We start from the raw sequence: 144,179 nt of genomic DNA on the forward strand, positions 1-144,179 counted from the left end.
CTGCGTGGCACCATGCAGTCGGAAGCTGGCACAGGAGTGTGGCTGCTGCCCGCTGCTCGCCAGCCAGCCACCTCGGGCACTTGGCGAGGGGCGAGGAGGTCTCTGCAGGCACGCCTGGCTCCCCCAGGCAGCTCCCCGGGGAGATGCGAATTCATCCAAACTGTATCTGCAAAGGCTCCACTCCCAGGATTTCCTCTGATCTCAGACGTCTGGATAACTAACGGTGTCAAACACTCTTGTGCAAGACAACCAGAAACACAAGCACTTCTTTCTGGTGTCCAGGTCATCTGAAGCCACACAAGTTACGTCTGTTAGCTAGAAAGCTTCCTAACCATGTTTGCATGGGAAAAAAAAAAGAAGCAAGAATGAGGATACTTTCTGGGAAGGATTACTGAACTGGCACAGAAGAAAGTGCAATTTGGTGCTAAAAATAATGATAACACAAGAAGATGCTTGGAGAGATTCTCCAGTTGTGCTGATGGGCACTGGAGTGGAATCAGAGAGACAGATTCCTACGGGAGCAAAGCACGCTGACTGCTGAACACTGTACGTACATTGATCCTATGGGCACAAATACAGCTATTAAATGCTAAACTTCTGCAAAAATGCAAGCTCGAGCTCTCTAAGGCCCACATGCAGACTATAACCTGTCCAAGACCTGGGTCCACAAACAAGATCCGTGCTGGTGGTCTCAGTGGAGAGGTGACAGGCTAAGGACACCTGCGCTCTCTGATGTGCTTCTGGAGAATGTTTCCCCACAGCATCTCCTCAGCCACTGGGACATTCACAGCTGCTAGCCACACCTCTGTGGGCTTCCCCTGGGCGTGGAGGAACCAGGACAGGAACTTCAGTGGGAACGCGAGTGGGACTTTCTGTGATTAGTAATACTCTTAGTCCAAAGGCAAGCATTAAACCTGGACAGGAATCTCCTCCTGGACCACTGGCTATCCCCAGCAGCTCTCTGCGCTGTTCTCTTTTCCAGCTCCCGGTTCATGGGCTGAACTCACACCCTTACGGGGTCATTTTTTGTCCTTCACTCGACGCAGCACTGAGTCTGGTGGCTCCTTGCTCTAAGGGAGAGGGTCTTTCCTTCTGCCAGACTCTGTACGACCCTTTCCAGGGTTCCAATAGGCTGGTATTTTTCCTAAGCTCTAAACAGAAATGGAAACACAGACAAAATGCCATTTGACTAATTACGCAAAATAAAACCTCCTTCAGTGAGATATGATTTGTAGATTAATGTTTTTTCCCTTGAGCTCAACGCAACCTAAAAATCTCTTCCGGCAGCTTATCACAATTTAGCTAACCCCAATCCTTAAAACACTTCTCTGTCTCAGCACACCAAGGAAGGTCTTTGTCAGGGACTTTCCAAAAGCCCTTGGCAAACCTGCTGCACACAGGGTACAGCACAGGCTTCTGAATTTCACACAACAACTGAGATGCCAGAGTAAGAACTAGGGTGGTTGGATGTCAGCAGCAGAACAAGTCTGGGCATTATTTCACTTTGAAACCCTTTGCCAGTCATCTGGAAACTCCTCACATTGTTCCAGGAGCATGGGAAACAGGGGGCTTCAGTTGGAGCACACTGCTCCTCACATCCAGGCTTTAGGTGGTCTGGAGAAGTGGCAGCGGCTCCCTTGGGTAGACTAGAACTGGCCAGTGAAACAACAATGACAGAAAACAACTCATAAAATCCCTCCTGATTCCAGCTGCTTCATCACAGACTATGCTTCTTTCACCCTCTGAGACATGCATCAACATGAGACTAAAATGTGTGCAGTGCAAGGGATTAATCAAAGGATGCCATGAATTTGTTGGGAGAATGTAGACTACATGCCCGTAGTAATGAAGCACGTAAAGAGATAGCTATTAACCACTGTCATGGGCTGCTTTGGTAATTTCTCCCTATTCATAACAGCTCCGTGTTGTAGCCCTCTTAAAAACCAGAGAAGATTATCGTGATGTAATCTCACCAGCTGCACAAACTGGTGCAGAAACTTCACTGAAAGTCGGTATAGGCAAACAGAATATTTTCATTATATCCATCTAAAGAGCAAGATAAACTTTTTAAACCCGCAGAAAATGCATCCACTTTAACTTATTTGCAACGGAGCTACATCTTGCTAAACAACTCAAAATCAGCTGCTGCTCAGAGCTTGAGCTCTATGGAAATATATCTATGCCTCTGAAAATGTAGCACATCGTGTACAAGTACTTACCAGCACACAGAGAGTTAACCTCTGTGCACTGCCCTCTTCAACAGAACTGGTTCTGAGATGTATTCGTTTCAACAAGTTAACCGAAATGTCAGAGGCCATTTCACCGACTGCACATGACGACAGCCGCCTTCCCCCTCTATCAGCAGAGAACGATCGCACACTGGGAAACGAGGGCTTCCCAACGCTGAGTCAGAGTAGGAAAATCCGTCCAGAATATACACGCAAATCAAAGGCAGAAAAGACAGACTTTGCATTCCGTCTTCCTGCTCTTCCTCCTCTCTTCCCGCTCTTCCTCCTCTCTTCCCTTGAATAACGTGAGCTGAGCAGGGACGGCCTCTCCTGCTCTGGCTTGATGAGCCTCGTGGAAGAATTTGGCACATCGACAGCCTCATCTGTTCCCACACCTCCCGCACTGGTGTTGCTAGTAAATCCGATGTCTGGATAAATCCTGGCTAAGGTTAATGACTTCTGGTTATCTCGGGGCAGGATGCTCTTTTCCAGGAGTGTCAGGAAACAGCACGTCCTTCCAAGGGTGGGCTCGTGCGTAAAGCACAAGAGCTCTTGGATCTACTCCAAGATGAGACACTCCGGACTTTCGATGACCGCATGGACAAACCATGCTGGCATTTCCCTCCAAACACAAGTCTGACCGCAGGGGACGTAGGAGGTTACCTCCCTTCACCTTCATAAAGGACCCAGGGCCAAGGGCTCGTTAAATGTTGGGCATGATAAGGGCCTGCAGAGAATTCAATTTATTTGACTGTTAGAGCCACCTCTTCAATGTTTAACTGTAAATATTCACTAATAATAGTGCACACACAGGAGCCTATCAGTGCCAAAACCAGCTGACAAGATCAACTTGTGAAACACCAAGTTCTCTTCCATGTGCACCCCTCCTCGCTGCCTCTCCTCTTTTCCGCACCAGAGGCGGCTGCTGCCAAACTGCCCCAATGCCAGGAGGATCCCTGCATTCTCCCCCGGAGGGGTGCGTTCCCACACCAGCACCCTTTGGAGAGATCACTCCAGCAGCTTTCACTGTGCAGAAGCAGCAGAGCAGCCGCAGTGCCGGCACCGGCAGGGCCACGCCACACCTCACCCGGGCTTCAGCTGGCGGCAGCGGGAAGAGAGCTCTCGCCTGTGCCCCCTGCCTCGGACCTGGCCTGGCACGCACCCGCCATGCTGCGCACAAGGCGCTGGTGGAAGCTGAACTTAGGGTCAGTGCCAGTAAAGGACATGGCAACAGTCTAATCACAGCACCCAAAGAGATGTTGACGTTCTTCTCTTGGATGTGGATCATGAGCCGGGCACAGCCGCCAGCCCTCCCTGGCACAGCCCGGCAGCCGTGCCTGCAGCACTGCACACCACGCAGCCCTGGTCGGACGCCGGGGCACCAGTTCCGTACAAACAGAAACCGTAAGGGAAAACAGGGCTATGCCCTCCTTCAGAGTCGATTTCCACTTGTGGCTGCGACACAGCACAGGGCTTCAGTGCCTGTGCCTTTGCTTTCTCACCCAGAATCCAGAGGGATCCGTCGCCTGTTGGAGAGGCTCTGCAGCACCTCTCCACATTTCACATGGACAAGCCACTCTGAAAACACCACCAACCTCCTGACCCTCTCTAGTTCTTCAGAGCAAGACTTCCCCAAAACAAACTAACAACAGAAACACCACTTCTGAAATCTATGTTTACACGTCTAACTTTTTATTTTCAGGAGAGGACAAAGACCAGGCTAGATGCAATGAGTTATTCTGGTATAGCACCATTTCATTTCTTTCAAAAGACTTCACCATAAATAACTGCATGCTCGCACCTCTTCCAGGAACACCAGCGCTGCTCTGCCTTCCTCTCCCTCCAGCAAAGATGTCATGCGCAGGTCACCCCAAAGTCAGGAGACTTCAGCTATTTCTCATTAAGCAAATTAGAGGGTTCTACTAACTCAGAAAATCTACAGAATTCAATGGCAGTCACAGCCTCATTTTGCAAACAGACCGGTTTATGTCGTGACTTTTCCAGATGGACACAGTGAAACACAGCCCTGATGGGCACCAGCAGCCCTGGAGTAACGGCGCTGCAGGCTCCTCGACAGCTTGGCTCTGGGGGCCCAGCCAGGCCTCCCAGAATGGGGGGCTTCCCGTCCCGCCTGGGCAGCACACGAGAAAGGCATTTGTCCAACTCACACGTCTCACTTGGGGTTCTTCCACTGTGCTGAAATGGTCGAGCAATAGAACATTACCTCCCTTACCTACTTCATTCCCCCCTGAGGACCCGCTCTGCTTTTAACACCCTCTCCCTGATCTCACCTCCCCGCTGGGCTGTTGTGCCGATTAATTAGTTAATGCTTGCCAGGTGCTTTGAAAGTGAAGAGTGCTAAGTACTCAGCATTAAGCATGATTATTAAAAAAGTACTGCAGGCTCTGGCAACGCGCTTGAGGCAGGCCAGTATTACACTGAAGTCGCTTTATCCTTTTGCCTCAGCACTACCATCACCTGCAGCGTGTTTCAGGTACCCAGAAACACACGACACGTCTTGTCTTACAGCTTAATTAGAAAACAACTTCCAGTCAATCCCAGGCTGCACAGCGAAGCAGAAGAGCCAGCCATCGCTCACGTCGCACAAAGCCCACTGCTGTGACAGACCAAACAGCAAACTCTGCCTCCTGCCAGAGCAAACGATTTCCATAATGTCCCCAATTGCCATGATGGTTAGCTGAGGGGACCCCCTGTGGCAAACAGCCAGGCTACAGAGGGATCCTGGCAGATGATCAAGAGGCCAAAAATAGGCAGGAGAAACAAGTTACAGCAAAGTTCAAGACCGGACAGTGCAGCAGCAGGAGGCAGAAGTGGGGGAGAGTGACCTGACCCTGGGCTCCAGACAAGTAGCTCCAGCAGAGCTGGCTGCAGCCCCACAAAGATGCGTTACCCTCCTCAGCCACCTCCTCGGTCCCTCCTGGAAAATGCCATGGGCTCCTGGGCCTGCAGCCGGGTCAGCTCGGTTCCCAGCTCAGCATAGCCGGCTGCCGTCCGAGGCAGGTTCCCACTAAGATGCTGGACCAGGAACCGAAGTCCTTGAAATGTGGAGACATGCCCCCTGCTGCCCCAAGGAGCCCGAGGGACAGCTCGAGGTGACCCTGTGCAGCCACTTGTTCCATCAGGCAGGGTTGGAGCCTGAGGTGCCGAGCAGGAGGGGACACGCGCTGGACACTGTCACCACGGACCGGGCTGCAGGAGCAGGGAGCACCAGCAGGGCCGACAGGGCTCTTCCTGGGGGCACAAGACTCACTGACAGCCCTCTGCCTTCCACATCCACACCTTTGTATTTTAGATATATAAGATACCAAAACAGACAGTTTGGGATTCCCTTGGTAATCAGGGGAACCCATTAAAACATTTTATTTCTCCCTACGGGTGCAGGACTGGTGCCTGTTAGTGTTTTATATAGTCAATCGCCCCTGCCTATGTATTTTCTTTAAACTTACTCTCCTAAAAATGTCACTGCTGCTATTCTTTACCTACAGCATATACTCCAGAGGGAAACAAGCTGCTAATCCAGCTAGTAAATAGGTACATCTGTTACCCCATCTACACTGAAAGGAGCGAGGAAGCTTTTTTCAGAATGGTGATACCACCAAGCTCGCTGAAGCACTGAGCTGCTTTTCCCCAGTCACCTTGCAGCAGAGGCTCGCGCTGGAAGCTGGCTGACTTAGTGACAGGACAAGCAAGGCGAAATTTATTAACAAATGAATTCTTGCCATTACAAGCTGCTTCCACTGCACTACCAGGGTTTTCAAAGGTTCATGGCAGGATAAGCCATCTCCTTTTGTTCCCAAGAGCGCAGCTGAAGGCTTGATCTCCATGGTTGCTGAGCTCTTACTGCAGCTCCACTAGCTGTGGCAGACGCCGCGAGTTGTTTAGCTCTTCTGAAACAGAAGGGTTTGGTGCGCGGAGGGGGGCTAAGCACCCCTGTTCCCGCTGAAGGCTCAGGATGCACCCAGTAAGCTCCCACTCCTGGCACGAGGGGCAAGCAGGAGCACGTGCTCAGGGCAGCCTGTTACACGCTGTGTCCACGGACTGCGAGCATGGGGCGGCCCTGAGCGGGGAAGGGAAGTGGCCGCACCGGCCAAGAAAGGTTTCACTCCCACCCTCAGCCTGGTCCCTGCAACTCAAGGCAGCCGGGAGCGGGGAGAGTGCACCGGGTCTTGGGGCTTGGGGATGTGCCTGACCCCAGCCGCAGCCTGCACCAACCCAGAAGACAGCTGGATCAAAAAGCCAATGTGCTCGCGAAGGGCTGGACCGCCAGAAGTTCTACAGCAGCAGCAATTTCAGCCCTAAATTTAATTGGCAAGAGGAAGATTTGATAGACATCTGCCCTCAGATAGAAAGTGCTTTAGAGAGACAGCAGATTCTTCAAAGTAATTCTCCCGCATCACCTACAGTTCCTCCTTCTTATCTAAACGTGGTATTAGCAACTCAGCTATTGATGCTCCGCAGGGATTTAATTATTAGCAAGAAATTGCTGTTTGCTGCAGCCAGCAGACAGTGCTGGGTAAGGTCTTCTGGGATCCGACTCCAGGCTGCTTTATGGCTTGTCGTTAGAAGGAAATCATATGAAAATCAGTCTTCTCATACGTGAGCAGGTAAACGCAGTTGTCAAGCACAAAGTTGAAAGCTCTCTTCAGTGAAGAAGGGGTAGCGTTTTGTTGGGTTTTTTTTTTTTCAAATGCTGATATGAACTATTAAATCAAAACCAAATCATGAAGCACATCTTCAATCTCTGGTGTCTGCCAGACTCAGACAGGCTTCTGCGGGAGGTCTGTTTGAACGAGGCTATTTTCAGCCATCCACTTGGAAAAAAGTGAGGGGAAAAAATAAAGAGAGAAATAAAGAGGATTTTGTTTCCATATAATCTAGTCCCACCACGTGATGCTGACTGATCTGCGATAACATTTCCAGAGCCCAGCAGGTGTTTGGGGCGTGACTGCAGCCACCCATCCACCACCACAACACACAACCACAAGAGCAAGCACCGAAACAGAGCTCAAAGCAAAAAGCGTGTAGGAAGTTCAGTGCGAAGGTGAATGATGAAACTGCGCAAAACTCGTGCCAAACATGATTTACAGCAGAGAAATGGAATTCTCCTTCCGGGTGAGGGCAAGTTGATTAGTCCCCGTTCCAGGGTACCTCTCCACCACGCTGACAGTCACAGGCCTGTGCATATTCAGATACACCGGGACACCGGTTGAAGACCCCAGGAACCCCAGACCAGGATACGGCTCTCAGTACACTTTGTCCACTTAATTCCTCAGGGTCATTGCTACTACATTCAGCAGAGGAAGAAGATTTTGTTCCCTATCTTCCACAGCTCCTATTGTCACAGAGAAGTTGAAAATCAGCAGAGTGACAACATGAATTTCAGCAGAACCAATTCTTTGCTGTTAAGGTAGCCCAGACACCGATAACACAGGAGAAAGTTTCAACTTGCAGTTGATACTCAAAAGCCACAGTCCCCACAACCCAAGACCTTTTGGCTGTCAGATGTTTCAGAACAAGGTACTAAATATAGTCATGACCCTAAATATACCCCATGTACTGTCTGCATAGAGTAAAACACTACGCATGGACCAGCTAGAGAGATTTATTTCAGTACTGGTGTCATGTGCGCGATAAACAACACACGCGTATCCAGAACGGCTACGCTGCTATAAAGGCTGCTGTTCTGCAGACACTTGATTTCAGAGTTAAACTACAGAGAAACAGGAATTAAAGCAGCAGGGTTGCTAAGGTCTAACAAGTACAGACTAAAGGACATTGAGGAGATAACCCGGGCTCAAGTTACCAGACAGGAAAGAGGATGGATAACGAGGCCCTGCACATCCACTGGCTTCCCCCTCGGAAAAATCCAGCAAGCACCGTTTCGTTTCGTGCCGCTCCCTCCCGACTCTTCGGCAGGGCGCTTCCCAGCACGCAAGTGGAAAGGCTGGTGCAGCCGCGGGCAGGAGGCACGCTGCCCCGACGCCAGCCCGGGGAGCAGCCGCCCGGCCTCCGCCGGGGATCCTCGCACCGCGGGAGCGACTGAACCTCTCCCGGCAGGGCTTCCACACGCCTGCAACTGCTTGGTCCAAGGAGCAGCAAGTTTTTCCCACAGACTCTGGGATCGTGGCTTTATGGGTGTTAGGTCGTTTCACTCTCTGTCCAAGCCGTTTTCTAATTCTTGCAAACTCTTCCCACTTTGTTACTGAAATCGGAGCAGCCTGTTCCAGGGGAATCACACGCTCAGCAGCTCACCGAGTTTCACTGCTATAAAGGGAAAGAGCAAAACCAGATAAAAGCAACTCCTTTGCTACAGAAAATTGCACTTTGTGTACAGATATTAAATACTTCGGAGGACATCTAAGTAAGGTGGTGTGGAAAACTGACAGTTGGAAAATCACATGATAGTTTAATTATTTTTGTTTGAATCCTCAAACTGCTGTGCACTGTTCTATTTTCTGATGTGAGGAAAAAGAAAATTAAAAAAAAAAAACAAACCACCACAAACGACCCAAAAGAGCTGATGGCCTCGGCTTCTCCAAAGAAATCTGCAACAGAATGGTCTGATCAGCCTGTACAAATGCTGCTCCAGTCGCTGCTCTGACTTGCACATACAAGGACTTTAAACCTGATTGCTACTGTAACAGTGAATCATTGCGCAACCGCAGCATCGCAACCCAAGTACCATTTGCAAAGGCATCACCCTCTACCAGTTTTTCAGTTCCCTGTGAATTTTTTCACTGCTGCACCTCTAGTCCCTAGAGGTCGGCCATGAACACACCCAAGGGAATGACCTAGCTAAACATGGCTGCGTTTGTAGCACTATTATTTCCCCTTTAGTACATTTCGGAGCACAGAGAGAGCAATCAGACCTCTGGAAGATTACATCCCAACATATCTACTATAAATATTTATCTGACTGATTTAATTTTAGCTTTACCTAGGTCTTTCAGGGACACACAGTGGGCCTTAGCTTGGGAAACCAGAGAAGCAACACAACATGACCTTCTCGTGTTCATGCCAGTTTCCCCTTACTATCGCTGGGTTAAGTTACCTGTGCGTAACGGACCCGGTACGGCCTCGCAGCGTCCCTGCTTTTCACAGAGGGAATGCCAGGGCTCACAGGCCTTGGTGGATGCTGCATTTGTTGCTGAAATTGGTGATGGAGAAAATAGCAGATTTCATCTTCTTTTCATGTCACGTAAGGCACTTAACCATGGCGACGAACAGCCTGGCACTGCCCAAATTACGATCACTCCAGAGAGGTAACTCCTTTCTGCCTAGTGCAGTACATTCACATGACAGAAAGATGCTCGTTCAGCTACTAAAAGAAAAGAAAAATAAAATCCTGGTCAGAGTAACGTCTTGGAAGTAAACTGCAAGTCAGAACAACAACATTCCTTCTGGAGCGCGAGCTGTGACTTTGGATGTCTGCAACGGTATCTGCCTATGTACTTCACACCTTGTCCTGTAGACTCCAGTCTTGCAAGCAGCTCCCTTCCCAGGCACGGTTTCTCAACAGACGCCGACTCCCGCTCCCACACCGGCTCGCCTGGCACCTCCATGAACTGGGAAGGTCTGTGGGAAGGCGGCCCAGGTTCCCAGCACCATCCTCCCTCAGACAGCCCCAGGGCAGCAGCGATTTTAACCCACCACGGCACACCAGTCGCTGGCACAGCGTGCTGCTCCACTCCACACACCACGTTGTGTCCCAGCCATTTGGTTTCAGGCAGCCTTTGGGGCTGGCAGAGCCACCCGAGCATAAAGGCTGTGGGAGAAGCCAGCAGAACCGGAGGAGAACTGCTGCTGTGACCCTCGCTCCACGCATGCTGCAGCCTGCGGAGAGGGAGACCTGGCACTGCAGGGTGGGACAAGACTGAATTGCAAAGGGGGGGAGGTTCACCAGCAGCTCCAAACTGTCTGAATGAGGAAGCAGGGCATCAGCTCCAGCCCCAGCGAACCACCATGGTTCTCCTCTAAGCTTACCCGCCTCGTTCACCACTGCCAAGGACAGATGGGTACCACAGCCGGCTTTTAGAGGGGTTTTAGAGGGGTTTTCCCAACTGCAGTACGACCACAGCTCGTACTGCTGCCCTGAGGACGCTGAGGAAGTCCAGCACTCCAATTAACAACAAATTGGCCTTAACAATTAACTGGAGTGCTTGCCATGTGACAGATATTTAAGCATCATGTCGCTGGCAGGAGGACAGATCAAGAAGGATTGTGCTAAACTGCGAAAGCAAGCAATATTTAAACAGCCTCAGATCTGCATCCCTGTGCAGCACTGCAGAACCACCACACGGCTGGAGGGAAAAAACAACAAGAAAAAACCCCAAATGAATTGCTCAGATTTGGCCATTACAGGCAATTCGTCTCGGCAGAAAATGTAAATACACGAAGGAACCTTTGCCAAACGCCAGTGCCACCTTTCCTCCTGCCCCCGGTTTCGGGGTGGAGACAGACTCCTCAGACACATGCTTGCAAGGCCAGTAATATTCTCTACCGCTTCACAGCGTTATCAGATGCCGAGGGAAGATACAGTTCACAAATGATGTTTAGTTTGGGAACAAATTTTTCTCTTTTTAAAATGATTTTTTAAAAAAATAAACTCCAATTATTTCAGTACCCCCATTCCCACCACGGCCCCACAGGTAGGGCTGTCAGCAAAGCGGCGTGAGGGAAAGGCCAGGCCATTGGAGCAGGAATAGTTTTGTCAAGTGGCTTTGGTTTGTTTTGTCAAAAGGGTTTGTTGCTAGAGAAAACATGGCACTGAGCTGCACCTTGAGTCACATTTTGGTATGCAAAATGTTCTCCCAGGCTGCAGTTCCCCCTTGCTCTCCCTCTCCAGCCAAAGTATTAAGAGCAGGCTGAATCCCACCCCACCACAAGCCAAGAGGCATGTGACGGATGGTGGTTACAGGCACTGAGGTAACATCAGGAGACATTTAGCTCTTGGCTTGTGACTTTTAAATCCTTCCTTCTCCAAAAACTTTGCTGAATTCTCAGTGCACAAGGTGGTATGAGCAGCAAAAACTGCCACAGAAACTCCCGCTGTGAGGTCCACCTAACCTAGGGATGGGCAATCACCAAGATGAAAATCCTGCCTGGTTCTGCAGCAAGGTAGAGTTCACATCTCCTCCTCACCTACACCGGGCTGCAACAACAGAACTTTTTATGGGGTTCACTAACTGAGGAACAGATCTAGGCCTCAAAATTAGTAATATTAAAAGCAAGATAGATAAAATCAGTTTTGTGTTTGCTTTAAATGCAGACCTGCTCAGCGCAGAGTCCCACGCACAGTTGCATCACCACGAGGGGAGGTTCACTCAGTTCCAGGAGCGGGGATGAGAAGCCAAGGGTGGAGCGGGAAACATTGCCACCAGAGTGCCTGCACCATGAAACTACACCCACACCAGCAAGAACAGCCCTGTCCTTCACCCCACAACTTCCCACTGAGACACCACGATGCAGCAGCAGCACTGACCGGGCTGAGGAGCGGGCTGCTTCGCAGGTCCCCAGCTGAACGAGCCCCCCAGGAGCCTTCCCAAGCCGGGCAGCGAAGCAGAGCCTTCAGACCACAGCACATCACAGACTCCTTCCAGGGAAGCTTCCTGTTCTTCCATGTGAAATAGGGGGCCATGGAAAAAAACAGCATTACGAGACATGATCCTGTCGATGGTGCCTTCCAAGCTCTGCACACCAAGAACAGCATCCTGGAGCACAGCCAGGATCACGGCTTCACGTTGGCTGCTCACCACAACCTTTCTTCATGGATCTAAGAGGACTCCACTTCTCCTTAATGACTGTTTCAAAAAGGATTCAAGAGTGGGTGCATCCAAAATACCGCAGAAACCAACATTTCCACCAGACACCCAACCAGAAGGCACCTCAACACCAAGAAAACAGTGCTGGGCTGGCAGAGCAGGGGTTAACCGGCTGCTTTGTCCACTCACCGTCCTGGGAAGAGCTGAGTTCAAATACTGCAGAGGCTGTTTGGAGAAGCTGTAGTGCTTGAGGGACAAGGTGGTGCACAACAGGCAAGGATGGGTGGGGTGACTGTGGGATGCCTGTGCAGAACAGCCTGCCTTCCAGCCCCTGGCTTGTGAAGAAACCGTATCTGCAACGCAAATTGACTGTGCACAGTCAAGTGATCATCCCAGACAGATTTGCAGGCCTGATCATCTTCCATTTCTGAAAGGGAAACTGGGATTTTCGCCACAGATGTTCATGCGGTAAAAGCACTGCCCAGCAGCCAACCACTAGAGGCGGCACAAGCCAACTATTTCAAATGCAATTCAACCAAGATTTCTTTGGGGAAAAAATCAAAACTCTTTGGGGTTTCCCTGCCAGTCCCAATGTGCTCGTCCATGTCACTGCCTACCTTTACCAAGATCAATGCCCAAGCCACCCACCAGCATCAGAAGGCGTTATGATGTTGCACATCCCCAGCAAGCCAACTCCGGCAACAGGGGAAGGGAAAAGGCTGCTTCCATGGGGAGACCATGTCAAATCGGTCAGGTGACAGGGACAACCGCAGGTGGAAGACAACAAAAGATCTTTCTTGAGTGCAGTTTTACACAGTCACCTCAGTATTTGATATATTTATCAGTATCATAAAAGGTTTATATTCGTATAATTAACTTAATTGTTAAGTGAATAACTTACCTGGCCCAGAAAACAAAAACAAACCAACAAACCCCATAAGCCCTGACACTAATATAAATGTATCACATCAGACAGCAAACAAACTTTCCGTAGAAAAATATGAGACACACAATCTCTTCACCCAAACAAAAAGACCTGCCACGCACTTTTCAACCTAAATCTCCAGATTTCTACAGCTGCTGTGGCAGGGGGCAAGAATGAATCATTAGAGTGCATGAGAACTTCTTAAACCGGTTTGTTGGTGGCAGAGCTGTGTGCAACCCTACGCTGCAGCACGGCTGGATGCCCTCTCCCCGAGCAACCAGGGGACCCACTGGCTTCTGCTTCAGGTTACCAGCAGAACAGGGGGTTGTGCAAGCCAACTTCGGGCACAGCCAGACGCGCTACCTGGAGCCACCACCCCAGGCACGTTCCAGGATCCCTTCTCCTGACACAACAGTGGCAGTGCCCAGCCAGTGGGCAAAAATCAGTGGTGACATCCCTCAAAGGCACAGTCAGCGGCTCTCAGGGGCTCTCTGTGGCCTCGCTAACTGGAGGGCTCCAACAGGGAATTGTTTTAAGAGGACTTCAAGCCTTCACCAGACCTTCCAGGCTCTCCCGTCCCCACCCGTACCGTCAGTGAGGAGCACAGGAAACCTCACCAAAGGCGAGTGGAGCAGAAAAGCCCCCTCAGCAAGCTTCTGCACAGCAGCACGCCAGCCTCCAAGGGGTCAAACACATTAGGTGATAAGAAACAGCAACAGTCACTGAATAATTTATGTGATAAACTATTTCTGGAGCATTTGATCAGCTCTACTGGCTATCACTATTTTTGCTGAATCAACAGCCCCCATCAGAGCATATGCTCTAGCGAAAACAAGCAGCACTGTGACAGGTTAGGAAATACATTTACTAAATTAAACACACACCCCACCTGCTCCGTTGAGCCATAATGCAGTACATACATGGAAATCTGAGCAGCTAAATGCATATTCTTCCTGAAGTGGCTGTCTGTACATACACAATCTGTCCCTTCAGTGTTTTTCCATTAACATACCCACGTGTAGAGCTATAAATCAAAATGAAAGAGAACACAGCAGGCCAGCAGAAGAGCAAGAGAAAGAGGCCATTTTGCAAAAGGCGGTAATTAACTATTATCAGTGAAAAGCAGTTGTGGATATAGCGATTCCGCACCTGGGCGGCCTGCAACAGAGGGCTGGGGAAGTAGAAGGAGGTTGGAGAGAAACAAGGTGTTCAGCTGCTCTTAAAAACAGGAACAAACATCACAATATTTTTTTTAAACAGATTAAAATCATTGCTAAATACACACTTCAATTCAGAACTTACCGCAAGCAGAAATACGAGAGGAGTATTGACTTCTGCAGAGAAGTCAGAAGACCCCAAGTGAAGGAGGGAATGCAGCAGTGAAGCTCAGAAAGTGCCCCAGCAGAGGACGCTCAGCACGGCTGCCCGGTACCTGCCCGAGGCCACCCAGAGCTGGTGTGGCACAACAGGCTGCCCACAGCCAACACACCAGCGGGATTTACACGAGCCATCCCTCCGCTTCACAAACTAGCATCTGGGATTTGCTGGGGTTGGAATCATCTGATTTTTACTACAAACATTCCCCAGGGACATCCCTCACTCCTACAAAACCTGAAATCCTCCCTTGCTGCCACCTTTCTCCAAACGCAGCTGTGAACCGCTCTTCTTGTTGTACAGAGTTGGCAGATTTTCTGAAAAAGAAAGAAAAACTGCCATGAGGCGCTGCAGATGAACATGATAATCTGATGAGCACTGGGATTACGAGACTTCTTTTGCTGGTGCCAGAGCACGCCTGGTACACAAGCCGCCTTCCTTGCACCCAACGCCATGGAAACACACCTGGGGGATCACCGCGGTAGATCTGGCAGCAAAAAGTCACTGCTGCACTTGTTTTCCCAAAGGTGCCTGACTTTGGAAAAGAGGAATCCCCGCATCTGCTGGGATCTTCAGCTCAAAACACGAATTCCCCTCACATTTGGTATTACTAACACACAAACTCCCAGCTACCAGCTGCATGCAGAAGGCAATCTCATTTTCTACCCGTGATCGTGCTGAGGTGCCAGTAGGGTTACAAGAACGTCCTGGACCAGCACATAATTTGGGTGGAGTGAATCAGTTCAGCAGGCAGCGGACAGCATGCGTGACGAGGCAGGAGGGCTGCCAGCTACCGAGCAGCTCCCATCCGCACAGACACACTGGCACAGCACCCACTCGCTATCTGGCAACCGCGGATTTTACGCTGCTCAACGCTGCTGTTAAACACAGGAACCATTTTAGAGCACAACAACAAAATCACACGTAACAGGTTTAACCAAAGCTGCGTATTTTTCTGCTATGGAAACCGGTCACAAGAATGAAAAAGCTGCCCAAAGACAAGAATTTCGTGTGCTGCTCTTTCCTAATCTGCCCTTCTGAAACCCTGAAACTGATGAACGGCGACACAGACCGGTTACAGCCAGCCCAAAGCCGCAACCCAAGCTTTTCACACCACAGCTCTGCCAAGGCACTATCAAGGGTCACAGCGAAGCACAAAGATATTTCACCTGCCACCTCCAAACAACCTCATGCAATGTGCAGCCTCGCTTCAGCTCCACCAAACGGACTCCCCGCAGACGGACGGACAGACAACAGACCTTTTGCTCAGAAAGCCTTAAGACACCTTTTTCCCCTCCCCCCTCCAAGAAGCAGGAATAATCCAGGAGTCCAAGCAAATGGGAGCTGGCGAGAGCTCGGTGGCCCACAACTGAATGAGAAACACCCCACTACATTTAGAAAAAAGCTCAAAAAGCAGCTACAAAAATGGCAGCCTGCCCTCGTCTACTGAGAGTAGAAAGTGTACTGGCTGCAGCTGTGGCAAGAGGTGAGCTGAGGCTCAGGAAACCTTTGGAAAACTGGAGACAGCTAAGCGGCACAATCATCACAGAGTTTACAGGTTAAAATCTGCCAGGAGGCTTACATCCAGGTAATCCTGTCTCAGAGCATGGAGGTCCACATCCAAACCTATTTTTCTACGGATCTACAGCCACTGGTGTTTCATGCTGAGCAACCCAAAAGCCAAAGCACTCAGTATTCCATACTGCAGAACTCTGGCTGTAGATGTTTGCTACTCTATGCATCTCAGCAAACGTTTGCCTGCTTTCTAAACATTTAAGCAACATCTTCAGAGGGCTGGTAAGCTGTGCTCCCCTCCATCCAACGCCAGGCCCTCCAGCTGGTCCTCCCCTGCCAGGTGACGCCACGGCCCGAAGCCCACAACCCCAGCCTCAGTGAGGCTTCACACCCAGGCTAACCCCCTGTGCTATCAACAGCCACGTGCTCGCAGGATCCTTCCCATAAACTGACTATCTCGGAGCAGAATAAAATCAGGTCTTGCCTGGAAAACACTTAACAGACTGTCACTTGTGCCACAGCCAAACACTTCACACAGAGAGAAATGCAGCCCTGTCTCGCACGAGCAGAAACACATCGCGACAGCTCAGGCGTCGAGACGGAACGGCAAGCAGATGACGGGCAGGGGCAGCCCCACACACGTTGGGACGGCGGGGATGAGGAGCCCGGCGGCAGCAGCACGGGGTCCCCTGGGGTCCGTCCCCTTCGCGCCCCGGCACGCTGCACAGCTCGGGGGAGCTGGGGGGGTGCAAGGCACAGAGTCTGTCCGTGTGTGCATGTGAAGTATCACATACTTTTGTTGTTGAATCCGAGTGATTTTTCAGCCTAAGTCACGTTATTGTGTTGTAAATGGGTTATTTTATGCAAGTTTTCAGTTATTTTACAGTCATCTTTGTTACCAGTTTTAAAATACATATATTTATATGGTTGAGAAAGAACCATCTGGAATCACGTCCTGAGAAACACATCCTTCTGGCAGACAACATGTGTACTTCTGAGTAATTAGTGTGTGTTTACAGAAAGACAGGGCATGCTTGGCTTTTTTTTTTTATTTGTGAGCCTACTCTTCACTCATTACCACATTTTCCAACGAGCAAGAACTAACGTTCTGCTTCTCTCAGACTGCTCAGCCCCTGCACAAGGCCGAGATGCAGCACACCCCACACCCGGTGGGGCTTGGGCCCCTGTTCCCCCAACCCTGGGCACACCTTGCTGGGTGGCCCTGCTGCGGGGAGGGGGCTGCCCGCGCCCCGGCACAGTCCCTGCCGGCACTGCCGATGCCGACAGCCGCACCGTCCTCCAGCAAAGCCCCTCTGCTAGACTGAACATCTTCTAAGAGTTCTGTCATTTCTTCGCTTACAGAACAACTGATTTTTTATCTTCCTATTTATTCCATCCATTTCAGACCTCCTTTAATTTTAAAGCTTTTCAGGTTTTTGAAACACCCATACAACCCGATTTAAGAAACATCTAAAAGCCGGACTCCTTCAAGATCAAAGGCCTTCAAAAAGCCAATTTACCTAAAATTTCTAATAACTTTCAAAAGCTGTATAGTCTTTTTAAATTTTACAATTACAGTCTGCTGAAAAAAAAGCGCGTTTGTTCAGAGGTCAGGCCCGCAGCACGCAATGCATCTGTCAAACTAACCCCAGAGATCCCCAGCTCAAACATGACACCTTGTTTTTTTGACTGCATCAAAAAGCCTGAGCTCTCCTTTCTAGCTCCCCGGCGACAGCAGCGGATCTGCCAGCGCACCTTGGATGGTGCTGTGTAACAACAAAAACCTGTTTGGCCCAGGAAGGTCTAAAGAGATTTAAGAAGACCTTGTGAAAGGAAGGTTAAAAAGAACCAGGGGATAAAGATAGGCTTAAAAGAAGTTTATGAAACATGTCTCAAAATAACTTCTTCCCTTAAAAAAGCTTCCTTCCAGTTTCTCGGGGAATTGCTCTTTCTACACAGCCAAGAGTATTTCAGACGCAAACTCCTGTCACACCCAGTACTGCGTACAGAACTACGAGCTGTCCCAAGCATCCAGGTCAGCACTCCCAACCTTTTCCAACTAACAGCCTCAGTTCTTAACAGCAGTATTAGCTCTTCTGCATACCCGACATAAGCCTATTCACAGCCGGCCAGCTTTTCTTAGTTACGTGGTGTGGATCCCTTGCAAATAAGTTCAGAGACAGAAATCAGATTTAAAAACGTTGCTCTACACAGCTATGCGACTTACATGGCGGTGTAAGTATTCCCAATGAACATACTGCCGTCACAATGCATTACACATTTATATAATTCACGTGATGTAAATCCAAAATTGTCTTTAACAAATACCATCGTGTATGAAGGACATTTAAATAACTTGAAAAAGCTCAGATAATCCTGCTTACTCAAAAACTTTGCTGGCTAACTGAAGGGAAAGTAGTCCTCAAATTTAAAACCACAGGAGCAGAGGTAGTAAATAACTAAGGAAAATGGCAGCCCCAAAGCACAGTAGAGTGCCAAATTACCCAATGACTCCAGTCTTCAAACTGGCAGCGCAGCACTCACAGCACCTAGTAATGTCATGCTATGGAAGGACAACATCTTAAGACAGACAACCATCTACGTGGTGCAGCCTGCTACATGCCAGCAGCTACTCCAGATTTAGTGTCTGAGAAAGTCTGAGAGCCAGAATAATCCTATTTAGTTCCGAGAGATCAAACAGGATTTCAAAAAGGGTAACATAACCACAGATTAGTGAAAGGTTCTCAGTTTAAGCACGGTCACTTTGCAGTCATGTTTAGAAAGCATTTTCATCTATAAAGAAAGTTTTTGACAATGTCCAGAGACATTAGAATTACAGGAAAAATTATACATTCATATGTATGAATATTTATGGAAAAAACCTGAGAATGGTATTCATAAAACACCAATTCCCCCTTATCTACCCCTCATACAAATTTTGACTCACTCACTGACTCAGGAAGGTTCTCCCACAGCCATACGTACTATCAGCGAAGGGAATCATCAACAGAGCACAGCATCTCTTTCTCAGCAAAGAAAAGCCCATCAATACTCCCTAGCAATCAACTTTTCTGAACAAGGATTTATTCAGAAGGAAGAAAGAATTTAAAGATACTATCAAAATGTCAGTTGTTGAAGCAAAGTCCATGCTGATAGCATCTACAGTTAATTCACAGTGAATGATGCATGGATGCCTCTTACAACCAGGAACACAGCTATCAGCCTAACCACACCTGCAATTACAGCAATTAACAGCTCTGAAGAGCTTCCCAGAGCTTGTTGATGACAAGGACCTTAACAACAGCTTAGACATGAAACTTCCAAGTCTTTGCTCTTAATTCTTTGTGCTCTGCCACCACTATGAAAATAGCAGTATCATTCTGCTCACAACAGAAAAGCCTCCACCCAAGGCAATTGTGAATGAACGATTTCCAAAAGAAAATGCAGTCCACTTACTGGGATCACAGGAAAATACAGCTCCGTCCACTGAGCTGACTTTGTGCGGCACCAAACCACAGACATCACCTGATGGGCAGGAAAGGACCCTCCTGACGGAGATCTCTGCCATGCTCTATTCCAAAAGCAGAAATCCTGCCACCCGCCAGTGCAGATCCTGGGAAAACATTATCTAAATGGTTACAGCAGGCACAAACCTAATTATCAACCAGACAAGCACCATAAATAACCTAAAGAGATGCACAGATGTTACTTCTGTGATAAGAACAGGGACAGTTAGAGCTGCAGAAAACTCTGGGTATCATTCAGCTAATACAGGACAACTCCTGCTATCCTTTAATAGTCATTCCCCTGCCCCGTAATTTTTTCATCCCATTGCTATTAACTATATTTAAACTCAGACATGCATATTTCAATACCCATCAAACCTTTTTATTTACAGCAACATCCTATCCATCGTGTCTACAGAGTAAGGGCAGCCAGATGAAGTCAGCTAGCTGTCAAGATAAAAATCAAAAAAATATCCCACTATCCATGACTAAGCATGACTGCAAGAGAAGAAAGTGCTCTCGAGTTTAGCTGAAGATATAATGCCATATTGGAATACTTTGACTCGGTGGGTAGCAGAGCCTTAAGGGTGCTGGGCTCAGCTGGATGTCTCTTTCCTAAGCGGAAGGTTAAACCAGCTCACAGAAGCCGACTGGGCGCCAGAGCTCGCCACCTGCGTAACACTGCGCTCCTCGCTCCGGGCTCCGGTGGACTCTGCAAAACCTGCCCACCCAGCAGCTGCATTGCCGCTTGCTGGCTTGTTCCGTAAATTCTTGGAGAAGTTTCAGTACAGGCCTGAAATTAATACCGAGAGTGACCAGGCACATCCTGTAACTGGGTGCTGAAGTGAAGAACAATTTGTCTTGATAACTTTAGAGAACAGCTAGTAACAAATTCCTGTGTTTTCTACTGAAGATACTTGTTTATCTTTTTCTTCCCAAGCATGCTTTATTTGCACATCCTACTCGAGAAAAAGAAAACTATTTTTTCTCAGGGAATCTGATCCCCCTCTTCTCTGGAACAAATAAATCTCTGTTTTTACAGCAATGCCTAGTCACACAGTGACAGGTCAAGGCTGAGTTAGCGTTTTCACTGTACAACACATTCCTTCAATCTTTTACAAACCTACCATAAATACTCATGGGGGACTATAACAGGCTTTAGACACCCTCGTTAGACAAACAGATTTGTTTCCTTCAGACAGCTTTCATGTCCTAGACTGAGTGCCTATAGTTCACTGGGTTGAGGATCCTGTGTGTTTATTCTGGAAGCTGACTGTTTTATCTCCAGAATACTTTGGCTTGGGTTGGCTATCCTTCATCGTAAGCCCAGGCACTTCCAAAAGTGTCAGCCCTCCTTCAAAACCACAGGCCTGTCAAGGCAACTTGCTGACTTGAAGCTTGTTCCCCTCTGAATTGATTTCCACTCATTGTTACACACAGACCACTGCAATGTGTATCTTCGGTATATTAGACCATTTACACATAGCTGGACTGTTACAAAACTTATACGCTTTCCTGAAACCACAATTTGAAAGTTTAGCCTTCATCAGTTTAATCCTTTTTAAAACACAGGAGTTTGCTACTGGATGAATTGTCTTTACTGTAGGTACTTCCAGAGATTGATCTGTATCCTATGTTCTCCCACTAGTTTGATGTAGACAGTTGCAACATAAGAACGTGTCCCAGTCATTTTCAGAAGACTGATTTAAGAATCCAAACATATTTGGGACAAAATTTGCCGTTCTATGAAACCATGAGCTTTTTACATTAGACTACGACTGTCTATGTTCAATAAAGCACTGGTGTGAGTTCCAAGAAGAAAAGAGGAACACCATCTACATCCAAAGGCAATTCACAGAACTGTTGGGATGAATCACAAATATTTTTAGTCAGTAAGCTAACACTCCACTATTTCTGTCCTTGTTATTTAAGCCTCTTGTTTCATCATCAGACGTGAAGCTGTAAATGATGAACAATGCTTCTCAAAACGACAGTGCGTATTTTGCATTTTTTTTCCAAAGGAAGAATATTCTCATTTCCTTTCCTAATTATCAGGAAACCTGTACTGAGAGAAACAACACAGAAAATTCAATCCAAAAGACAAATTACTGATCTGACATACAACATAGTATAGCAAAGTGGGTACAGAAAAGGGATAACAACTCAAGTTGTGTCAATGTTAATATAAAATGAGGTATCCTCTAAGAAAAAAGTGAAATATCTATCTTTACTTAAAGAAGATACCTTTCAAAGTCTAAATTAACAGTTTCCCTTAAACCAACACAGATTAACTTGCGTGCAAGAATGGAGAAACCCCCTAACATTATCAGGTGTGAATCTGGAAATGCAGAAGGTGCCCAGGGTCAATTCCACATTGCACAACTGCGATTTTGGCATCTGAGCTTCTTCCAGTTATTTTTAAGAGGGAAAAACAAGGAAAGAAAAAAAGAAAAACCCCAAACAAACCAACCGTGTCTTAGCCACATCACTTTGGCTTGATCCTTCCTTACTTTCTCTGGGATATACTCCTCCCGTCACAAATACAGCATAGTCCAAGTAGCAGTTTATTTTAAGCTGAAAACAAAGACTAGGAGATAGCAAGCTCACGCAGTTTAAATACAGTTACCTCCTTCTACACCAGTACACAAACCTCAAAGCTGCAGGCAGTAAACATGATGAGAACCAACACCGGACCAACAGCTACAGCAGGATTCTAGAGCTCAAAATTACACCCCCCCAACCAAGCAACGAACATGAAATACAAGTGGCCTAAACACCTGAATGGAAGAGCTGGCACTGCTGTCACCAAAGCCTTAATGTCCACCTCCTTTACATACTGAAGAAAAAGAGTGCTTGTTCAGTAGCCATGTAAATTTTCATAGCATAAGATCAGCAATGAGTCTTTTTGTAAGAACCTGTCCTGTACAGAATGTTTATCATATGTCTTTATACTTGATGAAAAAAAACTTGAGAAAACTACCAAATTACCAGGCTAAGATTAGCACCTCACTTCCACAGCTGTATTCTGAAGTATATATATAAAAAAAGAGAGTATGTTAGTTAATACTTCCACTGTTTTATAATATTTTATTTATCTTTAATTTAAAATAAATAAGGAATACAACATGTACATGATTCCATGACTAACAACAACCTCATGAATGCTACTGCTTCCTAGAAAATTTCAACATAACCCAGAGACATGAAGTTACATTTGTTGGTAAACTGGCTCTACCACCTCCCATTTCTTCAAGACTAAGCCTTAATGAAAAAAACCCCAACCAAAAAGACCAAAACAAAAACCATTTTCTGAAGTTAAGCTTCCACTTTAATAATTGATTTCTTCCAAATAAAAATACCCCTTAAAAACAACCACCAGAAACCTCAAGAAACGAAAAGCCTTGTCAAAGGATTTTTTTTTTGTAAATAAAAAGGCTTTGTGTCAGAGAATAATTTCATCATAGATTTACTTAAGTTTATGTCATTTTCTCAACTACTTCGCATATAGGATTCCTCAGAATGCCCAGGAGTTTTAAAGCAATTAAAGATAAGCTGGTAATCAATACCAGTTTTCAGCTTTTCTGTAAGTCTGTCATGTCCAGACAAGTATTAAAAAAACCCAGCTCAAGTCAAAGGGCATCACTAGGCAACAGCAGGTATTAGTCAGGTTGCTCTCCACGAAGCACTTCCAAGTCAAGCCACAGGCAAGTTCCCGAGCGTTAGAACAGCCTACCCAAGTTTCACAGGTGTAAGAGGTTACACCTCTTTTAGCAAAAATTAAAAGAACTTTTATCAGAAACAAATGATCTGCTCAGTCGTTCCCATGGAACAATCTCCATACATTCAACAACACCCAGAGAGCTCAATCAGCAGTGTAATGCCGTTAAACAAACTGGGCTGACACCAGAGACCCCCGTGCCTACTGCTGAGAAACAGATACCCATGACTCCACACAAAAGTCACCATCGCATATTGAACACGTTCCTCAGGCTGCAGCTTCACAGCAGAGCCAGGTGAAAACCTGCTGCCATACACAGGATCTGCCCTGCTCCACCTCTGCTTCCCCTCGCAGTCCCTCCAGGCACAGCCGACTTGTAAACGTGCCTGTTCAGGCAGCTACACCAGTGGAAAACTATTCACTTCGTTACGGTCAGGAGAAGTTTTCAGAAGAAAGCCAAGTCAATGTTTACCTCTGCCAAAGAGCTCACCCTTCCCTCATGTCCCCCAAGTCAGGTCCACACCAGCTCACGGAGCTGGCTCTGATGCGCACACAGCCAACACGGCAGCTCGGCAGGCACGCCTGGCAGAAAAGACAGGAACTCAGCAGAAAGCTCCTGACAGTTCAGCCAGCTGACTCGCTGAGCTGGGCTAGTTATTGCCAAACCTGCTGCCAGGAACAGAGGAGGACTGCACGGCGTGGGCAGCTGCTCCTTTCGGTGGGCACTCCCTGATCCATCAGCAGTGCTGCACCGTGAAATCCACAAGTTGCATGGACAGGGCAGAGGAAAACGGCTGGTAGGAAATGCTGCCGGGTTCAAGAAAGAAAACTCCACATCGACCACTGGAAACCAGGACACACTTGAAGGACATGCTTGAAACACCAAAACTATACAGCCAAGAAAGAGCTTTCAGTGCCTATTTCAAGGGAATGTATCCTATATCCTGCCACTCACACATGTTAATATCGGCTCTTCAAAGAGATTTTTATTTTTGCAAGTTGTTCAAATCATGCCCTTTCTGGAAGCAGTATTCTGACCAGTCAGTACAAGAGTAAACACAGTTCAATCTACCAACTCTTTCTTTTCACTTAATATTTTTAATTTTGGTAGAACAAAACAATTCCAAGTAATTCTCTGGTACTTGGAGGCTGGGAAAAGGAATAGCAAAAACTGTCTTCGAGTTAAATAAAACTAGACTCAAAGCTAGAAAAATACCGTGGATAAGACTACGTTCATTCCAGTAACTCTAATTACAAGATGACTGCTAAACCAATTTAAGCTGAGAAAACACTTTCTAAAATTCCACATTTAAATAAACCTTTAAAAGAGCAATTTACAAAAGAAGACAGTGTAAAAAGTTATTCCTTTTCATCTTTGTAATCCACAAAAAGCCTCATTTTTGGAAGCTAAAGTGGACCACTTCCTCAGTGAAGGCTTAGTCAGCATCAAACCTACGAAAGTGATTAAAACATTTTCACTCTTAGGAGTGTAGTAAAAACAAAAATAGCCAACACTGTAATTAAACTGACATAAAAGCAAACACATCGCCAGGGAAATGGTGGTGTGCTTCCATACGCCAAATTTGTTGTTTAAGAGGTATCTGAGACGCTTTTATGTTAAAGCACAGCATGCTACATCCACGTAGAATGAGTCCCTTTCTATACAGCTGGCTACTCCCCGAGAAGGTTACAACTGAAAAGCAGGTAACCCCGTGTAAGGAAACAGTCTCCCAGCAGAGGTCTGAACTAAGAGGATTACAGGGTCAAAATTCCAGCAGATGGAGAAAGGTTTTATCTGCACATTATAGAGACACAGGAACTCTTAGATAACAAATTAATTATAGAAAGAAAGAACAGTTTCTCAGGCACTCAGAATTCCAAGCTGAAGTTTTCACTTTGTTTTCATACTTGGAAACGTCTACACCACAGTCAGCTGCTCAGCAGAATACATTAACACGGGCAGAGCTACGTGCTGCTGCAGCTGGAACACTTCCCGTACCTTCCAGGCAGGAGAAATGGACGTAGAGTTCTTTGATAAACTACTAGCCTAATTAAAGATGATAAAAGCAAGATGTCCAGGTTGAGAGCCCTGTCTCAAAGAACCAGGGAATGCCACGAGAGCAGAAAGCTCACTGTGAGGCACCTGTGCCCTTCTACGGTTTTATCAAAAAGCAGAACTCAGCGGGGCAGGAGAGAGATGAGTAACAGTTCTTCTTGCATAACTATCACCTACTTTATTTAATCTTATGTAACACAAATCCACATAATAAACTTCTCACCGCGTCAGTCAATGGTTGTTTAAAGAGGCATTAAGCTACTTCTGTTTTCTTCCTGTTACCGCCTTCAAGTCACATCCAAACTCTGTAGGACTGTGTGAAAAGTCAGTTAAAAAGCAACACAGATAACTTCTGAATACTCTCTCACCACGAGGGAAACTACATATGGGCTATTTCACCCTGGAAAGAAAGCGTGGAAAAGTTCAGGTATTTGTTGTAGCCTTTCCCTACTTTACAACTGGTATTGGATCAGCAAATAAGGTGTTTAGAAACGGTGTAAGAGCAGCAATGGTTCTGTCCAGCACATTCTCCTCCAGTGACTTCACAGCTGAACAAAACTATTTATAAAACCACCCAGGAACAAAAGGAAATAGCACCATAAGGATTATATGAGATTATGAGACACTACTATTGGGATATATTTTTGCATTGTGATTCGTTTCACCTTTTCAAGAAGATTTTCATCTCTGCTTGCAGAAATTTCTTTGTTTTGTTTAAGTAAGTGCTTTTACTCTGACATTTGTATCACTAGCATGTGCCAATTATTATCACTGTTATTATTAACACTCAGGCAAGATGCAGATTTTCATTCTGGGCTTCAATGTATGAAAAATAAGTGTCTTATGTGATCAGTTAACTATTCTAACTGCAGGAACTTCACAGTTTACTCAAACATGGTAAGAAATATTTTCAGTCATCAAAATACACCAGCATAGTAATGTACTATCCATAGTCAACAGGAAATACTGAATATCTAGGAAAAAAACCCAGAATTGTACTGTACCACTCATACGTTCTTCCAATCCTTCCATACAAATGGTAAGCTAAATTGTCATACCCTTGTCAAGCAAACATATTATTTAAGGATTCTATAAAGATTAGAATGGTTTCTCTTAACAAATTCAGTAAAAAAACACTAAGTCACTTGGATAACCAGTTACTACGATTCTCAAAACTGAAATGTACTGTGTAAGATAAAACACAGCACTGTGATGATCCCTGCTACAACAGTTGCTGCAATCAGAGACAATCTTAAAAAACAAAAGGAAGTCAAAAAACTTTATTCACACCAGAAACACAGACTTCAATGGAATTTTCCTTTATCAAAATAACCCCATTATGGTTACTTACATCTTTGCTGTAAGAGAACTGTACAATATATATATAAACATATATATAAAAAAAAAAAAATCAACTTTTGTGCTTCCTTAACATTAATCATCATCATCTTCCTCTTCATCGCTGATCACGTATTTCTTATGCTTCTTACTTGCTTTGTCATCATCCTCTGCTTTTCTCTTTCCAGAGGGTTCACCTTCCTAAAGGCAAAATAGGACAAAATAATAAAAGGACAAAAATAATAAAAAAACCCAACATACTTCGAGCTAAAACAAAACACTCAGAACAACAAAAAGAGCTCAAAATATTTCTCATGAGAAAAGCAACATTATTAATTCTCGTTTTTCCACTTTGTGCTACTGTGATATGTAGTATGTATTAGTACTTCAAATTCAGTCAACGTTGCTGCCAGTCTCAACCCCAGCCTGCGTGGGTCCATAGCACAGCTGCAGCTCCATTTACCTCAATGGCCATGCAACCACACCTGCTTCAAACTCAGCTGCAGCATGGAAGTAATTTATGTTATAATCTGGATTTACGGCATGTGCAATATCATCCTCAGCATGGGTAATTCCTAGAATGTGTAGTGAATTTTTCAACGTGCAGAAGCTTTCCCTTCAGGCAGCCTGTGTAGCTTTGCTAAGTTTTCAGACTATTGACACTCTTAGGCTCTAAATTACAGCGACTGAAGCAAAGAAAAAATTCAGTAAGTGGGTAGGCATTTTGTTTGTTTGTTGATTTAAAAAAAAAAATTAAACCACTCTCTGGCATAAAGGAAAAAGACTGATGAGAAACCACTAGTACTGAGAATCCACACCACGGTTTACAGTTCAAGAAATATAACAGTTTAGGAGGCTTCAAAGAGCTGGTCAAAGGAATTGCAATCACTGAATTAATTACCTGCTTGCAAGCAATACTGTAATGACTTTTATAGGCTGGACACCCAATTTTTAGCACCTAAATATAAAGTCAACAGGTTGATTTTTATTCCATGCGCATATACACCAGTTCAGTTTAAATCATCCTTCAAAACATCTCCAATCAGAACGCTATGAAAATGTTTAATCAAGCTACAAATCCTTGGTTTTAATGCAAAATTCATCAATTTTGACATGAAGAAGTGGTAACTCAATTATCGTTTAAAAAGAAGAGTATCTTCAAAAATACCCTCAGGTCTGAGTAACCTCATCCCTTTTTCCATTCCTTGATTTTGGCGTTTGTTTTCGTATTTTTTTAAAGCAACACACATTACTTGGATTTTAAGAAGCAGGAAGAGACTGAGTTTCAGAACTCTAACAAATTATTAAAGTTTCAGAACTCTAACGAATAATTTTTTATTCAAAGCATTTTAAGCACGGAAGACAAATTAGTAGGGGTGGGAATCTTAATGATAGCTTCTTCCTCAGAACAAGCGTTCTCTTGCAATCTAGCTAGGCGATTGTTAAGTGATTCATCTTCCTGTTTAGCAGAACATCCCTGTTAACTACAGTAAAGCAGCTTGCCGTGTGGTGATAAAGCGTACTAATAATAGATTGACGTTTTCAGTAACGGTATCAAATTGTTATCAGGACAAAGATTTGTGCTCTTCTGCTGACTGACAGCACATAAAAGCAAGTCTGTGTACAAGGAAGTCTGCGCTTCACATATGCGAACACATATTACAAATACAAATCACAATTTCCTACGTGGTGACTGCAAGTAAGCAGTTCTGCCTCGCCGGGGTTTTTTTGTAATACTGCAGCACCCCTCCGTGGCCCTGACGGGAATATTAGCTTTCAGTCCTGTAATTTTAAAATGGAGGCTAGCGTTCCTCAAGCAGCAGCAAAGTGCTGTTGACTAGACCTTCTCTTCTGAGAGACTGGAATCGCAAGAGCCTGACATTGCTGTATCACAGACTCACAACCGGCAGCGTCTTATCAACAGACAATTCAACTTCCAATAGCACACACTAACAGAGCTCACAAAATCACAGCTTGGTTTACATGCCTCACCCCGGCCGTCTCCAGGATTACTGTCATGCTTCTTGAAATACTAAATTTTCCTCGATGTATAACAAAAAGCCAGAATCTATGCTTTTAAAAGAAAGACTAATTTTCACTTCTGCTTCATATTATACCGCCTATGAGTGCAAACACTCAGCTGACAGCGTAAGAGGGGCAGTGCCACAGCAGCAAGGACAGGCATTCAGCCTGCAGCTAAGATCCCCCAGGCTGGGCACACGACGCCTCGCGAGAAGCTGACAGGAGGCACAATACAGACGCGCAAATGAGAGCAAACTTACTCCTTCAGAAATTAAGATTTGTTACGTTACAGAGGTATGTGTCATACTGAAAACTATGTCATATATTGGTCATTTGAACACAACTTTGGAATTTCAGCAGCTGTGATTACAGAAGTCTGACATGCATTCATTCACTGGAAGGACACGTAGCAAGCTACACGGCAAAATTCTCTTTTGAAGAAGAAAAGGATGTTTTATTACGGAAGTGTCTAAAACTCAGCAATAAGGTTCTAGCCACTTCAGCAGCTATTAAGAGTAGCACACTAGATACAACTGTAGGAAATCAACTGAAAGAAATCTTAGGGCAATAGTTAAAATAATTTAATCATTTAAAATAATCTCTTAAAGGAAATGGTGACCTAAAGCATTAAAAAATATTCCATAAGCTCACACTGACCTACTTAAACCTCCTTTTTCTAAAACTTCTGCATGATATACTAAGCACAAACTTTTAAATAAAATATAATTTACAGTAAAACAGGACAGGAAGATTAATCAAACTAGCATGCCAGTGTAAAAACACCTCTCGTAACCTACAAGGTAGTAACAAGAACCTGTTAAGCTAAGTTAATTTGCACTTATCATTCTGCCACATAGGTGAAGGTGACTACCAGCAGAGCTCAGGTGTGTCCAAACTGCTGCTCCTAAGCCATGCTTGGCTTGAGAGAAATGCAAGCACAGCTCCAACTCAGGGCTGCACTACACTGACCAACAGCAAGAGTATGGTAATACAGAACTGGTGGTGTTTAAATGAAAGCAAACCAATGGGCTACTAAAACCAAGCAGGCCAAACACTCGACCCAACCAAACGCCCTGTTGAACGGGGCAGTAGGAAGCCAGGGAGCCAGGATCATGAAGCCCTATGTCGTGAATTCCAAAATCCCCTCCTCTTTCAGCTTCCCAAGGTACACAGTAAACGTTCGACGGCTCTTTGCCACAGAAGCATTTTACAATGAGGGGCAAGGGTCAGTAAAATGGACTGCACAGGTATAGCTGATGTAGGACAGAGGCCATGTACTTCCTGGTTCCACTTCTACCACTTGATGAAAATTGTTGCTTTAATCTCAGAAATGGTACCTGTCAATTTTGAGAAGTGTTGCAGTGCCGCGCTGTATCAGAAGTGACATTACTTCAAATGAACTAAACCTCAAGACATGATATAAACAACGATTCATTTGCTTATACCCAGCAGTGATAAGTTACAAACCAATAAAACCCCTGTAATTGTAGAAGAGGAAACCGCACTACTGCTGTAGCCATCAGTTAACTTGATCATGGCCTAATGTTTAGCATGATACTTGGGTGATGGGTAACATCTATTTAGCAATGGACGTTCACTCTTTTTAACTCAATTTTTCAACTCTTCTACTTAAAAAGAGCAGAAATACTAGGTGAAAATGCTTCTGCTATTTCCATAATAAACAGGAGAGGATCACGTTGCTTAGGAGACAGGACTGCACTAGGATTCCGATATTAAGTCTTCTTACTCCTTGCATAATTTTGGTAAAGTCATTTTACATAACTCTGCATAAATTTCTCCATCTTTAAGTCAGCAGTAACAATAGTGACCTTTGGGAATCACTCAGGTCTATGAAGTAATGCAGCGTGTAAGAAATTGGTGATTAATTACCATGGAAAGCATGCCAAGTCAAATAATACATTCACCACACCATAAATGAAACTACAAAAGTCTCAGCTTTAAAGACCAGATTTAGTGCAGGAAATGTTCCTGATTCAAAATGAGCAGCTTAAGAACAAAATCCTTTCCTTACCTCATCACTAGTAAGTTTCTTTGCCTTGAGCAGTCTTTGTGTTTTATCTTCATCTGAGCCTTCATCACTGTCAGAAGAGTAGATTCTAGCACGTTCTTCTACAAAGAAAAAGGAAAAGACAGAAACTTACTTTTATCTGAAATCAGTGAGGAAGACAGAATATTAAAAATAATTCTCTTACATTTAGTCCCACAAAAAGCTGGCATAATCTAACCCCAGAGTCAACAACATAAACTTACACGAGGAGACATTAATTCAGTTTGTGTATCAAAGGAACCGGCAAAACACAATCTTACTAGGACTCTCCTGTGAAATCAATCCGAGTCACACAGGCCCTACTTACATGCTGCTAAGGTTTATTATTACCTCTGATGCCACCTTTGTATCTGTTCTTGATAGCTGCTAGACTGATTGCATCATCTCCCTCATCCTCTTCATCATAACGATCAGGTTCCAAATAATTTGCACTCAGACCACGCTGATGTTGCTTCTCCCGCATTCTTCGCTGCTGAGATTCTCTACGAATGGAAGCTCTTAATCTCTCCTCCTCTTTCTGTCCAAAGAAAGAAGCAACAAATGAAGACTAAGGAAAAAAGCAATACTCAAGAGCACCTTGTATTCTACTACAGCTTTTGAAATAATTTCACAGTAGCATAAAGACCGTACATATTCTGATTTTTTTTGTAATCTGTAAGGTTAAGCAAACTGCACCCATGGCTAACAACTCTTGTCTATAACTCCAAAATACACTCCGTTTTTTGTAAAGTCATAAAACGTTCAGAAATGTTGTTATATTACAGTTGTGGTTTTTTAGATTAAATCAGTAGATAAGACAGTTCCATGCCACAATACCTTAATCATTTCTGTGCGCTGAGACTCTGGATCGCGACCTGCCATTGGCAAAATACGAATTTTCTGGGTCTTTGAACATCTGTCTGCCAGAGACAGAGTCATCTTCCTGTGAGTGGCACTGTCCGTAGAGTGTGGTCTGTTAAAAAAAATTGCCATGAGTTAAATACTTCTTAGAAGAACGTATCCATTTTGAATGACAACAGTAGGGTCAGCATACTTTAGATTTCGAAGATTCATCTGCACAAAGTAAAAGCATCATCCTTTTTTGTTTCAAATTTATTAATGTGCATTATAACAGTTACTGGAGACATCAATTCCTCTCAGCAAACCATCTGCAGTCCATTACCAGCCTAAATAACCACCCTGACATTTCACATCAATATCCCAAGACATAATCATCATCTTGATAGCAACCGTGCGTCAGGAGAAGGTTAATTTCAGGGAATATTAATATTCTTTCTCATTCAGATGAAGACTTGCACTTAAAAATGCAAATTAAAATATATATAAAAAAATACGTGTAGCCTACATACTGCAGTGAATGGCACCTTTCAAACTGGGACACCTAAGTTAGAAAACTTATTGAAATACTGACTTTGGAAAACAGCACATTCTTATTAAACAGTTCAGCTCTGAAGACGTATCAACTGGTATCTCTAACTTTTATATACTAGATACAACACTTCATTGCAAAAGTAGTACCAACATTTGATATAGAATAACATGTTTACCTGAAGGTTAACTTTGTCTTGAAAACAGCCTGTCCTTGTAGACCTGTCCCTTGTCTGATGAACAGATGGTTGTGATCTCCCTGCAGCGGCGCCTTGTACACATCAAAGACCTCATTGCCCAAGTGAAGAGACATGCTTAAAAGGGAGGCATGTGTCAGTTACTTGATAAAGCCGCTACAGTCTATCTTTTGCCTCATTCATAAATGGAGAAAGTCTTCATTTTATCTTTTTATATACAGCCAATGATTATATTTCAATCCAAACTAAGCAGAGAATAAAATTTTCAAAGAACTGAGATTAAAACAATCTCTGCTGTGCAAAACTGACATCAAAGATTGTTGACCTTCCAATTTTGCATGCCATGGCATTTCACTGTAAGAACAACTGTACTCCTCCAACTGCAGAAAGTCCACACTAACCTTCCATCTGACCATTTGACTATTCGCGCATTACTTTCCCTGATCTCATTCCCTTCCTCATCTCGTCGCATCCGCCATCGTATTGTGTTTTCTACCTGTGGGAAAAAACACAAAACACTTTTTCTAAGTCATAGTAAGGAATATGGTGGTAAAATATACTCTATGCAGGTCAAGAATTACAGTTAGAAAGGCTAGCTAATTTGCTGCATGATCCAAAGAAATGAAGGTAAAAGGTATTGCTTTTAAGGTGATACGAAGCTGTCAAGCTTTTTATAATTTATCACTAAAACGGATGAACTTCTCTCAGTGCTGAACTGCTCCACACTTTCATAATCTGAACCATAACTCAAAACACCATTCTAAAATACCTGAAATAGACTTTGAAGAAATGTGGCTCACCTGAGTGTAAAAGAGAAAAGGAAAATTAACACTATACCTTGAGTTTTAACCTAGTTCTACCCTCTTCGTCAAGCATCTCCTCATCTTCAAATTCATCTTCATAATACTGAGGATCAAAAGGTCTGCAATAAATTACGTAATACAATCTTTATTATTCTAAAAATTAATCCAGATTGTTCTAGAGTTGTGCAACAGGTGCTTGAAAGGTTTAAATTATACACTGCACACAACAGTAGGCACTGCAGCTGCGAGACAGCCATTTCCGCAGTAACGTCATTTACTACATTGATTCCAGCCCCGAGGAGGCCTACCCAAGTGTCTTCTCTACCATCAGTCACAGCCCCTTTAACATTCAGACCCCCTCAATGGCTCTAGCTAAAGAAAGCAAGTCTGCCTCAGAAAATACTGTTTCCGTAGTATCAGGATGATGAGGTCAGGGTTAAGTCTGGAACAAAATATATATAATATTATACAGAGAAAATAAAAAGAAAAAATATCATCTTATAAATGTGGTGAATTGGGGGGACTTTTTAAGAGCACAATCTTTGTCATTTTTTTGTTTGAACCTCAAAACCAACCAAAGGGAAAGGAAGATGAGATTGTTTTTCCTCTCTTCCTTCGAAAAACGTGATGACTGGGGTGGGAGTGAGTGGGGGAAGGCCAATCCCTAGCCTCCTTCCTAATAGTTTCCAGGCCGCTGCAAGGGAAAGAAGTGATAAACAGACTCTGCTACCGCACAACTCTATTTCCAATTGGTCTCACCCCCAAAGATCCTCAGGGCTTCTCTCACTCGTTACAGCCACTAACTGGACTCTTAACAGTTCTCTCCTGAAACAGTCTATAGCATGACAGTCGGGAAGAATGATTTGACTGATGTATAACAGAAACAATGCTACACTGCCAACTAACAAGATGCCCATTAAACAACGCAATAAAGTTACTTAACAAAACACTTGATGAGACAGATTTAAAAGCAATTCACTAGAAGTGCTGAAGGTGGGCTTTAGGGGCAAACCTAACGTCACAAACAGCTCCAGCAGCTTATTTTGTTTCTTCTTATGAATTCCAGAATATTTTGGTAGGTAAACAGGAAAACTAGCAAATAGCCTGTTTATGGTTAAATAATACATTTACGACAGACAAATAAAGGAGGTTTTATTCTAAAATTCAAAACTATGTTTTTATCACTCCAAAGTCTATAAAGATCCTGTGCATTTGGCCTTCATATCTCCGAGAGCCTGAACCCATGTTTAAAATTCAACCGATAGCGTGTGTTTTCAATTAAATCATTTTTTTGTTTGTTTTGTAAAGACAAAAAGTTATTCAATCAAGCTGAAACCCAAGCTGGTAAGAAAATTACTCAGCACTTGATTATACTACAACAACAGATATTACTACTGATCACAACCAAAAGCATGCATCTTAACGTCAACCATTTAAACATTACCAGCATCCTTAGTTGTGTTACTGAAACAAAAGCAATACAGGGAAACACTAAAAAACCTTACCAGTCACATATTTAATGCGCAGTTACCTGGGCTCCACGCTAAGGAAGTTGGGCAGCTTCACAAAATACAAATCGTTACCCAAGTCTGTGTTTACTTTTGGTATTTCTACCTCTATTCTAGTCTCTGGAATAGGCTCTTCTTCCTGCTGCTCTTGACTCAGCCCATTCTCATCCTAATGAAAGAAAAGGCGAATAGGAGCATAAGTGAAAAAAGTCTATCTGGCTACTGTGGCTCTAACAAGCACCTACATTTTGCTTGAAGAAACGTCATCCATATGCCCAGAGAGAGATCTGGAAGGTTTGTGTAAGAGAATCTGCACATTTTCAGTGAAAGTGATTCAATTCAGCATTTTTCTATGCCACAAAGTGACTTCAAATACCAGTGCAGACTGAAGAGACCAAAGACAGTAAGGAGACAGCAAAGGAGCTGACAAAGTTTTCAGCCAAGCACTGGAGAGCAAATGGGGGACAACTTTTACCAGTTGAAAAATATTTTTATCTATTATCAAGACCCAGAATAAAGTATTTGTCAAACAGCTGTACTAAGGTACCAAAGACAGCTATGACTTCATATTTTCCTTGATGACAATCAAAACTATTCAGTATATTTCTTTCAAGTACAAAAAGTGGAGCAGGGATGCAGCAAGGCAGATAAATGAATCCATCTGATATTGCTACGTATAAAACGTTAATAATTCATTTAGCTAGGGCAAAATTATCTGTAATGCTTAATGTCATTATTCTTTTCACTAAAATACTGCAAAGTCAATCAGCGTTCTACCTTCCAGAGTGGAATGGTATGTTAATTATTTCAAAAGTCAAGTCTACTCACAATGGGCTGTCCTGGTGTTGGTGGCTTGTCTTCTCCATCACTACCTGAGGAAATGTCATCTGCGCCTCCAAACAGATCCATGACATCTGCATGCCCTTGAGCAGAAAATTTACTATTTTAACATACTTACATGTGCACACACACCCCCCTACATGCAAGCAAACTCACTGAAAAAAAAAAAAAGTTTAACACATTCTTCACTTTTATTACTACTTAAAATCACCTATGAATCTTAAAAATTGTTTATGAAGCACACATTATTCTCTTGCCCTGAAAAATAGTCTTCCCTTGTATTTTTAAGCTAAGGATTCAAGGTATGTTTTCCTGGAAAGGCACTATCAAATAAGAGAATCTAGTTGAAAAATGGTAACAGACCAATCAAGAATTTAAGATCACCATTTACTCAAGTAAACAACTTAAATATATGTAAACAGGCACTTCATTACATATTTTGGAGGTTTTACTTCTCAGAAGAATTGACACCTCTTTCTCAGCCAGCGAAACATCACAAACACCAGTACAGCTTCTCTGGGCCACTCTGATTAGAGGCACCCTTTCTTAACATCTTTCAGTAAAAACGTGTGAACCAACATTTGCAAAAGAAAAGCTCTGTCTCTCATGGAGGAAACTGAAAAACCAATACAGCTAACTAGAGATAATCAGCTGAAATGCAGCATGTACTTCCCCACACAGAATTCTTGCCGTGCTGTTTTGGTATTTCCACGGCACTATAGTGACACCCTATAGCAAGCGCTATCAAGCTGATCAAGTTCTGCAGCCAATGAACGGCACGCTTAAGCTGAGGATTAAATGAACCAAACGCCCACAAACCAATGCTACCATTTACCTTTCTGTCCTTCTGCATCACTGTCCACTTCTGAATCTGATGCAATTGGTTTCTTTCGCTTCATCCGCAGAACTTCATCTTCGCTATCACTGCCCCTTGCAGACTCTACTAAGGAGCATAATTATTCTCAGCAAATTAAAAATTTTGTTGCACATATTTTAAAATTCCTTTGTATTAGTAAGTTGATTCAGATGAAAAGGAATCTAAAAGCGCTGCATAAAAAAACATTACAAAGATGACTATAGTTGAAAGCTATGCGTTTAATGCCTTTACATTGAAGTCTGAATCTTTGCAGGCCAATATAAATGAAAACAATACAGAGAGATCAAACCAGAAGCAAATCATTACCACTGTACTCAGTCCTACCAGATTTACGCTCTTGGTCCTCCTCATCAGAGTGCTGCGCCCTTTCCTCATCGTCCGAGTTCTGCATCTTCTCCTCATCAGAGTGCTGCGCCCTTTCATCATCGTCTGAGTTCTGCATCTTCTCCTCATCTGAGACCTGCGGCCTCTCCTCATCGTCAGAGTTCTGCATTTTCTCCTCATCTGAGTTCTGGAGTCTTTCCTCATCCTCAGACATCTGTGGCCTTTCATCTTCATCAGAGTTCTGCACTTTCTCCTCATCGTCAGAGTTCTGCTGTCTCTCCTCATCATCAGAGTTCTGCTGTCGCTCCTCATCATCTGACTGATCGCTTTTGTCCTCCTTGCCCCACTTCTCATCCTCTGAATGTGCTTTTTCAGAACCATCTCCCTCTGAGTGATGGCTGCCTTCATCTGACCCGTGCCCACGATCATCCTCCTCATCGTCATGAGCAGCTTCTGAAACGCTGTGCTGGTCCACGTCTGACTGATCATTATCCTCATGCTCAGAATGTCCCGAAGCTTCGGAGCGATTGTAGGATCTTTCAGAGTGGTTGTCGCTCCCCGTGTGATGGGATGCCCCTTCATCCTCACTGTCATCGCCAAATAACTCCTTATTACTAGGCTTTACTGCCTCCCTGTCATCATCCTGGTCACTGTCGCTTCCAGAAGCATTACTGCCAGAGCCCGCATTCTCCTGATCGGAATCAGATTCAGATCCGGAGTCGGAATCTGCAAAACAAACATCACCCTTTCAAGAGCTGACATGTCCCTACAAAGATGCACACAAGATGATGGGCACTGCTTTAAAAAAAAAAAAAAAAAAATCCAAAAAAACCCCCCAAAACCCAGAGAGAGAACTTACAGAGAACTGTGAGAACCGACTGCAAAAGCTACCTAGAACGATAAAAGAAAATGTCTACTGATAAAGGCACGGCCAGTGGAAGGGACAATGAACCCCGACGGGCGCCACGTGAAGTTTCAGACCACACGCTGCTGTCTAAGGCTCCACAGCTGTAGAAAAAAGCAGCAACTACACAAAAGAAAATAAAAACTGAAATAGCGAGGGCTCGAAATAAGCCGGTACAGACACACGGCTTGCGAGAGCCTGCAGACCCACGGCTGCCATCGTCTCGCCGCGGGCACCCGGACACGCGTGGAGCGGCTCCCGAAGGCCGCGGGTTGCCGAGGCCCCGGCCCTGCCCCGCCGGCGCTGGCGGCAGCTACCGAGGCCCGAGCAGCCCCCGGCCCGCCCGCCGCCCCGCCGCGCCCCACGGCCGCCAGCTCCACGGAGCCAGCACCGGCCGCTGCTCGGAGAGCGCCGGCTCCGTCCGCGGGGCCCCGCTCCCGCAGCACGGAAACGAGGGACCCGCCCGTCCTCCCTCAGCGCGGCCAGCGGCCCCGGGCTGGCCGCCTCCCGGCCGGAGAAGCGGGCCTGCGGAGGAGGCCCGGGGCCACGCCGCCCTCGGCCGCGGGAAGGGGCGGCGCGGCGGGCCCGCACCTTTCTGCTCAGCCTCCGAGTCGGCGTCGCTGCCGAAGAGCTCCTCCATGTCGGCCATGGCGACAGCCCGGCCCCGCCGCCGCACCACGGCCGCGCGCTCCCGCCGCCCCGCTCGGTGACGCCACCAAGGAGCGCCGGGCGGGGCCGGGGGTGAGGAAGCACCTCCTCTTAAAGGGGCCGCGCAACCGGGAGCCGCTCGTTAAGGCGGAGGGGCCGCCCGGGGCGTGTCTTGGGCAGCCGTCCCGCCGCTGCTGCGCTGGCTTCCGCGGGCGCGCCGGGCGGTCGGTCCCTGCCGGCCCCTCGCCCCCAGAACGGGCCCGTGGCCACCCGCTGTCCGGCCGGAGGTCGACACAAACGCGGGGGTCACCGTCGAGCCAGTCGGGGTAACCAGAACACACGCCACGCCACCCGCAACCAAACACAGGCCCTCAGTCATGGAAACGTCCCGTTCCCGCAGAGCACACTCAGTTCTGTCTCCTCAGGGGAACCTGACAGGGAACGCTCGCTCGTCGGCAGCCACAGGCAGCGTTCCTCCAGCTGCGCAGAGCCAGGCTCTTTCTGCAAGATACAACAGCAGAGAGAAGTGCTGTGGGATAGAGGCCGCGCTTCCACACATAGCTCGGAACCAACAGCATCAGTGTGTGTGGTTCTTCGACTGCTGCACTGTAATAAAGATAATAATCAAGAAGAAAAAAAGTATCACCTCTTCTGGAAGAAAAGACCTTGTGTTTGTGTAGCTGGTTATCAAAGTAATGCCACTTCTGCACTCCAAAAAAAAAAGCCGTACACAAGCATTAAATTCTAACTTGATAGCATTAAATCAGACTTTGGTTTGTGATTCCTGACTACAGACCAAATTCCTTCATTTATTCCTACAAGGATATACCTTGTAGGCAGAAAAGCAAGCGTTGTAACTGTTCCACACACCATGGCAAACGTCTTGCAACAATTTGGAGGGCCAAACTTCCCTGGCTGAAAAAAAACCAGCTAGTTTTCTACGCCCAGCCTGTCAGATACCTGCCAACAAGCAGTCACTCAGCTGCTGCCCCCAGAGCCAAACCAGTTATTAAGGTCCACTACCACCATCTGTGACAGGACATCTGACAGCTGGAGCTTAGAAGCCCCCGCCTTTGACTACTGTATAGATCATTAAGCAGCCAAACTTGATTTATTAAAGTAAGGAAGGGATCTGGGCTATCATTTCCATAATCCAGCCTTTTGTTCTTCTCCTCATCTTCAAGCAGGAGATAACTGCCTAATCTTGCTAGATAATGATAAAATGAATCATCATGGAATCACAATACATGAACAGATTTCATGAACATGCAGCCCTTCAACAAATGAAGGAAGACGTTATAGCCTGTTTTTTGATACAAAATGATTACGGTGCCTAGCAAATAAAAAGTAAAGTACAGCTTTAGGCAACTCAGCACATGACATGCTTTGGCCACGTTTGTGCAGCACCATCCGTAAGAAGACACTTAACTTGTGACATTACATAAGAACGTAAATTTCAAAATCTAAACAGTTCTTCAAAATTTACAAGAGCCAAAACCAAAAGAAGCCCTTCTTGTTACTAGTCAGATCACTTCTAGTTGTTTCGAAGTTATAGTATGCACAGTCTTTAGTGCTACCAGAATTAATTCCAACTTGCTTTTCAGAACACAGATTTATTTCCAATTATAACAAAAGGCCGATCTTGAAATAGCTAAAAAAAAAAAAAATTCTTCCACAAGTATAAACCAGTTATATACATCCTCACTGAAGGCACTACAGTTTAAAATTCTCTGTACAGTTGCAGTAAAATTCGAAGTCACCTCCAGAATAAAGTCTTGTCTTTAAAGATCCAAAACAAGATTTGCAGCAAATTGCAACACGGGCACAGTGTCAGGGAGTTGCTCTGTTAAATTTTTATAGTGTAAACAACCGGATGCAAAAATCTCAAGTCCAATATGTTTTCTATACATAAAATGCTCACCATATTATGATCCTTTAATGAAAACAGTTGTCAGTCGAATTCTCTGTTGCTATAAATATAGCTGAGCAGTCCTTTAGAATATTTTTGTGAGTTTATGTTCTCATGGCAACATCGAGCAAACTGGTACGGTACAGTCCAAACACCAAAAAGCCTCTAGATTTTCATATTATTTCAAGGAATTCTACTGTGATTATTTACAAGATGAAGTGATTCTTGTTGCCTTATTAGTTTGCTTAGATATAGGACTTTAAATATTTTAATAATTACTATGCCATACAGATTTGGCACTGCATATTGGTTAATTTCTGCATGTCTTACATAGTGTTTCAACATCAAGATGTAAGTAGAATAGAAAAATCCTTTCTTAAAAGTGTTACTTCATTGCTTTATTAAAAAATGATAGATTTATATGAAGTACTAATAGCTTAATGCAACAGCTTGAAAAAAAGGATTTTTTCCATTTGCTAGCAACTTACAACACTGGTTTTACAGTTAAGGTTGCTTTTCCTGTACAGAATTATGCAGAATTTAACAAATGCACATCCACTACTTCTAGAGAAATTGATACTTATGAATGTAGATAAGGATTCTTAAATAAAGAATATAAACTAAATAATGCTGATAATCACATGAAATCAGCCAAAAACCATATCCAGTTTAGATACAGAGCAAGATGCAGTTATGGGACATTTTGAATAAAGACTTTAAGGATTTAGGTATAATAGAAAAACTGTCATTCTGCAAGTCTCCTACTTTTTTTTATCTGCAAGGCTTCCACTTTTTTATTAGTCCCTCAAATCTCTTAGGAGAAGTCCTTAACCAATTTGTTTTTGTTTGGTTTAATCACAGTACCAAGAACTGATAAAAAATAAAAAAAAAGTTGAATTACAAATAAGATAGCTGTGAAAGATTTCTCTTCAGTGCATAGGAACAAGGCTGAACAGCTCTACTCAATGCGTCCAACTGTTGTGTGAAGAATCCCTTGTCACTAACGCATTGTTTTCAAGAATATACACACCCCTCCATGTAAATAAGCAGCCCCAGATTTTCTAACAAACATTTCAATTGGGTCATTATCTGCCCAATGATCTTGAATGTCCCATTGTTTGATACAGACAATTATACCATTGATTTGCAATTACATGTTTAAGTAGAAAGCACAGCCAAAGTCTTGAAATACAAAAAAGTTCTTACAAAAAACAACCAAAAACTATGGTACAGAGACAGGTGCAGTTACTGTGTCTCAATCTGAAAAGTGTGATGCATACCAGCAGATTATTAATATATCTTTGCTTTAAAAGGAATGGGGTTTCCAGTCTCTTCCCTTCTAACCCACGTAAGTGTAGTCCAAGATTGCCAAAGCCCATGGTAATGAGCGTGCCTTGACGACCCTTGAAATCGCCATAGCTTTGACAACAACAAGATGTACTAGTTGTCTCCTTCAACCCTTCTCTTACGAACTGTAACAAGAGAGAAAAAAACAAGTTTTACTATTTTATCACTGTGACTACTTTTCATATTTCTACAACATCAACAGTTAAGGAAATCACATTAGTGGTTCCGTACTTTGCTGCCTAAGTTTCACGTAGTACAACTTAAGGTAATTAACATTTAGTATTATCCACTATTTTTAAGCTTATGCTTTCGCAGCGCTTATTGTGTTATTCATGAACAGCTTCAAATATTTGTGAGGAGAGACTTGTGGGAAACATTAATAATTTTATGTTTGGTAAGCAGATTTAGCTAGTACTCTTTTTTTACACTGCAGTTTTCTAGTAGTGAATTAAGCTTACATGGCTTCAGAAGGAACTGTACAAGAGTTTTTACAGCATATCTAATATGATTCATACACTTTGCAAAAAATATGTTATGTTCAATAGCCTAAAACATTCCATTTATTAATAAAAAAATATTCATGTCAGAAAATGCAAGAGGAACAAAAATGCGCGAATAAAATCACTACACCACACATGCTGTTTAGACTTAAGAATACACAAGACTGACTGAATGACTGGAGTTTTCAGCAATATTTGTAGTATTTTTAATTGATATTTTCTATTTCCCCTATTGAGTTTTCCTTTTCTGTGCTGACACAACAAATGAGGGATGAGTCTTAGAAATTATATAGGGCATCTCCATGTTGTTTCAAGAAGTGGAGCAAGCACATCTATACAAGAAAGTGATTCTATTCTCAAATCCACTAATTGGAAATTATGTAGTTTTACAGGTATTTGCAATTCGAGTTGATGATCTTTACCTTCAGATCAAAATAATGGCGGAAGGCTGTTTTGTTTCCTCCCTCTTCCTGTCTCAAGAAATGCTTTACATACAGTCTAAAGAAACAGTTCAAATGGAATCACACTAGAGTTTTACTCTTTACAAAGCCAACGCATTGCTTAATTTGAGAGTAACCCATAGACTTATCTCCATTTGAATCCAAATCGTTTTCATCACTGACTGAAGTTATGCACACCTGCTTTATCAAATTGCAAGAACAGATGGAAGAGTTTCCAACCTTGGACTTCTCCAGTCACGTAGTTAAAAGCAACATGTACACAGTTCCAGGCAAAGAAAAGGGAAGCAGTACAACACAGTGTAAACAAGGAAGAAAAGTGATGTAGACTGGTTTTGTACAGGAAACATACAAAGACAGAAATGAGAGACTTTGAACATCTTGGTTTTCAGTGCTCAGTACCCAGCTGGGTATTCAGAGTAACCTGTCTCGGTAGCTTCAGGGCTGGAGAGATGAAAAGGTATTTGCAGAAACTTTTACTCGCATACTCCAGACTAAGAAAGCAAAGAAAAAGAGGCAAAGTATCAATAGAAGCATAGATTTCCAAAAGTCGAACACTAAAATGAGAACTAGTGGAAAGGGAAACCTTAAAGGAATGTAGAGACACCTGAAGCATTGTGATGAAACAGTAACTGGTTTAGAACCTATTTTGAGAAACAGTTATGCAGTGTCTGAGTGCCTTTCTTCTCTCTCTCTGCTCTATTCTGTTACTCCTCCTCTATCTTTTTCATTTGTTCTCCTCCAGTTAAAACTTTACTCCGAGAGGAAGGAGATCTTTAAACCAAATTCCAATTTCCTATGTCACTCCCTCCAATGTATTCCTGAACTACTGCTAACAATACTGAACTGCCTGGCCCATTTTCACACTGATGAGATCCATAATACTTACCACAAAGCACCTGAAGCCAAAAAGATTAATTAAATGGAGTTTTAAAATGTAGTTCTATTTAAATAGATGTTCCATATGATCTTGTTGTAGTTGAGAGCTTCAAATATTTGACATTATTATATTTCCATTCACGCGCTATAATATTAACCAATTTTCTGCTGGTCCATTTAGTTAGGATTCTAACAGATGAGCTGCAACAAAACTTACTGCAGCAAATAAAGATGCTGCTGCTACCAGCTGTCTTTAGGAGAGGCAGGGAAGGTATCTGTGCATGAACAGAATCGTAAGGGAAGAGACGACCCAGTCCCAGCCTCTGTACGTGACAGTACGTTCAGTTTCCTTGCCAAAGCAATCCAAGTGAGACTGGGTGTACTGGCATTGAAGAGGGCATCCTGCATTATTAATTTCAAGTACTGCTTTTGAAGAAACGATGAATCTTATCTGAATAAAACTGAATAATCAAAACTATTATTTTCCCTCCCTTTGCCACAACTCATGTGGAATTTGAATGTTCTTGTTCTAGACTATGCTAAAACTATGCTAAAAATCCCCAACTCGTATACCTGAACACCCTGCAACAAAATAAAGAGAGAACATCAAACAGCAGCAGAAGAGTGGAAGTAAAGGACAGGAGAAATCTGAAACTGATCTACTCGTATTTTGCTATCCTGGTTACGTCAACAGAAAAACCAGACACCTTTAAAACCTGTGCCACACACACATTCATTTAATAGTCTCTCTCTAGACTAGATGACCCACAGAGGTCCCTTCCAACCCCTACCATTCTGTGATTCTACCGACAGCTCTTACCCAAATCATTATTTTTCGTGATAGCTGCAGCTGCCCTGGCTCGAGGTCCCTGTTGTGTGAAGTGGTATCCAAACTTGAGGATCTTGATGTTTTCTTCAAGCATCTTGGCAATTTCTACTTCTGCAACTGTGCCCAGCTGCTGCCTCTGTTAAAATAAAAGGTACACAAAGACAACAGAGCTTATGTGTATTCACCCTAAAAGAGATCAGAACACTTTCATCACATTAGTCAATAACACTTAGCTTCATTTGGATTAATCTAAAAGGCAGAAGGTCAGAAAATACATTTGTGCACTTTAAAGCACAAGCAAGCACAGAACTGACCAGGAATCGACTTCAACTGCAGGCCTCTGGGAATCTTAAGGGCAATCATTCATGGGGTTAAGATGTTGAAAACTAAAATATTTTTGAAAGTTTATCACAAGCTGCCTTCTAAAAATATTCAGTCAACTAGGATAGACTGATTTGAATTATGATATTAGTACCACCTTGCTTACCTGATTATCGATTTTGATCTCTGTCAATGTTTCATTGTCTTTCAGTGCATCGACCAGTGCCAAAATTCCAACTCCAGTGATGAAGTTTGATTCTACGTTTAAACTGTTTAATTTTGTGTTTACTCTCAGCATATCTGCAAGAGCCTTTGAATGCAAGAAGCCATCATTAAACTTTTTAGTTTTGCTGCAGTACATCATAGGACACAGTGACAATCATTTCCACTAACTAGTTCAATAGGACCAACAAGTTCAGACACATACTGTGACTTTGCAAGTTTTCACTCACTATTTAAGATTGAAGTGAGTGCTCAACAAGGCAGTATCTACATTGACTTTTTTATTAGTATTTAGTCAAGAAAAGGCCTGTCTCACTCTTGTTACAAACTAAAAAGCTACACAGAATATAAATTGTCTGAAATTAGCATATTGGACCAATTCCATTTTGTAGGCCTTCACAGCATACAATGAGTAATGTAAACTGCTAAGTAGAGACCAAAGAAAGGGCATTAGTCAACCAAAAGGAGAATTAATGTGGTTAATCTGTAAACAGGAGATCCGACTTTCAAAATGCTTATGGCTACAGATTTGGTAGGAAGCAGTAAAATTTAAAGCTCTAAGCACAGTACTAGCACGTAGCTAGAAGCACTCTTATGGGAATGGCATGTACCTGATCTTAGTTCTGAGAAAACAAGAAAACAAGAATAGGTAACTGCTGAGGTTTACTGCCAAAAAATCATAACATTTAAATTTTTTTTTGTAACAAGTCACAATGCAAAAAAACCCCAACAAACCACACCCAAGAAAACAAGCCTTTACAGATTTTTTTAATCACAAATGTTTCAGTTCTAATGAAAAGGAACTTTTTAATTAACCCAGAACAAAGCTTTCAAGCATTCACTTGTTAATTTAACTGAATGTTTCCAACTAGTTTTCTTTCTAATTTGAAATTAAAACAAATGCAAAGGATTGTCCTGGAAAAACAGTTAGTGCTGTTTTCTTACCCCTTTATTTGCAAATAAATAAGGTACTGCTTTTGATTCAACATAGGGAAAAACAGGACCAGATGATAAACACTTAGGTTTCAATTATGTCAAATGAGACACCTTGACCAATATTGTGCTTTATATGCCAATGCTTTAAGCCAATCTTTGGTAGCAGGGAGACCAGAGAAACAGGTATTTTACATCTTTCTTCAACTAAAACTCTAGTCAGTTGAAAAAGATTCTAAGCTTTTGCAGTCCTCAAATGTGCTTCTTTTAAAGTTAATTTTGAATATACTATTGGCTTGTAGAATGAACGTCAGGAAGTAAACAATTAGGGAAGAAAGAAAAACAGGAAGGAAGTTAACAAAATGAAAAATCGGGGAAGGGATTAAAAAAAAGAGGTGTCATTCATCTCGTACATCTGACTCATTGCTGCATATTAGTCAACTAGTAATCATTTACCAACTCTGATATAACAAAGGTTTGTTACAGAAAATGTACTTTACAGTGTAACAGGATTGAATGATTTTCATTCCTAAATGTTTAAACAGGATTCAATTCATTCGCTTCTCATTGTCTTTCCATCCTAACTTCCCTTGCACCCCAGTTAAGCACATTACAATGGGTACTTACAACAGCAACAGGATCATTGCTTCGGGTGGCCGCAAGGCTAAAATTCTTCACATGCGTGTTGGTTTCTAAGGCCTTTGCAAATTCCTTCAGTGTTGGAATTGGTATGTTCTTGAATTAAAAATAGCATTTCACTCTCTTGAGATACACAAGCTTATCCTCTCCCCCCCAACTTCTTCCATTATCTTATTCTCCTTACTGCAAAATGTACTACGTTAACTATCACTGATCTGCATCAGCCTCCAAGTAAAGGCTGATGTGTGTAGCAAAGCTATATGTAAGACGCAATGGCTATTAGGGTCACCAATTCTACAAAGCAAAGTCATCTTCACTACATTGATGCTATTGCCACAACACAAGTGTTAAAAAAATATTTAGCTGACTTGGAACTGTTACGGAGCAGCATTTACATGAACTGAACGTTCTGCTATGTATCAGCATCAAATTAACCTCTCACAACTGTAAAAGGATTTAGAGCTTTAATCTGGTGAAACCATTAGCATTTCATTCTGTGTTCTATTAAGAATAATTCTAGAATTTGCCAGTTTATAGTTTGATAATTTTTACAGTGTAGTAGCAACCAAGCTTAAAAGGAATAATTTTAGATAATTAATTAGGGTAGAAAATTTCTCAGTTTATTATATCAGACATTTTGTTCTGTTGCCTTTTTAGGAATTTATTTGTGCTAGCATTTCTCTACTGTATAATATTCTTAAACTATGTATTCTATTTTCTTCCTTTAGTAAGGGCAACAAATAGCCTAGGCTGCTAGCGAGGCTGCAGCTAGCAGCCTGTTACTGCTGTCTGCACTGTAAGTCAGGAGGGCTACAGTTCTGCTTTCTTTCATGCAAATACACAAAAGTTTTAGTCGTGTTTAAAAACACCACTGTTACACTTATGAGCCGATGCTGCCCTAATTGCTGACAGCTCTTTTGTACAAGAATCAGAAGGATGTCAGGTAGAAATATCACTTTGTTTGCGGTAGCAGTGACTGAGAGCACATTGCTTCACCAAGGACAACGGATTCAAAGAAGTAGTTAACACTGCGACAGCGAACTGCTGGAACTGTCGCCAACTTGGCAGCAACAGCAATCTGAGCTGGCAGTAAGAAAATCTAAGGCTTTCTAAATACACATATAGCAAAAGAAACCAAGATGGCTTATCAGTTTCGCCCCAGGTTTCTGAGATTACACACACTGCAACATTTAGCAGAAAGGCTGCTGCACTTAAAATAAGCCTGTCATGCTCTCTTGCAGAGTTTCGCAACTTGAAGTGTCTTCTACTGAGAAAAAGCAGCATATTTATTGCATGCTTCAGGTAATTACCTTAATGTTATTTAGATTAACTTCAACAAGACGGGAATCATTATCTTTAATCCTTTGCAGTGTCTCCTCCACATTTGTAGGATTTGGCGGTTCATCAAAAACAGGCAACATTTTTTCACCTTTTACTATATCTGAAAAGGCATCTAATTGTAATCAAACAGGTCACATACATCCATTGTGAATAGATGATACACATACTAAATGTTTACTGTATTTAAAGATCATTTTATCAGTCTTAACATCTCTCCCGCACCCAAAAAGCATACTATCCTCTCCTGACCACATTTTCATAAATTCTTTTCCAAAGGTCCTCACAGCCTTTCAGCTTTTCTTGCACACCAGCTTTTTTCAGAAAGCACACAGGAGTTGAATTACAAACACAAACATGAAATCTAAACCCAGCACTCACAAATGCATGTTTATGCCTACTTTTGTCCCCCCCCCCAAGTGAATTAACTGCGGAATAGATTTTAGTGTACATAGACATATTTTAATTCCACTCTTGCCAGATCTCAATTAGCAATGTTACAGACATGCACATTTCCAACTCAAGACTGAATAATCTATAAAGAGTGCTAGTGCAACAGAAAATAGTAAATGTGATAGTAACTGCGTGCAGGACAAAGAACTCATTTATCTAGCACTTTCGTACACACTTACTTGAGAAGCTGTCTTTGTCAATCCCATTGCTACTTCCTACTACATCACAGAACTGGTTGTTTGTTATCAAGTTGGACATTCCCAGTATAGCTGTAAAAAGAGAAAAAGCAAAAAAAACAATTGTACTGTTCCCGAATAATTCAGCTCAGATGCACAGTTCTACAATTGATGTTTGTAGAACACCCAGTTATCAGCACAACAAGTCATTCTGTCTCTTAATAATTTAAAGAAAAGTAGAAACAGATTTAATTAATTATAGACTTTTTAGTTGGCCTTCACATCTTAGAAAGGTTTGACCTGACCGGGTTCAAGCATCAAAGTTAGAAGTGCAGTTCAGTAACAAAACACTTGACAGAAGCTTTAAGAATACAGGCACAGAGCAACACATTCATATATGCAAGAAAAAAAGGAAAAAAGCAGTAGCATACACAACAAAAAACAGTCAGTCTAAGGAATGAACTTTAGGTTTTGAGTTTGAAAATCAGATCTCTTATGCAGGCCAAAATAATCTCCCTTCCTATAAATTGCCACAAATCAACAGAGGTGATACACTACAACCAAAGCGGCATATAACATGTTCTAATTACAACTAGTTACATGTCCACAGTTACAACTTCATATAGTCACATTTCAGATAAAAAAAATACCCTACCATGTTAATTATAGATCTTTCTTATCTAAATATGCACCAGCCCATTCATACTTCAAAAAAACTAACCTGCAAGGTCACCTAATTCTGTGTCTGTGGCACTGGTCAAGGCTTCCTCCAGTTCTGGATCAAGACAGAATTTTTCTTCTGTATAAGATTGTACAGGCTTTTGCTTGGGGATAAATATTTTCCCTGGAGTAAAGAAAATGAAAAGTCTGATGTTAGTTTGTATTATCTAGATACTTACCTTTAAACTTTTCTGTACTTAAGGGATACATATTACATTTAGCAAATTCTGAGAGGAGCACCAAGGACACCTTGAAGGAATGAGGTTTCTTATGTTCGTGAAGGTCAGAGACAAAGAAAAAGCATAAGCAGGAATATAACATTACTTCTTCCTGTATCATGACTACAATCTTATTTGTTTCGCTGAATAATTAGAAAGTAAAATATAAGCCTCCATGATACATTTGAAATAGCCTAGAAATAGTGACTGTAAGGAAAATTTAGTATCACTAGAGAACAATGACTGGTATCCTCTCAAGGGAGAAAGGGACCCAAGCAGAACTGTAATCTGAATGTGTCACAGAAATAGAATATCAAAGAATCATCTGAAATCATGGACCTGAGCACTCACTGCAGTTTTACAGCATACAAGATATTTCTGATTTCGGATGCTAACTCAATTTTGAAGTAAAAAAGTAGATGCCTGAGCTGCTTGAGAAAGCCACGGTTTGTGGACGGCAAAAACCAAGATAATAGATTTCTCTGCCAATGACACTATTTTCTGAAAAGATACTTAGAAAGGTCATGGAAGATTCAATGGGAAAAAGAGTAGTAATATCACATTCTCCAGTGACTGTTTAGTCATTACAGACAGGTAATGGAAAAAGTTGTTTTAGGAGACACACATTACAAATAGAGGTCTGTGTAGTTAGCATGATTCCTGCATATATCTTCAGCTGAAAAGTTAGGGTAAGAAATCAGAATATGAGAAAGCTATTCTAACAGTTATTCTGAAAACAGTTCAGATTTGAATGATTTAGAATTGGCCTTTCAAAACAAAGAATTCTACTACTACATAAGAACCCAGGAGAGGTAAGAGGTGCTTAGGTTCAGCACAAATGAACATGGCACGTAAAAGCTCCCAATAGTGTATGAGAGAACAAAACTGATGCATTTGATAGAAATAATTCACAACTAGAAAACTGTGGATCTAATCTTCACAGTTTTTCAAAGCTTTTCACACTCTCCAAGTTGCCTGAGCTACCAGCTGACAGAGCTGTGGAAAGGGGTTCCACCTTCCTTTAGTTATTTCCCGGAGTAGAAAGCAGTGTTGATAACTTCCCTGTGAAGCCCCAGTGCTAATTCAGGAACTCACCCCTCTTCCATATTCATAGCAGGAAACCATTTCCACATACGAATCATACTAGCTCCTCCCAATTACACAATGAAAACCCACCATGCACCAGAATCAGACCAGCTGGGCAGAAGCCTAAGATTTTTTTTCCTTGTACTACATACAAGTGTATCTTGTTACATGTTTGGACTAAGTTTAGCATTTTTACATACCTCCCAGTGACAAGAAGCTTTATAGGATGTTCCAGTTTTATTTCTGGGAAATTCCAGCCAAGTGGGATTTTGGTTTCACCATTTGTGGGAAGCAATGCCTGAAGTCAGCTCCCGCATCCCACAGCGGACACAGGTATAACCAAATCCAGCCACCTTTTCTCTCTCTCCAAATTCCCACCCTAGATTACAATAGTGTGTGGGTCATTTTCTTTTTAAAGGCACTGAATGCATTACCACCAACACAGGTTACAATGAAGTATATCAGGTTTTCCTCTGACAACACAGTCTGATGACCATGATCTGTTGCTAGCAACACAGTATTTTTGTTCCTGTGTTGCTACCTCTTTGCAAAGTTGTATAAATGATCATTATCCATATTTAGAAGCAGAAAATAAATCTCCTTACATAACTGTACTGACTACAAACAGTAGCTGAAAGCAGCTGACATGCATTACCACCCATACCTCAGGTTTGATGGACAGTGCAAAAGAAACTATGTTTGTGGTGATTCAAGAGTAAAAGAAAACCTTTATAAATTTAAGGCTTAGGTAGTAAATGTTTAAGATTATTTTGATATAATTGATACAGTACATTTCTACCCCCATTTTATTTTACCAGCATCACCTGCTGGAGAGAGAATAACTTTCAACTTAAATTATATTTTTCAGAAGAGATATGAGAATGTTTGACGTGGTTTTCATTAACCCATGAAACACTCTGAACAGCATACACATGATCTAAAGCCTTTCATTAGCTCTCTTGGCACTGTTTTTCATCAGTAATACAGACTAGTAAAAAAAGTGAGGATTTCAGAGTACAAAGCAGGAGAAGAGAAGGAAAGTGTGATGTGAGCACCTGAGCCTTCATTGATGTCATCCTATTTGCAGCATCAGTGCAGCAGACAGGGAGTGGGAGAAGGAAACTGATCTCAGTTAAAAGCAACTTTGTAAAAATGTATTTCAACTTAGATCAGCTTCCTATCTGGTTCATCACACAGTACCCACAAAAAAGAACTACTTTTCCTGACGTTACTTTCAGTAATTATTAAATTCATAGGTTAGGAACTTCTTGTTCTAAATATTTGCTTCTTAGAAGTAAGACCAAATTTATTTATACGTACCAATTGATAGCCTAAAAAATAAAGTATATTCAGTTTTTATTAAAGCAAGAATGTTAAAAGCTGCTCCCCTCCAGAAACATTAATTGCAGCCAACTCCAGTCACATGAACTGGGTCAGGAGCAGTTTTTGTTATAAAACAGGTCATGCCCTTGTGTATATAATCTGTCATTTACTGGCTTCATCTTGTCCTAGCCCAGAGTTCAGAGGTTTACAATGCACGTATGAAAGCAGGTTTCCCCACTTCTAGTAACGAACTTAATTCGGAAAGGGTAAGACCCCTATGTCTCAGGGGACAATGATCTAACTCAAGGCCTCCTGCCAAGACAGTCTGGCAATTCCCTTCCCCCTCTTACTAATGTAAGCTTTAAAATAATAAAAAAAAAGACTACAGATCTGTGCAGCCCATGAGATGAATAGCTTTCTCAGCCCTCAAGTGGAATGTATCCAAATAGCAGGGAATTGATCACATGAAGGAACACAACATCCTCCTTTTCAGCCAACTAGGATACTGCAAAGATTAAGCAATACAACATGAAGAGGCAAATTTCAGAGATGTTCACATCATTTCTGTAATAATTATATATTCAGGTCTTCTATGCCTTTAGCCAACATGTTAAATGATGCACATCTTGGGATCAATTTGCAGGCTTTCTTTGCTACAGAATGAATTTCCAGTTGCAAGTTCCACACCATTGCATTGTTCAACAGGCAGAAACGCTGCATGATGCCTGCTGAAGTGCCGTAAACATTTCATACATGGAATTACAGTATCTGAGGTGGGACTGAAAATCTTACAGAAATCAAGTGTGTTCCGTGTGGCCATGCACTGCGTATTGCTGGTTCTATTCTTATATATCCCACAGTGCTACTCCTACGCTAGTAGGCAGAAAGCAGCCACGACTTGCAGATCAGAAGAAAGTCTACAATCCACTTTGCAGTACTCTGTTTGCAGAAAAGGAATCAAGTGTCACCTGAGGACAACCAAATGCAAGCTCGTCTCATCAGTGACTTCACGAAGAAGAGCGAGCAATATCTGATGTATTCCTTACATCTTATGCTCCTTAAAGCTTCATCAGTCCAGAAATTTATATAATCCTCAGCTCATCAGTCATCAGTTCTTACCATGTGACAGACTTGGGTTCATCAATTCACTTGTAAGGACTGATTTTCTTAATTCAACTTACAAGTGAACTCCTCAGTGACTTACTGTAGAGACAGCACTGTTATTCATTATCTGATTACAGAGCACATAGCAGTGAGTTAGAAAACTGTTTTACATTAAGGCTAGAGTTTGTTCCAGTGGTCTTGTATGGAGAATGTCAATTCGGCAAGTTGTTTCTCCAAAGCTCCTCCAGGATATTAGCTTCGTTTTACAACATGTAACACTTCCTTTAAAGACCAGCGATTGAAAGGCAGGCGGAGAACATGGTATCCCAAATCCTGCTGCAACAGAGCAACAGCTGAGCAGGGCAGCACCAGGAGCTCTAGCCAGGAGTATTTTCTGGGTGACAACAACATTAAAGCAGAAGTTAGATGAAATGCACGTCTACACAGAACAAACACACCCCAGCAGAAAAGCAGAGGGAGAGTTGGAAGAGAAAGCCATGACTAGTAGAGGGCAAAGGCTAGAAATGTAAAGCTTAGTTTACATAATGTTTTGCTAATGCCTTGCATTATGCAGCACAAAGTACATTACTGATGTTAGATAAGTTTTTATTTCAGGTGCAATAATTCTCATCTTTTGCTGTTCCAAGAGCAATGAGGAGCACTGGTCAGACTTGGTCAGACATGTGGAACACACTCGAGGGCAACAGACTTCAGTGCTGAAGCCTCGCTTCACTGTTTAAATGAGATCCTTCTCCTTGCCATATGCCTTATAAAATCTTTATGACATACATAGATTGAGACAAAGCTAGTTTTGTTGAAATTATTACCACATTTCTCTCATGAATCTCTTGAACAGTGGTTTACTGTATGGTTCAACACTTAATTGGAACAGAATGTGACTTCAGTCATTAAATCATGTTTGAAAACAAAGCATATTTTTAAGGATGCTTTGAGACACAAAATCAGGCACTGAAGAAATGCAGTAGAATATAATTTAGCGATTGTTAAGCATCATATTTCTTTAGCACTGTTCATCTCGCTACACCAGGACACTTTACACTATTTCAGCTCTTCCACATTCCATTGCACACAGCAAAAAGTGGTTCCAAAGATTTGGAGGAATCACGTCATCTATCAGTGAAAGAGAGGCAACATTGTTTTAATGACATGTTCCCCCAAAATGAGGTACTTAAGACAACTGGAAGAGAGGATTTTCCTTTACACTGTAGTAAGGAAACAAGGTTACCAGAATCAGGAGCAAGCCAGGATGTTTAAAATTAACCCAGGGTAAGCTTCTTTGATAAACCTGTAGGCCAAATCACCACACAGGACATCAGTTCTACTAAAATAAGAAAAGTAAAGAGAAGGGTAGACTTTCCTCTTCTTACTCCATGAAATGAATAATTAGACCAAGTTAGAGCAATGAGACCAGCCATGCACACAGAAATATTTTAGCAAAGCCTAACTCATAAAAATGGCACCAAGAAAATAGCTGCAACTCCAATCCATCTCTCTCCCCCCAAAACCTCTAGATCTGATGGCTACGATTGTCAGTTTTCTTCTGAATTAACATGATAATCAAGCAAGATTTTCACCTACCCCTATTCCCCAATTTGTTAGCGTTTCTCCAAAATACATTTATCTAGCCAAAGGGAAAAATTATAAGCCAGCTTAGTTGTTTGGTTGGTTTTTTAGTATTAAATAAAAGCACGCTAGCATAAGAGCTCCCTCTAGATAAAAAACATCCTAGGCAAGTATTAAGTTTTGCTCCACTCTCTTTCCAAGTTTTACATCCAGATAAAGATAATGATTTCTTGATTTAAAAGATTAAGTTACATAGGTTTGCCACTTTTATGCAAAATGGCTACAAGCATGGCAGCAAGTCAAAGCTGAACCATAATATTTTCATGAGGGGAAAAGAAAAGGTTATCCCTCACCTGCTACAAAATGAACTTAACCTTCTTGCCTCCTCCCGCCCATTTGACAGAGCATGAATTTCCATACTGAACATTTGTTTCCATGGTTTTAGTTTTAATGAAAATAAGCTACATTTAATTTTTCATGCTATTTTCTCTTCTTCTATGGTGCTAAAATAAATGGTAGAAAAAGTTATTAAACAACAACTCCTTTTTTTTTAAAGAGATTTGGGAAATTTTACGAACTAAACTGGTATGACATATTGCAACATCCAGACAGACTGCTATTTAGTAATACTTTATTACATAAAGGAAATGACATTTGATCTTTCTTAATCAAGATCTGCGTTACAGCTGGACCCTTCTGTTTCTCTACATGATTCTCACAGATCTTATCTACACATAGTTTTGTGTGCGCATGTATACATAAGCTAACTTTAAAGAACCACCTATCTCAATGAAGCACTAGTATTCAGTACAAAAAGTAGTACTAACTAGAGCAAATCCTCCACGCCCAGCCTCACATCCTGGAGGAGCGGTATATGAGCTAGCCAGGCTGCAAGGGATTACCCAAACCAACTATGAGGCCCAAATATACGTGAACTCAGTCACGTTAAACCATTAGGCTGTCTCCAACATACAGTAGCAAATGTCAGCCAAGAAGCAGAACAGGGGAGAAAGCAGCGGCACACTGCAGAGCCAAACACAGGATCAACAGGTACTTGCCAGCAGTGGAGATACCATAAAGGTACTGCTGCTATAGGTACCTTTGACTGCCTTCTACATTCAATACATTACATTATCCTTAATTTGGTTACTCTCTTCAGTCAGCAAACTCCTGTCCGCCTGTCAGTAAAGGAATGTCAGAGTTATCTCTCAACAAAAGTGGTGTTAAGCTACACAGATAAGGCAAAACACTGTGTATTAAGGAAGTAGTACATCATATACAGTGCAGCACATTATAAATGCCCAGTTTCTCTGTTACTTCAAGGAAAAGAGAGACCAACATTGTCAAGTAACAGCTATCTGGTACAGGCAGAGAAAATGCAAATACCCTCAACAAAATTTTCACTGAATATACACCACAATCACAATCACAGATACAAACTCTGTAGATGAACGAAGACTCACACCTGAAATAAGCAACAATTCATGCCAGAGAACTCAGTAGGATTAAAGAGTTTCCAACCCTTAAGAAGAGAGAAGCCTCTTCATCTTGGGCAGTTGCAACACAACCTATTAAACAATTTACTGAAGTTGGACTGCAGCAGATCTCCCTGCTGACAGGGAAGATTCAGCCAAGCTAGGATTCACAAGCAGTACGCAAACACCATGGCAACAGCTAAAAGCCTCCTCCTATGCATACGTGCCCAGCACAGGACTGGGAGTTTCTGCCCTTATCAGCAGTGCTTAGTAAGGCACAACAAATTTGGAAAATCTTGTTTTGTGGGGAAAAAAAATAAATATTGTAAGAATAGATTTATTTAGGACGCACATTCTTTTTTAGTTTTCTCCTGACAAGGAAAAGGCTTCCCATCAAGTCAATGAGAAGACTAGATGCAAAATTTAAAATCCCAGGCTTTAATAATGTGTCCACTCATTGGGTGAATCTTTCCATGGTTTTTAGACCACAGACCATTGCCAGATTTCAAAGCTTCTTGTGATGTAAACTATGCACTTAGTTAATTATGCAATCTTATTAAATCTCTCAGTAAGGATACTAGAAAGACAACATGATTGCATACACCACTTGCCTGGCCTTGTCAGCCTACAATGTCTTTGAATGTTACTGAGTATCTACCACAACATCATTCTACTGCTATTTTTTAAATTCAACATAGTAATGCAAATGTCACTGTCTGTACGCAGCACCACAGGCACAACGACAGCATTTGTTATTATTCACTAAATCAGGGGTAGCTCTTACTTTGAGAATACCATCCCCATCAGAACTTTGCAATCTTTGATAAAAATCTTTGAGTCTTACTTCCTTCCTGTGCTACATGCAAACAGCACGCCAGTCCCAGCGCCACAGGAAGCATCCCGCCTCTGCACAGTAGCAGTCATTTGGAAAAGCCGTGAGTTAAAAAGCATTAGAGCTGCCAGTGCTTCACTAAACTTTGGTTCACAGTAGTTCTGGGTAGTCCACTCCAGAGATTTCATAACCACCTACACCGGAAAGGGTGGTGTTACCTTTCTTTTCTTTTGTAAAAGGCACATAGTCTTCCCTGTCTTTGTGCTCAAGAGCCTGCTTCTCCAAATACGCAAGCAGTCGCTCCCTGTCGAAGGGACCTGAAGCCTTTTTAGCAGTCTGGTCTTTCTGCCGGAAGCCCGCAGGCAGAAGCGCGTTCTGCAAAACAAAATGGAGCAAACAAGCACAGCTTAGGAAGTCTGAGTGAACACCTGTTTAGTTTCATTTCCCTCTTCCTTCTCCCTCTCCCCAGGGTTCAAACCCGATACATCACATCCTTTTTAGGCAATCTTTGATCCCTTACCAACCTCTTTTTTTTGTGGCAGGGGAGGACGCAAGGTAATCTACTCGTTAGATATCAAGAATATAATTAAAAATAGAGCACATTGCACTCTGAATAGAACTGAAGCAATTCTTTACATCCAATAGCTCCCAGCACTAGACTTGCTGGTTACTTTGCATTTCTCTTCTAGAATGAACATTGTTTAAATGAGTAGTAGTAAATAAAACTCAGCTATTTACAGTTTAGACATTCAGCAAGACGACTGCTTCCTCCATCACTTATATCCATCTGTTTCTAAGTCTTTCAGACAACAGCCTATACTATTGTCCAGTATTTAACACAGTATTTCTGCTTTTGACCCAACTCGAGGTGGGGTGTTTTTTTGCTATCATCAACATATTTCAGCTAAAGAAAAAAAACACAAAACAAAAAAAAGGAGGCTATAGTATGGAAAGAACAGAACGTATAGAAATTCAGACTGTTGTAAAAGACGAGTAAACACTTTTGACAATTCTCGTCTGTTAAAAAGTCTATAAAGCCAAAAACAATTAAAACATCAAGCATATCTTGCAGTGCAACAAAACAGGTGATCATAATATTCTTAAGTGATCCCTGAACATCAAGCTTAAACTTAATCCTGGTCCTATTAAAACAAGAAAAGAGAATCAGGAGGTGAAAACACAAGTCTTGGACTCTGACTTTAGCTGCAGTATCAGCAGAGGACATATCTCACCTCTTTGTAACACAAAGCTAAAATCTTCCTTATTCAATATCCCATGCTGACATAATCATTCGGGAGCTGAGAAATTATTTGCCTCCTCTTTGCAAAGTCAGCACAAGGACAGGAATAGATATAGGCTACCAGATACAGGACTAGGAGTCTTTAGCAGAGGTTAGCATCGTCCCTCTTCCATCAAACTCCAGTGGTAGAAGCAACAAAAAAACGGATGCAAAAGGGCTGACAACACCAGAGAACACTGGAAACAGGAAAGTTAAACAAGCCTTTTTAAATAAACTTTCTTTTCAAGAACATGACTAAGAGCAATTTTTTTATTTATAAATGAATCCCAGAAAGTTCCTCCTGGCAATCTCTTCTTCCATTTTCCTCTACTGCAGTTGCATTCAAGTTGCAAACAGGAAATAAACAGCTGAAACATTGTATACACATATATATCTGTAAATAAGATCCTAGCAAACTAGGAAAAAACTCTGCCCGAAAGTATACTGTTCAAGTAAAAAAAAAGTCTCAATTCATTTCAGACTAGTTTCTGAACTAATGAAAAAATAAAACTTCTCTTGGCTAATACCTACCTCAGGGTCAAGGTCATCTAAAACAGTTTCCAGTTGCTTCAGTTCTTCTTCTGAAAGTTTGCCAAGAATTTCATCCTCATCGAGATCTTTGTACTTGTCCAAGTCCTTTCGAAACGGGAGTGTCATGACTTAGGAAGTGGCAAGTCGCTCAAACACTTGAAAACCCAAGTCTTATTCTTAAACAGATCTGTAAAAAGAAAGTTTTGAAAAGAAATAACCATAGTTAAGATAAATATCTCAATTACAAAGCATCTTCCATCTCCAAATACATCTCTCAAAGGAAAGCTTTTCGATCCAGTATTCACATCCATCTGTTACTCTACAACAGACAAAGAGCACTGGGAAGCAGCCTACACCTTGCTTCTTCACGGACAAGAACCCTGTCCTGCCATGCCCTTTTCCATCAATAACTAAACTATATATATATTTTCAGATGAATGCCAGTACCCAGTTTTCTTGACGAGAACTCCAAGACCATAATTCCGACACAGCAGCACAGGCTGTAGGGCAGGAGGGAGGAGTTACCAACCTAGTATTTATGCATCCAGCTTAACGCCATTGGTTTTTACAGATGCTGCAGTCAAAAGAAGAGTTAAGATGTTTTACATTGATTGTTGTTGCTGCTGTTCGAGGGCAGTAAAAGAGAACTTCACTACAAACAAGTTAATTGGTTATTACTGACTCATATCCCTGTGTATTACCTACGGAGGGAACAAAGGAAGTTTAATTATAGCACTACCACTGAAGTAACATTCTGTTCTGTCCAAGTAACACTAAAATACCTCGATGAAAGGCTCAGGGAATACAGCTTCTAAGTAGCAGCGCTCCAGTCAATGTTGCTACCAAAAAAAAAAAAGGAAAATTGGGGTTCTTCAAAATATGTACAGTCTATATAGCATTTCTCACAGACGAGGAGAGCACAGGGAACATTTTTCTAACAGTCACAATTTTTGAGCATTTGGTTTGGAAAAACAAACAGTTAATCACAACAAAGTTCAAGCAGACAAGTCGGTTTCTTCTCATTTTTCTGTAAGAAATTCTGGGATTCTCTTTTTGTTCAGCTAAATTCTTGCTTCAAGTAGAGCAGACACACAAAAAAGGTAACTTGAATGACTCTCTAAGTGAGCAAGAGCGTCCATAATGTATTTGTGGAGCAAAAGCCAGATCCATACATTCAGGCTCATTAGCCTCCCTTACCTCCTTCTCAGCTCTATAGAAATACCCAACACAGAGATCAGACATACAGCAAATATTTTTTTTTTTCTCCAGTAGCCCACATTCCAGTTCAGATGCTCACACTGCATACATTAACTGCATTACTTCAAACCGGCACTTAACACTGTACTTCAAAAACAGATCAATTTAAAGTTACTGTCTCTTAAGTAAAAGCAGGTCCGTATACACACACACTATACCATGGCATCCTGCTTACAGGATTCCTTCACCCCACTTGTTTACATCAAGAAAGGTCTCCCTGGCCGTCACAGTTACATACAGTGATATTTTAATTCAGAGACACTGAACAGACATGAGCAATAAAGATTCAACTATGCCATTCAGTCAAGTTTACCTGTAAAGTAAATCTGGTTTTAACAACTGCTTTTACAAGAACAGTAAATTTTCAGTTCCTACCAACACCTACAACTGAATGAGGAATGTATTTACAGCTATTTTCAGGAAGTCTGTTTTTAAAAAATGTTAGTGATACTAACACTAGAGCTTACTTGCAAACCACAGTGGACATTGATAGGACATAATTCCAAAGCTGAACAACTGACTTCGGTTAAGGTCTCTTGAAAATAACAAAAAACAGAAGGAATTCTTGATTTCGTTGTAAGTTATGTCAAAACAACAGTGGCTTCCTCTGAACTAAGACCAACCATGTTGGAAGATCTTGGACCTTTTACAAGAGGCCACATAGCTGAGAACATCCGAGTTCAATGGTTGCAGAAAATGCAGAGGGGAGCACACCTATGTTTTTCAAAGCCATGTTCCAAAAGTAATGACAGGAGTGTCTCTACGGCCTAGCATGCCACCTCTTACAGTCTCCAGAGTCTCGTGGTATTTGCTTCTCCAGGTGCATAACAGCTGAAGCACAATTAGCTGATAGCTGCAGTAGACGCCGCACAATCTGCACGCACACTTCTCATTCCTAGAGCCTGAATGTCTTCTCCTTCCTTACACATTAAGCCATTACACACTATCATGAGAAAAACATTTCCTGCAGCCAATTACACAGCATTGTCTGTGACCAGGCTGCACCATCTGAATCCTACACCAACATGCTGCTATTTACTGCATTTCTGCATGTCCATTTGCATTCAAATATTAAAAGGTGTAGTTCTAACAAGTAATTATAAGGAGCAGAATAGTTAACATATTGCAGAATAATTCTCCCCTTACTCTGATGGAGAGTTGCACCACATAACCATACATTACATTCACATGGGCTATATTTCCTCTCCATGAATCGCTGTAAAATGCCACCACCCAGAATTAATTACGTTTTATTTACTGCATTGGTATGTTTCACATTGGAAAACTACTCATCCTTTATAATACTTTAATGTTCAGGTCATAGCCCTTAGTCTCGCTTGTTTTTACAATATGATCAAAGTAGCCATTTCAAATCCTGAGCTACAATGTTCACACACACAAAAGCAAAGAATAAAGCAGCAGATCAAAAATACTCCACTATTTCTCTAACAGAGTCTTCACTTCAGCAAGAGGAAGAGAATCACATGTGGCCTGGCAAATTTAAATTTAAAGGGTTTTGGACACATTTTCTAATACCTATCAATCAAAAGTATTTTTTAAAATATGAACGCATACTTCACATGAGACACCTTTAAAAAGTTATAATGGTAGCACTGATTAGCATGTCTGTACTACATAGAGATTGCTTGGTAATGACTTTCAGAAACGTTCCCTCCAAAAGAAACCAGCATATATGACATTCGTATATAACATGCTAAAAATCAGGTTTTAAAACATGGTGTCAGGAATTCTCATTGCCTAAAAAGGGCATAAAGGCCAGCTGGAGCCCTAATCTAATCAAACAAGCCCCTCCACCTCCTGTTAAACACATTTATTACTCTATTTGCTTTCCATCACTCACTGCAGCTGTGCAGCTTCGAGAATGATACACGCGTAACAAATTACAAGTTTTTAGAAGGAGAAGTTACCTAGACTGTGAACACTTGTGGCTCATCTTACTACAAAATCATAGGCAACACTGTAACCATCAATTTTGGCTTTGCAAATAGTTTGTGCTTTTTTGATGAGCAGAGCTAGCTTCCTTCCTAGCTTTACCACGAAAACATTACATACGTCAAAAGACAAAAGGGCTAGTATTCCTTTTTCAGATATGTAACTACAAGGTCAACTAAGTTGCTCACCCTAGCACCTTCTTAGTTGCATAAGAAACATTTGGGGAAATGGAAACAAAGCCATCACTTCAAATCAATCAAATTTCAATTCTCTGTTCATGAAGCAGAAGCGAAGTTGAAAAATCAGAAATGAAGATATTCTGCTGGGCATCACAAAGACAAAAACCTCGCCATTGTTCCTTCACCTGAGAAACGAATGAACTAAAGAAATTAGAATATAGCAGTAACTTTACTTTAGGCCATTTTATAATTACCTGAATCATCCCCTGAAAGACTGTCAAGCAACTTTCACGCAACTCTTATCTACAAGTTAAAATATTTTTGTTTTCTCCTAATTGAAATTGTATTTGAAAACCAAAAGATTCTAAAAATAGCTAGTTTCCCATTTTCTTTCAAATACTCACCCTCCCGAAATTTCTGTTACACTTAAGGACACAATTTCTTAGGACCCTAACAAGAGTAACTCTTTAGAAACATCCTGCCCACAGGAAACCGCAGTCTCGTTAAAGTCCACTGTAAATGCTCTCTGTAACTTGGGTTTTAAACAGAAGTGACATCATGAAAAACAAACCAAGCCGGTTTTGGCCAGCACGTTTGCAGAGTTCACTTTAATCTCATTTGTTCTTTCGGAGCCTCCTTCCACCCAGCCTCTGGGTGAACCTGACCAGGAGCAGGGAGGTCCGCAGGCCTGTCGGCATTCCTGCGCCAGTCAGGGCCCCAGACCATCCCAGCGGCTTGGAGAAGACTAACCTGAGCATTTCCCCAGGGAACCCTTACGATGGCAACAATTTCATTTTCCAGTGTCCAAGATTATACAGAGCTGTTCATGAAAAGCATGCTGCACTTGAAAGAGCTACATTTACCAAAGCTAGGAGAAAAATGAGTAAATATAAATATTACCATAATGCCAGCAGGTTCCTTATGATGTTTTTGCAATGCCATAGGACAACTCTGCTGAACAGCCCAATGCTGCTTTTCTTAGCAAGCAAGCTCTCAAGAACCCCCTGAGCCTTCTGCGCGACAGGCCTGTGGCAGGGTGCAGGAGGCAGGTTCCCCTGCCCGGGGAGCCAGCGGGCCTGCCTGAGCCCCCAGTTTGATGGAGACACCAGGCAGCAGCTCGTCTTTGCCTGCACGTTTCGCCAGGGTAGGTTGTGCTTTCCAGGCAGCAAGCGACAGTTGTTCTGGGCTATCTTCCTACAAAAAACAAGCCTGAGGCTTCGGTCTGTCCAAAGAAACAATTCACTAAGTTTTACAGATGGCAAGTGGAGTTTCCACAACTTTGCAATTGTCCATACAGCGACCGAGGGAGTGGAGGGGAACAGACAGCTCCTGCATAGTAACTACACAACCATGAAGATTCTTCCATGACAAAGGAAATCGGAAAACATCTGTATTTCCAGTTCCTGCCAGCTCCTCCTCTGTATCAGAGGGCACCTGGAACCAGACAAAGCCCACTGTGCTCTGTGTCCTGTATACAACTGCACAGAATGAGGACACAGCTCTCTTGCAGGCAGAGTGCTCCGAGTGACAGCTCAGCTGCCGGGTTGGCATTGTCCCATAAAAACTCCCTCCTGCGCTCCTGTTCTTGAAAACCAGTTGCACGCGTGCTGCAGGGCCGTGTGGCTGTACCCGTCCAGCCCAGGGACCAGCAGAGGCGACAGGGCCAGGCACCCTGAAGTGCGCATTCGGCAGGCTGCCCGGGGCATGGCAGCAGCAGCCTTGGCAGCCTGGGAGGTGGCATTTCAGCACACCCATCTCCACAACTCTTCCAGGTGTGCTCAGCACACTAGCTGCAGGGCGGGTGTTATGATCCTGAATAAATACAAGGCTGCGATAAGCTAAGAATCCCAGGCACCACAGGAACTGCCTTCCCGAGAAGCCCCTCTGGCAGAAATCACTGCTCCAGCTGTCCGTTCCCTCTCCCAGCACATCAGGCAGCACCGCTGCATTGGGAGTTACTGACTGGCCAGGACGAGAGAAGTTTTAGCATCATTTCTTTTTCAGACAATCCCTGGATTTTCTCCAGTAGAGCTGTACTGCCGATGGGCACTGACACACAGTCTTGCCCCCCGCCCAGGAGCTGCCTACAGGCATTTCAGTCAGAAAGAAACTTCAGGTACAAGCTATATGAACGTTTACAGAAACACTCAGATATTTGTATCCATTACAGAAAAGTGGCAAAACTTACAAGCCTAGAACAGGACAGCAGGAGAAATTCGCTTTATTCCCATTACGTTACTTTGGGAAAACTTCCGAGCACCGGCCAGCGTCAGCGCCTCCCTCACAGCGCAGGCAGCCTCCCAAGCTCCGCACACCTGAAGCAGCCGCACGCCACTGCTCCTGAGGACACAGCCCCCCACCACAGCAGGGTGCGGGCGTGCGGGAACGCCTCTCGCACGGCACCGGCGCTCCCCACCGCCGGCGCCCACGGGCAGAGCTTCGCGCGCCTCGCACCCAGCGCCCGTGTGCGGAGCCCCGGGGGGGGGGAGCGGGAGCGCCGAGGTGCGCGGCTCCCCCGCAGCCCCCCCCGCCGCGGGAACCCCCTGCTCCGCCGCCACCAGCCGGCACCCAGCGGCGGGGCTGACGCGCCCGCGGCCGGCCGGGAGCACCGCGCCGCCCGATCCACCGCAGAAGTTGTTCAAGTCGCAGTTTCCGCGTTTCCCAGCGGAGCCGGGGGAGCGAGGAACCGCCGCCCGCGGCTCCCCTCAGCCCCGGCCCACCGACCCCCTTCGGCTGCCAGCGGCGGAGGGACCGAAGGGCGCGGGGCGGGGGCTGCGCCGAGGAGGGGGCTCCCGCCGCTCCCGAGCCCCCTCCCCAGCGCAGCCCCCGCCCCGCGCCCTTCGGCTCCCCAGTCAGGAAGCCCTGACCCTCCCGCGCCGGAAAGCCAGCCCAGGTTTCGAGGGTCCACCCCGGTGAGCCGCCGGGGCCTGAGGCCGGCGGGCGGGCCCCGACCGAGCCCCTTCTTCTTCTTCTTCTTCTTCTTCTTCTTCTTCCTCCTCCTCCCGCCGCCGCCGCCGCGGCCCCTCCCGCCGCGCTGTGGCAGCGGGCGGAGGGCTGCGCCCGCCGCCGCCCTCCCCGACACCCCCGTGGGGACCGCACGGCCCGAGCGGCCGCGGCCACCCCCCGCTCCCGGTCCCGGACCCGCGGCCGCCCCCCACTCACCCGGGCGGCGGCAGCAACCCAGCTCCCTCAGCCGCGGCCAGCAGCCCCGCCCGCCCCGCGCCTGCGCGCCACCGGCAGCACGACGGGAGCTGTAGTGCAGCCGCGCCGGGGACTGCGCCTGCGCCGGGCGGGCGGGGCCGGGCGGGCTCGGGGCGGGCGGGGCCTGCTCGTCCTCCCGCGCTGGGGGAGGTGCTGAGGCAACGCGGTGCGTGCGCAGATCCCGGTGTGTCCCTCAGGTAGCTGCCTTCGGCCTCTCGCCAGGCAGAGATCATAAGATACATAGAGTGTAAAGTATCATACATAATCCATCGTATTTAATATGGAGTCTATTTAAAATATTTTAAGTTCTAGTAACTTATGACTAATATATTAATTAAAAGATACTTTAGAAAGTCTTGGCTGTGCTGAAGTCATTAGTGATGCTCTTGTTAACTTTAATAGAGACAGAAATTAATCTGATAAATTATATTAAAATCAAAATTGTGCAAATATAAAATGGAACAGTCCAACATGTTGCTAAGCTGAACGGTCTCAGAGTGCTCCACTCCAGAGGAAGAGGCTGCGGGTGTGTGCAGAGGAGGGGCTGGGAGCAGTCAGCGGGTGATGGAGCTGGGCTTTTGACCGCTGCGAGATTCGCACTTGCTCGGTGCTGGAGGCGAGAGACCCACAAAGCTACGCTGAGCCCTTCTGGCACCCAGCCCATGGGTGAATGAAGAGACACTTTTATAACCACAAGAGCACTTCTGTGAACGCTCAGCAGTAGATTCATAATCCTCCAGTCATTAGAAGGCTGGCGTTCTCCAAGCTGACAGACCAATGCGTGTATCAGAGGGCAAATGTAATGTTCTCAAAAGGATTAGTAGAGGGATTTCTTTTTCAAAGGCTGTGATATAATTGAAGACAATCATACGTGGGTGAGGGAATTGCTGCAAATACAAAACCTCAAATACAAAACCTCAAAGGACATAGAAGACCTGGACAGCGGTGGAACTTCCATCGGTGCTGAAACGATGCACGTGCAACACAAGAGTGGATACAGCATGAAGCGTCCTCACTGCCGTTCACTGAGCTGAGCTGTGCACCGCAGGAGAGGAACATCCAAAGCCTCAGACATAATCCTAAACTGATTAGACCATAACATATTTATTTTCTAGAATGCTGATGTGGTACAAATGAAGAACATGGCTTCAACATGTATCGCCTGAGACAGAAACAGCTTCCTGGCTGGGGAATTCACACAGGATATAGACAGGAAGGATGCTGTCAGTAAACTAGGTGATGACACGAAGTGATGCCTGGACCCTCTATCGTATATAATATTTTTTATGAGAGCGGCCAAACTCAGACTGAAACAAATTGTGAGTGAGGAAATTGTATTCCTTCCAGTGGCAGCAAAGAAGGATATGGTTCAGTCCTGGTTCTCGTGAGACACAACCCTAATGCTCTGAGAATTTCACGTTCTGACATGAAGGGTTAAGATGAGCATGTTCCCGTGAGCGGGCTGGCTGACACGGCCTCTGGTGGGAGGCCACAGAGGTAGCTAGCTACACGTGTTCTGGAATTTGTACCTCTTTTTCCAGCCTGCTAAGGCATGTCTGGGACCACCCTGCACAGGGTTTTGTTTCTCGAGTGCACTGTTAAGACAGTTTAGACATATCCAAAATGATCCAATTCACTGTGAACTGGCTGTATAACAGAAACATGCGCTAAGAGAACCATCCCCAGTGAAAACTGGTCGGCTGCAGAGGGCCTCTCTCCGACCTTGGGCCTCAGGCTCTTGAGGTGGAGAAGGAAATACAACACTGAACAAGCTGTCCTGCAGATCCATTCATGGAGAAAGAAGTGGAGCAGAAAGATCTTCACCATTAGCAGACCCTGTAAAGAAAGGCGGGTAGCATCTGTTAGCTCCTGCTCCCTTCTGAGGAGAAAACCGCTTTAAATTGGACAGTTTAAAGGAGGTGGAGGCTTTGCCTGTACCTCCAAAGCCTCCTCCTTCCCATACCAGTAAGGCAGCAGAGCTGGGGCAGGTGGAGGAGCGACCGTATCTCAGCAGATGGAGCTGAGGTCGTGTTGTCTGCACTCAGGGGTGGCTCCAGGGAGTGTGAGCCAGCCCATGGCACGCTGCCTGGAGAAGAGCGGAGCTGCGGACCTCTGTAAGCGGGGCGTAGAGGGTGGCGAGCCTGTCCCGGGGCCAGCAGGGGTCATCTTCTGTCCTTGGGCTGTTCCTTCCACCTTTCAGCCTTCTGGAGTCCTGTGCTCCTGTCGCCAGTGGTATGCCCACTGAGTGGGCCCCAGACTTAAAATAGCCATCTGTTCTGTGTCTCGCTTTCCTCACCTACAAAATGGAAATTCGGTCTGAGATCTACTGCTGCAAATTAACTGGTACAGGTGAGGTATTTGTTATGACTGTTACTGCCATGGCAAGAGCAGTGCCCAAATCTAAGCGCATTTCTTCAGGATTTAGAGTACTATGGATATAGGAGGGTTCACAGAAATCAAGTTTGGGTGAAATAACAGATGACCTGAAGTTAGTGTTATTTAGTGTATTACTGTACCCTGCCTTGCAAAACAGTTCAAGAAAGTCCTATTATCTGTCAAACAAATGCAATTTAAAAATTCCAGCCTAAATATAGAGTTTGAGCACTTGAGATGCTGCTGGCCAGCTCTTCAAGGCCTGAACCACCCGGCTCTTAGGAACTGGGGCTGACTACATACCTTGGTTCTCTTTCAAAACAATTTCAGCAAGTGTCATCACAACTCAGTAATTTTACATGTGAACAAGAGTCAAATTTTATCTCTACCTTAGGTCCGAGATTTGCCGATCAGGCATTGAACCAAGGGTTTTTATATCCAGGTCACTGAATTTGATCAACAGCTAGTCTTTAAGGGAAGAGGTCAAAACATGCACGACAGTAATCAAGACCAGATGTTTGTCTAAAAGACAAGCTCCAGCTCGAGCAGGAATTAATTAAGCAAAGTCTTACAAGCTGTGTTATAAGGAAAACAGATGAAAAGATCACAACTGCCCCTCTGCTTTTTTATTTAAAAAATACAACAAATAATTTAAAACAACTGCCCACATTTTGGCTACAAATAGTTCAGTGCTTGCTTTTGGGTGCCCCAGTTAGAGATTTACTGGTGCAGCCTGCAGGCAGTAAGCTCAGTTTCGGCAGTGCTGGAAAACCTCTGAAGCTCTACACCGCATTCACCAGGCAGCAGCTCTGAACCGAACTCCCACTGGTCAAAGGGAAAGCAGAGCCGGGAAGCGCTCTGGTTTGGGATCCGCAGGACCGCTCGCTCTTGAAGATGCTCCTCAGAGCAAAATTTTTTCGAGAGTAGTTGTCCCCACGTATATTGTCTCCCTAGGGTGTTAACTCCACCACTGCGCTGCTTTCAACAAATCAGCTTAAATACATAAATACACGAAAAGCCTAGACTGGCAAAATGTCATGCAAGATTCCTGCCAGAGAAAAAGGACTGTTTGTTTCGGAGCCTTAGCCTGCACTCTGAGATGTGCTCTCCGGGTGCTGTCTGTGAAGTCCCAAGCGTTGGACACAGTCTGTCCAGGCAGTCACAGTCGTTGGATGTAAATGTATCATAGCAGGTACACCCCACGCTGGGGTTACATCTTAGACTTGTGAATTGCATTGTCTACTTCGGTCTTTTCATTTTGCAGTTTGGGAAGAATGAAAAATTATTCAGAACACACACTCTGTACGTGAGATTGAAGTCTGATACCGTTTACTCTGTATGCTGTGATTTAAGGAGAGTGTAGCTCCTAGACATGTGGGTATACTCTTGTGTTCATCGGCATTTAATATATTTGTCATGTATGTTTTTGTCTGTGTGTCTCATGAATACAGGTGACCTGTGTTTTTTCTTAGACAAAGACTGATCATGTTTCTAATTTTTTGATTGCAAATGCTATGCATGAGGTAAAAGGAAGAAAGAAAGATGAAACCACAGCCAAAGAAGAGAAGAACCTCGACTCCAGCCAAACTCTGCACTCCCTGCAGAGCTCTTGGATTGTTACATTTCTGACAGAAACCACTGTGGAGTGAGTTTGTCAGCAGACACAAGGCAACTGCAAGTGGAAAAGTCAGCATGGGAGGGGTTCTTCCCATTCCTATCAGCTGAGAAAGAATTTCAGCTTAACAAATATATTTTAAGGCATGACAGGAAAATCTGAGTGAAAAACTCGCAGAGGTTTATCGAAAACCAAACATCCCAAAGCTAACTTTTGCTCTTTGTTGATGTTGTAGATTTCTCTTTCCTGGTATTTGTATAATCATAGTTTGAGTAACTCGTTAAAGATCCTACAGAGCAAGATCAAACACCGAACGAGGGTTTAATCCACGTTAAGAATTAAATCCACGTTTCTCTGTCTCGTGTCTGAATCAGCCCTGTTTGCAGCGAAGCTTTAGCCCCAACACCAAACCAACGGATTCATCCTCGGCCTTGAGCCACCGAGCTGCCAAGCAGCGGATTTCAAAGCAATTCGGTTCGGCTTCCCTGACACTTCTGGTACTAAACAAGCGAAACCACGGAAGCAAACCCTGTTTTCTCTGGATGCTTCAATGCAGAGAGAGAGGAGGGAGGGTTGTGGAATAAAAGAATCTGTTTCTTTACCATTTCTGTTGATCTGATAACATTTTGGATGTTTGGCGAAAGCTTTGTTAACTCACGGCTGAATATCCCCCTCCAAGTAGTTAATTGCCGTTTTGGAGCATCTTCGTGCGTTCTGCGCGTTGTTGTGGATACAGGTGTTCTCCTGAGCAACCGTGGCGAAATGCCCAAGGCAGCCCTTCAGTCCCTGATGTCAGCCGGAGCTTTCTGCTGTCAGTCTTGCTGCAGATGCCTGAGGGGTTTGGCAGGGCACGCAGTGAAGCCGAAGGTATTGTATTTCCTAGCTGAACTTTTTTTTCATAGGAAAATTCATCTCTGGTGCAGCATCTGCTTCTTAACAAGGCAATGTCTTGTTTTCCTGCCAACACATCACGAAAGTTAAAGACATTTTAACCATGGGAAGAGCTTTTCTGCTGCTAGTGACTCATCACTCGGTGCTCAGAACCAAGGGCCTCCGTTCAGCTACAAGGCAGCATCCGCTGAAGGCAATCTGATAAATTGAATTATGGACATACTTGCTTACAGGGGGTACATTCAAATTTATTACATACTATAGACAATCTCAACGAACAGTTAACTTTATTATAGACTAAAAGCATAAATATAAATTGAATTGTCAAAACTATTTTAAACAAGAGAAGAAAATCATTGCAACGGTCTCTTCCTATGTCCTCTGGTAAGTTCACTGTGTTCTTCTGGGAGGTTTTGACCTTGCTGTGACGCTGTCACCTCACTGCACTATGATACAGCCAGCAGCCTCCTTGAAAAGATCCACCAAGCTTCTAGGAAGTGCCGGGTAGTGAATTGTCCTTCTTGAATGGAGAGGGGCGCCCTGAGATGCTCCTGTCCCTTAGGCTTCTAGGTGAGACCCACGGAGATCCCTCTGAATCCTTACAGAGATGGAGGACCACTTATTAAAGAGCCCTCCTCCTGCAGCCCAGGCAGGATGGCTTTGGGCAGGGGCCAGCACCCTCCGCTCCGGAGCTGGCTCCCAGGAGCAATGCCTCTCGGCACAGGGTGAGGACCAGCACCCTCCGCTCCAGAGCTGGCTCCCGAGAGCGACGCCTCTCGGCGCAGGGTGAGGACCTTTGGTTGGTTCAGCTGCGGGCCCGTTTGCAGAGGGTGTGAGCGGAGCAAACTGCGCTCTCAGGGCTCAGCTGCCTACGTGTGCACCCCAAGCTGCCCAGCACGTCCACTGAGGCCGTGTGTCCCCCCGCAGCGAGTATGCCCACAGCTGTGTAGGGATGTGCCCAGGGGTGATGACGGCAGTGGGCAGCGCACCCAGGCCACGGTGCAGGCTGTTTTGGTGGGTTCCGTGAAGAGGGGCCACGCAGGGGAGGGGTGAGGCTGAGGCCACAGCCTGCCAAGGCAAAGGTGAGGGGGAAGAAACGTGGCCTGGGTGGGGGTTAGGTGGCACTTCTCCCGCAGGCAGGAGGAGATGGAGAGTTCAACAAGGGCAAGTGCAGGGTCCTGCACCTGGGGAGGGACAACCTCATGCACCAGTACAGGCTCGGGGTGGACCTGCTGGAGAGCAGCTCTGCGGAGAGGGACCTGGGAGTGCTGGTGGGTGACAGGTTGACCACGAGCCAGCAGTGTGCCCTGGCTGCCAAGAAAGCCAATGGGATCCTGGGGTGCCTCAAGAGGAGTGTGGCCAGCAGGTCGAGGGAGGTTCTCCTCCCCATCTACTCTGCCCTAGTGAGGCCCCATCTGGAGTCCTGTGTCCAGTTCTGGGCTCCCCACTTCAAGAAAGATGAGGAGCTACTGGAGAGAGTCCAGCGGAGGGCTAGGAGGATGATGAGGGAACTGGAACATCTCTCCTATGAGGAGAGGCTGAGGGAGCTGGGCTTGTTCAGCCTGAAGAAGAGAAGGCTGTGAGGGGACCTTATAAATGTTTATAAATATCTTAAGGGTAGGTGTTGGGAGGATGGGGCCAGACTCTTTTCAGTGGTGCCCAGTGACAGGACAAGCGGCAATGGGCACAAACTGAAGCACAGGAAGTTCCATCTGAACATGAGGAAGAACTTCTTCACTCTGAGGGTGACAGAGCACTGGAAAAGGTTGCCCAGGGGGGTTGTGGAGTCTCCTTCTCTGGAGATATTCAAGACCCGCCTGGACAAGGTCCTGTGCAGCCTGCTGTAGGTGACCCTGCTTGGCAGGAGGGTTGGACCAGATGACCCACAGAGGTCCCTTCCAACCCCCACCATTCTGTGATGCTGTGAGAGGGGTGCGGGAGGGCGGGAGGGGAGGGCCGTGGGGGTGGCCTGCTCAGGCGGAGGGGGGATGCTGCTGGTGGAGCTGGGGCCGGTCCTGGCGGCAGTGGGCAGGGGGCTGCCTGGGGCCCGCGGCGGCCGCCGGACTACGAGTCCCAGCGTGCCCGGCCGGGCCGGGGCCGCGCTGCGCAGCCGCCGCGCCGGGCACCCACCTGCCGCCGCCGGCGCCGGGCTCGGGGCGCGGAGGGGCGCGCGGGCGGCGAGGGCCGGCCCCAGAGCGCGGTAAGGCGGCGGGCCGGGGCCGGGGCCGGGGCCGGGGCCGGGGCCGGGGCATCGCCCGCGGGCCCCGGGCGGGCGGCGGCTCCGCGGGGCTCCGCGCAGTACGGGGTGGGGCGGGAGGGGCGGTGGCGGAGCGTGTCTGTGTCGGGGGGGGGTGGAGCGGCGGGGCGCGCCCGAAGGGCCCGAGGCCCCGGCGGCCCGCGGGGTGCCTCCCCCCGCGCCCCTCTGCCCGTGACGGCGCCCGGCAGAGGGGGAGGCGCGCGGGCTGCTTTCGGCGCGCCCGCATCCCGCACGCCGGGCGTCAGCCGGCAGCGATCAGGTGAGGCGGTTTAATGAGATGTGAAAATGAGGTGTTTTTGCCAGCGAGCTGCCTCCCCTCAGCGCTGCCGTGTGCCGGAGGGCGGGCGGAGGGTGGCTGCGCTCCACTGCCGTGGAGCGGGGCGGCAGGACCCGGCGGCTGCGGGAGCGGGCGCGGGTTTACCAGCCCTGAGTAACGTCCCCAGGCGCTTGGAAACGGCTGGGCTGGGTGGGCTGAGAGGTCTGCTCCAGCCTGAAGGATCCCGTGGTTCTGTAAGCAAAACGTGTCCTCCAAACCGGCCCGCTGGCATCGGGTATCACGCGTGTGCTGCTTTCTCGTCTTCTGGTTACGAAATTATCAGGGTGGCCCTCTGCCAGCCCGAGGGGTTTTGCTCTGATTCAAGCTTTGGGGGAATTTCTGTTGCCAGAGTAAAAATCCACAGCTGATCAACGAGAAACACGTAGAGAGATCTGAGGACTATTACACCGAAAAATAAATGAAAACTGGTTAGATGCCCATCACCACCCTGAGCTTAGGAGTCACGTAAACTGATGAAAAAACCACACTGTAATGTCGTTGATGATGAAGCAAATTCAGAAATGTATCAATATCAACTACCAATTTAAAAATACTTGGAAGAAGTGATAATATTTTTGTATGACGAATGACACACTGTGTAGATCTATGCTTTTGAAAGGGTTTAGCAGAGCACATCTCCAGTAAGTTAGAGTGACATATTTGTAGTAAATAGGTGCAGTCTTTCAGTTTCTTATCAGAAAGCTTATCTTTAACTGATTATTCTCAGAAATTGTCCTTGAACTAACTATATTCCACCCTCTGTTCCTGGAGACAGGAACATGCAATGGGAAAGAAACACCTGGGACCAAGTGGCCTAATACTGCAGGCATCACGTCCTCTGGCTCCTGCCAAGGGATGCATTTGTTAGAAAAAGGAACTCAGATTCAGGGATGCGTGGAGGTGTCTCACTGAATTGTACTAACGATATTACGATCTTCCGTGCTATTCTGCACGCATTTGCTACCTAGCAGACTGTCTGCCTTTGCTGTGGTGCTGTACAGAGTACAGCTCTTAACTGGCTTCCACTATATATATATATATATATATTCCTTAAATTTTCTACTGTTAGGTAGAAGATGAATAAGGTTACTTGAGTCATTTTAGTGAATTTGCCAACATATATTCCGTATGTATCTTCTCTCCCATTCATCTAGCTTGATTGGATTTATCTGAACTTAGCCAGTAGCCTCTCTCATCTTGACAATCTAAGTAAGTTTGTTCAAAATGGTGCACTTTGCTCTCTCGTTTTCTTCCTTCCCCAGATCATTATTATTATTTCCAGCATTTTACAGCTCCTGGCAAACAATGTTTATGCATTTCTGCTATTATTAATCTGCTCTAGGGTTTTTTTGCAGCATTCCTAAGTTACTGAATCTCATAGCTTGCCGTCCTCCTGTGACTGGGTATCCTTTTGACTGAAGCTGGGGTGGCTGTGCAGGGTGTTGTGTTGAGAGGCACCAGGTAGCGTCCTTTAGCCACGTGTACTTGCACATGTGAGGTTAATACCGGGGTGAATGCGTACGTTCTGCTTACTGACCGTAACACACAAGCGTAGCATTGGCTTCTGTTTCACAGTGGAGTTTGGTCATCATTATTTGGTGCTGCAGAAATCTGTAAACTTATTTTTCAAATCCTTCTTTATTAGGATTATTTCAAGGAACAGCTGACTCTGAATAGTTCTAAAATAGAGAAATATGAGAACAGCAGTAGCACGCTGTTTGCTATCTGTTGGCAGCACAGGTGGAACAATACTTTTTTTAATATTACCCAGTGTTCTTTTTTCCTATTGATGTTTCCAGCGTGAAAAACAAACACTAGTGTTGTCTTTTCCAGGACTGCTCTGGTCTATTTTGTTATGAAAATACATAGTGTATTTCCAGGTACAGTTCCTTCTCCTATTTATTGTTTCAGCTGTCAGGAAGTGCATATCACAGATGGTTTCTGTTACTGGTTTAGAGCTAAAATACAAAAAATACAGGTGGCTAGTATCTCTCCGTACATGGTAAGGAGAAAAAACAGCTTAGGAAAGATGCAAGAGGAGGCTGTTTTAAAAGTTATCTGACAGTGATCATTATCAATGATCATAGTTCTGCTATCAGTGGTATAAGCTCTTAGCCCAGCCTTTGGTTCTCTCTCTGCTGTGTTTTCACCTGGTGTGGATCGTTTATTCAAAAGATCCACATAAGTGAATAAGACTGCCCATGCAGGAAGGAACCCGTAGCCAAAGGAACAGCTGTCCAATGCTTGATACTTGGAAGACAGTTCAATTCTTCTTCTTGCTGCAGACTTTCCATGTGACCCCGAACAAGACATCTCTGTCCTCTGACGGGACAGTGAAATGGAGATGCTCTCGTGTGGCTGATGGCATTTAAGGCACCACAACAGTTGATCTCTGTGTAATCACGATCGATCAATGTGGATGCCATAACCTAGCCTTTGGCTTCCCGAGGATACCTTTTTACAAAGCTGCGGGTAATTCATACCCCAATGCATGCTTTGCTTTGCCTTCATGGTAGGTGTGCTGACGTGACGAACTACAGTTCTTTACGCAGCACTAAATGCGGGAGACTGAACTGGATGAAGACACCATCTTCTAAACGTCACAGCTGTTCCCGTAATGGGCATGATACAGGAACCGATTCCTCCATGTTCATCTGGGCATCACAGAGCCATGGGCTGCTGTGTCACAAGGCTGGGACCTTGTACACTCTGGGACGGTGCTCGCCAGGGGAGTTACAGCCTCTTGTTCCAAGGTAACTCAGCACCCACCTCCTGCAGAATCAGACTTGCTGAGTCTGGTAGTTATCGAAAGAGGTTAAAATATCATCAGTGCCCCATAGACAATAATGAGGCTGTTTTCTTCCAGTTGCTGTCAAATGGGCACTTACACTGTTTTACTGTTGCTTGTAACACTGATCAGCATCATTACCGATAGTCTCAGTCAGTCGTGATATTAAGTCTTATCCCAGGGACCGTCAATCAACCATCACTCGTACAGCTCAGCAGCAGGGTGTTTCTGAAGCCTGCAGATAACACGTTGTGGTGGAGCTGCTATTTCGTAGTCCATTTTGTCTGTATAAAAAGACTCTGCTATCAAGGATTTTCAGGCTAGCGCTTCACACCGCCCTCAGTTTCACACAGTAACTGTGTGAAAAACTAATTAACCTTGCATGGATTTTTAAATAATCAGTTAAGTTCTAAAGGTTTAGAAGAAGAAAGGTTCTAAAGAAACCTACCTTCCAGTTCCACAAACTTAGCAGTTGCAATGAGCAGAAATAGAAGATGGTTGCTTCATTATTTTATAACTAATGCATTACCCCTCTAAAAGCAAGGTGGAGTCTGTCCCTGCAGGAGACACGACAGACAGACAAGTGTCTCTAGTCTTTTCCATTTGCTATACTTAACGCATCACTGGAGCATAGAGCACCATACGCAATCTCACTAATATCTGTAATGCTTAGGTTTGTTCTGTCATCCTCTTCCTGTATGTAGAAATTGAGTGACTTAAAGGTTGCTTTTTTTAGTAAAACTGGCTCAAATCCTCATGTGGTTGTTGTATAATTAGTCATAATTTTTGTATGGAAACAGTCCTAGTGGTTGCGATCTAAAAACCCAGGAACAGGTTATAAATTCATCAGGCGTTGTAAAGAAAATTGCTTCCTGCCCAGGACTTACTTTCATGTTTTGAAAGGTTATGAATAATACCACTAATGTTATTTTAGAAACAATCAGAAATTGCTTATTATATAATTTTATTCTGCATCAGTGGGAGAAGCATCTTTCTTTAATTGCCGGTGAAAAGCCTTTTGTGATATCTAAATCAAAGGGAGTACATCCCTTTGTATCTTCTATAAATAACGGTACATTCATATGGATAATTTTGCAATATACACGATGGTTATTTTCTTATAAAGGGCATGACTGAACTCCCATTAAAGTGAGCTGACGTCTTGCATTTTATTTGCATAGGGGTTGTCAATCCCTCAGTGAAGAAGCTGACTGTAATGTAAACTATGGAGTGGCGTAAGCATTGCCAAGGTTCAGAATGGCTCACCCAATTTTGAAGTGGAGTTTCTGATCACTGAATAATTATCCTAAAGGTTCAGACTGAGTCTAATATTAGGACAACATAATTGTTAATTATTTGCCTGTCTCTATGTGAGACTAAACCAGTTGCTAGGAACAGAACATGAAGTAACCCTACATTAGTCCTGGGGAAAAAGGGTGTTTTAAATATATCGGCATTTTTAGGGATTCTTTGCTACAGTATGACAAAAGATGGCGAACTGGGCTGGGAATAGAAGAGATCTGGCCATGTCATTACTTGCCCAGAGCCCACCCTGAGCTCAGTGCCATGTGCAGCTGGGAGTGCTCCCCACCAGCCTCGGAGACCCCCAGTTCTACAAATCCTTAAACAGGTTATTTGCTTTGGTCCACCAAGTGAGCATGCTGTGTCCTGGATGGAAAGGGTTAGAAAAGGTGACTAAACTGGAGCAGTTCGGTTCTTCTTATGTCAGGAGTTCTTCAGAAGTTATTTTGGGGAAACAGGCAGAAAAATTGGGGGATTCTAGAAGACCAAATCCCTTTCTACAGATCTCTGCCATTTTCTACCTATGTGAGTTTTTTTTGTGTGTCTGCTGTCCCTATCTATGTAATAACCTCTAGCTAATACTATTTTCATCATACACACGAAAAAAACAGTTTCACAATGCGTCACTGTATGTTCCTATCATACTTCTGTGCTGTGCTGGCCCTAATACATCCTTTCTAGCTTCTATGAGACTTGTGAACGTTGTAGTTCAAAACTAAGAAGAAATTTTTTACCACAAAATAGGATCTCTAAGTATACATCTCCTGTATGTTCATGGTTAAAAAGCACATATTGGTCATGCTTTTTAAGTATAAAAACAAAAAAGGAACCTTATTTAATGTCAAATAATGGAGTATTTCTCAGTATTTTTTTTTTAAGTTTGAGCTTTCAACAACCCAGCCTTATTTTTCATAGCAGTTCCTGGACAGCAGAGAGGTCACCTGGCTGGCGTTGGATTAAGTGTACTGTTGGGAGCGCTCCCTTGCCTGGACGGTGCGGGACAATCGCCCTCCTTCTACGGAGCATCTGCCTGTGTTGCACAAACACTGCTCTTAATCATAACAGCCCCAATCCTGTTTATTTGGTCCAGTATCAATTTAACTTGGGATTTATTCCACCTGTTTCTTGTTTTCATGTTTAGTTACTTGAGACTATTTAATGGAAGGGAAAATTTTTTCCACATTTACAGATCTGTTTCACAGCTATACACAAATCTCCACCACTGTGGATGTGGAGATAGTTTAAAATAGATCGTGCATCAGGATTTCCTTTCTAAACATCAGTTGCCATGATTTGCAAAAGTAAGAACAAGTTCTCAATTCTGGTTATAAAAAAAGATGTTTTTCTATAAAAATGCAGACTCTATTGGATTATTTCCCCCTCAGCACATCTTTACATAATAAATGCACATTGCCATGCAGCTTCATTCTTAGCCTGTACACACTATCAAAAGCTAGAAATTCCAACCATCTGTATCACAGTATTCTCATCTCTACAGGACCTCAGAGACATGATGTTCTTCGAGGTCTAGCCTGTGCTTTAGACAGCCTGAGTGACCTGATGTGCCTTTGTAGCTGCTGGTCCATAGAAGGTCCAGCGGAAGAAGTCTGCTGGAAGTTCCATCCAAGGAAGGTTCAGGTTTTTCCAACACTTCTCAAGGGATCCAAGCCAATGCGAGTGGGACCTCACTGAGATCTGACATTAATGCAGCAGAGGACTGATTCCATCTCGGAAATAAATATCTGTACCAGCAGTAGAAAATTATGACAGTATTATGGTATCAGCAGAAACTACAGCCTAGCTACTCTAGCAAACCCTTTCAGTAGTGTATAAGGATTATAACCAAAAAGTACTTTTGGAACACAGCAAAGTATTACAGCACAGCAGGTGTTGACTACATAGAGCAATAATGATTTTATGCAGGGTGACCAATGACACACCTTTTGTCTTTGAAAATGTATTTTGAATCCTGACATTGACATGCATGAGTGAAAGAGCTGCCCCAAATAAAACAGAAGCGTGTATTTCTTTCTTTAGATGTGATGGAAGATAAAAATACAGCAGTGGAGTCTTTGAAGCTCACTGTGAAACATCTGTGCTCCACAAAGATTTAAAAGTAGCACATGGTTAGCAGAAGTGCTACTTTTGGTAGTTCCGCACTATCCTGGAGAAGTGCACATTTTACCTGTTGGGCATGTAACAGCATGCTTTGCTGTTCAACAGTGGGTACTGGAGCCCATGGTAAACTGCAGTGCTCGCTATTGAAACTGAATGGCAAAAAAAATGGGATTTGTGCTTCTCTATTTTTTACTCTCCTTATTCACTCTTCCCAGCAAGCTTGAAGGGAAAATCCATAATCTTACCCATGGTCCCTCGTTCTGCTTCCCTCAGTGTCCCTAATGCAGCGTAACATTCAACAGTGTATCGCCTTTGCAATTAGATTGAACTTCTCCTCTCTGCTGTATGATACCTGATCTGTTTTTGTATGCTCAAAGTGACAGTAGCTAGGAGCTGTTGGTTAGTTATGATTGCTTTTTTAACTGATTGAAGTCTGGAGCGTGTTTGTTTCAAACAGTAATCATAACAAGGGAAATCCAGTGGATATCATCTGTAAAAAACAAACAGTACGCGCACACTCAGAAAAGTCAAACCACAATAAGAAGCAGCACAGACAGCATGTGGCCCTGTTTACATACACAAAATTAACAGTATGAAATCCAATTAGGAAGGTGGAGATCGTAATCATCACATTAGACAGCAATTTCCAGAGTAGGTGAACTCAAGACTTCAGCATTTCCTTCCCTGACTGAATGATGCTGAGTTGTTAGATTTATCTCGTTCCTTTGGTTTCCAATAATGTGATTGTGGGGAAAGGTCAACAGAGAGCACACAGCCAGGGCACGAACGACAGGCGTTTCAGCGGAGCTTTTACTAGCCTGTGTGGCAGGGTGCAAGCTCTAGAAAAGCTTTACTACTTACCAGGACTGTGGACAAAGAGATTCCCTAACCGGTGTCTTTTGCTTTTGTGCAGTCACAGAAGAGTTGTGAAAGGGAAAATATCACGGGAATTTCTGCTGCAAATGTATGCATGCAAGAAAAGTATGATTTCAAGCTCTTCCATGCACCACTAATCTAACAAGGGTTGTCTGACATAGTGCTTCATGCCCTGAGAGAAGTTAGACTGATAGATCGTTAATATCTAGGTTTATATTTCTCTGTGGGTGTCCTTGCCGCACATGGCCAAATATCTTATCTTTCTAATAATTAAAAGGAAACAGTTACAATATTGAAAACTGTCATGTGTTGAAAAGTGTGTCCTGGCACGGCTTCCCTTTATGGCTAAACACTCAGGTAATTCACAAAGAAATCAAGAACGTCTGGGGCACGCATGTCATACTTTGCAGTAATTACCCATTGGCACCTGGGTTCAACTTTGCAAACCTCTTCACAAAAGCCATTACCTACGTGGTGTTGCTGATACCGGTGAGACATTTCTTAGCCGTGCAACCTGATGGGACTCGTGCAGCACCGTGCAGCCGGCGGCGAGGTACTGGCACTGGGCATCCTGCACAGCACAAGCGCTGAGCCCCAGCCGGGGAAACTGTTACCTACTCTTACTCGTCACTTTTCCAACAAGATTTAGTTAACCTTGGGATTACGTTTCTGTCTGTTCCAGGGATGCAATTAAACTCTAATAAAATAACCATTTAAACTGTTAAATAGAGTTTTAAAAAGCTCTAATCCCCCCAAAGAAATTTTTCAGCCCAGTTAATGACTGCTTGCTGAAATGTTACGTGTTTAATGAGTTTATCCAAAGAAACCTAGAGAAGGCGCCTGATGCCATAGTACAGAAATGTACAGCAGCTGAATTTATTTTTTTCAGTTTAAACAAATATACTGATTACTTTTAAATAAAATTCTTTCATTATTTAAGAAGTCGTTTTGGTAACAAATTGTATCAATTAATCATATGTAGAACTAGTGTTCTCTTTAAGCACCAAGTACACAAAAACGTTAGCTCTTTTGGACTTTTTTTGCCGCAATATCTCTCATGCTCATCACATGTGATAGAGTTTTGGTAACATAAGACTTTTTCACAGCTGCTGTAACTTTGTGAAACATCAGAAGCTGACTAAATTCCTAGAAGAAACTTGCAGTTTAAAGAACAGCTGAATTCTACGATGACATTTGGAATGGTTTGACAATGATGTCACGCTATGAAAACAGGGACAACAAATAGAGCAGTAATATGGAAAAAATGGGAGTGTATAGGGGAAGTAATGCTTTCTCTTGGAATAGGATGTTTAAGTGTTTCAAGTCAAGGCTTATCATGCCTTGCAGTACTCATAAAATTCCAGATTTTTCAAATTTGTAATTCTACTCATTATTCTCTTCCCATTCTATGGGTTGCTGATTTCTAGTATTTTCAATAAATAGAAAAATTAGATATATTTCAATATTTTGTATTTTAACAGTGAAACTCTAAGTACATGCAACATTTTCACTTTGATTTTGAATAAAAGAAAAATAAAAATCAGGCTTCCAGGTCATATGAAGAGCGACAGAACCCACAAGGATTTTGTTAGTTTATGACAGGTAAGGACCTGGCCAAAGGAAACCAGACTTTGGGTTGATACATAAGCCCGATGTAGATGCCAGTGGGATGGTTTCTGTAGCAGCCACAACTCTGAAATCTGTGAATGCAAAAACTCTGCTGTAAAACTTCACAGCTAGCTGTGTCACCTGGAGAGCTCTGGTGCTGGAGACTGGGCAGACTTGGGAAGGCCTAGAGCAGAATTAAAGTCCCCAGCTAATGCTGTTTCTGATCATACATTAATACTCTTTCACTCCATCCATTTACAGGCAGGTTCTGGCTCGAGAATTGGTTCTGGACAGGAAAAAAAAGAGCGAGTAAAGACAGAGTGTCCTTTGTCACATGACAAATCGTATGGCAATAACTAATGTGGCCGTGCAAATGACACTTTCTTGTTACTGATCAGTTGGGATCGTCTAACAAGGAACCACATTTAGGTTTTAAAACTTAAAGAGCTTGTGAAATACTAAGTCATTTTTTTTTCATAATTGTGTTTTGAATGCCTGCAGGTGCCCCATGCAGCAGACTCATTTATAGATGATCTTTTAAGCTGTAAGTAGCATATCCCCACTGCAAGAATTGTTTTGATGATAAATGCTATCATCTGTAGCCAAAAATTTTGAAATAAGACTACCAACCTGCATACTTTCAAGCTGCTTAGGTAACCAGAATGTACTGAAAAGCCAGCCAAGACAACGTGGCTAAGCTTTCAGCCATCAGCAGAGCTGGGTGAAGATAGAATACCTCAAGGCATAACATTTTGTTGTTTGTCAGCGTTGGACTGTTTTCTGTGACTCTACCATTTTCCTTTGGCTTTAGCCAAGAGAACAAGCAGCTACTGCTGTTTCGAAACAAATTAAATAAAAGAGATTTATCTCTACGGAAAAGGCTAAGTGACCAATGCTTTTTCTTGTTTATGTCTCGGAGCTTGTCTTTGCACTGCACCCATGAGGTTCTTGAGCACACCGTACCCTTCCCTCCTACTCCTCGGCTACTGTTGCACAGGCAGCCCCAGCGTTTCCCACACCCCCTCCGCTGAGCCAGGACACCTGCTTTGCTTTCCGTAATAGGGTGTAAATGTGACTCTCAGCATGCGGTCTCCTTAGGCCTCTGTCAGCTAAGTGGAGGTACTCATAATGCTTTATTGTTAACAGTGAGCAGAGCCGCAAGAAGCTCAGTGCTCCTGGATGGTTGAGATCTTGAAGAGCAGCACCAGTCACGCAGTGCAGCAGGAGCCATGTCTCTGCCCTTCCGAAAAGAGCTGGAGAAGTACAAGAACATCAATGAAGATGAAATACTCAGCAAACTCTCGGAGGATGAACTGAAACAGCTAGAGCATGTTCTTGATGACCTTGACCCTGAGGTTAGTAACGGGGACCAAGGGGATCACAGTGCAAAAGCTGCCCATTACAAATGCCACGTACTGCAGCATGTTATATTTGTATTCTGTTGCAGTAGAGGCAGTGTACCCTAAAGGAGGAGCAGCTCAGCTGGGGACAGTTTGGTTTTACTCCTGCTGTGATGTGCCACTTGCTTTTTCACAAGTGTGCCCTTTCTCTGTCCCTTGTCTATTCAGACACGAGCTTGTCGGCAATCTAAATCTTTAATCATGTTTGTACACTGCAGCACGATGAGAAGCTTTTTATGGCTGCTATTTCTGAGCACACCAATAAACAAACAAACATAATGTGTGTCTGTGAAGATCAGGTCTTTTGAACTTCTGGAATCTGTTGACTGTGTCATTCAGCACAGATATTTTAAGCTGAAGAGAATATATTTAGGCATGATTAAGAAAAGTAAGATTCAGCTATACAACCATCATTTTCTAGAGAGCAAGGATAATTTGGATATTTGAAGACACTTTCACAAAGAATTTAAAGATCTCTGGCCTGGGAACCACTTGATCCTACAGTAACGAGGTCAGTCACAAGCGTGCTGGTTGGGGATTCTGACTGTACCTACCCCAAAAGCTTCCAAAGCAATGTAGGAGTTTGAAAACTGGCAGGTAGACTGGCAGATAAAATCCGCTCACTCTGGAGACAACAGAAATTTGAAAAATCACAATAAATTAAAGCTTGTAGTTTTATAGCGCAAATTTATCTGGAAATTAAGGGTGGGCTTTACTGCTCTCTCCCTCCATGCTGCCACTTCCCTCACTACTACCACCACTACAGTGCATTTTCTGGTATTTTCAAGTACCTGGCATCTCAAATAGAGACACAGAACATAAAAAAAAAAAAACCAAAACCAGGCCATGGTGCATTTATAGTCAGGCTACATATGTGCAGTAGATTGGTAGCACTTTGGGCACGTTTGCGCGTGCACAGATAAAGTGTCTGGTGACTGGAGTTCCCTGGATGTGCTCAGGATTTGCTGGATATTTGCCATGGATCAGATCTACTGTGCGTGTTCTGGCCAACAGTGAAGTGTTTCTGCGGTGTTCTGGGGCGTCTTCAATGTGTTGGCTTTACTGCATACGCACTGCAAAGCCCACCTGCCTGTATTCCTTTCTGAAATTTCTTGGACTGAAATATGGGAGCATTATGCATCTTGCTATATTATGGGATGGAGATGTAATCACATGGTCACGCAGCTACGTGTTGAAAGTGGGGCTTCATCTGCCTGCTTCCTGCATACTCTACATAGCTGAAGTCCACATAATTCACCAATTACTTTCTGTGCATGCCATTCATTTCTAAAGTCCAAGAGACATCTGCATTAGAATGAAAGGAATTTTTGAAAAAATGAAACGAGGGAAAAAAATGGGGAAGAAAAAGGGTAAATGAAGAGAAGAAAATGTACAGTAAACTTATCCCAGTCTATTTACCTGGACTGCAGACTCTGCGGTTATAATACATGTAACACAAAGGGCTCTGATCTTGCTCAGTTCTTTGGTGCTGTGATTGTAAATATGGTTAATAAAAATACTAATAGATGGTACAATGAAGAAGCCTGGAAGATATACCTGTTTTAATGGTTACATTTAGGTAATGTGTGGTGCTGCTGTCACCGAAGAGCATGATGTGAAGTAACATGCAAAGAATGGTTTCACTTAAAAACCAACAGCACTGAAATGAAAACGCTGTATGAAATGGCCTCATCTCCTTTACATGCCTCCCTCTCTTTCACAGAACGCCTTGCTTCCAGCAGGATTTCGGCAAAAGGACCAGACCACTAAACCTGCCACGGGCCCTTTTGACAGAGAACGCCTGCTCTCGTACTTGGAGAAGCAAGCACTTGAGCACAAAGACAGAGAAGACTTTGTACCATTTACAGGGGAGAAGAAAGGTACTGTCCGTCTTCGTGTCGGTGTTGTGTAACAGACTGTCTGAGCACAGCCAGCCACCGCTGCCTGCCTTTTTGTGGAACACACTGGGACAAAAGAGGTGGAGGCTGTTCCTGTGCAGGGGGAAGCTCAGTAGTCAGATCTAGAGCTGTTGCAACTGGAGATGAAGCGGTGGTCTGCCTTGCTGCTCTGGAGTTAGAATGGCAGGTTTAGTCAGGCCCGTTGGTGGGTGTGGGGACACACGAATGCCAGCCCAGCGATGGGCTCAGTCAGCACCTCCCAGGTCAGCAAATGCCTCCATTTCCAGCCAGGAATGGACAAGGGAGGCCTCGCTAACCTCACTGGGACTATTCCCACATTAAGCATTAGACTCCTGCAAGGGTACAGTAGTGGGGGAGGTGTTTAGGAGGAAACGTATTAAATGTCTTTCTAAGTAAGTATTGCCTACAATTGCTGTAAGTAATAGCTTAGGGAATACACTTACAAAAAAAATAAGTATTTTTCCACTTGTTTACTAGCACATCTGGCAATGCTATTCATGCAGATGGTTTCTCTGCTTCCCTTTGCCCCACAGCTACAGGAAAAAAAGGGAAAAACAGGAAAACCTCATCATTCAAACATTGGTAGGATAACCTTAGGGCAGGAACAGTCATATTTTTAAGCGAGCTATGTTCCTTTAGCACCATAATCACCTTTTCCTCATTTATATGCAGTGAATAAAAATGCCTACACCTCAGAACACCCCTTCATTCAAGAAGGAACTTGTTATGTCTGGGTCCATTTTTGACCATCTGATGAATTTGCCATTATTTCAATGGGACCTGCTTAAGGGAAAGCAGATATTTCAAGAAAGTCAAGTGGAACATTTTTTTACTTTATGTATCATTATCGAAGATGTAAAATGTTATTTGCAGGCCAAGAGTTGTTACTGTCATTGCAATGAGTTCTCATTCTCTGAAACAATGGTTTTAGACAGACAAGACAGTTTTCAGCTCCATCTGATTGATGTGTTATTTTATCATGCAGCATACTCTTTAACCTACTTTTCCCTCTGCCGTATCTCGCACTCAATGCTATTCACAGGGTTGATGCTGAGCCCGCTGACATGCAGTGACACGGTAGTGATCCTGCCAGTAGCAGGAGTGATCCAGGACATACTGTACAGAAAAGAGAACAGTTTATTGTATTATGGATTTATTATCAATTGTTTCCCTTCTCCAGTCTCCTGCACGCTGCAGTGTTGCCAGTACAAGTTACTACTTGCAGGTCTCTGCATATTTATACCAACACTTTCAGTCATCTCTCACCGTGCCGATGTTTACTGACTTAGGGCTAAGACTTTGCATTTTGCACTGTAGTCATGCGTGAGGTCTCCAAGCATGCCTGAAACTAAGCACACAAAAACCCAGCAGTGTGTGGAATTGCGTATACCCACAGGACCAGCACTTGATCCATACAAAACTAATCCCTGTATTGTCCGTGAGTGTTATTGTACGCACTGGCTTGTTTATTCTGTTTCACTTTTCTTTTGATGAGGCTAAAGCAGTATTATTCCTATGTTTGCTTCCAGCTGCCCTTAAAGTGCTTATTAGTGCTGCTTATTAATTCCTGGTGTCTCTGGTGTGGAAATACAACTCCTTTACAAACACAAATACCCACACATATCACTTTTCCTGCAGCACAGAGTGAACTCAGCCATGCTAGTGTTCAAAGCTGTTCTTATTTTGGTTTTTGATTCACTGTGATCATGTACTTCAAAATTACACTTTTAAGAATTATCACAGTTACAAAGTTATGGCATCATTTTAAGCTGAGGGAATTATTCCCTTAATTTCTCCTATTCCTTATACAACACCAGTTTGTGACAAAATCTTCAGTATCAGCTTTAGCAGGTTAAGTCAAATGATAACAACCACATGTTCTGTGATTTCTGCAGTCATTTTACAATTATAATCTAAACACAAAGAATGCTACTAAATTTCTTTGAAGTCAAAGGCCAAATATCATTAAAATACCCTTTGTTTCTTTGTTAATATTAGAAATAACTGAATTAATCTGATGTCCGTACACCTAATGAGGTCTGGTACCTTAACAATTGAGAACTGGATGAACAGCACAGTCTCATTTTTGTGCTGCTTTAAGGGAACTGGCTTTGAGAAAGAATCTGTTTATTTTGAGCTTGATCTCGTAATGGTATTTGCGTCTCTCTTCTGCCCCGACTTGGCAGGAGGTGTCCTACAGAAAGACGACCAGACTTCAAGCACTGGGCTTCTCAGTCTCCTGTTCTTGTTCTCCTTCCCCCTTGGTCCGCCCTGCAAAGCCTTCATGCAGAATCTGAGCCTTATAAAACAGATGACTGAGATCTCCATCTGCCAAATGTACCAAAATCTTCCTATGAATTGCATGGTAATTCTGCTGATCGGGTGAATCTGGTGAAACATGGGGAATGACACGTAAAGGCTGTGCGTGGCTGGCTCTGGATCTTAGAATCCGTGCTTGTAACTGCCACCTTACTTATTTTGACAAACTTGATTGAAGAGGCAATAACAGAATGACTGTATTAAAGTATTAATGACTTGATTTTCATTTATACTAAGATATTTTCTGTGCAAGAAAATAAAATAATCCTGCAAAAACATTTCCAAGATATGATACTACATGCCAGATTTAAAGTCACTTTAATTAGAGAATAATTAGTATTCTTCCAAAGCTTAGTAATTAGTTCAGGATAAATAATTTACATTTCTAAAATGTGTCCTCAAAAGAAACTAAAGAAGAATGTCTCTTGAGGAAAAGCTTATTCTACACCTTTTGCATGTTAATCATCACTAAGGTGTATTTACAGATTGGTAAATATTTACATATTATATAGATGCCTGTTAAATGATTTCTTTACATTATAGCAGCACTACATTGTAGCCATACTGTAAACAGTCCCCAATTAATTTTACGCTAATTCTGCTAGTTAAAAGTTAAGTTCTGAGGCAGCTCCAAAACGCATCCAGTTGTGTATAATTAGAAATGGGGGGTGTTGATGTCAGTGTATCATTTAGCACTGTTTGCCTCCTGAGAAGATTTGTGTGTCAGTAGGATTAGAATATGTCAAGTGTTCTTTAAGCTTTTGTCACTATTTTGTACTTTGATATTTTTCTGCCACTAGGAAAGCATTTATTTTTTCAGATTTAGGAAGTGGTATGCTTCTACCAAATGTTAAGTGACATTTCTACCAGTTCCTATGTTTGTTATGCAGGGCTGATACTGACTTGAAAATTCAGTGATGAGCCGAAAAGAAGGTGGCATTTAAAATATCCTCCTTCCAGAATAGTCTGTGATACATCATTATTGTTTATCTAGTGTCCATGCCTCTCTTTTTGTGTGTTAATGTTTTATGGGAGAGTTCTTGACCAAAAAGCAACACCAAACAGCTGCTGAAGGACAAAATTCAGTTGGCTACGTTGGTCTCTATATGCTGAATACAACCAGGTTTTGATTGTGCTGGAAAACAAGCCAAAACCGATTCCAGAGCTGATGAGGGTACTCAGAGTGGTTAAAGCACAGGAAGTGTTAAAGGTGGGGGGCTGGTCGTGCATGGAATTGCCTTGGTTTTGATTGTAATTGTGGTTTTGAGAGATTGGAAATGCTCAACAGAAATAATCAAACTTATGGCATGCATTAGGTCTTTGGCCCTCTGCCATATTTCAGCTTGTTAACGTACTACATTAATTGCTGTACAAAAAGAGGGGTTTAAGCTTCCATGGGATAGCTCTGAAATTTGGGTGAAAACCCAGGTTTTGCACTGAACTAGGGCCGGGACGTCACAGCCCGACAGGCGCACACTGCAGCTGCCACCAAGCCGTGTCCTCAGACCGCTTCACCCTGCACCCCCCTGTCCCAGGTCAGGGGTGGGAGCTCTGTCTGGATGTCCCCACGGCGAGGGTTTGCAAACGCTCTGTGGGCTTTCAGGAGCTGTTGTGCAACACCGCTGCTTATCTGCCATTCCCACAAACAGAGGGTTCGTTATTCATGAGCAATGGAGGTACAGGGACTCAGGGCTGATAATTGTAGCCATAGTGGTTGGCAGTTCATAAGTGTTTATTTTATGTATTTTTGGATTAGTTCCCACTTAGGATATATATTCTAGAAATCCTTACATAGAACCTGATGCACTACAGAAATTAATTAGACTGACCGACTGCATTTAACTCCTATAGCTGGAACAGCCGGTTATCACACTTAGATCACTGTGAAACCTTTTCTGTGTCATTTTCAAGTTCATGAAAGGTCCAGGAATAAAAAGAACAGGTGGAGAAATAAGGGGCAGTGCAGGCACAAAATATTAAAGAGCAGTGTCAACGCGGCGTGTTTTCTCTCCCTGAAGGTGGTATGTACATCTGAGCTCAGTTAAGGTCTCAGTACTACTGTAACACAAACACAGACTCTTAACAACATTTCTGTTTCTGCTTTGTTGCAGTGGTTCTCTTAACTACATGATACTAATGAAACATAATTGAAAAAAGTTCTGTTGTTGTGAAATATCATTAGATATGAAAAGTTGGCCATCCCATTTTTAATTGCTGTAAAGATTGCTGTTTCAGCCCTTCACCACTGTCCCTGTTTTCTGCAAGGTCTTCCCTTCCTCGCCAAACCATTTTATTTTGGATCCGATCCAGTTCTCATCAAAGTCATGGAGAAACTCCAGCGGATTGGGCTATTATTATTAGTGGCTGGAAAGGGAAGGGGAACACACTTGTATGTGATTAAATGCTAACATTTTTAGCCAACTGATAAAAGGGAAAAGGAAGAAAATAAGGATGATTAAACCAGAGAACTTTTGGCCAAACCCCTGTTTTCAGTTGCTCTGGCAGCGACCGTCTGTCTTGCGTGTTGTGCTGTGCCAAGCAGAGTATCAATATGCGGCACTAGTAATAACGACAGTCATTTTCAGAAGGTCAGAGTATTGGAGTAGATGCTAATGAGTTCCCATTCCAGTTTCTCTAACAGACTCTGTATAAAAAAGTTAGGGTTTAGCTTAGAGACACGGTGTCTTTCTTGGATTAACAAAGGCAGTCTTTGCACCGCCAACGCTGAAATGGTTTGTTCAAATTTTTGCTACCTTCTTCCTGTTCTTTAAGGCCGATGTTTGTCTCTTAAAGCACTGAGAGGGCTGCTGTTGCTGACAGTAATGCCTCTAGCCAGTGCCGTTCACTGCTTGCTTTTGTAAGACCCTGTTTTAGTTGCTCACGACTTTGCCAGACTCACACAGTTCGCACTGAAATTTCCCATGCTGAGGGTCTGCCTCGGGCTGAATTTTTGGAAAGTGTCAGCAAAAAGGACTCAGCTGTTTCCAAGAACAAGATTAGGAGAAAACACATTGTTTTAGCCATCTAAAGTAAATTTTTCCAGCTGTTTTTTTATGAGTTGCAGTGCTTCCATGTTTTTATGAGTTCCAGTGCTTTGAAGGGGGGACTTGAAATGTGTGCCCTTTGCAATCCCCAGGGAAATACACTTGAATCTGGCATCTTCAGAATGTTGTACTCTCTTGTACGCCCAGTTTGTTACAGCCTTCTCCAAACACTCCCCCCGCAGCCAGCGTTCGTTGTGTCCTCGGAGCTACAGCCTGCGTGCGCGGCGAGCCCGGCAGCGCCCGGTCCGACGTGCCATGGCTGGCGGGAGGGTGCGTGGGACGTGCGGGGTCCCCGTCGGAGCCCCGGGCAGGGAGCAGGCCCTCTCCTGCTCTGACAGCGTTCCCCTCGCCTGTAAGGGCACCGCGAAGGAGAAGAGAGAGTGAACAGGCGGCAGATAGGCTAGCGCAGGGAGCTGGAGGGGCTGGTTTTTTAGGAGCCATTGGAGTGTGTTCAGGATGAAGGGCTAGGGGTGGCAGCTCTGTAGTGGAAGAGAGCAGTGGAAAAGACGAGAGGGCAGAGGGAGAGGAGATGGTGGGAAGGGTCAGGGTCCAAAGATGAGCAGGACCAGGAGACACAGGCGATGGGGAAGGCATGGGGGCCAGTGAGGACAGGAACAGAGAAGGATATGTGAGATGGGAGAAGAGAGGCCGGAGAGGAACAGAACTAGTGTGGCATCTAGCTTAGCCTGACTCTCACGGCACTGTGACGTCCTTGAGAACGTGAAGCCCAGCAGCACAGCTTGATGCTCTGCATCAGACGTAAGAGCTTTCTGGTGCTGGTGGTAAAGCAGGGTAACCTGGGTGGTAATCCAGAGGACTGATGTAGGGCTACAGGGATCCTGGCTGTTGTGATAACCCGTGTGAGGGTCTGATGAAATTCTGGGCTTCCTTCTGTCTTAAAGATTCTAGGTTGGCTTTTCCTTATTTGTATTTGAGAAAGTATACTTTTCAGAAGCATTCTTTAAAGGCTGTTGCTAAGGAGGCAGAGTCACAGCACGCTGATCAAAGTCAAAGATGCTGCTGCAGTTTAACTTTGCTCCTTGTGTATACGTACAATAGATTTAATAACTTTGGAAAGCTTAACTTTGTAACCTTCCTATTCCGTTATCATAATTTTTAAGGCAGAGAATATGCAGACACTAATCCAAGAGTAACAGTACAGCAGCAATTATGATACTGCATTTTAATTATTACTAGCTTTCAGCTTCCCACTTATTTGAACTTGGCCTGTATTCTTCTTCAGAATACAGATTTATTCCTGGTAAAAACTAATGTAGCTCCATTTTCATAGAAGTCCATAGAATAATTTAAGTAAGTTTCAAAAGAAAAGAATAGTGTAAAATGGAAAAAGTGAATCAGGTGCCTGTGATTTATGCAAGGCAGATTTCCAAGATTATTGAATTTCACTTCTAAGGTCAGTGTAGCATTCTGGAGTTGAGAATAAACAGGCACTCACTGTAGTCAGTGATTCATTGACACCTAACAAGTGTAACCAGATATTTTCTTGAAAGCACAATAATCTGAACTACATTTTATAGGAAAAGAAAGTACATTATTGTTTTACAATTGTGGCAGAAAATGCATTTGTATTATAAAATTAAGTAACTATCCTTAATAAAACTGATTTTAAGTAAAAGGACATTTTTACAGCTAGTGTAAATGGGTTTATTACGGGTTTATTTCCCATTGCTCTGTGCTTTGCTGAGTTTTGGCTTGTACAATTTTGGCTTGTACAACGTGGGAATATATACTAAGTATTTATACTAAATAAAAATGGTGGCAATTTATATTTATTCACAAAAGTCTAATGACATAAGAAGGAAGGCAGAGAGAAGACATACCAGAAATAACGTTCCAAATGCTGTAAACTATAAATGAAGATGAAATCCTCCAAATGTTTTTTTAGATTGGACACAGTAGTAAAATCCTACCAACTGCGCTATTCAAATTCCTTTTCTTTCCCCTTATATAACAACAAACAAATAAACTTACTTCAGGAAAATACACTTGAAGTAGTTCCCTGCTCAGTTAATACATGTTCCTGTAGATGTGCACATGTGGTTGTACAGTTAACTGTTACTGCACACAGAGATGCAGGTAGGGACATGTCTCATTTCTGTGCTTTACTCTGACATTGCTTTAATGGGGACATCTGCATAATGCAGGAACTCAGAGCTTGCTGAAACCACGTGGCAAAATTATGTCTATGGTTTTATGACTTTACCCAGTGTATTTCTTTTTTTCATAGAATTTGTTTTCCTTTTACCTCACTCTGCTGTTCTGTGTCTCTGTAGTCTTTTTTACTGAATCCTTCTTTCTGGTTTTCAACAGATTTTTTTTTTCCCTGAGCCTCTTTTGAGTAAAACACAAACCATATCATATTTCAATTTGAATAGAGGTCTTGCAGTGTGTGAAAAGGAATAGGTCTGCTGTTAGAGTGAGCCAGGACAAATCTCTGCTCAGTGCACTCAGGTAAGAAAGTCCCTTGAGCCTCCTCAGTTGTCATCCAGGTCACCCCAGGCACTTATCCCAGTTTGACAGAAAGAAGGGGAGAATTGCATTGATCTATGCTTAAAATTTCATCTTGAGAAAAGCACTTTGGATTCCAGATATTTTGGGTTTCTATGCATGTGTAAAAATAAAATTATATTTAATGCTTACTACTTTTTTTTTACTGGAATTGCATTTTGTTTTGCAGTTAAACACGATAATATATTATTTTTGTGGTTATTTTAGTGTTGTTAACGCTGATGTTGCTCAGGTATGATACGTATAAACAGACACACAGTTCTGCTGTTGGTGGACAGGTAATGAATTTCTAATAATGTGCTAAATGCGTAAGCTCTTTTAACCTCTCTATCTGCTATGCTAGAGCATCTCTTCACAGTGGGATAATGCAAAAGAATGTTCTTATCAAGATAGCAGAAAAAAGAATATTTTTAAAACGCCACTGAACGCCAGCAAGGCCCACATATATTAAAGTTATATATAACCATCTTTGACATGACCTTGCCCCTTTAAATATTTCATATAACCAGTAATAGAATATTTTTCTAAAACATTTGCCAAGAATGCTTTAAATGAAACTATCATTGGGAGTCATATACACATTTTAAAAGATTTGGGCTGCCATCCAAGAATTACATATGCCTGAAACAAATGCTTAAAAATTGTATTCCTATATATGTGAACTGCATGGAAAAAGTATAAGCCTGTACTGATTTTCATTACCCCTGGGTTTCTTGCTACACAAGATTCATGGCCTGCCCACATCCAAACTCCATAGAGAAGGACCAACTGTAATACATATCATGTCCACTTTAACAAGACTTGAGGTCCTGTGGGCCCTTACAATGTTAAGTGTGAAAGTACAGACTTCCATCAGAATTTGTTAATGGTCTGGCTGGGGTTTGGGTCTGTGAAGAATCACTTAGTGCCTGATGGAGACGTTTCATGCGAGCTATGGCTCTGTGGAATATAGCTCTTAGGGGACAGTGTTATCAGTCAGGGTATAAAGATCAGTAGGATCCCTCAAGATCTCAGATGACCTACTGATTACTTGAAACTCACGTGGAATCGCCAGTGATCAGAAAGGAAAATATTTTATGGACAGCACTCTGCACTATTGATTGTTTACTCAGATATTCTGATTAATTTCGGTCTTCTAGCTTCCAACACAGTCATGAATTTTCTTCCTTATGTGTTATCCTTACCAGTCAAGCTGGCATCAAGTTAAGTCGTGGTCAGTGGTGTCTGGAAGCTGCCATCCAACACTTCAGATTAGGTGGTAGTACAGAGAGGGTCTGAAACCTTAGCACCTGCACCGTTATGAAATCTGGAGAGCGTGACTGATCTATCTTCACAGAGTATTTCTCACCCCAGATTTCCACTTGACTTTCGTTTGATATTGCTGGGATGGCTGTCTCTGATTCATATCACCCAGTGCATGGTGAAAGTGAAAATGATTCTTACCTTTGGCCCACAAAGGCTTCTATCTTCTAGAAGCCTCTTCTTAAAAGAACTGCTTGCTTAAAATATCGCATGAAAAATGAATCATACTATGATACTACTTTGTCTTTCTACATAACCTTCTGTCCAGTTTTGTACTCAGAAATTATTTAGCCTTGGTACAGATATCTCTAGGGCAAATAATTTGAATTATGTGTCAGTAAACCTTGCCAGAGTTCCGGAAATTTCCATTAAAGTTTTTTTCTGAGCTTATTCAGTAACCTCAGTCATGGAAGCTGACAGTACAGAAGTTGCTGTAGACAAGCTTGTGGGAAAGAGATAAATGAATTGGGTATTATCTACATGAAGATGATACTTTGGACCATAATGGGGAAAATTAAGCCACAAAGGGATGACAGTGTTGAAAAACCAGAGGGAAAGTATCTGTAATTCAACCCTAAATATCAGAACTGTGCATGGTAACAAAATAATATCACAAATACAGTTAAACAACTATTTTAGAGACATTTCAGAAAGCCACAGGATATGCTTTAAGCGTTACATCTAGAGTGTACAAAGCTACACAAAAAGACAATTTAAAGTTGACAGTGGGCCAAAGCCACCTGCAGCCAAGGGTTATCACAGCTTCATTACAGTGGGATCAACTACAGCCTACTTGAGAAGTGGTTGTTAGGGACAAGGTGAGGGGAACTACTCTGCAATCGACAGTAGAACAAGGGAATTCACAGAATTATCGGAGCAGTGACACCATCTGTTGCATGTGGCATCATCTAATGTCTTGCTGACTGTATGGGTTTGGTACAGGAAAGTGCTGAGCAGGCAAAAAGCCCCAGCAGCGCCGGTGACTGACAGGCAGCCCTAGCTGTGATTTAAAGGGCCGCGCTCCAAGGGTTTGCAGTTGCATCATCACACTACTGAAGGAACCTGTAATAGCAGGCTAAAGGAGCAGTCTGACTTGGGTTGTTTCTGGATTTATCCTACAGTTTTCTCATTTCGGCAGAAGGGCTGATGATCTCAGTCTTGGGGGAATATCGCATGGAAATGCACAGCTGCTAACCCCAGTGTAACAGCAATACACAAAGAGAGACAAATAGGTCAGGAGTCTTTCTTGGGGAACATGTGGTTCAGTTCAGTCTTCTCAGGCCTGCACAGATGATCAGGAAAAGGCTATTTATGTCAACGATCATCAGAAGACACAGAGGAGAAATGCTGATGGAGAGGCTGAGAATTTAAACTGAGTTACTGGAAGAGAACAGGTTTGCTGAGCTTTCAGGGTCTTGTATGGAATTTGGTAAACTGAAAGGCTCTTGCAGTAGGGTGGTTTCAACTGCTTCTGGTGCCTCGTTTAAATGTAAAGATGAAAATTCTGCAAGCTTTTTGTGTAGACCTGATTCTGCCTATTTAAGGCAACAGGAACTTCAGAAAAATCCCAGCTGTGACTGCTCCTGGGGATTTATTTTAGGAAATTTGCTTCCACATTAACAATCACCAACACAGAGCAGAAGTCGGCACCTTTTAGACTCTTATGAGGATCCTGGTGTGGAGCACAGCATCAAGTAAGAAAGTGGAAAACATGCACTTGACTATATTTCCAAGCAGTTCCACTGTCACAGGTCTATTCCTCCCACTGCCAGGAGGCCAAGGAGTTGTTCCAGTAATTCGTTACTCACTCTGGCTTTTTTCTCTCTTAGGAAAAATATTTATTCCTAAAGAAAAGCCCATAGAAACCCGTACAGAAGAGAAAGTGACCCTGGATCCGGAACTAGAAGAAGCCCTGGCCAGCGCTTCAGATACTGAGCTCTATGACCTTGCAGGTTAGACAATATATAGGTATGATCGCCCTACACATCCAGTTCTTCTCTGCCTAGACCTGCCACCAGGAGTGTCTCATGATCATCTCTCGAGTACCTGCTGATTCACTATACAGACCGGTGGCCAACCTGTAGGCCACACATTGCCCATGAAGACTTCAAGCGTGGCTCGGTAGCTGCTGCATTTTAGACTGCTCTCATCTGCTTATAATTGATGTAGAAGTCAGGGGAGACGATGAACCAGCTAACATGATTTGGGGAAAGGAAGGGTAGGTGGTAGTCTGCAGGCTGGGGTGTTTGCATTGTAGTGGAGACCATTAACTTTACTGCATCTGCATTGTTTGTAGCATACTATTGCTACCTGCTGACAACTCTGACATCCAAAATGGCAGGATGAACTTGTTAGAGGATGCAGTGGATGAAGATTCTGCATCCATGAAGGAGTTTGGAATCTAACCCCTCGAATCAGGAAGTTGGTTGCCAGCTGATTGGACCTGGGTATCTTCAGCACTTTTAATTCTTTTCCTTTAATCCAGAGTATATGTTCTAACGTGTGCACAAAGGAAATCATTTGGAAGTGTAACCACTTGCATAAATAACATTTGATACTACAGTATAAGAAAGGGCAAGCAGTAGTTCTTCAGCCGCCTGTGACTTTTGTGCAGTTTGTATCATGGGTACGTCACATGTTTATGCTAGTAGAAGATCATCATATGAATCCGTAATTTGGGAAGAAGCAAACCAGCCAGGGCTGGTGAGATTAATGTAAACGGGTCATCCTAAAACCGGGCTCAACCTAGTGTTGAGCCCTCCCTATGGAACCATTGACATCTCCTGCCTTGTCCACCCATTCCACAGTGGATCCTAACCTTCCCTGGGCTCTCTTGAGGTCCATGGCCTACGTTTTTGGGGCCCAGTCTACACAAAAATTTTTGGTGGTAGAATTGCAACTCTATTGACAATTTTTTTTATTTCATTAAGAAAATCTAAATTAAATATTGCAGCATATTAGATTAATCTGAATCTGGATTAAACCAATATTAAACTGAAAACTCTTGTAGCTACTATATTGTCCTATTGAAGGATGTGATCTTGCCACTGTCTTCTGTAATTCTTGGGTACAGCACCCATTTCTGGAGGCATTAGTCTTCGCTCTGACTGAAATGTGGTGCATCACAGGAATCTCAGGATTATAATGCAGCTGGCACTTCTCAGGAAGTCTGAAAACAGCGAGTAAAACACCTACTGCCTAGAGTTCTGAGAACAGTTATAACTGCACCTAAATGGTCATTTGCTTACAGAACAGAGTATTTTCCATAAGAAAAAATAGATTATAAAAGTAAAAATCTACCTCAAGCTAATAACTTTTAATTAATGCGTGATCCTATAGAATAAAGTCCAATTAGATAATTTATGGGAGAAGTATCAGCAAACACAGCAGGATTTATTCTCTGACACCATGGAAGTTCATTTGCACAAAAGACCACTTTGCAGCTTCTTTTATGGAGTTTTGGTTTCTCTTGTCATTTCTCTCATAACAGTTTACATCCTTACTATTTATTTTAAAGTCCTGCAATATATATATTTTTTTTTCCAAGCACGTTAGCATCCAGGTGCTTCCTGAATGCCAATTTATTAAGCTAACTACATGTACAGTCAAATACCAAACAACACAACAAAGAGCAATAAGAGGTCCAGGTTGTATATTAGGGAAAAAAGTGATTAGGATTGTAGCATGAAACAAGTTACCCAAAGAGATTGTGGGGATTCCATCCCTGGATGTTTTAGGATCCAGCTAGCCAAAGCCATGGCTGACCCAGTTAATGCTGGCAACACTCCTGCGTGAGGGGCAGGCTGGGCAAGATGGCCGGCAACAGTTCCTTCCAGCTGGCATTCCTGTGATATGCATACTACATTGATTCAGTTGTGCAAAATCCTGTATTAAAAATGTCTCTAACTCCAGTATTTAGACCCCTAAAGACTCTCCCTACAAGCAAGCATGACTCAGAGATAACATTTTATAAAGGGGGTTTTGTTTGGGGAACTAACCTAGAATTTGTCGCAGGTATTTTTCTGCAGTCTTTGCTCCTGCCATTAACATTGTATCTTGTTGCTGGTATTTACACATTTTAGCTGTTCTTGGAGTGCACAACATGGTCAACAACCCAAAATTTGATGAAGGAGGAGCTCGCAGTAAAGATGGAAAAGGAACCGTGAGAAGTAAGCAAGCAGATTTCTGTTGTGGGTTATATGTCATCTCTAGGGACTTGTACACCTGTAGTTTGGGTGTATTGGTCTAATTCAATGTAACTGGGCCTTACCTTGATTGATCTAGTTAATCATGAGGGGGAGCTCTTTAAAGTAAATATACTCTTAAAATTCATTATCTGTAATGACAACGGTACTATGCAAATAAATCGTTCCTAAGGAGCTTTGTTTTCCTAGAGAGCCATGTCTGGCTCTGCAGAGCTTCCTGAAAGGATGAGAGTATTTAAGAAGCCGCGACATAGATATTTTCATTCCACTTTGGTTTAGGCAGTGGACAGAAAACAGCCAGCTGTGGCTAAGAGGTGGCTACAGCACAGGGCAGGCCATCTCACCCCCAGTACCTACATTTACACAACTGAAGAACGACTTGTAACCACGGGGCTTGAACCTGGCAGAGTCCCTGGCAGAGTCACGTCTGTGACCAGAGTCACGTCAAGCTGCGGTCACAGGGAGGCAAAGGCCACATGGATGTGCTCCTGCCCCGGCTACTCTCTCTCATCTACTCCCTCCACCGTAGTCCTGTGGCAGCGTGTTTAAACACTGTCTGTTACACGGCTGCGTAGGTACACGGGAGGTGCAATCATTCAGGAAATCCCCCAGCAGAAACAGCTGTAGTTACTAAAACAAATCCAGAAATGTTTGCACTAAATAAAGAGACCTTTGGTGAATCAGATCTTAGCTCGGCAACCGACAGGAGGCTGGGTGGGGGGAGAAATGGGTATGTCTGAATTCCAAGTTTTTCTTGACAGCTCATCACCTCCAAGCTGTGGGATATCAAGGGGGCTAAACTTTGCTTTTTAAGACAAAATTGTGGAATGCCCTTTTCTAGGGAAGCAGTACTGAAAAGATGTTTTCGTCTTGTAAGGCCATGAGAACAGCAGCTATCTTTACCAAGGACTTTCATTTCCATCGTTCTTCACTAAAGGACAGGTGGGAAAGTAGACAGGACACTGTGTCACCTCATTTTTCTCAGGATTAAGACCGCTCTGCAAGCCTCTTCAGTGGGGCCCTGTGCAAGCTGCCATTTATCTCATAACAGGCAACTGCATGCATTACTAATCCACACAGATTTCTGAATATTTTTGTTGTATTGAGTCAAAATGTCAGCTATGTGAGTCAGCTAAACTATGCTCCTATCACAGGCTTAAGAACCAGAAAATCACCATTGCATCACTCTATTCTTTGATCCAAAAGCAATACTTCTTCTTAGCCAAGTGAAAAGCTTCAGTAAAAGAGGGAGACATCTCAAAAGTTGCCCATCGATGTGGCAAAACAGCACCATTATTAAAGAAACAAGGTAAAACTCATGGGAAGCAACAAGAAGTAGAAAGTGAAAAATACTGCTAACTAGACTGAGTGTGCTGTGAGGCCTAACCTGAGGACAGGGTGCGAGTCTCTCCCTAGCTCCCAGCTTGGCAGGGTGTTGCCACAAATGCAAGAAATGCTTTGCTATTTTTTTGTTTTTGTTTACTTTCCACCATTACCTCCAAGACAGGGAGGAGCATTGCATTTTACCAGTGGTTTTCGATTTCCTACTCCCTAGGAAGGCTGGAGTGTTATTCGGGCATATGTGAGGTCTCTCAGGGAAATAGTGAAAAAAACCAAATGTTCAGGATAAAAGAGTGAAAACTGGCTCAAGGTTTGTGTATGACTTCATCTCTACTAAGAATATGAGTACTAAAAAAATACTTGGTTTTCTTTTGGCTGTGGTATGGCATGAACTTTACCCATTGCACTGAACAGCAACATGTAGTACCTTGAGACTTGAGCACGTCTTCAAAATCACCCACTTTTTGCAACATAAAATAAAAGGGTTTAAACATACTTGTGGTCAGTAACATATTCCTTTCTTGCCTCTAGTTGCTTGGGTGGTCAGGGCTTACAAATTAATCTCCACAACTACATTTGTGGGAATTAGAAATACTAATTGTGTTGTAAGCTATCATTTTTATGCATATCTAAAAATATTTATAGCTCTTAGCTTCCAGCCTGAAAAACTGTATGTCTTTGGAGCATGAATACTCAAAGCCTTCATAAATCTTGGTGCTGGCAGATGGACTTGCTTTTCATGCATTGATAGTTTTATTATTTAGAAAGTGCAGATGTTGCAGTTTTACAAGAGCTAATTGAATTTATAGTAGGGCTGATAGCATCAGCCGAGAGAAGGAAACTGAGGGGCCTCCTGTTCATGTTGGCACAGTCTATTCATAGAATCATAGGTTGGAAAAGGCCTCTAAGATCATCGAGTCCAACCATCCACCCAACACCACCATTCCTACTAAACCATATCCTGAAGTGCCACATCTACATGTTTTTTGAACACCTCCAGGGATGGGGACTCCACCACCTCCTTGGGCAGCCTGTTCCAATGCCTGATCACTCTTTCAGTAAAGAAATTTTTCCTAATATCCAATCTAAACATCCCCTGATGCAATTTGAGGCCACTGCCTCTCGTCCTATCGCTAGTTACCTGGAAGAAGAGACCAACACCTGCCTCACTACAACCTCCTTTCAGGTGGTTGTAGAGAGCAATAAGGTCCCCCCTCAGCCTCCTCTTCTCCAGACTAAACAGCCCCAGTTCCTTCAGTCACTCCTTGTAAGACTTGTTCTCTAGACTTCTCACCAGCCTCCTTGCCCTTCTTTGGACTCGCTCCAGCACCTCAGTGTCTTTCTTGTAGTGAGGGGCCCAAAACTGCACACAGTACTCCAGGTGCAGCCTCACCAGGGCCGAGTACAGGGGCATGATCACCTCCCTACTCCTGCTGGCCACACCATTCCTGATACAACAGGAGTCCACTGGCCTTCTTGGCCTCCTGGGCACACTGCTGGCTCATGTTCAGCCAACTGTCGACCAGCACCCCAAGGTCCTTTTCCGCCGGGCAGCTTTCCAGCCACTCCTCCCCAAGCCTGTAGCGTTGCATGGGGTTGTTAGGCTCCTAGGTGCAGGGACATTTTCTAAGTAATCTAATGGGCAAGTTCTGAGCACACCTTCCTTTACAGATATTAGACAAAGAACAAAGCAGCTCTTGCAATATATTACTTCCTATACAATATTTTTTAAAGCTGCTTTGGCTCGAATTAATTGTACTGGGACTTTGGTACATAAAGGAGGAATGTGCCCATGATGATACTGCCCAGCCGCTGCGACCGCAGCCTCCAGCGACATGCTTCTGGGTGCACAGAAGGTGCAAAGGGCATGGCAGGGATAACGGGACTAATGCTCCTGTTTCCAAGTTTTGTGGTTCGTATAAACTCTTTCTTGAATGCTACAGTACAAACCTAAATGGGAATTGAAAAGCCAGGCTGTTACTGATGATGCCTGTTCCTCACGTCAACATTTCATGAGATCTTGTGTTGCAGATGTGGTGAAAGGTGAAAAGGTCAAACCCATCTTTGAGGAGCCACCTAATCCAACCAACGTGGAAGCAAGTTTACAAAGGATAAAAGCAAACGATCCTAGTCTGATAGAAATCAATCTCAACAACATAAAGGTAGATGCTGTGGTTTCATTTATGTCATCATAGATGGGCTTATTCAAGTATTTCCAAAGCCCTTGCCTTTTATCTTCAAATTTTGTCCCTCTACTGTTCAGAAAAAGCAGGACGCACAGGAAAGGGATGTGGAGGGAACTGTTGTAGAGGCTTCAAGGTTGTCGATGCCTGGTATTGAATTAGATGCCAATTAAAAGCCCAAGGGGTGACTCCCTGTGGCCGCCTTTCTTTAGCAGACTGCAAAGCAAGATATCTCCTGGGCACTGTGTAATCATCACTGGCCAGATTCAGTTAGCCCACACGTGCAAGTGGAGGAGGAGCTGGCATGCAGAGACTGAGCAACCAGCAGCAAAATAGGAAAGTAGCTCAGAGATGGGTCACGTGCTTGCGATGGCCTGACCCAGTTAAAGGCAGTGCTGAGATCACATCCTAGCCTGGGCCTCCACGGGTCTCTGAAGGCTGCTAGGAGCAGAGTACGCGCAGTCCACTCTGAGATACTCTGAAAAGCATCGGGGACGTTTAAATTGTGTAGACTGGCTATTAATCAATCAGTTTGATAATAGTTAAAATCAGCGTCTAGCGATGTGACTGGCTTTCCTAATTACTGGATTTATTTTCTTAATGCAGAACATTCCTATTCCAACACTGAAAGAATTTGCAAAAGCTTTGGAAAGCAACACACATGTGAAGACATTCAGCCTTGCAGCTACTCGAAGCAATGACCCTGTAGCTATTGTAAGTTTAAACACTGTTTGGAAAAAAAACACAATGATTTTTAAGTAGGTCTGTGTCTGCTTTAGGATGCATTCTTCGTTTTCCCTTGCAGAATTTCCCTGTGACTATGCAAAGCAGAAGTGTAATCTCTTCTGATCTACCTCTGTGTTCTTCTAAGCCTATTTGTGTTTTATTTCTTTGTAGGTACTAAGCCATGTTTTGCAGATACTTTGTTACTCCCTGAAACTCTCAAGACATTATCTCATATCCCCTCTTTCTGACCCTTCAGGCATTTGCAGATATGTTGAAAGTGAACAAAACACTGAAGAGTCTGAATGTAGAATCCAACTTCATCACTGGGATGGGTATTTTGGCACTGATTGATGCACTGAAAGAGAACGAATCCCTGACGGAGATTAAAATTGACAACCAGGTAAAGAGAGAGCATGGAGTGAGTCCACTTTTGTTTCCCCTCTATATCAATTCCCAGAGCATTCTCCTAAAGGGCTCTGACAAAGTCAAGGCAGCCTCTGTGGCTCAGTCATTCTGTAGCTCATGTCCCGTGCCTGTGCAACCAAACAGTGGAAAACTTCTAAATAAAACTGGTCAAAGCCAAATATAAAACCCAGAGCAAAATCTCCAGGGATGGGATTCTCTTTGTACTGTGCAGCACAGTACTGAAATATAACCACTTATCTCTGTCTCATATGAAAACTAATATTTTCTTGTCTTTTGGGGACATTTCACCGCATCACCAACAGCGGCAGCAGCTGGGTACAGCTGTAGAGATGGAGATTGCCAAGATGCTGGAGGAGAACTCCAAGATTCTCAAGTTTGGCTATCAGTTCACAAAGCAAGGTCCAAGAACCAGGGTAGCAGCAGCTATCACTAAAAACAACGATCTGGGTAAGATGCTACTACGTCTACTCATCATTTCTATATGTGAGCCAAGCCCTGACCTTCCTAGACACAAATCTTCCTGTCTGTACATAAGATCATATTTTAACTCTACAACATTCAATCTGCTGTATGTGAGGGGTGATGCAGAGCTCCACAGACTCTAGAGTAGACAACAGCAAAGATCCCACTGTGATTAGGAGCCACTATTCTTCTTCTCCTTCTCCCATTCCTTCTGGGAAAGGGAGTTATTTCAGCCTTTTCCATGGAGCACCCTGGATTTCCAGCTGCCCTGTCAGCTGTTCTGGACAGCAAATAGAGAGCCAAACCCATTCTGTTTGTTCAGTGAACACAGATGTCCTCACTTCTTGGCCCTGCCCATGACAGACCAAGCCTGCCCAACTAAGGGAACGAAAAAGGGAACCTTTCCTGCCTGCGTGACCAAGTACAGGCAAAGACGATAAAGCTTTGCAAGTTTTACTGAGTGTGATGTGCTCTGCCCTGTGTGCTCAAGACACAGAATAAGGAGGAGATGATTAGGCAGGAGTAGTTTACATTAAGGAAAAAAACCCCACATTAACTATGTGTTTTTAATCAATTCTACTTCAAAGTGGCGTGTCAAACCATGATGCCGTTTCTGGCTTCAGCTTGGGTTTCTCTCTGTGAGGGATAAGATAAAAGTTGAGGCCTATTTCTTTCACACATACTTTTATTTTTTTTCAGTTTTAATTTTTAGCAGTACCTAAGCATTCCAATGATATATACTGTTGGTCCTGAAACTTAGTGTCCCGGAACGGTATTTGAAACATCACACCAACAAAGAGAGAAAGACCTTTTCTCCCACTATTTAACCAGCTGCCATTAGACGTATGTCCTGTGCCTAATCTTCATTTTCCTGCTTTTGTATTTTATGGTTTTGTTCAAGACTGAGTAGGACAGAATACCTAAAGGAATTCCATAAAATAAAATAAATGAAGCAACAAAAGACTGAAAGCAGACACAAATGACTGATGCTGCACTGTAGGCTCTGGAATAATGCAGTCTGTCTGCCAAGAAAGCACTATGAAATAAACCTCCTGATAGTAAAGTAATGGGATGTTTGTAGCAATATATTGTTATTGACTTTCTGGAGTGAAAAGTGCTCATTCATCCAGTTTTACTGCTTTTGTTCTGTACCTTAGTAGTTCAATATCAGAAACAGGACATCAGAGTTTGATGTAACACCAAATTTTGTATCACACAAACAGGAGAACCTCACTAATCTTATCTGGCCAGGTCAGAGAAGACTCAATACATTTTTATTAGAGCGTGGAGAAGGAAATGCTGCCCAACTAGACCAGCTCTATACCAGCTGTAATGTATCCTAAGTGCTGTAAAAATTCACATGGGGCTGCTTGTCAAAATAATCCTGCCCATAACACAAAACTCTTCACTCTCTGCTTCGCTAAATGGCAACTTCAGCCTATTTGGTTTCTAGTGAGAATCCAGAGTTAATTAACTTACTGTCAGATGGCTGATGCAATCAGAGCATGTGGCGTTTAGACAGGTAATTTAAGGTCCAGTATGAGGTTTTCCTTATTACCAGTACTGGCTGATATCAGTTCTTAAGAGTACTTCCAATTATTTTCTAAAAGGATGTGATTATTGCTTACCTATAGTATACACTTGTGCAATTACAAAAGTTATTAATTTTTTATGCCTAATGCTTAAATAATCCAGAGCAGTGCTATGCAGACTAAAGCAGACAGTATCAACTGAGCTGGAACACAGTGGCTTTCAGAAGAACAATAAAACTGTAACAAAAATCTAAATGGAGCCATTGGGAGGAAGCACTGGTAATGGTGATTTCTTCATCATCTAAAACCTTTAGCGCGGAGTCTGATTTTTATAGAAAATGTATTGATATGAACACTTGGTGAAATTTGACAGTCTGCAATATAGAAAGTGCCGTTTAGATAAACTGTTTTATTTAGCATTAAGATCTGTTAATTATGGCATTTATGGGCATACTTCTGTTGAGTATTTCTTAGACGCTCCTTGCTTCCTATTCATGGTATGGGGAAGGGAGTGTGTCAGTGAGAAAAGTCCTTAGGCTCTCAGGAAAGCAATAATGACTGCTCTTTTCTTGTTTTATTGGTCTAGTTCGTAAAAAGCGGGTGGAAGGAGAGCGGCAGTAGCCACGCCATAGAGGATGCAAGGCAAGATTGGAGGCCACCAACAACTGCAGTCTCAGAGTGTTCACTGGTCAGAAGGGAAGGCACTGGAAAACCATTACAATGGGAGCTGCTCATTTCTGTTAATGTCTCATTTTAACCTTGAAAAGGCAGCCTGTTCATGTTTAACTTTCACGGTTAATTTAATTTTTATGAGAAAGATTTATAGTTCGTTTCGTTTTAATGAGAAAAATGTTTTGCAATATCTGAGGCCAACACGCAGAATCTTAACTGTGTTACTGAGCATAGTATATAGTGACTCTGACCCTTATTTTAGAAACTTTTTGATATGTTAAAATATGATCTTGTGTATGGATAAGGGATTCTCTGCTGAAAATAGAAATTTTAGGGCCAAGTTCTGCAATGCCTTATGTTTGTGAATAATCCTTCCTTCTATGTGTATAGTCCTGCTGAACTGAATCCTGCAATGGGATGCTCCCTGGAGTAGAACTAGTAATGCCAGTACAGGTTTGCAGGATCCCACCCCTGCGCCTCCCTCCCGCAGTGGGATCTGGGCAGCTGGAACAGCACCCTTCTGCCTTCCCGGGTCTCCACCCGCCTGGGCCCAGCTGCAGGATCACGCCTAGGTGTATACTCATTGTCAAAGCCTACTTGTTTACATAAGCTTAGGTTAGTTGGATCGTTTTGCAATGTTAAACGCATATTTGTTATCCTTACTCCACATTGTAAAGTAATGTTAGTGCTGCCAATCCTATAGACTTTGAATGTTTTGGGGTTTTTTCTAGGCCAACAGGTTTTTATTTGCTACTAGAATGCACAGTTTACAGCTATTAATCTAAACAAGTATTGTGAGCAATATTTGTTTTGCTTTGAGCCATGCGGTTTTTAAAATTTTTTTAGTTCTGGTATTTATGTATGTTGTTAGTATTATAGAATGTTCTCAGGACCTTTTCGATGAAGATTAATTAGTTAATCCAGCAGAGCAGCTGTGCTACCAGGAAAAACACATTAAAAGGGTAGTTGTGACAGCTACATAACTTACATTTATAGGTGCCAGTTCAGGTTCGTCCCTGAATCACAAGGCACTTACTTAGGTATTCGTGTCAGTGCTTAGCTGAATAAGGGCAGATTTAAGCATGTGCGCAAATGCTTTGCTAAATCAAGGCCTTAACTCAGATGCTGGACATAATCTTAACCCAGTGGAAAACACTCCTGAAGCAGCAGCTAACCCCAGCGCTCAACAGCATCAAAACTTTTGTAAGAATTCAGTCTGGTGTTTTGCTTTGTGTCTCTTACAGTCTAAAGCGATTCTCTACCACTGCTTTGTCACTGCCAACAGCTTCCCCTGACTGGCAGCCAGAGGTTCGTTTTGGTTACGCGTCCGCACGCCATCAGAGCTAGGGGGGACTCGGGTTAGGTGTGTCACAGGTAGCAGCGCTTTCCGCAAGCTGCAGGAACACACCCGGGGCCAACGCTGCTGCCCGGGAAGCACTGCCTGTCCCCCAAGAACTCCCTGGGGATGCCAAGGACGAAGCACTGCTTCCTTCAGCCCTCCTTCACTGGAGCATGCTCCTGACCCGGGGAGAGCTGGGAGCCACGGGGAGCAGACGCCAGGGAGTCCCAGGAGCAGTTGGTACCCGTTTGATGTTTTCATGACCGGAGCTGGGGTGCAAGCGAACGGGATGAACCCTCCCTCCATGCCTTTTGTCATGGAAATGAGTAGGTCCAAGGCAACGCTCTACCTGTTGGATGCCGGCCTTCCTACTGGGGTCCAAACTGAATAACAAACACTGAAATCCCACTTAAAATAGTTTGCTGAAGTGGTCTGCTGAGCTAGGATGTGAAGTGCAGTATCCATGGTTTACTTCCCTGGAGAGGTCCCAGTCTTTACAATTTCCACCCCTCCTTCCACAGAATAAGGCTGAAACGTTCCCTTTGCAAGTAAAAAACGTAACACACGGGGGAGTCTTGCTGAGATTTTCCCTGGATACATGCAGGATTTGCTGTGAAAAACTTTGATATCCCATTAAAAAAAAAATTACAAGTTCTGTAACACAGTCATAATTCTGCATGGGCTGAAATAAACAGTCCTTAAAAAACATGCCGATTCCCAGGGGAATACCGGGCTTTGCAGCATCAAGAATCATGGGTAGGAAGAATTCCTCATATCCAAACCCAAGAGATTGTGGTTACTGACAAACTTCCATGATTAGAATCACACTGCCCCTATTTTCTTCTTCTTTTCCTTTGATCCAACCAAGGGAATTCCAACTATCATTCAATTTTTTTGTTATGTAATTTGAAGATTTTTTTTTAATGGTTACTTTTTGGTTTTTTGAAGCATGGTACGTATATGTGTTTAAGGGAAACAAGTGCAATCCATTTCTAGTCTTAATTTCCATTTAAAGTGTTGGTATTTGCATGCAGCAGTTTTACACAGATGGTTTGGTCTGACTGCTTCATGATGTCTGCGGCTTGTCATCCTGTACAGCTTTGCTCACAGCCACACGCGTGGTTATATGGTCAGGTGACTCCATCCATGTCAGCTACAGTCTGCATCACGGACCAAGGTACCTGGCTGGGGAAGGCCCCGTGGGCCCTCCCTCCCTTCACCGGCCCTGCTCTCTGCACAGGCGTGTTTCCTCTGAAGGGAGGATTCCTCAGGCGCTCGAGAGCATCATCTCAAACACCAGCCCCACCACGCACCAGCAGACAGCACTGGGAGCTGTGCACACCATGGCTGGGACCTGGGGGGGCAGCTCCTTCCAGCACGCCTGAGGAGAACTCTGAATCCATGGCTGTCTTCTCCAGGCAGCTGCTGCCAGCCCTGCCAGGGGGCTTGGAGACTAGAGACATCTCTGTCCTGCCTCTTCTGTGTGCTCCACACAAGGGCTCCATTGTCACCTGGCCTTGAGCATCACAAAGCCAACATTGCGACAGTATAAGGAGCTGTTCAATGCAACAACAGTGCACAATGGTGATGCTTGGAGGCAGATTTTTGTACTAGTATAGGATTATTTAGCTGGTTAAGATCTCTGCAACTAACATGAAGGGGGTCAGGATGTGACCGGTCATTTTAAATTCTACTTTCAGGCAACATCTGGCATACTCAATGCTGAATGGGGAACAGGGACAGAAGAGTCCTTTTTTCTTAAGCAAACATTCAGGAGTATCTGTCTGTTTTTGCACATTGCTTCTCATGTTGACAGCTTCGGTTTGGTATGTATTTTTTATACATTTTTTTCAAGGAAAAGCTCAACTTTGTGCGTGTCCTAACATATATGTGAATCGTAGTGTGCACTAAGGGCCATATGTGTACATGTATAATTCTAGGTGAAGATATTATCTCTGGAACAAAAGTAATTGCATGCGCACAGTGTTGTGCACATTACTCAAGAGGAAGGGAATTACCACGCTATGTAACAGTGACTCCCTGACATTGTGGTTTTTCTAAATAAATCTTCATAAAGGATTTGGCTTTTGCAATTTCTCTTGGTTTAGTGCCTGAATCAAGCCTCCTTTCATGCTCTGACATCAGATTAAGCAGCTTTCTCCACTGTGGCTCTTGCAGCTTTCACTCGTCTGGATTATCTGCCAGGTTTGACCTTCTCTTCCCCCCACATGACACGCACTGGGCTGGAGCTTTGCGAATGATAGTTGGGTGCTCAGAACCAGGAGTGGGAGCAGAGAAACCTGGATCCTCCTCCCAAGTTTACCAGACCTCCCAGATTTAAAGCAAGTGCGTCATACCTGTCCATGCCTCAGCTTGCACACTCTCACATCAGCCTAATACTTTCCTGCCTCCCAGCTCAGTGAACAAGTGTGAAACTGAGCTTCTCAGAGGAAGATGCAGCAAGAGATGCACTTTTCTCTAAAGGAAATAAAGGGGAAATTTAAAACCTCCCATGTTCAGGATGTGTCACTATCTGGGATACTTTGGATCACATTTCTGTGATGCACCTAGACATATAAAGCTGCCCTTGAAAACCCACAGTATTTTCAGGCGTGACTAGGTACCAGCTTTCACCAGCTGCAGTGTAAGTTTAAATACACAGGATACATCAGTTCCTGTCCCTAGACAGCTACATACCGTAAGAATCTGGCCCAGGCGCCCAGCCCCCTTTTGGGATCTTACATGCTTTTGAAAATTATGCCCCATATCCCAAGACTAGATTGTATTACTAGTGTGCCTTTATTTTTTTTTAAATATATGCCATGGCTCTAAAAGTAAGTACACTGTGAAAACTGAAGACAACTGAAAAGCAGGACCCTTATTCTATAATGCTTAATATTTTCTTCAGCTCTGTTTTCAAGTTCTACAGCTCTGAAATTATGTGACAAAGCAATATAATAGATCTCTGCAGGCTGCTGTTCTTTTTTGAAATAAAAAATGTGTGCAATTTATAAAAAGCTGCTGCCATTTGAGCTGCAACAACTAGATTTCATGTTCTCTTCATCACTAACTCAAGGAAGAGACGGATTTCACTGTTTTACGAAATTTAGAATCCAATTCTACTGTGTGCAGTTGTATGCATAAAATCACTATTGTCTGATCAGGATCTTGTACCCAAAGCAGAGCAGAAGCACGATAACCCATTATCCCTCCTCAGCTGGCTTTTACTCAGGAACCCTGCAAAATGAGCTCTCTGTGAGCATCAGGTAGAGAGACACGAATTTCCTGCCCTCTCTGCTCCGCACAGTGGCTCTGCAATTTTCCGTATGGTGCCTCATTAGAATTTGACACCGAGAATGTACACTGATTTCTTCCAGGGTGTACACAGCTCTAAGCTTCAAGGGAATCAAGCGCATTGTAGAGTGCCTAAAGCCACAGACTGAGTTAATGAAATGGTTAAGCTGACCCTTAGAACCTATGCTGCATGTTAAAACAGGCTGCAAAATACACAGAACACATGCTTAAGGACAGATGAAAAAGAAACCTCAGAACATCTCCCCGCAGACAACGTGCTCTCTGCAATCCCAGGGAACTTCACCGTTCACCCACAGAGAAACAAAACCTCTTCCCTACCCATTTAAAGGTTGCCTTTACTTATGTCAATCCTTTAACTCTGAAATGTCGCAGTATCTTTCTACTTTTCCTCTCCTGCATGCCAAAAAATGGATGAGACTCTTCAAGAAAATGAGGAAGTCTCCACATGAAAGGAGGTACCTGTGTCCCAGCACGGGGTTCTGCTGGGGTGTGAAGGGCTAATGTCGGAGGGAGTGCTGATGGGAGCTATGCAGCACAATTCCCAGATCCTCAGTCATAGGGGCACCGGAATACAGCTGCAGAGAAGCTCCTGAGGTCACACACTCCCATTTCCTGGCTCCAGGATAGTATTTTATTTCTACATACTTCATAGCTTTTGCAGAAAGACTGGTTTTGGTTCTGCATCCCTTTCGTTACGGGGGTTGTGTGGACATCCCTCGGGATTTTGACTGTGAATGCAACATATGCCAAGGAACACAGATACTGTACGCCACCTTCTCGCTCTGAATCTTTATTTTAGGAAGCAGATTCCTGTCTTGCTCCTGCTTCTTTTCAGAATGAAAATTTCACGTACGAACAGCTGAAAAATAACTCAGTTACAAAGAGAGGATCGATACTATTCTTGCAGTCTCTAAGCATGCATCTTCATGTCTTCTCTGTTCCAATCTGTTCACTCCTCTCTCCAGCCTAGCCAACAGCAGTGTAAGCCCTGGTGCTTCACTTTCTGCAGGGAATGCCGTGCCCGTCTGCCCGTGGATGTGATACGGAGTGACAGCCTGAACTGCAGCAAGCTGCATTTACCCCTGGCCACCCAGCTCCCGCTGCTGCCACACAGAAGGTCCCTTGCTTGTGTTCTTTTGACCAAAACTAAAATCTTCTCAATTTTGACCGATACAGATACTCTAGGGAGTTCTAATACAACATCAAAGAATGAGGTGCAAGCTGACTAAATCTTCTGCCAGACTGCAGTAGCTCTGCCCTGTCTGTGTGTGTGTTTCTCTAGCTGCAGCCAGGAGCTCTGCGCCCGATGCCAAGCTGCTGCCAAACCTGCAGAAGGCTGGCATCCGAACACCGCTCGTGGAGAGCACTGGCTGCTGGGTAGAGAAACCCTAGGGTGAGCACTCTGCTGGGTGTGAGTGCAGCAACCACCACGCCGTGCAGCTCTCAAATCAACCTTTCAGCTATTTTTAATAGAGGACAGGATTTGCACACTAAGACCAACAACCACCACGGAATCTCTGTCATTCTAATCTGGTTCAGCTATAGCAAATGTTCATCTATGTCTGAATGGAGCAGAATGGTCAAAGGCATTTGAGGTTTCCTTTCTGAGGAAGAGGAGGAGGGGGGAAAAAACCCAGCAGAATTGTGTTCGGCTGTTTCCCAGCCACAGCAAAGGGCTTTAAATATTCATGCTTTTCTTGTCCATTCCAGTAAAGCAGATGAGCACAAACAAAAGCAGCATGAGGGGCCTCCCTTAATGAGGGTGTTTGTTTCTTACAGCCAGCTGCCTGACTGTATTGGGTCTGACGTTAGGTAGACTTGTTCAACGACTAAGGGAGGCGAAAACAAGGCTGTCAGATAAAGCAACTGCACCTATTGTTTCACTCTTCATCTTTTCTGATAATGACTGCATCGATAATATATTGAACAGAATCTGGAAGCCACATTTCGTACTTGCAAATTGTTTATTTCCCAGCTGTCACCACAGGTGCAGGTCACCTAAAAGCTGCCTGGACTCTGGATTTATGTTGGTGAACATCACATACAAAGAACTCCCCAAACCTGACAATCTTGCATTAATTCTGCCACTTGTCCATGAAAAGGCTAGATACTCATAATCTGTCTAAATCAGCATTAAAAGCTTTCAGATGATGATGGTGGAGAAAGAGGTCACTGCGTACAAGTGTCTGGTGAACTGGATGTTGGCATTCTTGGTTCGTTGGTACTCCAGTAGTGTTGGCACACTGCACGCGCTGGTGTTTGCCAGCCGCATTAACTAGGTTGCTCAGAGGTTGAATCTGTTCGCTAGTCATTATAACAGTTCACTTAACTCTGCATTCAGGAACAGAAAAAATGAAGACATCGGCAGGAGCTGCTGGTGAGGCTTCCACTGCCACTGGCTCCCCCGGCTGCCCAGCCCTGCTAAGCGGCACAGTCACTCTATTCTGTTCCTGTAGCTTTTCCTGCATGCTTTTAGGCTGCTCAGAGGGGGAAAAAAGGTCATTAAATATGTCAAGCACACTAGAAAATAAGGATAGCCCCTCAAAACAATGTCCTTTAAATTTTGGTCTTCAGAACTGATTGCTCTGTGGCAGCTGATTAAAGCTCCAGTTAAGCTCTCCCCGCCTTTACACTCCAAACACGCCAGTTGATCCAGGTTAACTACTGTGACATCTTAAATGCACCACGAGGAAGTTTATGGCATCTCTTCTGAGCCTGGAATAAGGTCAAGAGCACCTCCTATGAAGCTGGACCTGGTTATCACACAGTTAAGTTCCTCCCCTCACCACAGTTTTTTGCAGAGTGCTGATCTCATATCTGCATTTGTGGAGAAAAACCAGCGTGCCTGACAGAAGGGAAATGGAAGTTTGATTGTCATAAGCGGACAGAAGTGCTCAGCAGCTGCGACAAACCCAGCCAGGAGGGACAGAAGCAGTTATGCCACCTGCCAAGAGCTGGAGTCCCTTCCAGAATTAAAGATTCATAGAGGCTGAAAGATCATTTCTAGGATGAGAAAGACTGAAGGTTTAAACAAAGATACGTGATGACATTTAAATAAAAATGCATTTGCTTCCATTTGTTATACGTTTTTGATTAAAATGAGATAGTTGTACTTAATATCTTCTAGTTATTTCCTACTCTATTTTTGTACCAATGAGAAAATCCACTTAAAAATATGATTTCCCTTCAGTCTCTTGAAGCTTTCAAACTGACTCCATAGTTAAATGAACAAGTCAGAACAAGATACTTTTTATATTTGTACAACAGAAACCACAGTTTCCAAGGAGAAGGGTCATGATCCTGCATGCCCTGAAGTTAGCCGGGACTCAAACCCGCACGCGGGCAGAGCTGAGAGGAGCAGACATCCCCAGGGACACCGGCTGCCGTACCTGCTGGTCCTCTGAAGGACTCGACGGGCTGTCTCGCTAGCTTGGAGTCAGAATGAATCACTGCAAGAATATGCAAGAAGGAGATCTGGGTGCTGAGGAAGAGACTTGCAAAAGGTTTTGCTTATTATTTCTCCACCGATGCACACAGCCATTGCAACATCCAGCTATGCCACTCCTACCAGCGTTGGATAAGCTTTGCAAAGGCCATGTGAGTACTTCATCACCCTGGTGGTACAGGGCTCAGCTTCGCCCATGGGTTACTGTCGGCTCCTGCTGCTTTGCAACTGCTTCTTGCTTTATAACAATCACCCTACTGGGTCTCATTTTTCCATAAGAGGGACTATGGGGCCACCCAATCTGGCCTCCTGTGTATCTGATATCCTTAGATTGCATGCCAGTACCCAGCCTATAATTTAATCAGGCCAAATACTTGCATCATTTAGAACAAAACAAAAAAGTTGACACTAGAATTGTGTTCCAGAGAATAAGTGATACAATGGCAAAAATGAATAACATACAACATACACAGATATTTCCACATGCTGAAAGTAAAATCCACCTGCTACAGAGGAAGTGAAAAGCCTAAGGTGTCTGTCAGCTCAGCTGGGGGGGGGAGGGATATCAGCTCAGAGCTGGTGATTAAGTTTACCTCTGGACTCCTGAGCAGTTTGGCACGCAAGATCTACCAGAGATACTGAAAAAGCATTGGCACCAACCTTCTGGATCCCTTTCTGGATGTTCACATTGAGCCCAACCATTCACTCTGCTTGGAACTTAACAAAGGAGACCTCAGCAAGCTAATTTACTTGAAAACGTTTAAACCGGTGCCAGGCTAATCAGCCCTCTGGATGACCCTTTGAATCTTCTCCCCTGAATAAAGCTGCTCTGAAATTAAAGAGAAATTTACCCCCAAAAGAATTTATGTACCACAAAAGGTACGTACAGTAAAACTCTCACCCCAGCTCTGAGGAACCTAGCACTGCACACCCAGAATTTAACCTCACCACCACCCAGGTTAGCAAGCACCTTTTAACTGCTTTCACTCGGACCATGCCCAGCACCTGCAGTAATCATGCCTGAGCAGCTGCATCTGCCTTGTCGGAGTTTAGAAGAAACACTGCTGCCAGGCTGAGCTATGTTTGGAAATCCTCTCATATCGGCTGCACAGGACACGAACAGTTCCTACACTGCGAAGGAAAGCCCAAGCAAGCAGCAAGTTACTGCCCATCCTTGCCTGCTCACTGTCACAAAACAGGGTTTAGTTCACTGGGTTTTAACAGGGAATGTACATGTACTCTGTTGGAAACACCATCATGGTCACCTACTATTAATTAACACCAACTTATTGCAAAGGCAAATGGCAACATTACCCTCAGCAAGTTTTACAAGCAGCAGGAATGAGAAAGTCAGCTCTGAAACAAGTGCCTGCATTCAGCGGGGTGCCTGGCACGGTCCAGCTCCCCACTCTCCCGCTGTGGCTTTGGGTAGGTTCGCACTGGCGGGCGCATCGCCAGGGACAGAGTACAGCAGGTTTGCCTCCGGTAACAAAGAAGTCGCAGGGTGACAAACAAGTTAGTTACTCCTGAAGAGGGAGAGGAGGCAGGACTAGGTCTGGGCTGAATGTGTGGGCCTCACTGTAAACACGCTGAGATTTTTGCAGAGCTGAGGAATACATAAAGCACATCAATAAATACTTTTAGGGTGATGCATCTTTACACATTTCTCTAAACTGGGTATTAATGGCTACCTCAGGTTACTGATCCTCAGAACATCCCCCCCAACATCAGCTTTACGCTTGGCAAGCAGGCCTGCTTCACAAGGGGCGGCTATCAATTGCACTCCCCCTACGACTGGTACAGGTGACACCGCAATTTTTGGACCATCTTCAAATCATTAATAAATCACAGTTTGCTGCATTTTGCCAAACAGTTTTGGTGCAAACATTTAAAACCACTCAAACAACGAGTACTATACACATCCTTAAGACACTACAGAGGTGGAAACTGAGGCACAGATACAGTCAGTACTTTTTTCCCATTCACCCAACAAAATGTTAAAAATAGAAGTCGCCGTGATGTTTCCCGTGGCAGCTCCTACAGAGCCTGATGCACTACCCTGCCAATGAAGATTTATCTACTGGTCACGCATTTGTTTTCCAGTGGAGCTCACTGGGGCTGCAGTAATACTTCTCCTTCCCCTCTGATCGCTGCTGTGAGTCACTGAAGCTGTTGCTCACTGTCTGGGTAGCAGTGAGGGCAGCGTCACCCTCTCTGCACGCAGCAGCCGGGCACCCAGCGCAGCAGAGGGGAGCAGGAGGAGCGTGACTCAGGCTGGAGCATCCAGGGGCAGTGCTGCTATGGCAACGGTGCTTTAACCATTGGATTACTCAGAGTAGGCAGCCTTTAATTAATGCCTCGATTCTCGCTCCTTCCTTTTTCGCCACGTTTGTAATATTTACTGCACTCCCTCGGCAAGGCACTAAAAGACTTCAAACAGACAGCGAACAGCAGAGACTACAGCCGGTGGGAGAAACCCCTGAGCGTCCAGGAGCGCTGATGACGCAGGGCAGGGTACAGCTGCTGGCGTGGCGACTGCCGCAAAGAAAGGCAGCGCCAAGGTGATGGACACCAAGCAGATCTGCCTAGAGCCCGTGTGCTCATCACTAAAAGACCTGAGCTTCACTGCCAGCACCTGTCAGACTCTAACATTCAGAAAGTCCCTTCAGCATCAGAGCAAGGAAGGAAAATATCTACTTGGAATCAGAAGCTCCCAAGCATGCCCTCCGCTGTATCGTTGATCATGGGAGGAAGAGGCCAGGGCTCGTCCATGCTCCTCCCAGTGGGAGGGCTGAGACCCACCAAATTAGTTTATATCTTCTGGTAGATGGACTAGAAATCCCTATAGCACAGAGTTCAAAACTGAAGACACAGTTGGGAATGTTGGAGTTTTTTGCTGTTTCAGTATTAGGTGAAAGTCTCTACAAGCAATCATTCAAGAAAAAGAGATGCAAAACCAAAGACAACAAGAAAGGCTAACCCTCTACGTGCTTGTAATTTTTAGCAACGACACTTTTGAAACACTTTATAACAAAGGAAATTCCGGTCACAGCATGCACTATAGCAAGACTTTAATCCAGAGTGGATGCTAAACGTAATTTTTTAATAAAGAAAAATCAACTTCGGGCAAGGTATAAAACAGGGACAGTAAAGATCCACTCTTAATGATCGGGAACTGAAATTCATAGCCTGGAGTAACAGGCCAGGCTGTGAGTTTTGTAGACTAAATAACTAAGTGTATAAGGAAGACAGGAAAATACTCAGAAAAAAATAAGGTTAAAACATGAATCAATTTTCTTTTCAGGATGTGAAAACTCGCATTGTCACAGGCCCGATTTAAGCATTTTTAAACTCATCCCTAAATCATTGGATAGCCAGAACAGCACACACCCTTGTAAGAACTCAGAACTGGCCAGCTGTACCCTGTTCTTCCTGTAGACCTGAATGGAGCAACACCACCATTCCCCGAGTGCGTGGCTTTCGCACAGTTAGCACTGCAGGTTTTTAGGACTGGCTCCTCAGTGATGACTATCTCCAACAGTTGAAAGATGGATTCACCTGTTCGTAATCACAAGGCCTTTACATATACCACAGCTCTATGCAAGTGGTCACTGGTGCTCATCCCACCATCAGATACATCACCACAAGACGTCTCTAGTCACATTACAGAGCCCAGATCTCCTCACTGACTCTTTGCACTACCTTTCCAGATAATACCTGCTGCTCTCAACCATTTTTATGTTGCTAGAGAAAGGGCTGCAGATCTACTAGCAGCAGTAAATGGCACTGTATTGAGAATCTCCATTTTCCCTTTAACTAAAAGCACTCAGGTTGATCTCTGCTTTACACATACAAAATAGGTTTAAAAATAAATGGTACTGTAATACGTATACAGTATGCAATAGGAATCAGGAGAATGAGACCAGCATTGTCCCCCTAATTGCCTGATGTCCGCAGCAAGAAAGGATCTGCAGTGTGGGGCATACAACCACAGCTGTGTTCTTTCAAGACTTTACAATTTGACTGCAAGGTTCAAAGTCTAAAGTGCTTTTCCCTTAATGTAGCTAGCACAAAAGTCTTCTCCAGACACAGCCAAGCCTTTACCTAAAAGCTCTGGCTTGTGAAGAGGTCCCTGTTTTAATCTCAGCACCAAGTGATGTAAATCAGCATCTAGACTTCCCCCTCTGCATCCCTCCTCAGACGCCATTAACTCTGTTTCCCAGAAAACACTTGCACAGGTTCAGGGCTCCTGCTGATTGCCTTACTAGGGCCAAATGACTGAACTGCCTGGAAGAAATTCCTGAGGACAGTCTAGAGCTGAGGACTAATTTTGGCTCAGGGAGGAGCAGGGACACATTCTTTCTCCAGAACATCACTTTCTCTTGAATGAGAGTTACAGAAAGAAACCTGTCTGGGTGCAGATGAAAAACGCAACTCACAAAATGTTTTCTCTAATGAGAGAACATTTTCTTGTCCTGCACTTTATATCTGAGGCACAGTGGTGCTTGGCGTTAACCAGGTAGAACTAACCTATCTACAAGTATTGTTGCCACGATGACACAGGGAAGATCAAACGTATTTTTCAGAATGACCAGGCCAGCTGTAATAAAGAACATTGAGCTTTTGTTGTTCTGATTTCATCCCATTTACACATGCAAATTGGGAGACTTGCGATTTTAATTTGAACCTAGTTCAGACTGACTTGAAAGATTTGACTTGAAGACATCAGAGTCCAGGGTCTTGTTAGGAGACAAAATATAAAAATAGGTAGAAACTGATGCCATTCATGGTGACAGGCTGGCCTGCATCTCCTGAAATTCAGCGTAAACAGTAACTGCCACCCAGCTACAAGGAGCAACCATGCAGCTCTGGGTAATGGCACAGCTGAAACAACAGCAGCCTCACCCCCAAACCAGGTGTAACCACCCAAGGCAAGGCTACACGCAGGGACCTCTGAGGGAGGCAGAGGTCACGATCAGGAAATGCTGCTACTCTGCCAAGAACTGGGTTTGTGAGAAGGAGTAGAGAGCCTGAAAGAACACAGAAAACACGGAACACCAACATGGATATATTAATGTAATAGCTGATACCTTCAAGTGAAGCTTTATGGACTGTCAGTGGAGCTAAGGCAGATTTTGTGCACAGATGATATGCTGGCAATAGAGATGATGAGCAGGAATCCTTACAAGTATGTGGAATTATTAGTAAAATTAAGGTTTTACATCTGAAAATTAAGGTTTATATGAAAAACGTAGCAGTGTTCACCCATTGAGGAAAAGCATGAAATCAAAAGGAGCTCTGAGAATGGGACACAGCTGCAGCAGGCATGCGAAGAATCCACTAACACAGCAACTCCCTGCAATGTGCCATAGAGGATGGAACGGAGTGAAGACTCTGTGGCCATGCTCTGTGATGATAAAGCGGGAAGAAATGGTTCTCTAGAACTGATAAGTAGCTCATCTGGCCCCCTGAGCCAACAAGTTTTTGAAACCTTGCCAAAGTGCTACCCTATCGTGAACTTTGCTTGTTTTAATATCATTTTAATACCAAAACACACCTCCATCCCGAAGGCTACCCACCTCTGAGGTGCGACCACCCCTCTTCGAGGCTGTGCTCTCAATTTTTTGTAAACTAAACCTTTAAATGTGAAGCAAGAGAATTTTACACCAATCATGATAAAAGGTATGTATGACTACAGTCACTCAAACTCCACCTTAAAGGTAGAAAGGATATAAAAATAGCCAGGGAAATGGGGGATTTTCGGAGAAGAAGATAACACCATAGATTTTCGGAGCAAAAGAAGATAACACTGTGAGCAAGTCAAGGGAAACTCCACCTCAGACTGCCTCCAACAACCGGGATTGGCTGATGGGCTGAGCCTTGCTTCTCCCCGCCTTGGGACGCCTTGGGTGAGACTTAAACTAAGTGCTGTTCTCGGGAATAGTTACTCCCTAATGTTTATAGCCAGGCTGTATTATTTATAACCTTTTCACGCGTTTTATATTTGCACATGCTTTCTTGCAGACAGACACTATCACCGGCAATTCAAAAACCCTATATACCTGTTGCACAAATAAAACTGCACTGTTTAAGTAGCCAGTTGTCACAGTTTCTCACTGAACGCGACCAAGCATGGCCGTGCTAGTTCATGAGCACGACTGGACTGAAGGTGCAGACTGCTATTAGTGTATCCAGAATCGTGGTAGTTTAATATACATACTAAACGCGACTGGACTGGTAGTGGCAAATTGGATATCACTCAGAATTTAAACCTAGCCGCACCTAGCCTCTCACTTCGGTGAAGAGAGTTAGAAAGCAAGGGGGTTTATTTTCTGCCAAATTAACGCGACAAAGTAAAAACATTTGCTAAGAGAATTCCTGATTAGTGAATGTAGTTAGAAAAGTGACTGAATTACCAGTAGGGCACGATGTTGTCCACTGCAAAAAAGTATGTTTTAGCGTCATCACTTTTGGAACAATAAATTCAATCCTAGTCTAATCCTCATAGGCTTCACCTTTGAAATGTCAGCTCTGAATACCCATTCTACTTGATTTACTAGTTTGCCACATTTAACGTTCAACATCAGAAGCCTGCCTGTTTACAGAGCCAGGTCAGGGGTTGGTAATGAAGAGACAAAACTACAGGATGTTGCAAAATGGACCTAGCAACACAGTCCAAGTGAGGATGAGTAATGCTACCTGCTTCTTCCAATGTGCGTCAAAACCAACCATCATTAAGACATTTGGACTGTCAATCTTAAGATTTGCAATGCTCAATAAGATTTTAAGTTATTCAAGGACAGAAAGAGTTATGATTCATAAAGAGGCTTTTAAGAAGATGAGTCTAAGCCCTGCACTGGAACAGCTCAGGTAGTGCTCTCACTGTAGCTTAGATAATCACTCGGGTCAATTAAAAGCTACAAAACTAGCTCTAAAGATTGCATGTGCACTTGTAACAGCTATTTATATTGTAGAGAGCCTAGCAGCCTCAGCTGAATGGGAGGCCCCAGTGTGCCATGCAGAACCCAAATATCTAGCAAAAGCATAGTTACCATTGCAAAGAGATTAGAAACTAAAACAGCAGGTTTATTATTTCTATTTTAGAGTTCAGAACTACAGACGCATGTCTGTCTCTGTTACATGTAATGTTCAGCAGCCCAGCTGCATTTACTCTCCTGTGCTCTGCTCTCTCCGGCAACCTCGAGCCCAGGTACCTCCTGAAGCACCCGCAGTGAGACAGGACCAGCCCCGGCAGGACCGACTGCCCCGGGACTTCACCCAGCCTCCGCAGCAGAGCAAGGACTCCTCACCTCCTGGTCCTCACCCACCGTTCTCCACAGAAACCCCACGCAGGTGACCAGTACCGTCACAGCCACTGAACTACAACTCACCAGTGGCTGCAGTCCTACTGGGGAGAAAGAGCTGCCTAAAAGAGCTAGGGTTTCTTGTTCCCACTTTCAGATTTAAAGTAAATACCAAACCAAAACATCGAGTCCTTTTCATCAAGAAGAAAGGAAAGTAAGGTTACAAGTTTATAAACAAAAGCTGAAAACTGCTGTTTTTTCAGGACACTGAGGCACTGGAGAACATCGTGTGTATTCATGGTGTGGACTGTACAAATAATTCAAAAATCAGTAACTGGAAAGCAGCATTTCTTTAATTCAATTGCTATTTTTCTTAACAGAATCATTTAAACTATATCCAAAAGCTCCACTACTGAAAGTGCTTTCCGACTCCTACTTTGAAGCAAGTCTAATAGCTGCAAACACCATGGATTTAAAAGGTCACTGCATAATCCAATCTCAGTGATTAACATTTTCCTTTGTAGTTATGACTATACTAAAATAATGATCCCAATTCACAGGACGATTAAACACGTCTACTAATTTTACTTCAGTAAAACAGGCTGAAGAATCTTTGTATAACCAAGCTAGCTGAAGCGCAATTCACAACACTTTTTCCTTCAAGGAAAATCATTTTGCCAGTTAAACAAAAAACCCTGTTCTTGTTAAAACCCAGCTTTTTCCTATTCAAAGCTGTGAAATAAGATTCCAATTTTAGCAGCTAATTCAGAGCCAACACCTCAGAACTACTTCTGAACGTTATTATCCTTCAGCCTGCTAATTTTAAGGCTCTCATTATTGCCCTGAGAGGCGTATAATCATTTACTGTAAGAGCTGCCATGCTGTTGGAGCCATTTGTACAAATACTCACTGGGATAAGTAAGTGCACTTGATAAGAGGTGAAAAACCCTGCAACTTCACAAAAATTATGCCCTCAGAGCCACTTGATATCCACAGTCATATCTTTCTGTGAGAAACATGATTTTAGCAGACTTCTCTTGATTTTTCTTAGACTTCATGTATTTCTCAGCAATAACTGGGACTGATTGCGTGAACAGACCGAAGAGCAATTAATATGTAATATTCTGCTTTAAAAAAAGTTTGTTCTTTCTTGCATATTTGCTACTCAATTTACATTTCATACTAATCAGTCATATGATTGAGCAGAAATATACTGATAGTACAAAGTTCCTTTTAATGAAGGAATATTAACCTCTTACCCTGAGGGACAATTAAAATAGTAATTAATGAAAGCAGATGGCAACTAGATCACAAAACTTAAGAGATTAATATCTTCCGTATTTCTTGTTTCTCAATTCATGCATTAAACACTGGTGGTCAGCTTGCCGAGTTTAATCTATATGACTAAATACATGCAAGTGGCGTGAGGAGAAAAAAGTCTAGCCGGCTTTTTTTGCAGTGTCACCTTATCTCACATTATGCTGCAGAGAAGGACAGAGGCAACAAAAGTGTCTGAACACCCATCCCACAATGCCATGCTAATCCCTCAGGATCCATGCAAGAAAAGGACCAAATCATGACAACAACCATTTTTTACATTTTGTTTTCCTTACACAAAGTCATGGGAGAGGCACAGACACAGCCTTACAGAGGCTCTGGCTCCAGAGGGCTGCTCTGACTCTGCTCCTGACGTGCTCTTGAAGCCCTCCAGCTTTTGGTCCCAGCCATGGAGCTGCAGAGGTAAGCTTCATGTTTTGTACCTGCAAGGTCAAGACACAGCTCTGGACGACTCTGCTCTTCCGATGGATTCCTTTACCCCTTGCTCCACCTCCTTCACCTTCTCTTTCCTTTTTTATGTGGCATGCTCTTCTAGAGCAAGATGCCAAACAATACATATAGCGAACAAAGGCATCACTTAGTGGTGCTACATTCGTGATCAAGCTGCATTTTTTGATGGAGAAAAGCATCCTGGCAGCTGTAACCAGTGCAACAAACAGGTGGGCCTCAAGGGTTTTACACAATTTTACAAGAAAGTCAACCTTGATACTAAATGCTAATTAATTCTGTGATTACTACCCAAGGAAACAAACCTGCCAGGGATGCTCACCTGGAAGCAGCAGAAGACTGATTCTCGGAAACTGAAGATACTTTTTCAGGCTCTTGACGTGACATGGAGTTAGGAAATAATTCAGAGCAGCTTGAAAGAATTGCTTAATGGGAAAGAAGATGTGAGACAAGTTCCAGCAAATTTGTATGACTAAGAACAGCACAGGTGTTTGCATAAAATGTTTGGGCTCTTTCAGGTAATTCCTCCCTCACTTGCCATCTTGAAAAGTATCTGTTCAGCTGCTGCAAGTGACAGGATGCTCACAGGACGAGGAGGTCTCGCACTCTGCTCTATTGAGGTGAACTAGCTGATGGCAGCAGTTTGTTCTGCAGTTCTTCCACTCCATCAGTTTGGATGGCCAGCAGCGGAGTTCATCCCAGCAAAATGAAAATCCCTGGTGCCAAGGAATAAAGTGACAGATTGGAACGGTCTATTTTAGAAAAGAACTGCCATGTCTAGTTAGTATCATACACGGATTCACTGCACAGTAACAAATGGATGCTGGACTGAGCTTGGAAACTAAAGCCAGAAGTATATTGAGGATTTCAGCCAGGAAAGGGAAGGAAAAATGCTTTTCTGCATAGAATTGCAGGGAGGAAGTACTCCTATTTTACTAACTTTCTCCATTTGCTCCCTTCAGTTCCTTTCAAGTTATCTTTTTAAGGACACAAGACACTAGCATAGATGATGCTATGCATAACCAAATTTGAAATTCAAGGGAAGCCGAGATTATTTGATGTAAGCAGCAAATCAATGGGTCCCTATTCCAATTCAGGTTTCACCATCTCACATAATCTTCTGCCACCGTACTGCATCTAACCTCTGTTGAAAAGAGCAATCACTATAGAAAGCTTTCATACAAAAATCCCCCATTCTCCCCACCCACCAAGCAAAACATTTTATCTCAATTCTTTTACAGCAAAACCAGGCGATTTAAACATGAATCCTAACAATGAAACCACGAGTCATCTGTTTCTTTCTGACTGATGATATTAATCTATTGTTCTAGTTATTGCTTTGTGCCACTATATCTTACTGCTTATGTTTGCGCCCATTGTTTCCATGTAAAAAACCCAATTTGATATACTCATGGGTGTTCGGACATAAGTCCAGAGTTGTTATACTGTAAGGTTATCATGGCATTACATACATTACCTGCCCACCAAAACACACTTGTGAGCAGACATCACTGAAAGCTGAAGGGTGACAGTATGCTACTACAGCTTCTGGTGGAAACAAGCAGGGATTGTTTTCATTTTCACATAGTCACGGGAAAATATTTTATTTAATTTTGTTTCCTACATTGGGCTTCCATTTTGAGACGTTTAATTCATTCACATTTGTTGTCACTTGTTAATGTATCAAAATTAAATGCATTACATCAAGTTTAATTTAAGTTATGGATTAAACGTATCAAAATGTATTCATGTTTATTATGAGTAAATGTGAAATCTAGTGTTACTAGTACAGCCTAGCTGAAAGAGAGAATCTGCCTCCTCTCACTGCAGCTCTGGCCAGCTAACTACCTTCAGTTGCAAGTCCAGCGAAAATTAACTGCTTCCAGGAACTACCCGTGTCCAAACCTCCATCTACATACAGCCTAGTCACTGACATTTAGCATCTGACCTACCCCTGGTTCAACACTAGAGAAAACCACTGCTTCAGGCACTCCACCTTATTAACTTCTGCTCCAGAATCAGCTATCTGTAACCTCTGCTTGCAACTCTGGCATCCATGTTTGCAAATTCAGAGCGTAAACTAGTACGTACCTGGATTATTACCATAATATTCTGGACAACTCCTTTCCATATTCTTGCCTGTGGTAACAATGTCCCAGACAGTCTTCCCATACTTCACTTTGTTTTGATGGGATTTCAAATAGTGCTGGGTAAAAGCACATGAAGTGCCAATATGATCACTTGAAAAAATCACATTTTATGGCCAGTACCAGAGTTTCAATAAAGGAGCTCTCAGCAACTAGAAATAGAGATGTAGATCATTTCTGAGAGAGCTCTTCAGCACAAGCAGTCTTCAGCTGAGCCAAATCATCAAGGAGATTATTCTACTGGCAATATTTGACATAGATATTTCACACAGAGGCTCTCAGAGGCTTCACATATTCCGACACACCATATATTCATACACATCTAGGCACAACTACTGTAAAGGCTAATCACTCAAGGGACGGTGAGCAACAATTCTCTGGTTACTGCAGCAAGTACTTTATGGGATGAGGGCTGAGCAGTGAGGGGGGAAACTAGCTGGGAAAAAAAGTAAAATATCAAACCGGCACTTAAAGAGATTCTGAAGGAATAGGGAAGCAGGGAAGACCCAGACACTTAAATAACCAGTCCTGAAGGACTCCCTTGAAGGGACTCTGCAGCTGAAATTCTTTGAGGAGGAAGAAGCTATTCTAATTATAATGACCTTATACACTCACTTGTATCTGACTCCACAAACCATACTGATGCTTGAACAAGTTAATAACATACAGGTAGGATTATATATATGTCCCTTTAGACAATTGGTCTACAACGAAGCATGGAGACACGGAGCATTCTTCAAATACTCTGGGAATGCTAAAACCAAAGTCCTCTCAAAAGACACAGCTCCCTTCACATAAGAACCCGTCCTCATTTTTGGTTTTGCTTTTTAACTTGCAGGTGAAACAAGTCACATACTGACACAGTTTTCAGTGGCCCAGAAAAACAAGCATCTCTGAGTTAAACCAGTACACCAAGCTATGACTTACTGACTGAGGACACAGCGTCCTTACGCTTCGAGCAACACTGCTGTAAAGACTGTAACCTCTGGCAGAGAGGCATGGTACAAAACTGAAAGCAGTAACGCCTCAAGGTGCTTTTCCACAAGGCACCTTTATCCCTTTATTAACTTTTCATCTTGTATTCTGACTTAATAAACTGTTGGGGTGCTCTGGAGCTTGTCCAGGGGCTGCCTTTGCACAGGACCTTTGCTATGTGACGAGTCCTCCATAAGTGCCACATTGTCAGAGACAAACATGAGCTTGCTCAGAGTTTAGCAGAAGGGAAGTCATGCGGTGGGGAGACCCAGAGAGCATAGTGGAGGAACTGCTCAGACAGGCCAGGAGATCTTTACCCCATCACACAGAAACACTCTGCTACAAAGTTACAGTTTCTACCTTAAAACAGACGGAGTTATTGGAAGAAACATTCGTATAAATTACATTTAGAGGGCCTGTGGTCAGAGTAGTACCTCCACTCATTACGTTTCCTTCAGAACTGCAGTTCCCCGTTTTCTGGGAAGAGCTGAGGGCCCTGCTGCTGCCGGGGGGTTGACGCTGCTGTGCTGTGACATCGCCTGGGAGCTCCGGATCAGCTCCGGCACTGAATGCACTGCACAGCCACCTTCGGCCGAATGCTGCTCTCCGGGCTGCCTGGGCAGGGGGAACACGTACCCCAAGGGGCAGGGGAACGGCTCGGAGGCCCGGGAGCATCAGCCGGGTGCCACTCGAGGGCAGCATTTCAGTAAAAAAAAACACACGGGAACAAAAACGAGGGCACCAAACTGCCGTAGTGTTTCAGCTCACTATGAAGATTTTGTTTGCGTGTTGATCCCAAAGCTTTCTGTAACTGTATGTACAGGGTGGCAATATAAGCAGAGTACTGAAGCATAAGCAATGAAGGAATAAGCGGTCAACACCAGATAAATACGAGCAGAGAATGTATGGCCACTCTAGGTAGCCTAGGTCTCAGCTACCAGAAGGCAAGGCAGATCACCCAGACCCCAGGCTTGCACCCTCCTCCCCAGCAGAAACAATTTACCCGAGAGAGGGAAAAAGTTAGTTTTCACTCAGATCCGCCAACTGTCTTCTACCAGATCACAGAAAGTTGTTGTACAATTGTGACTTTAAAAGCCAAGGAACAGCACCCACAAACTGTCAGGTTACAAATGATGACCCACTTGGTCCATCGTCTTCTTCTCACTTCCAGTAACACCATTATAATACTTCCAAGGCCAGCTCCTCACTGCCCAAAGCGAGAAGCCCGTAACAAAAAGCATGAACACTGCTGGATTAGTGCCCTATTCACAACAGCTAAAAACAGTCACAGGACAAAAACATACTCCAGTTTTGGACACTGAATGACAACATGAGCTACCAGGCCAATTAGACCAAATTTCTATTTTCTTCCTGTGGGAATATTTTAACTAGTAAACATCCTGGAAGGCAAAGAGAGCCCTGGGAATGGAAACTTGCTACACAGCTTCAAATGCACCCTTGTGACTGTTTTGTCATCTTATTTAAACAGTAGCTTTCCTTCTCACTAGTGACAGGCTGCTCTCAGAGGAGCATCACAAGGGCCACCACCTCCAAGCCTGGGAAGCTGGAGCCTGAGGCAGCCTCTGCACGCAATGCAGACAGGTAATTTCGGAAGTGACTCACAGCAAAAACCTAAATTGAGTTGCTCTTTCCAAGGAAAGAGTTAAACTTTGTTTTTCTACGAAGGAAAATATTCAGACACAAAATCCCCTCCCCATTCTTTTTAACTGCTGCTTTTTCTAAGGGCTTTTTCCTCTAGACACGTGTACCTTGCAAGCAGACATCGCAAGAGTAAGCATCTGTATGCTTCTCTGAGCTCTTCTTTCAAGTGGGCAGGGGACTGTTGGGATACCTGCGGGCAGCTGAAGAGTTACAGCTTGACTTTCAAAGTTACACTCTTGCTCGTCTAAGTGGCTCCACAGACTGAAGCAAACTGGAGTTTACGGGACAGACCAAGTCTACTGGGAGTTCAGATTCTGTCTCAGACTATTTCTACTCCAGAGCTGAAGCCAGATCCAACCTGAAGGAGAAAGGGCAACAAAAAGATGGAAATGTAGGATGAGGATGGACAGTTAAGAGAAATACAGTCAATCAGCAGGCATAAGGGAGAATAAGTATAGTTTAGTAGGTAGCACATGGAGATGAAAAGCTCTACATTCTGATCTAGATTTTTGCATGTCTGCTGACTTCATTGATGTTCTTGGGGAATTTCTGGACAGCGTCTTTGGATTCCCTGATGAAGCAGTTTGAGGGACACTTTGATAAAGGACAGACCTCTGAAATCGCTGGTTGATTGCTATTGTACTGAACCCTAAGATTGAGGGAAGGGTTAAAATGGCTGTTTGATTTTTTTTTTTAAGTCTTCCTGACCTAAAACAAATCTAAAAGTATGTACAAAATAAACAAGTTATTCTTGACCTGTTAGAACATGTTATACAAAACTGTTGGTAAAAATAAGCCCCCAAAAAAGGAACTGTAATAACATATACAAGTGAAGCAGTCTTTTCCTCTGTGGTTCTTCACTTAATTAAGAAAGTTGCCTTTGGCGCTAGACAGAGCTGTGACTGGAACTACTTTGGCAAAGTGAGGTGCATAAATGACACTAAAGAAAAAACACCCACTCTGACAAATGAATATTGAATTTTGTTTCTTTAGTATCTGTATGAATAAACCATCTCTAGTGGTGAATCACCTGTTTACAGATTTTCCAATAAAATATTCTCCAACCAAAAATGTTGAGAGTGAAAAAGTGACTCACAGAGAAGTAATGGGATGAAGACAAGACGCTTCCTTCTTACCATCCCTCTGGCTGTTTTGCACAGCTTTCCCACATGACACGGCTGTCTTTTTTATGCTCATTGTTGGGTTTACACATCAGTGGAGATGCCATTAACTATCATATTACATCCAGATTTATTATATTCATTGCTTTTTAAATTAAAAGAGGCCAAAGCACAGGTTAATTGCACTGAATTTGAATTCAGCAGGGAAAGGAAGACATTATTGATAACTTGGCACCAGCAGGCTCAGCTGTGATGGCAGAGTGGGATAATGGTGAGGATTCTGAACACAGAGGCCTTACCTGGGGTGCAGGTCTCTGTGAACAGAGGACACTTATGGGGAGCAGCAGTTAGTATGGACTGGTGAGGCAGCGTGAATAGAAACATACAGAAGCTAAATTACAAACATGTTTGAATGCAGAAGTATTCTGTAATGACTAATATTCTAATGCAATATGCAAGACCTGATTTTGACATTAATTTCACTCTAGAAATTGAAACCAAATATGGTGTCATGAGGTCCAACAATACACAGTCAGCTGTTCAGGGGTCACTTAAAAAGTTGTCGGTTCTTCACACATCTCTACCTCCATGTTTTCAACGCTATTTTTGGCATCCCTTTCTGCACTCCTCCCCTTCCAAAACAAGCATGATGTGCTGCCATTGTCTTGCAGCAGGGTTTACACAGACAACAACAGCTAAGCAACACAAGGCACCACCACCTGCAAATCTATAAGCCACCCTGGGAGGTAAAACACACATTGCCAGTATCTCCTGCCACTAATGCACTGACTGAACAGTGTAAAAGGGACCATGCTATCCATGCATTAAGCAGCTCGTCAACATGCATCCATTTGCTACGCATAATTTGATGTTGCATACATCATCAGGACATGAATTTAACGAAGGCTATAACCTGATGTTTTAGGTGTAAACTGAATACATTTAACACAGAAGTTGTTGAAGGACAGCAGATACTGTCCCAGGACACCTTTCTAACAGTTGCTTCTTAGTGTAGAACCACGTTTTATGTAGTTTATGATGTTAATGGATATATGCTGCTGCTGCTTCAAATGTTTTCGCCTTCAGTACTGTCGATCTCACTGTCTCATAACTTACTCACCAGAAAGAGCTGTAAACAGTTTGATTTCAAGGATGTTATGACCTAAAGGAAAAGTTCACAAAAATTAAGAAGGCTAAGAAAAGACCTGATCAAAAAGAGAGCCTGAAGGCCAGAGGCTGTCCCTCAAGAGCCACAGGACCGCTTGTCCCACTGTCCTTCAATGAAGTGTCAGCAGCAAGCCCCTGCCTGCCAAGGCCCCAGTGCTGTGCTGGGTACTGCCTGCTGGCCCTGTGACCCGAGGTCTAACACAGCCATGGATGAGCCCCTCCCCAATGCAGATGTGCAAAACACGGTGATTCCATCTTGCGTGTTCAGCCCACCTATTTTAAGTGGAAACAACCATGAATTGCCCAAGAACTCCCTGCCCTTTCAGCATGCACAGAAGTGAAACAAATGAAAACGAATATCAGTCAAAAGCTGTAGTGAGGAAGAAGAGGCTGACTGGCATATTGTTCTCCAGCAGCTCACACCAAAAGTCACAGGGCTGGAGGAAACGGAACACATCTGTGATAGCACAGGCCAGCCCTCGCCATGGCACCCACACCACTTGCATCCCTTCCTGGGCAAGACTGCTCCTACCAGCACGGGACTTGCATCGCTCACATTACTAAGTAGCAGGTGATGGATAAGTAAAGCTAGAGGCAATGAAGAATGATAATAATGCACTACAGTGCAGCGTACACAGATATTCAGCTTCTGCAAATGGTAGGAAAGGGGAATAAATAAAGCTTCACTGACACTTCATACAAAGCCAAAAAAGCTCTGAGAATGCAAACTCACAGCACATGATGTTGCAACACCGTCTTGTAACCTTATTACAGAAACCCATAGTAACCCCTGCTAAAATCATCAAATACTAACAAGGGCTCACAGCTGCTACTGCTACATAATGGCCTTACTTTGATGAGGAATATGTGCACAGCTTAAGTAATGTCCATCAGTTCAGACCAGCCTACTTTCCTTTTGAAATTCATGCAGGACCCTTTGTCCTTGCTGCAATTAACTGCAGAACCCAAGGCTATTATTCTTAAAAGGCAGGATTTGTCTCTGATCTTTGACCTACATTACATTTTTTTGTATCAGAGGTTGCAACATAAGCAGAGGTGGACCACTCATTACCGGGGGCAGCCTTCTTTTTGTCTATTCTGTCCTAATTACTGTGAATCTGCCCACACATATAGCCCACAAGGATAGGTTTTTTATTGTTCCTGAAATTAAAAAGTTCCTGTCCTACATCAGTACAACTATTATAAATTGTAATGTCCCTGACTTACGTCATAAACATCAAAGTTAGGAAATGCTTGCTGTTTCATTTAACTCTTTAATAAGCACATTTGGGTTTCTTTCCTGACGAAGCAGCTGATGAATATCTGATAATTAACAGAATTATTATCTAGCTAGAAGCTGTTCTCTTCGCTACTTACTTTGCCATTAAATTCATATGGGCCACCTTAACTAGATTGGGTTGATACTGATCTCTATTTTAGAAGATTGATGACTTTAGTCGGTTGACGTATATAATATTTGAAATAAATTAAGACCACTGTGCACTCACTGATCTAGATACGGATGAGTTTCAATGATAAAAGTGGCAGCTAAGTATCCAGTAGTAACTGGAAGTCAATGGACTGCATAGACTTGAATACTGTTGGTTATTTAGAAAATTCATCTTGAAGCTCTACTGAAAAGAAAACGCTTATCCTCAGAACAAATTCAGAAAGACAGAAGAGATAGTGAGAGTTCCTAAACTGAATGATTCATTAGAATTACCTTTAACTACTGCTTCATGAGTAAATATTGTAATATTAGGTCCCATACATCTTTCTGCCCTTATCCAATTCCTGTACCAGGATTTTAAATCAGAATGCAAAGCTAGTATTATCTACTCTGAACACGATCCTGAGAAAAAAAAAATGCAGAAAGGGGTTTCCCCTTCTTCAGACTCAGCTCTGAGGAACCATTAGGTCAGGCAGGCACTCCACAATGCTGAGGTGAGGTCTCTGAAATCAAAGCTTTCATTTTTAAAAGTATGTCTCTAGCTGCTACAGTTGCAGCAACAACCTCCCAAATGCGAAATGAGTAATAGATGTGATGGTGCCTGCCAGTCTTGGCACAGTTATTCTGAGGAGGGAACTCCTCTGTCCTGTGTAAGTCTGATGAGACTGTCAAGTCCTATCCCCTGTTACATGACTTCAGTGCTAACATTATCTAAATAATTACTGATTTTAGTGTACAGCTCCTTGGAACTGGAAGCCACTGTGGGGAAAGACATCACAGAAGCAGTAATGAGGAAATAGGAAAGACAGAAGAGAACAGGGGGGAAGCGGAGTCAGTAGTGCCAAGAGACTCCCTAGCTGAACAGAGTGTCACGATCAGGCAGCAAAGCAATAAATTAAAACTAATTGCCACATAGGCCCTGCCCTTTGGGGATTACCCATGTATGTCAGTAAGCTGCTGATTCAGAGATCAGGAAGGAGAATATCTCTATGTGGAAGTGAGAGTCCCAAAGCTATAGCAGGGACTCTTTCTAAAGTCGCAAGTCTGATGTCCCTAAATCGAAGGCTGGCACCTTGAGGGCTGGACAACCAGTGCAAACCACTCCTTCCTGCAGCCTGCCAGAGGAGCTTGACAGCTTGCCTGGAGTCAGGCAGGGGACGCCCAGCACGCAGGCAGTGCAGGCACGATGCCAGTTTGCACTGCAATGCCGACTCCAGTCCCGAGTACGACACTGCCAAGCAAGTGAGCTCCAGCTTCTACCAAGGTCACACAGGGGCTGACAACTAACAACCTCTCAGAGCCTCTCGTCCTAAAACCGAGAAACCCTGGGCAAGCTAGCATTTCCCTCAGCTTTCACAAGACCATAGACCACGCCACGAAGATATTTCAGTAGCATGAACACATTCTCACTGCTAACAAAATTTTCTTCCTAAAAAATGTAGTCTCATTAGCAAGACACTTCTAGTTTCTTCTGTAACTCATTTTGAATGCATATTAAAAATACAGGTAACAAATGGGTTACCTAACTTAAGTTCTGACTCAAATTTTTAACTCATTTTTTGGTTTGGAGAGTATTCACTTGGTATAAAGGCAGACAGCTAATCAGATCAAGTCTTCGCAACATCCTAGATTCAAACATTCCTCTTGCTATAATAGGGATTTTGGGGTAAGAAACAAACATCTCCACAAACTGCTGATGCAGAGAAAAGACAGTCCAGCAACTCTAGAAGAAACAACCCATACATATCCTTGAAAAGCTTTCAACATTAAAATATCTGTGGTATCTTCATAGCAAGGGATGCAAGGGATGCTGCTGCTGTTCTCAGAGTTGTGACAGCTGATTTGAAGTCTATTGCACACACTTCGCACATAGACTTTAGGGTAACGTTAGAGTGAATAATACTGTCTAATGTTAGTGCACCTGTCAAACACATTTTCAAACTAATTGATATTGCATGTTCAACTCATTGTATCCATGATTTTAAACAACAGTTCCATTTTATTGAACTGCAGCTCCCCTTTGCTAAAAGCCACTTTAGCTGAAGTAACTGGTCTGAGTAACTCCAGCCCTAAGCAGGCATCCAGATGTTTGTCATTTCCATTCATCAGCCTTAAGAGGCTGAAGCTGAGCCACGACTCCACGCTGCACACACAGTAGATGCTTTCAATAAATGCTGACCTGCAGGTCAGCTCTTTTGCTAGGTGGGTCACAGCTGAACTGCTGATGCAGCCCAGCAGATCAAGTTGTTTCTCAAGGAACTGAAAGCACGGAGATGTCACAGTTTGGTGATCTCTTTCTACAGCTGGTATAACCTCAACTGGACATCCCTGTTGGAGCCTCCAACTTCCAAACTATATTGTAGCCTGCAGAAAAATTAAAGTGAACCTTTTCTTCCTGTCAATTTATAGAATTTCTTGTAGTGCCCTGATCTGTCTACACACTGCCTGCAGTTCCCCTGTTTGGACACTCTGGGATTGTCACGCTGGCTTCTCTCGTGTGACGGTGGGGTGCTGATGTGTCATTCCTTATCAGGAACTTGTGCATCTTGCAGGGCAGCTTTTACGTTTTCCTGTCTTATGCTTGGAAACTTGTAGCCAGATTAGCAACATTTGTCAGATCTGCCTTGATTTTTGCACTGTATTCCTTAGAGAGACTCCATGATCCACCCACTGAACATCATCTAAAAACCACAACTAGATATTATGTCAGTTGATGAATTTTATTTTTCCAAGTAATTATGCAAACACATACCGGGCTGAGGAATGCTGAGGTTATCACATGCACGTCTTTTTTGCTGAAGTTTAAGCCAGATGTCTACCTTTCTAGGACCTACCAGGAGAACAACGGTACCGCACTAGGTGTTTGTTACACACACCAGTTCCCAGAATCGCAGTGTGGCTGAGGCTGGCAGTGACCTCTGAAGGGCCCTGCTCAAGCACAGTCCCCTACAGCAGGCTGCTCCAGACACGTCTGGGTGCTCTGGCACAAACTGGGCCCATACCAGACACACACGCACACACCATCTGTACAGCCCACACAGCTTTGGTCAAACAGCTCCAGCTCAGTAACAATAGTTCAGCTTTCAAAGAAAGCCTACACGCACATTTCTTGGTGAGAAGTGCTCACTTGTGACACGTCTTCATTTTAAAATAACACCGATATCTGAAGACGTAACTTGTTAGTCAAGAAATCTATTTTTGTGCCCAAACCCGCTCCTTTTCACGCTCTCCTTGCTTCTCAGTCCGCTGACACACTACGCGCTCCCGAGGCTCTGCCCGAGCGGCCGGCTGCAGCCTCAACAGCCACCAGCACTCTGTGCTCGCTCCTGCCCAGCTGGCAGCAGAGCGACCAGCGGGCTCCACCGCAGCGGCGGAACTCCCGGGGCCCAGCCCAAGGGCACGCACCCATTCTCCTCAGCGAGGGACCAGGAACTCCCCGCAGCCAGGCCCGTGCCCGCGGCCTCTCCCGGCTCGGCCCTCGGGGCCGCAGCCACACGCCGAGGAGCTTCCAGGGGAGAGCGGGGAAGAGGGCGCTGGCCTGCGGGGAGGTGCGGTCCCAACGCGAGGTGCGTGGCAGCGAGCACCGCCCTGCGCCGGGCAGCTCCCTGCTCCCCGCCGGGCCCGGCCTCACCGCAGCCACCGGCCCTCGAGGCGCGCGGCCCCGCCACTGCGCAGGCGCGTCGCCAGGCCGCCAGTGGGCACGCGCGCTGCCCCCGCGCATGCGCCCTGTCCCGCTGCTGGCGGCCCGGGCCCTTGCCACCGCCGCCGCTGTTGCCGCGGGCGGGGAGGGGGGCGAGGGCGGCGCGCCATGCCTGGCGGTGGGGCGGCTGCGGAGCCGGCGCGGCGCCGCGGTCGCTGAGGCGCGGCGCCGCGGTCGCTGAGGCGCGGCGGAGAGCATGGCCGAGTCGCTGCGGGAGGAGCCGCCGGGCGGGCCAGAGTCGGAGGCCGAGCTGTCGCAGCGGCTGGCCCGCACCAAGGCCCGCTCGTACGGCAGCACGGCGAGCGTGGCGGCGCCACTGGCCGAGCGCTACGTGGAGCACCGGCTGAGCGCCGGGGACACGCTGCAGGGCGTCGCCCTCAAGTACGGCGTCACGGTAAGGCGAGCGCCGCCGGGGCGGCCGGGGAGCCGGGAGGCCTCAGCCCCGGGGGTGTTCGGTCACCGCAGGCAGCGGAGCCGGGGGGGCGGCGCTGGGAGCGGCCGGCAGCCGAGGGGCGGCGGGGCGGGGCTGCCCTGTGAGGCGTTTCCCGCCCGGAGCTGGGGGCGGGCGCGGTTCGTGCCGGGGGCGAGGCGCTGGGTTCGGTGTTTCGGGTGCTGACGTCTGGGTCTTGCGGCCTGCTCCGGCGGGTCCACGCCCGGTTCCGCTGGGAAGCGGCTGGAGCTGGCGCTGCCCAGACGGGGCGCGGGCCCTCACGGCACAGGCATGAACCTGACAAGCGCTGGGTCCGCGGGGAAGGGACGTGCACGTGCTCCCGTTGGGTGATCTCCGCCTGTGTGGCGACTCACCACTACGTTCGCTTCAGGTTAAAAAAAAAAAAAAGCAGTGAAACTTATCTTGAATCGTTATTTTGAGGTTGGCACGTAGGCTGTGAGAAGAAGAAGAAAGAATTTCTTTGAGTAGCTTCAGGGCTAAAAATTCCTCCATTGTCATCTACCTGCCAGCCTAGAGGTGATTTACAACTGATTTGAAAGTGTTGCTGCTCTTCTGCTCTCTTTCTATAGAGAAGAAGGTTTGTTTCCGTGGAAAACATTGAAAGGCTGATGCCAGCCAAAGGCACGCAGAGTCCAGTAGGGTCTACCAGCAGGTCCTGACACCCTACCGTGCCCCACAGAGCTGAGCTCACCTACCCTGCCTTCATTCCTGCTTGCTCGGGGCCCAGTGAGCTACCAGCTGACACACCTACACACACCTTCACTAGTCCCCACATGTAAAAGTGCTTGGGACCAAGCAGCCACTGAGCATAGGCGACAGCATGGCGCTGGTACACACACTCAATGTCACTTTCACATCCACTGCATGGAGCGCCTTCCAGCTGGGCTCTTTCCAGAAGAAGTACAATGCTGTCCTAAATTAATAGGTTCTAGCTGGAGTGGGTTTCTTTTCCTTCTCTGGTTCTGAAAGATGTACTAAAGCCTTCCAGCAACTTCATAGAATCATTAAGGTTGGAAAAGACCTCTAAGATCGTCAAGTTAACCTGACACCACCATGCCTGCTAAACCATGTCCTGAAGTGCCATGTCTGCTTGTTTTTTGAACACCTTCAGGGATGGGGACTCCACCACTTCCCTGGGCAGCCAGTTCCAATGCCTGACCACAAACAGCATTCAGCCTTTGTTGTGAAAAGGGTTAAAACTCTATTTCTCTTCCCTTGACAAAGATTAAGCCACTTTTGACCAAATCCTTTTGGCAACAGAATTAATGGCATTTTGGATTTACACCGGTCCACATTAAAACAGAGTTTTGCTCACTACGGGGGCAAAGCAAAGTGACCTGAGCAGTGCTTTCCATAATGGATAAAGTCTCTGGCCTAAATGACTTAGCTATGTTGTTTTTCATTCAGAAGTGTATTTGTTCATTGCAATAAGTGAAAAATATAAACAGATTACTGAAATAGTAGTTTTCTAAGAAAAAAGGCATTTCTGAACACTTTACAACTCCCTTTCAGCTAAAATGAAGTTGTGGATCAAACCTGTACAGTCTGAAAAAATAGTTTTAACTTAAGAACCATAAACTTTGTTCACAGTATGAGTTTAATAAACTTTTGCTTTGGTAATGATGCATTTAAAGTATAAATGCTGTTTTCTTTAAAGATCTTACTTGTTACTTGATTTAATGTTGGTAGTATTCTGCTTAAGAAAATGGAGCTGAATCATATATATTTGAATAAGCAAGGGACATTCCGTGTCAGTTTAACTGAAGAGCGGTGCCAAGTTAGCCACAATCAGCCATTGTGTTTCTGATTTACTGGGTTTTAACCCCGGAGTAGGAATGTATGCAAACGTGTTTGCTTTTAGCAATATGAAGAATCTTACATGTTCACGCAATGACAAGGACTGACTTCCTCTAGAAAAGAGTCATTACATTGGCTTCCTGTGTCCCATGTGCTTGGCTAGAAGTGAGGGTTGCTGTAACGGGAACATCAGAATTATCTTTGGCTGCCATTGCCTCCAGTGTTACTGTTTTTAGAAGTTTCCTGCTTGGTTTTCCTTACTAGGAGTTACTTTGCAGCGAGAGACATTCTGTCCAGTGCCTGCCTGGGCATGATACAGCATAGGCAGTTTAAGATGGATGAAAATATCATGCTGGGGGAGATAGATCGGTGTGCTTTGTTTGGGCTCACCCCCTGCCCTTCACCCCTCTCGCCCAGACATTGTTAATCTTGTATGGCTTGTGTTCATTAGATCTTCCTTGGAATACTGTTGGGTAAATTAACACTGGGAATTAATGTTTAGTATCATATTTATGGTTCAGTTGGAGTGCCGTTTTCCATCATACTAAGGTATCCCTGTTGAGGTGAGAAGGAAGAGGATTATTTGTTTCACTGGCAGTAGAAGCTGTTTTGATGGATTAGTTCAGCACCAGTTTATGCATTAGTGCAGCTTCAGTTAAAGTATTAAGAGCAAAGGCTTTGGCACGTGCTATTATAGGTCTGTAGCTAATAAATTAGTTCTGTGTTTCTAGCAGTAAACCCCCCCTGTTGTTAATCCTGCTCTCCATACACTTACAAATGTCGGGAGTCATGCAGAGTTGTAGAAGGAGCAGTATATATTGCACGTATCAAGTAACCTGCGCGAGGCTGAGGGATTTTCGTTTTAGAGCCAAGTATTTCCCATTTTTTTACTTGGTGCAGAGGAGCACAAACTTCCAAATGGCACGAGACAGTATTTGAAAGGTATTTTAGGAAGAAATAACCGCAGGTAGAGTTACAGTGAAGGAGGATAGAGAATAGCAGTACAGTGCATTATTTATCAGCTATTGAAGCATCACCTTCCAACTCCTCTGTAGCAGAGATCTCAGTTTGCAGCTTTTGTGTTGTATTTTTAGAGAAAAGATCCAGCTATCATTTTAAACATTTTTTGATACCCATCAAGATAGACAGCTTTTAGAGATTTTGACAATTGACATTTACACTGGCGTCTGATGATCATTGTAGGTCTCGTTACTAAGTCAAGTGGAGCTCCCTTTATGCCCTTCAGATGGTACTCAGCTTGGGAGAGATCTTACACTCTATACTGTGTAAGGCTAACTAAAAATAGTTTCCTGGCTTCAGGACCTGAAAGAGTAATAAGCTTCTCTTACTTGTAGAAACTTACTGTCTGACACTGGATGTTAGTTATTCGGTTTTTGAAAAGGATTATTAAATCTAATCATTTCATCATCTTGGCGATCTGCATCAACAGGTTGGAATTGTCTTTAAGTAGAGAATACTATTTTTGTGTATTTAATGGGTAGAAATAGCTTACTGCTGAGCTTTACTGCACTGTTTTCATTACTTCCTCGTACACAGCCTTTCTAGAGAGAATCTCCTATTTATTTTTTAGGGAGAAAAATTTCATCAGGCTTCCAGGACCCAAGCAAATGCATCCATACATGACACTGGATCTGTAATGGCAGTGCAGCAGATGCTCTTACTACACAGTCCAGGTCTACGTTGCATGCAGTAGTTTATTATAGTTCTACAAGTGGCCACCCAGTCTCGTATCTGCACAGAGAAGAAAGACTAACGTCACTGCTTTCCCTTGGTTTTAGACAGCTTCCCCTGCTAGTACGTTCAGCATGAGAAATGCACAGGTGTGTTAACCCAGTTATTATCTGTTAGCAATGGTCCTTTGCAATGGGGAAGGACTCCAAGTAGTGGCAGAGCAAAGTTTACGAGTTTAAGACTAACAAGGATAAGATGATAGAGCAATTTTTTCATCATCTCAGCACTGAACTCAAGATACTTCAGCCATTGAAGTAGAGAGTGGCTAGTGCTTAGAGTGCTCAGCTTTTTCTGGGCAATTACACTAGCAGTAAGACTATTATTACAAGACTTTTACAGTCTTTATTCTTACTCAGTTTAGCTCTATTTAGTTTAATAAAAACAAACAACACTTCTAATGCTGGGCAAGAGGTATTTTCAGTTCTCTTTCTACTTGTTTTCAAGCAGATTTTATTTAGAGTGCATTTATCATTGCAGTACTGTAGCGATTAGGGGTTTCTGCTTATTGCAGTCACCAGGGGACCAGAATGGTCATTTTTCTTTCTTTGACTTTGGACTTTTCCTAATGAAACCATGAGTTCATGGTTCTAACCACATGAGCATGGATACCAATTTCTGTGCTTTCTTAAAACTTGCAGTTGAGAAATGGGGAACTAGTTTAACTTGTTGACTTGGAAGGGAAATTTTGATGAGTAAGAACTTAAACAAGACTCTTACTTGGGAGATAGAGTAAACATTTACTGGGAGCTTTTCTTTGCCTGTAAAGCAATGGAATTTATCATAGCTTCTCAGGTGAAGTATAGAACAAGTGTGTCTTTATGCCTGAGTATGCTGAGAAAGACGGGGTCATCTTCTTGCTTCTGTCATAAGACCGCCTGTACTGATGAGTCGGTTGTAAGAAGTACTTTGGGTTAAAGTTGCATAAACAGTATTGTCAGTTATATGGTGGCTGTTACCATGCGTTGTTACATACATGAGGTTGCTGTTGGTTGTGCTGTAGATTGTTTCCTGGACAGATGCACCCACTAGTCCATGTAGCTGCGTTACAAAGTGTTTAAGAGTCCCCCATTCTTTTAACTGCCTGACTTGTCGCTGAAAATCAGGACTTCATCCGAAGTCTTAATTTCTTATATTGGCTAGGGAGGGAAATACTATGGAAGAAGTATATACTGCTCTTCCAAGACTTGTGGTGCTGTGCTCACTGTTCATAACTAACACATCCTAGAATGCTCAAGATAACTGTATCACCCCTTGTTTGTATTATGCATCCTTTTTACCAGAGAGTTCACCTACAACAGCTGCTAGCAGTTCTGAGCCTTACTCTAATATAAATCCAAATCAGCAGCACTTTCGCAACAGAGTTTTTATTCGTTGGCAAGTTGTTCATGTGAGCCTGTATAGAGATTGGAAGGCTGTTCAAGAAAAGCATCTTTAGGTAGTGCAAGACTTTCTAAAGACCAATATTTTGGAGTCAAGTCTACATAAAAGGAAGAAGCTAGGGTATTGACTTGACAAGGCTAAGACAGAACATACACTCTGAAATCACTTTTAATGCAAAAAAAATCCTTTCTTGAAGTCATTGCTGCTGCAAAGAAAGTATAGATTTCTTGTAACTAAAGGTTACTGTACTACTTCAGAAATTTAGTATTTTATACTTTGCCAAAAGCTAATAACTTACATTTTTCCTATCTTTTTCAGATGGAACAAATAAAGAGGGCAAATAAACTGTTCACTAATGACTGTATATTTCTGAGGAAAACCCTGAATATTCCTGTTATATCAGAGAAACCGTTACTGTTCAATGGACTTAATTCACTGGAGTCTCCTGAGAATGAAGCTGTTGACAGCTCTCCTTCTTGTGATGAAGGACTAGTGACAGTTCAGGAAGAAAGTAGTTCTCCCAGTCCTCAAGAGCCTGACAATCAGCCCACTGCACCAGAAGAACTATCTGCCAAAGATTTCCTACAGAGATTGGACTTGCAGATTAAATTATCCAAGCAAGCAGCCAGAAAACTAAAAGATGACAATGTCAGGTAAATGCCACTTTTAGTATTAAGCATCTTAATCTCATCTGAAGGCTTTTTAGGTTAAGCTGAACTCTCTTTGTCGGGTATCTCAGACAGCATTTGTAGTTCTAATTTGTCCGCAGCGAGTCTGTGCTATTACTGTGCACCAGATACATTCAGAGCACACCAGCAGCAGATGCCTTGATATGGCAGTTAGAACGGCTGCCTCACAAAACGTTGTTTGTAGATACCAAGATGGCCTTTCCTCACGATGAGAAAAGGTATGGCTGCAGGGGACTGGTATCACTTGTCTTACCAGAGAGCTGGAGCGAGGTTATGCCTGCAGATATGTGCTGTGCTTTTGTGTATTTGTTTAATGCAAAACTTCTTCCATCATCCTGGTTCACTTCACATACTGTGATTTTGAGTGCAAGCAAGATACTTCTCTTGTTAAGAAGAAAGTAACCTTTCAGGACCAAATCTATTGAGCGTAGAGTCCCATCATTTCTTTGAGAAGTTAATGGGTTATTTCAACAACTTAAAATCTTCATTCAGTAAACAAAAGTTTGAGTGGGAGCACTATATTGCATTTAGCAGTTGGACAAGCCTCATTTGGAGAAATATCTCATAAGACAGCTTAAGGTAACTCATTGCCTGCTGCATTCCCTATACACGCCTCCACTGCCAGAAGGACGCTCATTTAGAGTTACAGTCTCAGGGAAGGCTGGAACGCTTTCACATCTTGTTAACACACTTGTCAGTTATTTTCTTTTGATTTGATTGCATGAAAGAGGAAAAATAGCTGTTGGAACTCACATCCTTCTCTATTCAAACTCATTCACTTGCATTGTTATATTTGAAACAATGTAGAGCATATATGAAAATGTGCCACTGCTGACTCTCAGATCATTAGACATGTGTGTCTAACACAGGTTAGAGTAGGTGTTGACCCAGCAGTTAAGGTGGGTGACAGGAAACCACAGTCCCTGCCAGAGGAAGGCAGTTGTTTTCACATCCCTTCAACAAAATAACATGCTAATTTACAGAAGGAAGTTCACTTAGACCTTGCTATACCATGAGCAGAGCCAGTACAGTGAGAGTGCACAAATAGTGCACTGCTACTACTAATATCCATTTCCTGTATTGCTTACGTTACAACTTGGGAAATGAGGGCCTGGTACCAGATTTCCTCCCAAGGAATAATGGATGCAGGAGGATGAGTTACTTTCCCACCTCCTGTTCAGATTTAGCAGGTAATCTTGTTAATTATACACAGAGTACAGATTTTATTGGTCATGATACTACAGGAAGCATGAAGTACAGAGCTGCAGGCTATCTCCTGAGCAGGATGTTACCCAAAGCTTCTGAACAGAGAAGCTTCCTGTGTGTCTGATGAAGTCTACAATTTGTAGAGTTGCCTTCTACCCCACCACTTCTGGCTTTCGGTCATGGCTCGCAAAAGCCATCCTTGCCTCATCTTTTCCAACTGTGTTCACCCCTTTACAATCTGACAGGAAGGGCCAAAGTGAATGTTTACTCCTTGAAGAGAGGAGGAGTAGAGGCAGATCATTGCCAGCAACCCTGGAGACACTTTTCAGCTGTGTACCATCCATGGTATTTCTGGGCCCAACCGCTGGAAGCTGACGGCATTCCTTAGTCTGGCCCAGCAGCTCCCCACGAGGTGCCTGTTCTCCCTCCTGCTGGTATTTTTCTTGTCCCTTGCTTGGAGCGGGTGGCCTTGAAAGTTGGACAGCCATCATGATAGTAAACCAGCCTCATGAATACACAAGTTTTCAATCTTAGAGTGAAAGCCTTTTATGAACTGAGTGCTGTTTCCAGCTACCCTGGCCTTCTGTATTCAGATTGCCTTGTCAAGGCCTGTTTAGAATGTGACATGCACCAGCACTGCCATGTACTTAAGTGCCTGTTTGCAAGTAAGAAAGGAGTGCCTCAAGTTACATCTGCTACCACCAAAAGGGACACTGGAACCAAGAAATGTGCAAGCAGAAGCAGACTGTCAGTTCCAGAACTTGAAGAGTCATAACTTGTCACCATACCTGTGAGCCTGCTTTGATAGATGGAGAGAATCACAACATCTCTGAAATTGCTTTTTACTTTGGTCTCCCATAAAGTTGCCAAGAATGCATGCACATACATGCACTGATTCTGATCAAACTGCACAGGCAGTTTCATAGTCAGAAACTGCCTTGTGCTACAAAGACAGCTTAAGGTGAATTACAGTGTTTAGTTATACCTCTTGGAGTCACCTGTGTAAGTGCTCTCCGAGAAATGAAGTGTATTAATCTCTGGAGTCAGCCTCTTCCCATCTAAAGCTTCTTGCTGTTAGGGCGAAAAATTGAGGACCACATAGGCGCAGGTTTAGACTAGATCTTAATAATAATATTTAATAGCCATGCAAGTAGACGAACATTAAAGATTATACAATGTGATCTACTCAGTTTGTGCCAGCTGCCTTTCATTGTTAGAGTTTGTGTAAGCATATGGCTAGATCTGCATGTAATGCTACTTTTACTAGAAAGTTTAACTGAGCAAGAGATGATTGGTTAAGCAGTCCCCCCAGTCAGGCGCATGTACCCAAGGTGCAGCTGCAGCTTAAGGCAGTAAGACCTGTTTCTGTTTTGAGCGATATTTTTATAATTATGCATTATTGTATATAGGCCAAAAGAAATGCAAAAGTATTAATATAGTTGTTTGTAGCATATATCGCTGTCTCATGTATTTGCATATTAGGGGAAAATACCTATTATTAGTTTTATCCACACATGAAAGAAATGCAAGCTGTAGTAGTTTGAGAAAGTATGGTGGTGCTTCATCTTGCCCAGAATGCTGCTATGCATGTTTCAGGATGCCAAAACTGAAATGAAGATAAGTGACGCTTTTCGTGTCAGATAGTTGAACACCAGCGGTCTAATGCAAGGTCTTTATGGAGCCCTTAATATTTTAGGGTGGTACTGTGGCAGGCTAGAACACTAGGATCATATACTGTGCTTGTGCAACAGGTCACAGCTTTCTGCGTTTGCTTTTTAGTGACGCATTTTTAAAACCTTGTAACTGAGCAGAGCCACTCTTATCTGTGTTGGTTATGTGAGCCAATGTAATTAACTGGTGTGTGGCACTGGAACAGAACTGTATATTGTCATCTGCTCAGTTGCCTTGCCCTGAACCTAGGAAAGAGTAGGGTGTTGAAGCATTTGAAACTGAGTTAATTTGTCCAATGATTGTTCACCATCATTGGCTATCGGCTCAGAAAACAGATACCTCAATAAAGGAGGCTGCCTGTGGAGAATCCTGTTTTCAGACTTCCAGAAGCTATTAACTCATGAACTCAGATTGCTGCCTTGTTTAATCATGGATTCTAGAATCGTCCAAGCATTGGATTCAAGTTTACTTGTTCACACTCAGGCGCGCTTGGTCTCACAGAAGCAGTTATTGGCATTTTTTATTGTGGCCTGATGCATACAATAGCTTGCAGTAGATGTCTTTCATCTCCCGTAACCTGCTGGGCAAAGTGGCAACAGCAAACAGGAAGAGACAGCGCTACGAAGCCCTGTAAAGCTAGGCGGTTCCTTTCCCTGTGCCTGAAGGACAACGCTGCAGTGACTTACCACTTTGCTGTTTTAAGCATCTTCAAAGTGAAGAAAATTGTTTGGTCATTGAACATACACACACTGCCATGTTGTTGCTTGTGGGCCATTGTCCGGAGCTACTACTGTGTCATTTTATTTCATATAAAGCTTGGCTTGTTTTTAAGCCATCAGAACAGACTTGTAGTTGCTATGTACAGTTCTGAA

General features: G+C 43.7%; 4 protein-coding genes and 1 long non-coding RNA gene across 18 annotated transcripts in view; 2 read left to right on the forward strand and 3 right to left on the reverse strand.

Moving 5' to 3' along the window:
- Positions 1-7,956: 7,956 nt before the first annotated feature.
- LOC142362567 (uncharacterized) lies at positions 7,957-23,691 on the reverse strand. 3 transcript variants are annotated; one of them, XR_012765157.1, is made up of 4 exons: positions 23,521-23,691; positions 14,238-14,626; positions 9,301-9,570; positions 7,957-8,513 (listed from the first exon to the last, which is right to left on the reverse strand). It is a non-coding gene; the product is annotated as an uncharacterized LOC142362567 (long non-coding RNA). The 3 variants fall into 3 exon arrangements; XR_012765156.1 differs by lacking the exon at positions 23,521-23,691 and adding an exon at positions 14,775-14,915; XR_012765155.1 differs by lacking the exon at positions 23,521-23,691 and having other exon boundaries at positions 14,238-14,724.
- Positions 23,692-26,356: 2,665 nt separating this feature from the next.
- On the reverse strand, positions 26,357-38,070 carry LEO1 (LEO1 component of Paf1/RNA polymerase II complex). Of its 3 annotated transcripts, none has more exons than XM_075431705.1 (12): positions 37,945-38,070; positions 36,450-37,175; positions 36,084-36,188; positions 35,237-35,331; positions 34,432-34,577; positions 32,935-33,019; positions 32,499-32,593; positions 32,080-32,214; positions 31,349-31,484; positions 30,863-31,049; positions 30,497-30,594; positions 26,357-26,639 (listed from the first exon to the last, which is right to left on the reverse strand). In XM_075431705.1, exons 1-12 carry the CDS (start codon positions 38,000-38,002, stop codon positions 26,571-26,573), a joined length of 1,935 nt encoding a protein of 644 aa, XP_075287820.1. In that variant the 5' UTR covers positions 38,003-38,070; the 3' UTR covers positions 26,357-26,570. The 3 variants fall into 3 exon arrangements, with proteins under 3 accessions (XP_075287820.1, XP_075287819.1, XP_075287818.1); XM_075431704.1 differs by having other exon boundaries at positions 26,357-26,643; XM_075431703.1 differs by having other exon boundaries at positions 26,357-26,643; positions 36,084-36,191.
- Positions 38,071-39,598: 1,528 nt separating this feature from the next.
- LOC104334580 (tropomodulin-3) lies at positions 39,599-64,798 on the reverse strand. Of its 8 annotated transcripts, none has more exons than XM_075431423.1 (11): positions 64,709-64,798; positions 58,158-58,344; positions 56,566-56,722; positions 48,727-48,849; positions 48,009-48,098; positions 47,349-47,479; positions 46,027-46,134; positions 44,411-44,554; positions 43,915-44,059; positions 42,618-42,709; positions 39,599-41,382 (listed from the first exon to the last, which is right to left on the reverse strand). In XM_075431423.1, exons 2-10 carry the CDS (start codon positions 58,281-58,283, stop codon positions 42,654-42,656), a joined length of 1,080 nt encoding a protein of 359 aa, XP_075287538.1. In that variant the 5' UTR covers positions 58,284-58,344; positions 64,709-64,798; the 3' UTR covers positions 39,599-41,382; positions 42,618-42,653. The 8 variants fall into 8 exon arrangements, with proteins under 8 accessions (XP_075287538.1, XP_075287534.1, XP_075287533.1 ...); XM_075431419.1 differs by having other exon boundaries at positions 42,640-42,709; positions 47,349-47,491; XM_075431418.1 differs by having other exon boundaries at positions 47,349-47,491.
- Positions 64,799-71,751: 6,953 nt separating this feature from the next.
- LOC104334581 (tropomodulin-2) lies at positions 71,752-108,369 on the forward strand. Of its 2 annotated transcripts, none has more exons than XM_075431857.1 (10): positions 71,752-71,826; positions 82,038-82,246; positions 84,015-84,171; positions 95,234-95,356; positions 97,487-97,573; positions 100,982-101,112; positions 101,740-101,847; positions 102,116-102,259; positions 102,588-102,732; positions 104,866-108,369. In XM_075431857.1, exons 2-10 carry the CDS (start codon positions 82,121-82,123, stop codon positions 104,898-104,900), a joined length of 1,056 nt encoding a protein of 351 aa, XP_075287972.1. In that variant the 5' UTR covers positions 71,752-71,826; positions 82,038-82,120; the 3' UTR covers positions 104,901-108,369. The 2 variants fall into 2 exon arrangements, with proteins under 2 accessions (XP_075287972.1, XP_075287973.1); XM_075431858.1 differs by lacking the exon at positions 71,752-71,826 and adding an exon at positions 72,040-72,142.
- A 26,111-nt stretch (positions 108,370-134,480) lies between these two features.
- LYSMD2 (LysM domain containing 2) overlaps positions 134,481-144,179 on the forward strand; it is a 13,040-nt gene continuing 3,341 nt past the window's right edge. Inside the window, exons 1-2 of one of the 2 annotated variants that reach the window (XM_075431409.1) lie at positions 134,495-134,755; positions 140,060-140,394. In XM_075431409.1, the coding sequence (XP_075287524.1) occupies positions 134,558-134,755; positions 140,060-140,394 (533 nt within the window). In that variant the 5' untranslated portion in view covers positions 134,495-134,557. Of the gene's footprint in view, positions 134,756-140,059; positions 140,395-144,179 lie in introns of both variants that reach the window. The other variant, XM_075431410.1, reaches the window with a different exon arrangement.

This window comes from Opisthocomus hoazin, chromosome 10 (genome assembly GCF_030867145.1).
Source record: "Opisthocomus hoazin isolate bOpiHoa1 chromosome 10, bOpiHoa1.hap1, whole genome shotgun sequence".
Classification (NCBI taxonomy): domain Eukaryota; kingdom Metazoa; phylum Chordata; class Aves; order Opisthocomiformes; family Opisthocomidae; genus Opisthocomus; species Opisthocomus hoazin.

Excerpts from the sequence above, each read along its gene's own strand:
- LEO1 (XM_075431703.1), bottom strand. The coding sequence starts at position 38,002 with ATGGCCGACATGGAGGAGCTCTTCGGCAGCGACGCCGACTCGGAGGCT. Across the intron at positions 32,215-32,498 it reads GTCAAATGGTCAGATGGAAG|CATGTCTCTTCACTTGGGCA; the intron begins GTTAGTGTGGAC and ends CTCCCTTTTAAG. Across the intron at positions 26,644-30,496 it reads AGAAACTTACTAGTGATGAG|GAAGGTGAACCCTCTGGAAA; the intron begins GTAAGGAAAGGA and ends TTTTGCCTTTAG.
- LOC104334580 (XM_075431419.1), bottom strand. The coding sequence starts at position 58,283 with ATGACACTCCCGTTTCGAAAGGACTTGGACAAGTACAAAGATCTCGAT. Across the intron at positions 48,099-48,726 it reads AGAATTAGGTGACCTTGCAG|CTATACTGGGAATGTCCAAC; the intron begins GTTAGTTTTTTT and ends CTCTTTTTACAG. Across the intron at positions 47,492-48,008 it reads TGACAAAGACAGCTTCTCAA|ATGCCTTTTCAGATATAGTA; the intron begins GTAAGTGTGTAC and ends GATTACAATTAG.
- LOC104334581 (XM_075431857.1), top strand. The coding sequence starts at position 82,121 with ATGTCTCTGCCCTTCCGAAAAGAGCTGGAGAAGTACAAGAACATCAAT. Across the intron at positions 102,260-102,587 it reads AGATTAAAATTGACAACCAG|CGGCAGCAGCTGGGTACAGC; the intron begins GTAAAGAGAGAG and ends CATCACCAACAG. Across the intron at positions 102,733-104,865 it reads CACTAAAAACAACGATCTGG|TTCGTAAAAAGCGGGTGGAA; the intron begins GTAAGATGCTAC and ends TTATTGGTCTAG.